At 44.8% G+C, this 144,179-nt stretch overlaps 1 protein-coding gene across 1 annotated transcript; it reads left to right on the forward strand.

Annotated features, from left to right (window-relative positions):
• The first annotated feature begins 17,489 nt into the window (after window positions 1-17,489).
• LOC148148409 (putative G protein-coupled receptor 139) lies at window positions 17,490-95,325 on the forward strand. Its single transcript, XM_087993268.1, has 3 exons — window positions 17,490-17,615; window positions 31,628-31,634; window positions 94,415-95,325. The coding sequence occupies exons 1-3, from the start codon at window positions 17,490-17,492 to the stop codon at window positions 95,323-95,325; spliced, it is 1,044 nt and encodes a 347-aa protein (XP_087849394.1).
• The last annotated feature ends 48,854 nt before the right edge of the window (window positions 95,326-144,179 follow it).

Here is a 144,179-nt window from a genome sequence, read left to right on the forward strand (position 1 = left end):
TTACATCTCCCAAATGTTGGCTATTTCCCTGTTTTGCATTACATTTAATTCTGTCTGTCAGAAAGAGTGATGATGAATGGGGAATATCATTGCACTCCCCATGCAGTCTCGGCAGCCACTGCCCCAATTCGGCCTTATCTCGCAGCCAATGTCATGTTCATTCGAACCTGACTCATTAATTCATAAATCGTAATGTATGAGATCATTGTAATTATCACTTTTGGTTTTGGACTGAGGCTAAAATGTGTAAAAAAATACTGTTTTACAGCAAATAAAACTGCACTTAGAAGTTTGTCCATTTGTTTAAATTAATTACTGAAGCATATTCTCTATGGAATTCCTAAGTTGCCTTATTAGAGCAGGGAGAGGAACATTCAGAGAAGTCCACACTTCCTGACTATGATCAGGGCAACTGTGCCCAATGACAGTCTGTTCGCTAGCGTTTGTTCACGTGGAAGAGAGATCAGCACAGTAACAACATCCTGACTGTGTTTCTTTTGGGAGGGTGGATGGATTTGCGGAGAGATGGTTACAGCATAGTAAACAGGCAACAGAGCAGAATCATCTAGCCTACGAAAAGATAACATCCATCATTCTGCCTCACAACTGACTTCACTAGAGCAATTGGTGATGGGAGATTTGACCATTAGCTAGCAACGTCAACATGTAGTCCAGTCCAGTTATACTGTGAACTGAATGTACTGTTTTGAAAGCTGGGACTGTTTCCTCTGTGACTGTGATTAATGTCAATCTCCATGCAATGTAACTGTGTCACTGGAAGGTTTTCCTCTCCTATTGGTGAGGAGTTTCATTCAGTGTGCTATCCCAGTGTAGTTGCAGATGCATCAGCTCCAACAGGAACAAAGATCAACAGTTGTGTAGACAGAGAGAGGACAGACCTGAATCTAAGAATAGCGGATTGGAACATTACAACAATGGAGAGGAGATTTTCCTTGAGTGTTTTCAAGATTTCGCCCTATTAGTAATTTCTATCATATCGTACATCAGCAGTGCTTATGATTATTCTGGGCGGGGTGGAGGGTGTGCTATTAACTTGTTCTCGCTATTGTTGGTGTTTTCTACCTCTGTCCATTCAGTAATCCCATAAATAAATTTGAACTTCATTGCAAATACTGTTATTTATATTTGTTAGAGAAAGAAACTGTTGTTTTCAGTTTCAATTGCAGTCTCCATTCATTGTCCGTGAATTGCAAATCAATACCTCACAGCCATCTGCGAACAAAACTATTCACAACCTCGAGATCCCTTTTTGCCCTGAACTGATTTATGTCTCCTGTTCTCTCTGTCACCAAACCTGTCCACGACCAGCTCCTAGTATCCCCAATCTTCATCTCTGTGTCAGTGCTGTTAGTGAACAAACCATTGGTTGAACGTTGGTAAAATTCAGTCTTAATGTTTAAAGCTCTCTGATGACCACTTCTCCATTACACATATTTCAATCACAAAATTATTCTTGTCTCGGATCTTACTTCATGATTCGGACACTGTATGAATGTAGGAATGTCGCTGGATGCATTTCAAAGGCAAAGCTGATTAAATAAAAGATATTGTTTCAAGTGATTTATTTCAAGTCCTACCACAGCTGATGACAGAACCTAAATAAAAATGATAAGAAATGTAATGAAAGTGAATTTCACGAAAAACAACTACAAAACCAACATTTTGTCTGAAAACTTTCCTGTTTCACTGATCACCTTCGGTAAAGAAATCTAATATTATTACCCGGTCTGGATTAAGTGAGACTTCAACTCCATGACAATGTGTTTAACTTTATATTGGCTTGTGGAATGGCCTCAGAGTCAGGGCAATTAGTGATGGTCACCAAATGCTGCCCTTGGCCTAGATGCCAACATCCTACGAAATAACAAAATTGAAGGTGAAATCAAATAAAGGAAGATGCTGAAAATCTGAAATAATAGAAAGAAATGCAAAGAAACAAACAGAAAGTGCTCGGGAACTTTCCTGAACTGAAAGCAGCTGGAAAAGAGCGTGATTAATACCGTTGACAAGGAAGTCTGTTTTGAAGGGGAGAAGGAGTCAATACAGAAAGAGATACAGAAGAAAAAAGAGCAAACAAAGAGAATGATGATCAGCTGGGCTGGAAATAAAATGTAAGATACATCTCATTTATTTTTCGCTTATCCCATCTTCCTGAATATCGTGCTCACTAAGATACAGATATCGCCCGCTTTTCAAAAATTCGCTTTTCAACAGTTCCCTTTCCGAATGACGTACATTAGGACCGTGTTTCGCTAACCAAAAGAAATCCGAAGAGGATTTTCACTTTTACGAAGAATGGCGAAATTTTTCCCATACCAATTAGTGCTACTGCTCCTTACACCATATCGTAGGAACACTCTACTTACAGATAGGGGGAAGCCTGTATTAATCTAAGATCATGGTTAAATCGATTTGATACCCCTGTCTTCCCAGAGTGTGGTCATCTTCTTATATTCATTAATGGGATATGGGTATTTCTGACTAAGCCAGCGTTAGTTCACTTTCCCAGTTACCCTTGAGAAGACCTTGAGCCACTGCAGTCCACGTGTTTGATCTGATTTGATTTGATTTAATGTAGTCAAATGTACAATGGAAACGTTTGTTTTGCGAAGAGTGCAGGCAGATGATAGTAAACAAGAAAACAGAGATCATAGGGTACTTAGACAGAGTGAGGCACACAAGGTGACAGCTTCACAGGAAGTGGGCAAAGCAAGATCGAATTTAGCAAGATTAATATTATATGAAAAGTTAGTGATGTCAATTCGTCAGTCTAATAATGGTAGGGAAGGAAGTGTTCCTGAGCATGGTGATCCATGTTTTCAAGCCTCTCTGTCTCCTCCCTGTCGGAAGAGGTTGTAGGAGATCATTACTGGTTTGGGAGAGATCTTTGATTTTGCCAGCCTTTCTGCGACAATGACAAGTATAAATGGACAGAAGGTTGTCTTCCTTGATGGTCTGGGCTGTGCACACAACAGTCTGTAGTTTCTTATGGTCCTGGGCAGAGCAGTTACCATGTAAGTCCATTATGCACGTGAATAGAATGCTTTTAGTTGCCCGTATACTGAGCACTGGCAGACGGGTGGTTCCAAAATAGTTGGAACAGTTGGCTGTTAAATGGATACCCAACTTCTGGTTGCTGTTTTGACAGCAATTTACATGTAACCGATAAACTTACATTATGTCCACGATTCCAAAAGTCAGTTGAGTTAATTGTATTGCCAACATCGAACCAATGAGCCATCACCTGCGTCAAACTAATAGAGAAGCCATCACTATCACAATGCTGGAGAAAGAGACAGACACGAAGGGAAGGGCAGAGAGAACACAGCGAGGGAAACAGATGGACAGTCAGGCAAAGAGAGAACGGAAACAAAACAAGGTAACAAACAGTCAGATGAGCAGGGAGCAAGGAAAATGATGTCATGGAAAGAAACAGAAGACAGGGAAAAGGAAAACACAAGGAAACAGAAAGTGTGAGAGAAACCGTGAGAGACAAAGGATACGGGGAGCTGGGGATGGGGGTCACAGGGAGCCTGGGGGGATGGGAGAAACTGGGGATGAGGACTGGAGAGACCTGGGAGTGAGCACTGGTGGGAGTTGGAAGGAGCGAGGTCAGGATTTACTTTGAACTGTACCAAGATGTGCAGGCAGATCATACTAAGCAAGGATGTACAGAACGATGGCTTTAAAACATATCTGAGAGGCAAATACGTTACGGTGCACAGGGTGTGCGCTAGGCGAGATCAACATGTGAAAGATCAGCATTATCTGATATTAGAGAGTTCATTCATCAGTCTAATAACAGCCAGGAAGAAGCTGTTACTGAACCAGTAGATCTATGTTTTCAAGCTTCTATATCTTGTAGCCTGATGGAAGAGGTTGTGGGAGATCTTTACATGCATGTGATGGGTCTTTGGTAATGTTAGAAATAAGAAAATTCCAGTACAGGAACAGGCCATTCGGCGGTGCAAGCCTGCGTCGATCCAGATCCTCTATCTAATTCTGTCGCCTATTTTAGAAGGGTCTGTATCTCTTTGCTCCCGGCCCATTCATGTATCTTTCCAGCAACATCTTAAATGGAGCACCACTGGTCACAATTCTCCATTTTGAAGAACTCCCTTCCTCTACTACGCTTTATCCCCTATTGCCCAGCCAGTTCTTTATCCTTGTAGCCAGCACATCCTGGACACTATGTGAATTCACTTTCTCCATAACCCGACCATGGGAAAACTTATCAAAGTTCCTGAAGTCCAAGTACATGACATGTACAGCACCACCCTCGTCAATCAACTTTGACACTTCCTCAACTAGTTCTATTAAGTTGGTAAGACATGAATTTCCCTGCACAAAACTATGTTGCCTCTCACTGATACGACACGACCATTTCCATCCAAATGAGAATAGATCATATCCCTCAGTATCTTCTCTAGCAACTTCCCTACCCCTGATGACAGGCTCACTGGTCTATAATTAACTGGATTATTAATGCTCCCCTTTTAAAACAAGGGGATTAGCAACTTTCCGGTCCTCCAGGATCACAGTTGTGTTCACGGATGCTATAAAGATATATGTTAGGGCCCCAGCTATTTCCTCTCTCCTTACCCTCAGTAACCTAGGATAGGTGTTGGCAGTCTTTCTGCGGCAACGAGCCGTGTACATACAGTCAATGGTTGGGAGATTGAAGTCCGTCACAGTCTGGGCTGTGAACACAACCTTCTGTAGTTTGTTATGGTCCCGGGCAGAGCGTGGCCGTACTAGGCCATTACGCACTCTGACAGTACACTCACAATAGTGCATCTGTAGAAATAGTACATGCTGAATTTTCAGAGCCACCTGAGGAAGGAGAGGCGTTGTTGAACCTTCTTGACTGTCATGCCTATTTGAGACGTCCAGGGTACGTTGTCAGTTATCATCACTCCGAGGGAGTTGATGCTCTGCACTTCCTCAACCATTGATGTAGATGACGGCATGTTCCTCTCCTTTCTTTCTGAAGTCAATGATCAGTTCCTTACTATTGCTGAATTTGAGAGAGTTATTATCATTACACCATGCCAGCAAGTCCTCGATCTCCTTTCCGTATTCTGACTCATTGTTCTTTGATATCCCTCCCGATGTCATCGGCGAACTTGTAGCTGGCGTTGTTTGGAATTAGACAACACAGCCGTGTGTGTACAGAGTATTCTGGAGGGGGCTGAGGACACAGCCGTGGGTGTACAGGGAGTACAGGAGGGGGCTGAGGACACAACCATGGGTGTACAGGGAGTACAATTAGGGGCCTGAGGGCACAGACGTGGCTATACAGGGAGAACGGTAGGGGGCTGATGGCACAGCTGTGGTTGTACAGGGAGTACAGTGGGAGCTGTGGACACAGCCGTGGGTGTACGGGGAATACAATAAGGAGCTGAGGGCTCAGCTGTAGGTGTATGGGAAGTACAGTAGTGGGGTGGGGACACAAACATGGGAGTACAGGGAGTATAATAGGGAATTGAGGAAACTGCCGTGGGTGTACAGAGAGTACAGTAGGTGGCTGAAGGCACAGCTGTGGGTATACAAGGAGTACAGAAGGATCTGAGGATACAGCCGTGGTTGTACAGGGAGTACAGTAGGGGGCTGAGGACACAACCATGGGTATACAGGGAGTACAGTAGGAGGCTGAGAGCACAACCGTGGATGTTCAGGGGGTTGGTATGGGCCTGAAGGCGCAGCTGTGTGTAAACAGGAAGTACAATAGGGGGCTGAGGACAGAGCCATGGGTATGCAGGAAGTACTGTACGGGGCTGAGGATACAGCCTTGGCTATACAGGGAATACAGTGGGGGCTGAGGGCACAGACTTGGATGTACATGGAGTACAGTCGGGGGCTGAGGACACAGACGTAGATGTACAGGGAGTACAGTAGGAGGCTGAGGGCATAGCCGTGGGTGTACTTGGAGAAATTAGGGGGCTGAGGGCACAGCTGTGTGTATACAGGGAGTACAGTAGGTGGTTGAGGGCATAGCCGTGGGTATGCAGGGAGTACAGTCGGGACGGAGGATACTACTGTGGGTGCACAGTGGGTGCATAGGGGCTGAGACCACATCCTCCGGGAGTTCCAGTGTTGTGTTTTATTGTGGAGAATGTGCAGATACCTATCTTCACAGATTGTACTCTGTGTCTCAGAAACTGGGGGATCCAGTTGCAGAGGATGGAGCTATGATCAAGTTCACGGAGTATTGAGATAAGTCTGGAGTGGATAATGATGTTGAAGATGGAGCTGTAGTCAATGACCAGGAGTTTGGTGTAGGCATCCTAGTTGTCCAGATGTCCCAGAGATGAGGGCAGGACTCGGTATATGGCACGTTGTGGACTGGGCACATTATAGAGCAGCAGGTTAGACTGGGAGACTGGAGGTGATGTGGGCCACAACAAGCGTCTCAAAGCACTTCATGTTTATTGAAGTCAGAGCCACTGGGCGGTAGTCATTAAGGAACGTTGCATGTGCTTTCTCACTTACAAGGATGATGGTGGTCTTCTTGAAGTGGGTTGGGACTTCGGCTTCAGGAGGTAGAGGCTGAAGATGTTTGTGAATATCTCTGCCAGTTGGTTCTCACAGGATCTGAGTGCTCAGCCAGAAACACTCTCCAACCCTGTCGCTTTCCTTGACTTTACCTGCAGGAAGACTGATCATGCTTGCAGTGGTGACAGCGGACACAGGTACATCCAAGGCTGTCGGGGCAGGTTTCACGCTGGCAGTCACACAGTCATTCATCATAGACATTCCCTCCACCACATCCCTCCGTCATCATCAACACACAGTGACATTGGTTGTTGTGAGCAGCACACAGTTAGTGTTGAGACAGAGTGACATCATTAAATTGGGATTGTGCGCCATCAAGTCCTTTGTCACCAAAACGGGGTAAATTCACAACAAATCGGGGGCAGGGTGTGCTCCTACTGGGTGTCAGTGGTGCACGGAGTGAAGATGTTACAGGTATAATTCCAGTCAACTCACTGCTTGAACCTGAATGGAGTCAACCACCTTCAGTGCTGTGCCTTTTCAGTGATGGGCAGTTCTTAGCGAGTCAGGAAGTGCAATTTACATGAACCACCTGAACAAAGGACCTCAGGGCATTTTTGCTAAGCTTGGAGAAGATACAGTGATGTTTGGATGGGCAGGCGATAGTCATGAAGTGGGGAGGCTGCAGGAAAGCTTGGACAGTTTAGGACTGTGAGCAAACATGTGGTTGATGGAATACAATATGGAAACGTGTGCGATTATGCACTTTGGTAGGCGGACTGGAGGCAGACACTATGTTCTAATAGGATCCATAAATCTGAAGCATAAAAAGGGTTTTGAAGCACTCGTCCTCTGTTATGGCTATTGTGCAGGTTCAGTGGTCAGTTAGGAAAGCAAATGCAATGTTAGCATACATTTCAGGGGACCTAGAATACAAGAGAGGAGGCATACCGCTGAGAATGTAATGGGCAATGGTCTGATGGCATTTGGAATATTGGGAGCTATTTTGGGCACTATCTCTGGGGAAAGATCAGCTGGTGTTGGAGGTGATCCATCCTGGGGATGGTGGCTTCTCATGAGCGGCAGTGTGTGTACTCGATGGAATTTAGAAGATTGGGAGGCGAGGCATCTGATAGAAGCTGATTGATTACTGCAAAGATTGATGCAGTCAGTGTGTAGAAGATATGTCCAGTAGTCATAGAGACTATGACAAAATGGCACAGTTTCACAGTGAACGAATGTCCTCACTCTATAGCAATATCTCATGCTCTTATGGTCATATTGTCTATTATTCAGCGCAGAACTGTAAGTCTCTGACCTGCTTTTGTAACCCTTGTATTTGTATGTTGATTTGACTTCACATTCTGTTCAATGGTAACCCTTGTGATTTGGTCGATGGGAGGATTCAGTATCGGCCAGTATTCCTTTAAACATTGAATATACACAGCTATCTGTGCGTCTCATCTGGCGGGAGTACATTGTCTCTCCGACGATTGTCATTTTCAGTCTGGTATTTTCGAAGGATTGATCCTGTTACGACAGTGTTGTTGAATTTAACCAAACAAATGCAATTTATCACAGCACTCAGCAACAGTAAGTCATCGAACACTGAACATCCTTCTAATAACAGAAACGTCTACAATGTTCTATATAAGAACACTGCTTTCCTGTTCGTGTTCAAATCAGTTAACCTGTCCCATCGAGGAGATCAACTTGGAACTATATTTTAAAAATCTTTTTTTTTGGATGCGGGCATCGCTGGATGGGGCCACCATTTCTTGTCTGTCCCTCGTTGCCTCCTTGAGAAAGTGGTGCTGAGCTGCCTTCTTGGACCGCTGCAGTCCACTGCTGTGTGTTGACCCACAATGTTATGAAGGAGGGAATTGCAGGGTTTCTACCAGTAACAGTGAAGTAACGGCGATATGTTTCCACATTAGGATGTTCATTGATTTGGAAGTGAATATATAGGTGGTGGCATTCCCATAAGTATGCTGGCCTTGTCATTCCAGATGTAAGTGTTTGTGGGATTGGAAGATGCTGTCTGAGGATCTTTGGGGAGTGTCTGCATTGTGTCTTGTAAATAGCACACACTTCTGCTACTGAGCGACGGTGGTGGAGGGAGTGAATGATTGTGGATGTGATGCCAATCAAATGGAATGTTTGTCCTGGATGGTGTCAAGCTTCTTTAATGTTGCTGGGTCTGCACTCATTCAGGCAAATGGGAGAATTCCATCTCATTCCTGACTTGTGCCTTTTAGATGATCGACAGACTTTAGGAAGTCAGGAGGTGAGTTACTCGTGCAGTATGTCTAGCCTCTGAGTTGCTCTTATATTTATGTGGTGAGTCCAGTTGAGTTTCTGATCAATGATAACGCCCAGGATATTGATAGTGGGGAATTTAGTGATGGTAATGCTGCAAAATACCAAGTTGTTATATTGTTTCTTATTGGCGGTGGCCATTGTCTGGCACCTGTGTGGTGCAAATGTTTCTTGCCACTTGTCAGCCCAAGCCTGGAGAGGGTCCAGATCTTGTTGCATTTTGGCATGGATTGCTTCTGTATCTGAGCATTTGCAAATGGTGCTGAACATTGTACAATCATTGTCGAATATCCCCACGTCTGACCTCATGATGACGTGAAGGTCATTGATGAAACAGCTGAAGATGCTTGGATCTAGGATTCATCCAGAGAGTCACTGAAGGTGTTGTCTTCTCTGGTGATGAAATGTCTGATAATGAAATTTGCAGCTCAGCGAGCAAACCTACATCCACTTATCCTGAGGGACTACTGCAGAAATGCTCTGGAGCTCAAATGACTGATTTTCAACAACAATGACCATCTTCCTATCTGTCAGGTATAATGGAGTATTTGCCCGCAATACACTTTTTGCTTGGGTTTCGTGAAGCAACGTTTGAAAGAATGTAGCCTTGATGTCAAGAGCTGGAATTCAGCTCCTTTTTCTATGTTTGAACCAAGGCTGTAATGAGGTCAGCAGCTGAGTGTCACTGGTGGAACCCAAACTGTGTGTCACTGAGCAGGTTATTGCTGAGCAGGTGGTGCTTGATAGCACTGTTGATGTCCCCTTCCATCACTTTACAGATAATGGGGAGTAGACTGATGAGGTGGTATTTGGCTGGGTTGACTTTGTCCTGCTTTTTCTGTACAGAACACACTTGAGCAGTTTTTTTCCCCCATTGTTAGTTTGTAACCATACTGGAACAGCTAGGCTAGGGGAGCGGGAAGTTCTGGAGCACAAGTCTTCAGGACGATTGTCAGCATGTGGTCAGGGCCTATAGCCTTTGCAATATCCAGTGCATTCAACCGTTTCTTGATACCAGTCAATCGACTTTGCTGAAGACCGCTACCTGCAATGATGGGGACCACGGGAGGAGACCGAAGTGGATCATCCACTCGAAACTTCTGAGTGAAGAATTCTATGAAATCTTCGGCCTTATATTTTGCACTGATGTGCTGCGCCCTTCCTTCATCAAAGTTGGGGATATTTGTGGAGCCTCCTAATCCGGTGAGTTCTTTAAATGTCTACCACCATTCACGATCAGATTGGCATGACCGCAGAGCTTAAATCGGACGCATTGGTTTTGGGATCGCTTAGTTCTGTCTGCCCCTTGCTTTTTATGCTATTTGACATGCAAGTGGTTATCTTTGGAGGCTTCAGCAAATTAACATTTTATTTTTATGTATGCCTGGTTCTGCTCCTGGCTTGCCCTCCTGCACTCCCTTTTGAACCAGGGTTAATCCTCTTGGTTGATGGTAATGGTTGAGTGGGTGATATGCTGTGTATTTGAGGTTACCGGTTACAGGGACTCCAAGAGCATCTACCACCCGACTCTATCGCACTGAGCTGCCTCCTGTGCTGGATCGCACCTGCCTTTGGGACAGGACATATCCAGGGATGATGATGGTGCTGTCTGGATTATATCTGTAAGGTAAAATTCAGTGAATATGCCTATGTCAGGCTGTTGCTTGACTTGTCTGTAAAAGAGTCTGTATCTTCCGACTGGGAACCCTCCAACCGCAGGGGATGAACTTGGACTTCACCAGTTTCTTCATCCCCCCTCCCCCCACCTTGTCTCAGCCGGATCCCTCCAGCCCGGCACCGCCTTCCTGACCTGCAGTCTTCTTCTTGACCTCTGCGCCTCCATCCTACTCCGACCTATCACCCTCACCTTGACCTCTTTCCACCTATCACATTTCCAACGCCCCTCCTCCAAGTCCCTCCTCCCTACCTTTTATCTTCTCCTGCTGAACACTCTCTGCTCATTCCTGAAGAAGGGCCTGTGCCCGAAACGTCGAATCTCCTGTTCCCTGGATGCTGCCTGACCTGCTGTGTTGTTCCAGCAATAAAGTTTCAACTTTGATCTCCAGCATCTGCAGACCTCACTTTCTCCCTGTAAAAGAGTTGTCCAAATTTTGGCAAGAACACTCATTTGTTAGTAAGGAGGACTTTTCAGATTCGACAATGATGTTTCTAATATTCACTTTTCCGGTGCCCAAATCAATACATCCGGTTTCATTTCTTTGAGATTTTGTAGCCCCCTCTGACCGACTCGCTAAACTATTTCAGGGGCGATTGAGTGTCAATCACATTGTTTTGGGTCTGGAGTCAATGGTCGGCCAGTCCAGGTGAGGAATGGAAGATTCCTTCATTGAAGGATATCAGTGAACCAGATGGTCCTGTCAATCGGCAACGATTTCATTCTGATAGGTAGATTCTTAATTCCAGGGATATTTTTAAATTATTGAATTGAATTTTCACCATCTGCAGTGGCGGGATTCGAACCTCGGTCCACAGAACAGGAGCTGATTTTCTGGATTGATAATCTCACGGTAATACGATGAAGCCTACTTGGAACCACATGTTGTACTCGACTGCAATTCATTGTGTTGCCCTGTTTTGCTATCATTGATATGTTATTGTGGAATCTCATCCTTCATTACATCCTGATTGAAATACACCGCGATGAAAGTCATCCCGACTGCTCGAATTTCATTCTGTCTGTTTTGTTTGAATACACATGTCAAGGCAGCTGCACATCAGAGAAGAACATGAAGAGATAATGGTAATTGTGCACTGTACCTGTCACTGGACCAGCGTGCCTATCCAGACACCGAAAATACTTACTGTGGGTCAGAGAACCGCAGAATTATAATAGCACAAATGGGAGTCAGTCAGCCCATCGTGTGGTCACAAGCTTTCCAACTGCACAATTGGAGCTAGAGAGTGTGTGTGTGGAGATAGATTGTGTGAGAAAGAAAGTGAAGAGAGATAAATTGAGAGAGAATAGAAAGGGGGCTAACTGAGTGGGAGATTAAAAAGGGGTTAAATGAGGGTGAAGTTAGATAGATCAGAAGACAGCATGAAGGTGGGATAGATATGGACAGACAGAAGTTGGAAGTTATATTTAGAAATTCCTCTAGATTGCAATCCCTTTGTCTGGGTGTGAGCAGTGGACTTATATTGGGTGTCATCCCAGATCACTTATTCCCAATAATATCACAGAGCTAGGTTACTGATAGCTAAACAAAATCCATTCGGCCAATAGATTAGTATCATGGAGAAAGTGGATTTTTAAAAAATAGACTATTCCAAGAATAGCAGGAAATAATAACACCCCGCACTGTGCGAGAGACTGGTCCAGACAATCTCAGTCAGGTGGATCACTGACTGTCGTGGAAATTAAACTGACTGGACTCAGATGCTAGCAAGAGCATATTTACCCACTGCAGGGGGCCAATACACTTGGCAAAAACGCCTTGTGTAAGGGCCCTGAACATAATTAACGTATTCCTTTTATGCTCTTCTTATCACACGCTCAAGGACAAGGGCTGGGAAACATTCGACTTCTTATTTTCTCATCCCCTTGCCATGTACCTAACTGTCTTTATGTTTTCTTAGCTTTTTTTCCTGCTGAATTCGACCGCTCGCCAGGCCATGTTGAATGTTTAAAAACTTGGGTGGTAGGCACAGTGTTGTCGCATGCTTATTCCCAAATAATCACAGGTCTGTTGCAAGGCATTATTGAAAAGTAGTGTCCCATTGTCACTACAAAGGCTTTCAGGGATGCCCCATCGTGGAATTATTTCAATTAGAAAAGCCTAAGCACTGGTATCCTGTTTAGACATGGGGAACGCTTCCAACCATCTGGAAAACATATCAACTATAATCAGACAATATATGTTCCCTCCGCTTGGAGTTAGTTCAAAGAAATCCATCTGTAAATGTTCAAAGTGTCTTTGGGATTGAGGGCTTGCTGCTTGTCTCATCTGTAATCCCCTCTCCACATTATTAGTAACAAAGATAACACATTGTTCGTAATATTTCTGGGATTAATGAGTAAATCCCTGAGTGTATCAGTGTGCCGAAATACTGTCATACATCCCCCCTTTTAACACATGGTCCTTACTGTGTGTCAGTTTGGCATAGAATGGAAATAATGATTGTGGTCGGCAGGATTCATTATTAAGGCTACAACACACCCCTCCCCTTTCTGCACACTGCTCTTGTCCACTCACGCTTCTCCTCTAGCGTTGCCTGTGACTGTAATTCCCGTACGTCTGCTGTTGAGGTGCAAATCTTTGTCATACATATGTCAAACTGAACAATTCGCGGCTGCTGGGTTGCCGTCCTCGCTACTGAGTCTGCCGTCGCATTGCCTTAAGAAATAGAATCGTTATTTCTTTTTGTGTGGGATTCACAATTGTACACAGCAATTGATTTGGGCAAAAGGACCACTTCCAGGAGGTCAGGAATCAGGCCACGGTGTGTGATGGGCTTTCTGGTGGAAGTCAAGTATCCCCTGTGTTTCGAAAGGGTTCCAAAATCATGTATAACTCCGAATGCATATCTGCTGTCGGTGTAAATATTCAGTGTCCTACCCTTAGCTAATTTACATGCCTCAGTCAAGGCAAATGATGAGAAAGGAATGATCCCACTTTGACTACCTCTTGGGTAGTCATTACAGCATATGCAACACATTTCTGGCCTGTCTCTTTGCTTCTGAATGTTGACCCATACACAAAAGCTTCCATATCCGGATTCTGAAGTGGAGAATCCTGCAAGTCTGGTTTAGGGCTGCAAATTTCATTAGTTACAGCAACACACTCATGTGGGTCATCGTCTCCTTCTGCGGGTAGAAGGCTAGCAGGGTAAAGGACGTTACATCTCTTTATTGTAATGTCAGGCGTCTCCAATAATACAATAATTTATCTGAGCTAAAGTGCTGCCGACATGTGCGCTGTCTTTTGCTCGGAAAGCAGTAAGGATACTGCATGTGTGACAAGTAGGATTAATTCACCATAGCCGAATATATCCCTGGACGCTACAACAGCCTTTTCAGCTGCGGCCATGGCTCGCAAGCATTTAGGCAATCCTGCCGCACGGGGTCCAGTTTAGCTGAAAAATGAGCCACTGGCCTCAATCGTTCCCCTATAAGCCTGCAACGGGACAGATGTCATGCAGCCACGCTTCTCATCTACCGTTTGTACAAAAGGCTTGTTTGGATTTGGAATCCCCAATGTCGGTGTAGTTTATGCTGCTATCAAGCAATCATCAACACACTGCAGAAGCGCTGACCCCAGGGTTAAAACAAAAGTCTCCAGACTCCTGCGTAGAGCCTCATTGTATATGGTGGGGGACTCACAGTAACCTTGACAAAGTCATGTGAACGTATATGATTTCCCTTTGAATCAAAAAGCAAACCAGAATTGACTATCTGGATGTACCGGTACACTAAAGAAGGCATTTGCTAATTCCACAGCGAAGAACCATTTACTGCCTGGTGGAATTTGAGCCAATATCGTACAGGGGTTAGGAACATTTAAGGTGCGCAGAACAACAGGGGATTCAAAGATAGCAGTAATCTGTGCTATAGCCTCAGGTTTTAACGAGTATTCTGCTCTGCAGCGGTGCGGTAAATCTCTCTCGTAGCACAACTCCTGATGCACCCATTGAGTTCAGGAACCTTCCACTCAACTTTAATGGCATTGACTCTCTGAACTGGCTTGATTTAATGACTGAAAATGCTGACCCTGTGTCTACCAAAAGAAGTAACACGTGTAACTTCCACATATAACGTAGAGGTAGGCATCGACGTATCGGCATCGTTGTTAAAATGAACATATTGTCCACACTTCGCAATCTCAGTGCTCAATATCGAGTTGGGGCATGTCTCAGTGCCAATACGGTTAGTCGAAGAGATTGGCATAATCGAGTCTTCATTATCAAGCATAGAGGAAAGGGTACCTGTACCTCGTCGGCTGCCCACCTCCGCCTCAGCCTTCCCCTCTCAGTCAGCCTGCTGTCCAGCCTCCAGGGACGAATGAGGCTGTCTGTGCGGGCATTGTTACACCCAGTGGTTCATTGCTACGCAAATAAAGCAACCACCAGATCTACCTCTGCCAGCACCTCTCCCGCGACCCCTTCCTCTTCCTCTTCCGCAACCTTCCCCTCTGTCTCTCTCTTTTCCTGCAGTATCCCCCTCCAACAACTGGGTGACCATGTGCATCATAGTAGGTTGAGTTTTATGTGCTTGCTGTTCCATCTTTAGTTTCCAACTATCCTTCTCCTGGGTAAGCCATTTTTTCAGCATGTATCACATATTGTTCTATCAATTTCAGCTTTCCCATGTCCCAGGTAATATATGTGTCTTTTACCTTTTTCACTATTTCGTCCTTAATTTCATTGATGAAGCTGTTCCTCAGGTGTGCTTCATACGGCGTGTGGTCTCAGTCTACTATGGGTGTTATGGACTTCAGTGAGGTGCGTAAGGTACTGGGACACTATCACCTTCTCATTATTTACACATTGCAATTTTGGTCATGTCCATTTGCACTGGGAATGTCTCCCTACAGGCGGTTGCCAGCGCTGCAACAAAAACATTAAAGTTTCCGTTTTCTTCCGCTTGTGGGTCGGTTGATCTGCCATGGGCATTTACGGCTGGCCAGTTATACATGATTTTGGTGACATCAGCATCCAGCTTTCATCCCAAGAGACATCTCATCACATGCAATGTGGGACAGAACTCGGTACAAAACCTGGTCATTTTTTCAGTGAACTTATTACCTCCAATGTCGAGTGGATCAGGCAACTGCCCAGAGGCACTTCCGAAATCTTTCATGGTCCATGGTCGGTGGACGAACACTGGGCACCCTTCTGGACCTGCAACATCAACTATTGGTGCTTGCAGAACTATCTGGTAAGATTATCATATGCCAATACTCTCACCGCCTGACTCATCATCTGTCATGGGATGATCGCGGACAGATTCTGGATGCCTCCCTGTCGTGGAGTGGGCATCCTTCTTTTGGGCTTCTTGCTTCAGTTGGTTGGGGGTTATGGCATGCAATCAGTGATTCAGCAGACCCTGAGGCGGAGTCGCTAACTTGGGATCTTCACCAGGCAGATCTCATCGGGGGGCTATTGGTCTCGGAGGATAGCGATCAATGTCCCGATCTGAAACAGACTTAAGGCACTGTTCAGCTTCGTTAGGTTGTTTTCTGCACACGTCTGCATGTGCTCTAGTGTTTGTACGCGTATTTGATATGACTTTTACTTGAGATTTCCTTTCTCTGATATCAGCCTCATCCTTCCACATATTATATACACTCCAATTTACAGGTTCTATTTTCCCCTTCCGTTTCTCCTACTCTCTCTCCTCCAACCGTGACCTCGGTACTTCCAACTGCCTTTTACTAAAACCACATTCCTTGATCCACAATTCTAACTGCTTTACAAACTCTGGGCCGTAATTATTTAACATATATTGTATTGTTGGTTGGCCATTCCAAGTCCTCTGTTAACCCTCTTTTTGTTTGGTCGTGCTGAAGTCCATTTTCAGCGTTACGAGAAAAGTGTTCAGCTCTCTCGCGGTACCGTTTTTTTTTCCATTTGACTTGCTTTTACCTCTGGAGGTCTCCTCTCGCATTAGGCGTCTCTGCCACAATCCCTTGGTTTTTGTAACCCAAGAAACCAGATACGTAGCTGGTAAGTCTTTGGCGAGTCCAACTCAGCCAGTGTTGGTTCCAAGTCTAAAACCATCTTAAACTGCTGTCTCTTAACCACTCTAAGACGGCAACCACTCCTTTCCCTTGGGTTTAGCCTGAATACCATGCGAAAGTTTACTGTCCCTGAATTTTGTATTGCATAAATGCATTTTATTAATATTACATCTGTTAATACCTCATTGTAGATGTATCCTTGAATCTGTTCTTCATATGAGTTATAAACAGTAACGTTCGAATGCTAATGATTGGGGAACATCATTGTTCCTCTGCCCGGACTGAACAGCCATGTCCCCGAATCCTCTACATCTTCTCTCTTTTCCCCAATGTCATAATCACAATGTAAATGAAGTCCAGTAAGTGATGCATCGTCACAGTTTCTTAGCATCGATAACATCAACAACATGACCCACACCAGCCCTCTCTGATTCTGGAATAACAATCTGAATATTGCAATGACTGATCTGCAGTTACAGGATTTGTTTCCCCATTTATGAGCAGAGAAGCTTGTTTATGTTCTGTTAAACCTTTGGCATCATTTCCATATCCAAGGCAGACTGAATGATTACACACAATCAATCTTCCATGTTCAACATTCCCTCCTTCAGTCACACTCGCATATCACACCCTAAATGCACGAATGTTCAAAGGTATTTTGAATTTTAATGAAATATTATTGGATTGAAAGGGATCAACTGAGCTGTTTATTCAGCGATTGTGATTATGTCAGTCTCCATGGATCCTATGCGTCCCTAAAGAGTTAATCTCTTCTATGAATAAGGAATGCTTTCTGTGTTTTATCCCATCGTATGAGCGTGAGCATCACCCACACCAGTAACAGGGATCTGCTGCTTCAGAGAGAGCGTGAGGAGAGATCGGAAACGGATAACATTAGACTGGAATGTTCCAACACTGGATCAGAATCTGTGAACATTAGACTGAAAATTTCCAACAATGGACAGAAGTTTGTCTGATGGTCTTTTCTGGCTTTCTCAGTCTTGGATATCTTTAGCATCGCGGATTGAAAATGTACTGATGGTTATTCAAGCTAGTTACTATCCTATCCTTGCTATAGTTGGTGTTTCTGTTAAGTCACTCGAGCGGTCTAGTGAAACTGTCTGAACTGAATTGATGCTCATGATATGTAAATTTTGGAAAGGTGCTAGTCAACGTTTTCATTTCGAATAAAATATTCCATTCTTAGAAATTATAACTAGCAAATTACTCAATTCAAATTGCTCACCGATATGTGAGGATGAAACAGAGTGTTCTCAATTTCCTTGATTCATTTTCTCCTGCACAGTTTACATCTCCATACCCTCCGCCCTCACCAATTCTTTCGAGTCCCACATTTATGACTCCACTCTACTCCTCAGCCTCAGTGCAACTCCAGATAAACTATAATTTGTGTATTTGTTAATTCCGGATACAGCTGTTTCAAGGCCCTTCTTACTACGAGTCCATTGCAAAATAATTGCACTCGAGATATTTAACTTGTTCTCTGCACAAAATCTGAAAGATGGGAAGACAGTGTATGGTGGTCACATCATTGGCTAGCAATCTAGAGCTACAGAATAATAATCTGTTGATATCGGTTTGCCTCATGCTCATTAGAGAAAGCAGTTGGTCATCCTTCCCTGGTCAGGTCTCTATGCGACTGCAAACCCACAGCACTGTGTTTTACAATTTACTGTGATGTGGAACACCTGAACTAACAATTCAGTTCAAGATAGGCATAAGATGCTGGCCTGATCAGGACTGCACACAGCCCGTGAGGGCAGATCAAAAGGAAAGATGCCTCCCTTCCTCTGCATCTATCCTAAATTCCTGCAGCTGATTCCATTCAGGTAGGTGGCCATTCACTGTTTAGATGGATTCTTTGTGATTGTGTCTCTCCCAAAAGTGATGTCCCTTTCGATAGGCAACTCCTGTGCTGGCTTTATTGATGCTGACCTTCAGATGTAAGGATGTTTTAAATTTTTAATCAGTGACAGTGCATCATAAATAAATAGTTTCCTATTTCACGCAAAAGAAACGGAGCCAGCTAAGTGAGGGAAAGGAACTATTGTGAAGAAACCTGAGAGTGTTGTTGAGCCAGTATTTGGGTCATTGTGGGCAGATTTTCTCTCCTTTATAAGGTGTGAGCTCCTTACCACAGGAGAATGAACAGGGTTTCAAACAGATTAACCTTTGGGAGTGATTGAGTGGGATGGACAATCGCTCCTTTTACTCTAAACTGATAATGAGAAGGTCGTAGATTCCATGAATATTGTTTCACTCAGGATGCATGATGTTGGATAGTTTAAGTGCCTGGGAGTATGTAATGCCCTCCCACCCCAACCCGCACTCCCCACGGTGATTGACAGAGACAGAGAGGTTCAGGTTTGGAATAAACGCTCCCCACATTAATACAGTGCAGTGGGTGTGTGCTCCTGCACTGAATATCATATTATCCACCACCCTGACAGCAGCCAAAATACCTTCATTCTAAAACAGTTAACTATTCCCAATAGCTACTGACATTCATGACGAACCTGAATCCATCTTCTCAGAGATGCAAGGTGCCTCCTTGAGGATTAAAACATAAGTTGATAAGACATAGGAGCAGACATGAGGCCAGTTAGCACATCGAGTCTGCACTACCATTCAATCATCGCTGAGAGTTTGCTCTGACCCACTCTCCGACCTTCTCCTTGTAAGTATTGATCCCCTGGATAATCAAAACGTATCTATCTCCATCTCAAATATTACCACTGACTTGGCTCCACTGCCTCTGTGGCAATAAATTTCAAAGATTCATCACTCTCTGGTTAAATACATTTTTTCCTTATCACTGTTCTAAAAGGTGCTCCCTTTCATCGAAGGCTGTGCTCTCGGACCCTCGTCCAATGGAAGCATCTTATCATTATCCACTCTATCCAGGTCATTCAGTATTTTGCATGCTTCCGCTACAATACCTCTCATGTTGTTGTGGTTCTGTTCACCGAGCTGGAAGTTTTTGTTGCAAACGTTTCGTCCCCTGTCTAGGTGACGTCCTCAGTGTTTGGTAGCCTCCTATGAAGCGCTTCTGTGCTGTTCCTCCGGCATTTATAGTGGCCTGTCCCTGCCGCTTCCGGTTGTCAGTTTCAAACCCGACATCCCACTCAGACCCATAGTATCACTACCAGGGACACCATCACACAAACTGGCTAAAGAACTACAGCAGAAACTGAAACACCTGATCAACGGATGTCTGGTTTGTGCACTTTAGGTAGTCCATAAATCTGAGGGATCCAGACACTCTCTACAATCAACACAGGAATTCTTGGACATCATCAGAAATATAAACGTAGACAAAGAAGAAACCATGTTCTCATTCGACGTAACGGCACTGTTCATCTCTATTGAGAAAACCCTAGGCAGAGAAACAATAGCTAACCTGCTGGACAGATATAACAGACAACAGGACGTTGAACCCATCAACAAAGACGGCATACCTAAACTACTAGACTTGTGCCTCACAACACACTTCACATTCAACATACAGATATACAAACAAATCAACGGGACACCCATGGGCTCACCGATCTCGGGACTCATAGCAGAAGCATTAATACAAAGGTTAGAACAAATAGTCCTACCACTAATTCAACCCTAACTCTGGGTCAGATACGTGGATGACATCTCTGTAATCATTAAAAACACGGAAATAGAGAAAACACACCGGATCATCAACTCCACACTCACAGGCATCCGATTCATGAGAGAAGAAGAAAATGACAACCAACGCCCATTCCTAGACGTGCTGGTACAGAAAACACCAAACGGAGAATTCACCACAAAGGTACACAGGAAAGCCACACACACAGATCAAGTCCTGAACAATGAAAGCAACCACCCCATCACACACAAACGAAGTTGCATCAAGACACTATTCAAAAGGGCCACAACACACTGCAGCACACCAGAACTGCAAAAAGAGGAAGAGGAACAGTATACAAGGTATTCGCCAAAAACGGATACCCTCGCAATTTCATTAACAGATGACTAAGGGATAGACCACGGAACGAGGACCTGCCACAACCCAAAGGATTAGCCACACTACCATACATCAAGAACATCTCTGAACTGACAGCCAGACTACTGCGACCACTAGGACTCATAACAGCACACAAACCAACAGCCACACTCAGACAACAACTCACCAGAACGAAGGACCCGATACCCAACATGAGCAAAACTAATGTAGTGTACAAAATCCCATGCAAAGACTGCACAAAACACTATATAGGACAAACAGGAAGACAGCTAACGATCCGCATCCACGAACATCAACTAGCCACGAAACGACACGACCAGCTATCCCTAGTAGCCACACACGCAGACGACAAGCAACATGAATTCGACTGGGACAACACTACCATTATAGGGCAAGCCAAACAAAGAACAGCCAGGGAATTCCTAGAAGCATGGCACTCATCCACAAACTCCATCAAAAAAACACATCGACCTGGACCCAATATACCGGCCACAACAGCGGACAGCTGAAACTGACAACCGGAAGTGGCAGGGACAGGCCACTATAAATGCCGGAGGAAACACCACAGAAGCGCTTCACAGGAGGCTCCCAAGAACTGAGGATGTCACCGAGACAGAGGACTAAACGTTTGCAACAAAAACTTCCAGCTCGGCGAACAGAACCACAACAACGAGCACCCGAGCTACAAATCTTCACACAAACTTTGAATCCCTCTCATCCTTCTAACTTTACTGAGTAACGACCCAGACTCCTCAAACATGCCTGATACGGTAAACTTTTCATTCCTACGACTATTCTCGTGAAGATCTTGTGAACACACTCCAGGGTCAGTACATCCGTCCTGAGATATGGGGCTCAAAATTACGCACAATAATCCAAACGTGGTCTGACCAGAGACGCATACAACCTGTTTTCTATTCAATTCCTCTCGTGATAAATGTCATCAATAATACATGCATTTGCCCTCCTACCTACTGCCTCAATCTGCAAACTTACCTTGCGACAATCCTGCACTAGAACTCCCAAGTCCCTTTGCATTTCAGATTTCTGAATTTTCGCCCCATTCAGAAAATAGACCCTGCCTCTATTCTTCATGCCAAAGTTCACGACTTCATATTTTCCAGCATTGGAATGCATTTGCCACTCTCTTTGCATGTCAAAATCCTTCTTCAGCCTCTCCGCCTCCCCAATATGACCTGTCCATTTGCCTATCTTTTCATCATCTGCAAACGTAGCAAGAGTGCCCTCAATTCCCTCATCTAGATAATTACCGTAACGAGTAAAAAGCTACTTTGCTTTTATATTTTGCTTTTATGCTATACCTGACTTCCCTAGTCAGCTACGGTTGCCACATCCTCCCTGTATAATGCCTCTTTTTCCTAAGGATACATCTCTGTTGTATCCTAAATTACGTAAAAATCGCCTGTCATTGTCGTTGCACTGCCTTTCCTGCTGGCCCCGTCTCCCAGTCAATCATACCCAGCTCCTCCCTCATGTCTCTGTAATTGTTTTTATTCAGCTGTCATACCGTTGCTTCTGGTTCTAACTTCTCCATCTGAAATTGCAGTGTAAATTCAATCTCATTCTGATCATTGCCTCCTATGATTTCCTTCGCCTTAAACTCCCCTGATCTCCTCTGCCGACGCAAGCTGCTCAAAAAGCCATAACATACACCTTCCACAAATTCCTTTTCTTGCAAACCAAGACCAACCTGAAATCCCAGTCCACCTGCATAATGAAATCCCACGTGATCACTGTAATTTTACCTTTCCTGCAGATCTTTCCAGCACCTGGTGTACCTTGCACCCCAGCTCCCTATACATAACTCCAACTGCATTTTTTCACCTTTTTGATTTCTCAATTCTACCGACACAGATTCTACATCATCTGACCTTACTTCATTTCTTATTATTAATCATTGATTCAATTCCATTCTTAATAATGAGACAACTCCATCTCTCTGCACACCTGCATATCTTTTCGGCAGGATGAACATCCTTGAATATTCAACTCCCAATCCTGATCCTCTTGCAGCGATATCACTGTAAAGCCCACTATGTCGTTCCTGCCAATTTGTGCATGAGTCACAAGCGTGTTTACCTTATTCCTTATACTGCATGCATTACGATATAGTAGTTCAGTCCTGTATTACAAGTCGCTCTTCTCATTGTCATTTTTTTTTGTCCAGTCGTTGGTACCTACATGGAGCCTGACCACTGGATCATTACCCTCCCGCTCCAAGTTCTGTAACCCAGCCGAGCAACAGGTGGCAACCCAAGCTTCAGAGCTTTCAATCCCGATCACGGAGAACAGTATCTATGCCTCTAACTATACTATCCCCAATTATCCATCATTGGGCTGCATGGTGACACAGTAAAGCTGCCTCACAGTGCTGGGGACTGGGTTCAATTCCAATCTCTGGGCCCTGTCTGTGTGGACTTTGTACATTCTTCCAGTGCCTGGATTGGGAAAATTAACTCTTTTCTCTCTCCACAGTATGTCTCTGCGATTGTTTCGGATTTCTACCATCTACAGTATTTTTGCTTTCATTCGATGGAGAAATGCAGCAAATGTGACAGGTTTTTGTAAAAGTAGCCGTGGTTCGCGAATTCCCCTGGATGTTTAGGAATCTTGTCCGGCTACTTTTATGAGTGCAGTGTCCCTGGATACCCACTCCATCTCTTACAGTCCCTCAGTCCATCGTCACTACATGCAGTCTTTCCTTGTACCACCCCTCCCCACACCCCATTGCCGGGCACTGGATACTCCCTTCACAGGACTGTGCACACAATGGCACTGGGCATTTTCTGACCCGCTGGGGATGCTGGGTAAAGACCCTGCGATTGAAAGGAACAGAATAACTCGAATCTAATTGAATAGCAAAGCTGAGTCAACAGGTTGAATGACATCCATCTGCTCTGACATTTTCTAATCTTCTGTTTATCCTCGTTCATCTGCAAACAGATGGTCAATATGTATGCCTTGTCAAATAGGTTCAGTGGCGGGGATATATATCAGATCCTGTGGTCATTGGACTGATTCAGTGGTATCACTTTCCTGACGACACACTTACGTTTTTTAATAATAAAGTCTATCCACTTTAAAGAAAATGCCTTGATTGAGTTGTGTTTAAAGGATATTTGAATTTTGGAGACATTAGAATATGTCACGTGTGAGTGAGATTAGAAATAGGCAGATAGCACAATTAAATACAATGCCAAAGAGCTGATGGGGGAGGCAGCACTTCTGATATTTGGATCATTAGGATTCCTGGTAAATAGGATATGCACAAGAAGGATGAGATGGACCTGAACTGGCAGCAATCTCCAATATGTGGATCGTTTCGACTCCCGGATCGGTAGGACCAACACAAGAAGGAAAGGACAGACCAGAACTGGCAGCAATCTCCTGCAGGCAGGATTGACCTTGCCCCTTAAGAGGGTTTAAACTAGTGTGTGGCGGCGGTGAGTGTGGGTGGGGGAATGGGGGCGGGGGGGGGGGTGTGGTGAACCACGGCAGTCGTTCCACAGGTACAGTGATTGAGGAGGAATTGAAGATTAACACCAGTACAGCTGAGACCAACTGCAAGCAGGCAGAGGGTACTGAACACAATGGAGCTGGCAGTCTGAAGTGTGCTGATTTTTATGTGAGGAGTCTATTTGTTTGGACAGATATTTCGAGATCGCTGCATGTCAGAAAACAGGAAGAGATAATGGTTAATTGTGCGATGTGTCCTTCAGTGGATCAACTTGTCTCTGCAGGCACGTGAAGTGTTTATTGTGGGTCAGAGAAATTCAGAATTAATACAGCACAGAAGGAGGCCAATCAGTCCGTCATGCGTCCACCAGCTCTCCAACTTGCCGACTTGAAAATAAAGAGAATGATTGGAGATAGGCTGAGAGGGAGAGAGAGGAATAAACAAAGAGAAAGAAAGTGAAGTGTGATAAACATTGTGGCGAGAAAACAGATCAACAGAATGAGTGAGAACAAGGGATATCAGACCAGTGTGAAGTTATTAGGAGGCAGCATAAGGATAAATGGACAGAAATTTCATTTAGAAACTCCCAGAGACTGCAAGCGCTTTGTCTGGTGCCATACCCTGTGATACTGGCTGTCATCCCGGATCATTTACCGCCATCACTGTAATGACATCACAGAGCTGAGTTGCTGACTGTTAATCAGAATCCAATAGACCAATAGATTGGCTCCAGGGAGAAGGTGGATTAATTTAAATATTCTGGACCAACTTCAACTTGTAACCCCTCTAGACACTGTGTGAGAAACACGGCGAGATAATCCCTGATTACTGACAGAAGAGAAATCAGGATCTCAGCTGCGGGTCAAATAATGATTGACAAAGTTTGCACATCACTTCCATGGTTTTGTAATCCACATTTCAATTTATGTAGTACCACATAGTAAGTGTATTTTAAAAACCTTGCCTCATTGTGGTTTTCATATTTTGGTATGTACCGATTTTTTTTGTCCCTGTGTTTTTTGTTGAATAAATCCATTTTATAACGGAGGAAGAAAGGACCTGTTCCGATGGGACAGTCTTTATCTGAACCGTGCTGGGACCAAAGTCCGAGTGAATCCTAACTAGGACTGTAGACAGAGCTTTAAACTGATTACGAGTGTGCGTGTGCGGGGATTCCGTTACAGGGTTTAATTAGAAAAGCCGAATTAAAAGAGGAGGTAAGAGTACAGAACTTAGGAGAGGTTATTAAAATCTGCAGCACAGACACAAATAGCATAGAGCATCTGGAAATGTTTAACAATCAAACTTCAAGCAAACTGGTCAAATGAATGGCATGACAGGAGTTACAGTTAATACAGGACTGACTATATTATATCTGACTGCATGCTGTACAAGGAATAAGGTAAATCAGCTTGTGGCACAGGTTGACACCGGCAGGGATGAGGTGTTGGGCATCACAGAGAAGTGGCTGCAAGGGGATCTGAATATTTAAGGATATTTATTCTATCGAAAAGATAGGCAGGTGGGCAGAGGGAGTGGATTTGCAGTATTAGTAAGAAATGAAATTAAATTAATAGTAAGAAAGGAAGTAAGGTCAGATGGTGTAGAATCTGCGTGGGTAGAATTGAGGAACCACAAAGGTAAGACAACCACAGTTAGAGTCTTGTACAGGGCTCCAAAGAATAGTCAGGAGCTGGGGCACAAGATACACAAGAGATAGAAAAGATGTGTAGGAAAGGCATATTGGTATGTACAGAAAAGTTTTTTTTATCCCTGTGTTTTGTGTTGAATAAATCCTTTTTATTACAGAGGAAGAAAGGACCTGTTCCGTTGGGACAGTCTTCATCTGAACTGTGCTGGGACCAGTGTCCGTGGGTGATTTCAATATGCAGGCAGACTGGGAAAATCAGGTTGGTAATGGATCGCAAGAAAAGAAATTACAGGAATGTCTACGAGAATTTTTTTTTTGGAGAAGCTTAAGGCCGAGCCCACTCGGGACAAATGATACTGGATCTAATGACGCAGGGCAGATAAGGGAGCTTAAGGTGAAGGAAAACTTCGGAAGCAGTGATCAGAACATGGTTGAATGCATTCTGCAATTTGAGAGAGACAAGATAGAATCAGAGGTAACAATATTTCAGCTGAATAAAGGCAACTACAGAGGCATAAGGTAGAAGCTGGGTAGGATTGACCAGGAGAGGGGTCCAGCAGGAAAGGCAGGGGAACAACAATGGCAGAAGATTCCAATATTAATCTAGGAGACACTGCAGAAATTCATGCTGAGGAATAGAGGCATGGTACAGGGAGGATGAGGCAACCAGGGCTGAAAGGGAAGTCAAGGATTGCATAGAACCAAAAGAGCAAGCATATAATGTGGTGAAGGGCAATGCGAAACTAGAGAATTGGGAAACTTACAAAGATCAACAGAGGGCAAGAAAAAAAGGAGGGAGAAAATTAAATATAGGAGTAAGAAAACCAGTAATATAAAGGAGATTGTAAGAGGTTCATTAGATATATAAAGTGCAAAAGAGAGCTAAAAGTGAATATGGGCCACTGGAAAACGATGCTGAAGAGACAGTAATGGGAAACAAAGAAACGAATGAGGAACTTTGCATCAGTCTTCACGGTGGAAGACATGAGTAATTTCCTAAAAATTGAACAATGAGAGGGTAGAACTAAGTATGGTGGACATAATCAAGAAGAACATGTTAGAAAACTGAATGGCTGAATGTGAATAACTCACCTGGACCAGTTGGACTACACCCCAGCTTTGTAAGGGAGATAGCTGAAGAGTTAGTGCAAGCGTAAGTGGTAATCTTTCAGGAGTGTCTAAAATCATAAACGATCCAAATGGCTGGAAAATGTCTAACATGACACCCCGTTTAATAAGGGAATTCGGTAGAAGATGGAAAATTACAGACTGATTAGCCCAGCCTTGGTTGTGGGTAACATCCTGATATCCGTGATGAAGGATGCGATTTCTGATACATGGAGGCCTTTGGTAAAATAGGACAGAGTCAGCATGGTTTCATCAGGTGGGGGGGGGGGGGGTGAGGCCTGACAAACCGGCTAGAATACATTGAGGGAGTAATGAGCAGATTAGACCGAGGAGAACCAATAGGTGTTATCGACTTGTTCCTCAAGAATCCTTTGACAAGCTGCCACACAGGAGACTATTGAGAAAGATAAGGGCCCATGGTGTTAGAGGCAAGGTGCGAGCATAGATAGAAGCATGGCTGTCTGACAGAAAGCAGAGAGCTGGCATAAAAGGGTCCTTCTCAGGATGGCAGGCAGGGACAAGTGGTGTTCCACAAGATTCAATGTTGGGACCACAACTATTCATCTTGTCATTAATGATTTACATGAAGGAACTGAGGGGATTCTAGCTAAATTTTCAAACAGTGCAAAAATAGATAGAGGGACAGGTAGCATTGAAGAGGTGGTTCGGATGCAGGAGAGAGCACTAGCGCATCTGCTCAACTTCCCGCACCTCCGCCCTTGAACTCCACCATTCCAACTACAAAATGGATGTCACTCTGGTGCTCGCCTTCCATCCCACCAACCTCAGGATACAACGCATCTTCCTCCGACATTTCCGCCACTATCAGTCGGACTCCACCACCTGAGACTTACCTCCCTCCCGACCCCTGTCAGTATTCTGTAGAGACCATTCCCTTCACAACTCCCTCGTGAGGTTCTTGCAAATCCTCACCCCCACCAAGCCACCTTCCACTCCTGATACCTCCTTTGCCACAACAAGAGGTATGAAACCTGTGTCAGCACCTCCCTCTTCACCTCCATCCAAAGCCCCAAAGGGTCCTTCTACATCAGACAAAGAACATCCTATGCATCCAAACATTTCACCTACTCTGTCCATTGTTCCTGGTCTCCTCTCCATTGGGGACACAGGACATCAACTTGCAGAACGGTTCAGGGAACATTCTATGACACACACACACAACAACCCCACTTCCCTGTGCTTGAATACTTCAACTCCCCCTCCCACTGCACCAAGTACATGCAGGTGTTTGACCTCCTTCACTGCCAAATTCTAGCCAGCAGTCGTCTGGAGGAAGAACGCATCATCTTCCGCCTTCGGACCCTCAAACCACACGGTATCAAGGGCAATTTCAGCAGTTTCCTCATCTTCCTTCGCACCATCTTATCCAAGCACTAACCCTCCAAGTCAGCACGACCATCTTGAACTGTCCTACCTGTCCATCTTCCTTCCCATCTATTCATTCCACCTTTCACTCTGAACTATCATTATCACCACCCACCTTCATCTAGCTATCGCATTTCAAGCTAACTTTCTACCAGCCCCAGCCCCTCTCATTTATATTTCAGCCCAGTTCAACCCACCCCCCTCATTCCTCATGAAGATTTTATGCCTGAAATGTCGAATCTCCAGCTCCTCGGATGCTGCCTGGCTGGTTGTGCATTTGTAGCCCCACACGTTTTGCCTCTGATCTCCAGCATCTGCAGTCCTCACTTTCTCCTGCTGAAGCATTTGCACAGGTTGGGGGAGTGAGCAAAGAAGTGGCAGATGGAGTAAAACGTGGGAAAGTGTGACATCATGCACTTTGCAAGGAAGAATACAGGCATGGACTATTTTCTAAATAGCGAGCAAGTTCAGAAGTCTGAAGTGCAAAATGCCGAGGGAGTTCTAGTCCAGGAGTCTCGAAAGGTAAACTTGCAGGTTGTCAGTAGTTATGAAGACAAATACAATTATGGAATTTATTTCAAAAGGACTTGGATATAAATGCAGGGATGTACTTCTGAAGCTCTATAAGGCTTTGGTCAGGGCACATCTAGATTAATGTGCACAGATTTGGGTCCCATATCTCAGGAAGGATGTACTGGCCCTGAAGCATTTTCCAAGGAGATTCACGAGAATAGTCCCAGGAGTGAAAAGCTTAACATATGAAGAACATCTGAAGACTCTGGATCTATATATGATAGAGTTCAGAAAGATACTAGGAGATCTAATTGAAACTTACAGAATACTGAATGACCTGGACAGAGTGGATATTGGAAATTAATTTCCAATGGTACCAGAGACTAGGACCCGAGGGTACAGAGTAAAGAGGAGAGCTTTTAGAACAACGGTAAGGAGGAACCTCTTCAGCCAGAAAATGGTGAATCTATGGAATTCACTGCTACAGAAGGCTGTTGAGGCAAGGTCAATGAGTATATTTAAGAGTGAGACAGATAGGTCCTTGATTGCAAAGTGGATCAAGGGTTACAGATAGAAAGTGGGAGAATGGGGTTCAGAAGTGTAACAGCCATCATTGAATGGCGGAGCAGGCTCAATGTGCTGAATGGCGAAATTTCTGCTACAATGTCTTCTGGTTGCTTTTCTAATATTGGTTCTCTTCGTTCCTTATTGGAGATATACCCTGGAATTTTATCTTCATATGGTTTATAAAGAGTAACATTCCAATACAGATGACTGGGAAATATCATGTTCCATTCCTCCAGTCTCAGCAGGAATGTCCACAGTATCATAATCACACTGCAATTGAAATCCAGTGAATGTTACTTAATCACAGTTGATTGACATCGACAACATTAACAGCAAGACCCTCGCCGGCCCTCTCTGATCCTTGAATAACCATTTGAATTGTGTGACACATCATATTCTCTGTTAACATATCCATGCCATTTGTCTGCAATAACTCGTGTTGTTGTACGCACATTTTCCTGTCTGATTATGAACTAGAAAAGTTCCCTCCATATTTTACTTACATTATAGTCAGTGATCAGTAGTTACAGATTTATGCTTCCATTTATAAACGGAGAAACTTGTTTATATTCTGACAATCCTTTGACATTACTCTCATATCCAAGGTGGATTGAACGATTACATACAATCAAGCTACCATCTCCAATATTCCTTCCTTTAGTAACCCCCATAAATCCCATCCCAAATGTGTAAATTTTAAACTTTCTTTTGATTTTAAGAAAATTAATATTGAGATGAAAAAGATTAACTATAGCTATTTGTTCAGTGACTGCGATTAATGTCAATCTCTGTGGATCCTAATTATCCCAGTGGACAGTTTGCATCATTGAATGATAAATGTGCTCTGTCAATGTGATATCCCATAGTAGGAGTAGGAGCATCACTGACAGCACTAACAGGGATCAGCAGCTCGAGAGAGAGGGGGTGAAGAGATCACAATCTGAGAACATTAGACTGTAACGTTACAATAAAATATCAAAATCTGAGGACCTAGGATTGGATTGTTCCAACAATGGATCAGAATCTGAGAACATTACATTGGAATGGTACAACAATGTATCAAAACCAGAGAACATTTGACTGGAATGGTACAACAATGTATCAGGAGCTGAGAACATTAGACTGGAATGTTCCAACAATGGATCATTATCTGAAAACATTAGGCTGGAATGTTCCAACAATGGACAGGAACATTCTTCGGGTCTTTACTGGATTTCTCGGCCTTGGATATCATTAGTATCGCGGATTCAGGATATCCTTTGGATTATTCAAGGTGGTTACTATCCCATCCTCACGATAGTTGGTGTTCCTGGTAAGTCATTATATTTGTCTACTAAACTGGGTTGATCTGAATTTTTGCTCATGATATATAAATTTTGGATAGTGTAAGTCAATGTCTTCAGTTCCAAACAAAAATTCCTTTCCTTATAAATCATAATTAATTATCTACTATTTATAAATTACTCACTGATATGCGAGAAGAAACCAGACTGTTGTCAAACTCCATAATCCATTTTGTCCTTCACAGATTTACATCTCCATGTCCTCCCCAGCCACCAAAACTGTCCAATACCACCATCATGATATCCCAGTCTTGTCCTCAATCTCAGTGCAACCTCTGAATAAACCATGATTTTTAACTTTGTACAATCCGGATACAACAGTTTTAAGTTCCTTCTAACCACGTATCGGTCACTAAATAATTGCTATTGAGAATGTTTAACTTGTTCTCTGCACATAAAGGAAGACAGTTCATGGTGGGCAAGCCATTGACTCTTAATTTAGAACCACAGAAAATCTCATGAAGAAAATTGGTGGAATTTAAAAGTAACCATTATCATTTTTTATAAAAACCCATCTGCTTGCCTCATGTCCTTTAGGGAAGTCAATGTGTCATGATTCACTAGTCAGGTTTCCATGTGAGTTCTGTGATGATCATGTGGGTGTACTGTCCCTTTAAGAGAATTAAAAGCCAGCAATAACTACCTGATAGCACCAAGTGCTCTGAAAAATAGATAAAATGTAATCTTTGGTTGAACAACTTGATTAGCTCATTGTCTCAATTCAAAAACAAATTCAGCAAAACACTTTAAATTGTACACTAAAATACTCACCTCCAATCAAGTTTGAATTTATTATATGGACAATCTTAAATGCCTTTGATACAATCCAATGGTTTGGGGGTACAAGACCGTGGAAAATTGAACAGTTGAGAGGAAAACTACCAAGCTGCCAGCATGCAAAGACTGCCAGAAAAATAGATATTTTGAAGGTACTTTCATTGATTAGTAACTGCTGAAGCAGAATCCCCAAGAAGGAAAGAAGACAGGAATATGGAGAAGAACTGAAAGCTTCCTGGTTTTGAGATAAGAAGTTTTGTTTTGTAGATCTTAATTAGGAGTCTTATCGGACTATATTGTGGAAGGGGAAGATCAAAGACAGGTTAGAGGTAAAAGTTCTAAATCGTCGTGCGTCTATTATTCTCTGTTTTACTTTTAATAGTTTTGGACTCTAGAATTATCACAGATTACTGCATGGGATAAATCTTTTCCCTGTGGCTGGTTTTAATTAAGCAGGAGAATTTATCCTGTGTTACAACACTACAAAACCCCAGCAATGTGTTTTACTCTTTACTGTACTGTGGAACAGCTGAACCAGCCACTCAGTTCAAGATCAGCATAACATGCTGGCCTGACCATGGCTGACATGCATCCTGTGAGAGAAGAACAAAATAAAGATAGCTCTCTTCCTCTGCCTGTTTCCCGTATTCCTACAGCTCATTTCGATTCAGGTAAGTGACCATCCCCTATTTTGTGTATATTCAATCTCATTGAAGTTCTCCCCGACAGTGTTGCATATCTCCATAGGCATCGCTGGTGCTAGCTTTATTGATGTTGACGTACGAATGTAAGGGACTTAGAAATTCCATGTCAGACGTAGTGCATAGAGAAGAAATGGCTTTTTGCGGCACAGGAAAAAATGGCGATGTCTAAGTGAGAGAAAAGGATTATTGCGATCATTCTTGAGAATATTGTTGAGGCAGTATTTGGGGTCCTGTGGATAGACTTTCTCTGAAGTTTTATCAGACTACTCCCTGGGATGATGGCACCATGAACAGTGAGTGAAGCTCAGTGAGAGAATAAGAGGTGATTGCATTGAACCTGAAGGGAGGTGGACAATCACTCATGATGTTCTAAACAGGCACTGATACATAGATGAATTCCATGGCTTTTTTTGTCACTCGGGTTACATGATTCTCAATAGTTAAAGAGCCTCTGAGAACGTTCTACCCAACCGCACGCACTCCTTATTTTGATTGAGACAGAGCGAGAGAACAGAGGTTCAGACTTTTGAATAAACGCTCCCAACATTAATACAGTTCAATTGGTGTGTGATCTTGCAATGAACGTCATGTAATCCATAATCCCGACAGCAGCAACAAGACCTTTATTATAAAAGAGTTTACTCTTCCCAGCAACATCTGACCTCCATGGAGAACATGGGTGTGTCTTCTCGGAGATGGAAGATGCCTCCTTGAGACTTGACACAAAACATTTGGCTTCCCTCCTCACTGCCAGCAAATCGTGTTAAAGTAGCACACGTTCTACAACTAGTGGAGCCAAGATTAACACCATAGAGCCGTCTATCAGTGCAGTCTCTGTTTCATTGGTTTGTCATTTTGGACTATCAATGACACCATCCTGTTCCAGTATAACTGTCTCGTGGGGCTGAATCGCTTCCTCCTGGTCTCATGGAACAGGTTTAAGGTTCTGATTGGGCTCTGTCTGTTCCTGTTTAACAGCTCGATGAACTGACAGACTCCTTCTCTTCCTGTGGAACAGGCAGGAGGATTGAATGGGCTCTCCCTCTTCTTGTTCAGTAGCATGCTGAATGGCTTCCACATATCCGTGTGTAACCAGCTTGAGATGGTGACCGGGCTGCTCTTTTAACTGTAGAAATGTGCAGTGTCTGGCCGTGCTATTACATGAATGTTACCAATACTTTAACAGCACAAACCGGAATGTTGCCCGCGTCTTGCTGCACATGGACACAGAATGGTTCAAGAGTTGATGAGGGACAAAATATTCTGAACGTTGTATGATCTTCAGTCATCATCCCCACTTCAGTTCTTATGATGGGGAAAGACATTGATGGAGCAGCTGAAGATGTTTGTGCTGAGGAGGTTAACCTGAGGATTTTCTGCAGAGATGTCCTTGGAACTGAGAGGACTGTTGGCCACTGACCACAAGCATCTTTCTTTGTGCTTTGAAAGACCTAGACAAGTGGGAGGTTTCACCTGATTCACATTCAGCTCAAGTAGGTAGGTGGTCCCAATGCCATCCGCAGTCAAAAAGTACCCTGATATCAAAGCCATTCACTCTTTTCTGAGCCCTTGTGTTCACCTCTTGTTCATATCAATGGATACTGTTGTCTGTGTAAGAAGTGTTTTCCTCTCACAGAGGGTAATCACTGTCAGAAATTATCTGGGCGAGAGAGTTATTGGAGCTACATCGCTGAAAATATTTAAGGAGGAGGTAGATGGAACTTTGATCTGTCAGAGCCCTAAGGGGTGTGAAGAATTGGGCATTAAAGGGGAGTTAATGTCAACAGTAGATCAGCCATGATAACATACAATGGCTTGGTCGTCCGAATTACTGATCCTGTTCCTTATGTCCTCATATTCTGCAATTGCAAAGTTAATAGTTGTAACTTTCCTGAACATTTTGTTATTGAATGTTGCAATTAGAGAGAGTAAAGTATTTTGTGAGTCATTTCTGGGTGAGGTATCGGGGCTGTATTCACAGGGAATCTGGGTCTATAATATGACCAACAAATAAAGCACAAAGTGCAGAGAGGAGACACACTGTAAAGAGACCAGTGGCGTCTTTCGAACCCAGCCTCTATTTCCCAATAACATTTTCCAACCGACACCAAACCATGCGTGACATTCTGGAGGGAATGAATGATATCCTGTGTTACTGTGGATCAGGCATTTGGAGGAAGTGGCCTCGACCTGCCCCTTGCAGCAACGGTGAGGGGTTGAATGGAATACAGGAACATAGGGCTGAGCAGCAGGAGTGGGCCATTAGACACTTTGTCACTGTTGCACCATGCACAAAGATCATGGGTGATGTGATTGTGGTCTCAGCGCCACTTTTCTGTCTGTATACCATTTTCCTAAATTCACTTGTCTGTCAAATGTCACCAAATACAACTTTGAATAAATGTAAACATTCAGGCACCACAAACGTCTGGGGAAGGGAATTATACTTGAAAATTCCTCATTTGTGCTCTAGCCAAAGTTGGAGGGTCACTGTTTCCTTTTTCAGTCCCACTCCTCCACTGGTTACACCAACCTTAAATGTAACCAGTTTAGTGATGTGACCAATGATATAGGTCTCAGAGTCGGTCATTTTCGAGAGAAATGTGAGACACAGAAAGTTGAACTCATAACAAGTGGTAAAATGATAGAGTGCCCTGAACGTTCTTCTGCCTTTTAAGTTATTCTGTTCACAAAATATACTGGTCGTGGGATTTATTTCTGGGACAGTTGGATTTGGCTGAATTTCCATTGTTTCAGGCAGTGGGGAGATTCAAATGACTCCTCACCAGGAATCCGTCACAAGTGGTAAAGATAACTGAAGGATTTTCTGGTCTCACATTTTGCTATTGGGCGTAACAAAGTAAGAGAGAGGGATCAGTTGGCTGCTGCTTCTCGGCCAGGTAACATTTTACACCCTCACTGTGTTGGAACATACAATAATATCAACAGAACACCAAATTGGACAATGTGTGCTCTCCTGGAACATTCTCTGGAGGACTTGATTATAGATTATATGCAAGTGTGTCATTCCTTTCCATCGAAAACAAAAACGACCCACTTTTTAATTTGATGACAAGCTTACATGTGTCTGTGTAAGTTGTAAATATTGGTAGGTGTCTTCATAGTATGTGTGGTAATATCAATGCATCTTTTTCTTATTTTTTTTCTCCAGCTTTAGTCTCCCTGACAAGAGATAATATGCATCCAGCTGATACACTTTTCAGAAAGTCATCGATGGTTCAATACTATTTCTTAACTAAGATCGAACTGATAATCCCCCATAACAAAAGGATGGCATTCCAGGAAGGGAAACCTCTTTGAAAATCTTCTAAAAGTATTATATCCTTTCCTTTTAGTTTAGGGGATCAAACCTGCACACAGTGCATCAGGTGTGGTCTCAGCAATGCCCTGTAAAGATGCAGTTAAACATTCCTGCAATTAAGCAGGAGAAAGTGAGGTCTGCAGATGCTGGAGATCAGAGCTGAAAATGTGTTGCTGGTAAAGCACAGCAGGTCAGTCAGCATCCAAGGAACAGGAGAATCGACGTTTCGGGCATAAGCCCTTCTTCAGGAATGAGGAAAGTGTGTTCAGCAGGCTAAGATAAAATGTAGGGAGGAGGGACTTGGGGGAGGGGCGTTGGAAATGTGACAGGTGGAAAGAGGCCAAGGTGAGGGTGATAGGTCAGAGTGGGGTGGGGCGGAGAGGTCCTTTGGATGAACTCGGATTTCACCAGTTTCCTCATTTCCCCTCCCCCCACGTTGTCTCAGTCAAATCCCTCGAACTCAGCACCGCCTTCCTAACCTGCAATCTTCTTCCTGACCTCTCCGCCCCCACCCCACTCTGACCTATCACTCTCACCTTGACATCTTTCAACCTATCACATTTCCAACGCCCCTCCACCAAGTCCCTCCTCCCTACCTTTTATCTTAGCCTGCTTAACAAACTTTCCTCATTCCTGAAGAAGGGCTTATGCCCGAAACGTCGATTCTCCTGTTCCTTGGATGCTGACTGACCTGCTGTGATTTACCAGCAACACATTTTCATTCCTGCAATTAAACCTGACACCGTTTGCCAAAAACAGCATCATTCAACTTACCTCCCACTTGGTGCATCTGCAGACTGACTTCGTATGATTCATGTGCCAAGAATATGGCAACCGGCTGTATCACAGAGTTCTGCAATCTCTCTCCATTTAAATTGTTTACCATTGTTTTATCGTTCATGCCAAAATAGACAACATATCTTATGTCATTTCTGTTGAAGGTTTGCTCACTAACGTTCCCTGTCAGAATTGCAATGCAGACTCGCTACTTTCATTTGATGACACATTGAATGGCCATCTTGGTGTAATAGAAAATTGAGCTCCAAATCATCACCTCCCCTTCCTCCAGATCTTTGAGACAAACTATTGTTCATTGATGACCCCACAGTGATCTCTGAGGCACTCCATCAGTTATAGCTTTGCAGCCTGCAAATAAACATTTGTCTTTTATTCTCTATTGTCTATTAGCAATAGCTTTCCTATTCCTGTGTAGCCATTCAGGCAGGTTGAATGGCCTCCTCCTGGGCTTAATTACATCATTCTAAATTCCTGTGTTTTTCCTTAGAGTGGCAGAATGGTCTCCTCCTATCTCATTGTAACGATTTTGTCTGACTGAATGGGGTTGTCCCCAACCCTGTAACAGTAACAAGGGCTGGAATGAGGGAACAACGTAAGGGTTAGGGGCAGCAGTATATCTCTGTAACTGCCTCAAGGGGTCGATGGGGTAGGGGCAGAAGTTGCCCATTCGGCTCCACAATTCGTAATGCTCATGACTGATCCGAGTTTGTCTGACCATCCGTTTCCTGTCTGTTCCCAATAAACACTGAGCCTTTTGTCCAGCAAAGATCAGTCGAGCTCAGCCTTGAGTATCTTCAATAAACGAGTCTGCACTGCTCCCTTAGGATGAGAATACCACAGGTAGCAGAACACTAAAGTGAAAAGGACGTCCTTATTTCATTGTGGGACTGTTATTTTAAAGCAGTGTTAACTGAACAACACATAGCCACCTCTTTTCAGACATGAGAACAGGATAATTCGGAATAAAGATAAACCATTCCGGACACCAAACCTGTCCCACATTCCCATTGAGTCTTTCCAAACAAATATGTATCACATCCAGCCACTGCTAATATCTCAGGAAGATAATGCCTGTGAGCGTAATACCGCAGGAGCATTAATGAAATAAACAGATTGAGGCCATTCAGCCTATCAAGTCTAAAATTCCGTTCAATAATTTATTTTATGTATTTCGACCTCATTCTTCTGCCTTCTCCCTAGAATCCTAGATCCCCTTACAAATCAAAAACAAATTGATTTGGGTCTGAATGACACTAGTGTCTGTGCCTCTGTGTGTCTGAATGTGTGTGTGCGTGAGTGTGCACATGTGCTTTTGTATGTTTGTATGTGTGTGTCTGTATGTGTGTGTATGCATGTGTGTGTGTATGTGTCCATGTGCTTGTTATCTGTGTGTTTGCATGTCCACATCTGTCTGTCTGTCTGTGTTTCAGTCTGTATTTTCATCTGTGTTTGTGTCTATTTGTACGTGACTGTATATTTCTTTGTGTGTTTCTACGTGTGTGTATGCCTATCTCCTTTTAAGTATTGTGTGTGTTCGTATATTGGGATGTTTAGCAATATCTCTGTGTCTGGGTCTCTGTGCAGTGAGGTATCTGAATGGGTTTTTTTTTTGGAAGTGAAAGGACTGTTGTTGGAAGGCCAGCAGGTTTAAAGTGAGAATTGCCTTTCACTGAACACTGCTCCTTAATCGGTCGGTGGGACATGGATGTTTCAGAATCTCCACACGAGGCGTCCTGGTCCTCTTTGGCTCTTTCAGAGTCCTCCCCACATGGCGAGGCGAGGGAATGAGGGAAAGGATATCGAGCACTCCACTACCGGGCTTGGCCCTTTCTGTCCTACTTGAGGCTGTTTCGCCTGGAATGGGAGAAAGGGAGGGAGGGAGAGTGGGAATGGGTGACCCAGCTGTTAGTGCTGTTGTAGGTGGGAGAGTTGTGAGGTGTCTGAAATGAGTCAATCCACAGTTTTGAATCAATATAGCATTGTTAGTGTGGGGGGTATTGCTTAGGTGACAGAGAAAGTGAGGAAGAAAGTTACTGAATTCAATAGTAAGAGTGGTAGTGCCTGAGACTTATTTGGAGGTAGACCATGAACCTTGTTCGGGCGTAGGTGCCACAACAGGTGTACAGTGCGTGTGAGGGAGCAGAGAGTATATGGTAACTCTTATCCTGACAGAGCGAGGAGGATATTGTTGCTTGTCCTGTAGTGTAGTACATTTCTTCAGATCACCTCAGCATCGACGTGAGCCTCCCCGAATGTCTTGTCCAAGTCTATCACTAATAACGACATAGACCAGTCCCTCAGCTTCCATAGAATCAGTTTAGGTGGAGCTTTCAGATAGCAAGGAGAAGCAAATTGGTGTGTTATATATCGAAACCAAAATTGTACGAGAAAATCTGAGCGTCATATGCTCTGGAAATTAGATAGATAATTATTGTGGATACCCGCAGTCTTATTGGATGGTCTCAACGTGCATCTAAATTGCATTAATTAAGTGACTGCTCAGGCTGTGAAAAATAAATTCTGCAAGTGTATATGAGGTAGGTTGAAGAGTATGTTGTGAAGCAAACTAGAGAGCAGGTTATTTCGTAATTGATGTTGTGTGGTCAGAATAACGAATTATTAACCTTGGTCTGAAGCAGCATTTAGGAATAGTGATATTAATAAGGTGCATTTTACACGGTGTCTGCATACAGTGCTTGTACATTCTGGTCAAACATCATGGAAGATTGGAGGCAAGAGGGTCAAGTTCTCTTCAGTGCATTGGGAAAGTGCAATATAACATTCAGTTGGAGATAAGCAATGGTTGTTAGAGTCATAGAGTCCAACAGCATGGAGACAGGCCCTTCGGCCCATCTGGTCCATTCCGACGAACATGTCCATCCACGCTAACCCCATTTCCTTGCTATTGCCGATATCTTTCTAATCCTTTCCTGAGCATTTATTTTTCCAAATGCCTTTTACATGTTGTGAATGTACCCACCTCAATCTCTTCCGCTGGCACCTCATTCCATATGCGTACCAGCCCCTGTGTGTAAAACAGTTGATAATCAGGTTCCCTTTTATTCTTTCCTCTCTGACGTTAAACTGATGCCCTCTAGTCTGTGATTGCCCAAACCTGGGGAAAAAAAGACTGGGTGCATTAACTCTGTCCATCTTTCCCATGATTTTATGCACTTCTACCAGATTCCCCCCTCAGTCTCATACACACAAAAGTAAAAACTCCTAGCTTGCCCAACCTCTCCCTATAACTGAGACCATTGAGTCGTTTGCAACATCCTTGTGAATTTCTTCTGCACTCTTTCCAGTTTAATAACACCCTTCATATAGCAAAGTGAACAAAATTGAATACCGCTACCAGTATGGCCTCACCAGCATCCTGTATAACTGCAACATAACTCGTTAATTTCGATAATCAGAGAAATACACTGATTAAGGCTAGTGTGCCAAATGCTTTCTTCACTGCCCTGTCTACCTCTGAATTAACTTTCAGAGAACCATGCACCTGAATTCCAAGATCCCTCTGTTCCACTACACTCCTTAGGACCCAACCATTCACCATGAAACTCCAAATCTGAATTGACTTTCTAAAATGCAAAACTTACACCGATCTATCTTAATATCCGTTGGCATGTCTCAACCCATTTCCACAGCTGATCAAAATACTGCTGCAATTCCTGAAATTTCAGAATCACTTCCTCACTCTCCATTATGCCGCCAATTTTAATGCCGGCTTCAAACTTACAAATTATGTCTGTACATTTTCATCTCGATCATATATATACGTAATATGTAGTGGTCCCAGCACCAACACCTGAGGCATTACACTAGTCACAGGCATCCAGTCTGACCAGAATTCTTCCAGTATTACACTCTGCTTCCTACCATCAAGGAAATTTGCAAGTTCCCCCTAAATTCCATGCGACATAACCTTCCAGAGCAGCGTACAATGTGGAACCTTGATGTGGTTCTGTTTGCTGAGCTGGAAATTTGTGGTGCAGACGTTTCGTACCCTGTCGGGGTGACATCCTCAGTGCTTCAGAGCCTCCTGTGATGCGCTGGTCAGAATGACCTAAGGATAACCAGCTTTCCTTAGTAGCTACACACTCAGACGACAAGCAACATGAGTTCGACTGGGACAGCACTACTAATATAGGACAAGCCAAACAGAGAACAGCCAGAGAATTCCTAGATGCATGGCACTCATCCACAGATTCAATAAATAAGCACATCGACCTGGACACAATATATTGGCTACTGCGGCAGACAGCTGGAACTGACAACTGGAAGTGGCAGATACAAATTACTATAAATGCCGGAGGAAACATCACAGAAGCGCTTCACAGGAGGCTCCCAAGCACTGAGGATGTCACCTAAACAGGGGACGAGACGTCTGCAACACAAAATTCACAGCTCGGCGAACAGAACCACAACAACGATCACCCGAGCTACATTCTTCTCCCAAACTTTGAATGTGGAACCTTATTGAAGGCCTTACTGGAACTCATCTAGACTGTGTATAGCACCCGGACAACCTCAACGTTGCTGATCACTTCATCAAAGAACACCAACAAAATTTGTGAGTCATGATCTCCCATGCACAATCTCCTGTGCTGACTTTAATAAACGGCTTTTGCCCGAAACATCGATTTTCCTGCTCCTCGGATGCTGCATGACCTGCTCTGCTTTTCCATCACCATTCTAATCTTACTCCGAATCACATTCAATCTTTCCAATTGCAGGTGTATCCAGGGATCTAAACAGCTACAAAGGGAAGAAGACATAGCGTTGAGAACTGCAGACCAGCTAACTTGATATTTGTAGACAATCTGTTGGAATCTAAGACATAGGATGACATTTTTGCTATTTAGAAATTAACAGCAACAATGAAGAGAATCAGCATGCATTTCTGATAGAGAGATCATACTTGATAAACTTCGGAATTGTTTCAAGTTGTTTCTTACAGCATAGATAATGGGGAAAGAGTAGAAGTGGTATAGATTGGAATTTCGGAAGGGTTTCTATAAGATTTCAGTGAGTTCGTAAATGCAATGAATATGAAGGGTATTTGGAGGACTATATGTAAGTGGAGAGTTAAAGTTTGGCTCGCCTTCATTTACGAGAGTCAGAACATTGATGTAAAGACATGTTGAAGCAGTTTCACAGCGTGTTGGTGGGACTGTACATGGAGTACTGTGTACAGTTTTGGTGACCGAATCTCAGAATGAATATACTGACCACAGGAAGTGTAATGGACATCCTCCAGATTAATCCCTCAGATGGTGGGATTGCTTGATGAGGAAACTCGGCCTGTGTTCTCTATTGTTTCAAAGAATGAGAGGTGGGTCACAGTGAAATTTCGAAAATACACAAAACATATGACAAGTTGGAAATGAACAAAACGCTTCCCTGGCTGTCTATTCCACACTCAAGGCACATAATTGCCGGACCTAGGACAGGCCATTTAAGGCTGCAATAAGGAGGAAATTCATCCCTTGGAGGGGACTAATTAACACAGGGGCATGGATTCCGACTGGCAGGCAAGATTAGGGAGAATGTCCAGATATTCTACAAGTGTCTCCAGCGGAACAGAATAACCAGGGAACAGATAGGATTCATTAGTGACTGGCCAAGTTGCCTCCAAATCAACTTTAGTGGTAGGAGACAGAGGGTGGGGATAACAGGCTGTTTGTGTGATTGGGGGCTAGTGTCCAATGGTGTACCTTTTTTATGTCTGATTCAGAAGTGTTGGTGTTGGACTGGAGTGGACAAATCTAAAAATTGCATAAAACCAGATTATAGTGCAAAAGATTTGTTCGGCGGCACTAGCTTTCGAAGCCCTTCATCAAAGCGCACAACCACCTGATGAAGAAGCAGCGCTTCGAAAGCTGGTGACTCGAATGCACCTGTTTGACTACAAGGTGATGTTTTATGATTTTAATCATTATCATGAATGATGCAGCTGTGTATATGGACGAGGGGTGGGGGTTGTCATAAGTAAGTTTGTGTTTGATACAAAGATTGGCCGGATGGTTGGCAGTGAGGAGGAAGGCCTTATGTTTCATGAAGATACAGAGGAAGTAGTCAGATGTGTGGATCAATGGCAGATGGAATGTAACCCTGATGAATATGAGGTGACGAACTTTGTAAGAAGGAACCAGACAGGAGAGGACTCAATGAATAACAGCACACTAGGAAGCTCAGAGGATCCATGCACTCTTCTGACTCTCCAGAGAAAGTGAAACCTTTTGTGGACATTTTAAAGTAAGATGGATGTTTAGATAATCATGTTTCTCTCTTAAAGACATTTTCTTGGATTTTTCTGGTATTAACCAGTGTTAAATTATAGTCGTGGTTGGGCAGAGTACTTACTTTTAACTTCTTCATTAATATTACTACTCTTTTTCTCTTTCCTTGGTTTTGTCTGGTGTGCGGCTCAAGCTGGAGCGGGTTACGATATAGTTGTGATGATTAAATACCGACCAAACGGCAGTTGAAGCCCGATTTTTGTTGTTAATTGCCCTGGATGTCATATTGGTAGCGGGCAGAAGATAGATGTTTGGGATATGTAACCGTCCCCACTGGGTGGGTGTTGGTTAATATCCCTATGGATTTTGTTTCGTGTTTTGTGTTTTTTTTAATGTGTTTAGTTTTGGAAAGTTTTGAGAGTTTGTTAGATGTATTAGTCTTAGTTTGTGTTGTTTTTAAGTTCTATGAGTCTTTTTTCATTCATGATCAGTGATGTGTAATTCGAGTTTTTTCCTCTCCAGAGCTCAAATGTTGCTACAGTGTGTGATGGATAATGATGTGCTTAAATTGTTTACCTGGAACAATAAGCGGAGCCATCGGCCAGTCAAGAGGAAAAATGTACTTTCTAGTCTTAGAAAGGAGAGGGTGGATGTTGTTCTATTGCAGGAGATGCACCTTGATGACAAGGAACATTTGACATTACAGCAGGGTGGGTTTGATCGGGTTTATTTCTCGTTTTTTTAACAGTAAGAGTCGGGGAGAAGCCATACTGGATCAGAAGAATCTTCCAGTTAAATTACTAGATTATATTAGACATTCACAGGAGGATCAAAATCCACAAATCCTTGAACTATGGGAAAGAATACAGTACTTTGAATGTTTATTGCCTCTCAGCGCATCCTCTTAAAACCATGGTAGATGCATTTTCCAAATTAAGTTATCTTGCCTCGTGGCACATTATTGTAGGCGATTTCAACTGTCTCACGGACCCCACAGTGGGCAGAATGTTTCAAGGTCCCCCAATACCCTCGTTATAATGTAAGCAATTAATTTTTGGATTTGTGTGCAAAACCAGAGCTGGTGGATGGCTGGAGGAAGATCTATCTCACAAGTCGGGATTTTATTTTATTTTTTATTCCAAAGAAATGCCACACGAAGGTTGATCTCTTCCCCATCCCTGCAGCAATCTTAGATTCGGTGACATCCTGCACAATTGGGAATATTACTATTTCTGACCATGAAGCAGTATACTCATTGATTAAGATTAAGGGCAATATAACAGATTCGAGACACTGGCGAATATATCCCTTTATTGTTAAGGCTAGTTAGCTAATTGAGTATTTCTGCAAAGAATTCAGATCTTTCTTAGCCATTAATTCAGATTCAACCAGTAACCCATCCATTCTATGGGAAATTGCTAAGGCTTATGCCGAGGGAATAATTATTCCTTAGGATGCAGCAGAAGGGGGAGCAGGAACACTGGCTTCAGGCACAGCTAAGGGCAGCCGAGAGGGCATGTTATGGTAGACCCTCAGTGACTAAGCTGCAGAGGATCACAACGCTTCCTCTTCAGTAAATTCTACGCTCAAACAGACAGCCAGGGCGGAACTTACTTTTGCAAAAAAAAGGCTGTTTGAACATGGTGATAAGCCAGGCAAGTATTTAGTCGATCTTGCCAGGAAAACGAGCGCCCCTCTCAAGCCATGACCTCAACTTGGGAAGGTACTGGGATTCTTACCGTCCATTGCAAACTGACCGAGATTTTTCTCCGAATTATTTCTGACTGAACATTGTGAGGACAGATATATTATGATGCAGTCATTTTTCAAGAACCTGGGTCTTCCAGGAGTAACCCTTGAATAAGTGTTGTGTCTTAATACACCATTGTCAGCGCCGGACGGTGGAAAGCAGCTTCAGAATGCAAAGGTGCACCTTCCTGATGGATTTCCTAGTGAATTTTGTAAATAATTTATAAACCTATTTTCAGGGCTGATGGTTAACATGTTCTGTCACTCATACAGTCAGTAACCTCTCCCTCCATCCTTAAGAGAGGCTCATGTCTCCCTGGTGCTTAAGAAAGGAAGACCCTGGAGGATTGTGCTTCTAACACGCCAATCTCACTTTTAAATGGTGGTTTCAAAATCGTGTCTGAGACCCGTGCATTCAGGCTGGAAACTTTGCTGCCTTCCGTTGCCAAAGAGGACCAAACAGGCTTTATAAAGGGCCACAGATCTTCTGAGAATGTGAAGAATTTACTCAATATGATCCAAGAGTGCCAACAACAATCTGCCCAGGGATTATTGATCCCTTTAGATGAGAGAAGGCATTTGATTGAGTTGAGTAGCCGGATCTCTACGGTTTGGTCTATGCAAAGTATTTATCAAGTTGCTGAGGGTCCTTTACCGTGATCCTCTGGCTGTGGTTCTAAATAATGATGTGGCCACCAATAATATCAATATTTCTCCAGGCAGCCGACAAGGCTGACACCTTTCACAATTGTTGTTTATGTTGGTGATTGAGCCACTGGCGGAGGCCATCCGTAGGGATGCCAACATATCTGCCCCAGAAGTGGGATAGAAGTCACGTAAGATTACATTGCATGCAGATGAGGGTCTTATGCTTTTTGCCAAATCCCGAAAATTTGGTAGTTCATGTAATGCAATGCATTAATTCTCTTGTTGTGTTTCTGGGTGAGAAGATTAATTTTACAAAGTTGGATGCCATGCCTATGGGAGGTCTTAGGGAAATGCCTGATACTGAGGGCAAATCCTGGTTTCCTTTTAAATGGTCACTGGGGTAGTTTCCCTATTTCAGTATTTTCATTACAACTATCTTTGATCATTTATTTGCCGTGAACTGTGTCTATTTGTTTGACAAAATTAAACAAGCCCTTCAAAGATGGGAGGCATTTCCAATATACTGGCTAGGTCAGATAGCTGTTATTAACATGAATGTCCTTCCTCATTTCCTAGACCCCGTGTGAATGTTTTCTTTGATATTTCCCAGAAAGATATTTAGGAAGTATAATGGCTGGTTTAGCTCCTTTATTTGGCACCATAAGCGATACTTTATCAAGCTAACAAAATTGCAACTACCCCACAGATTGTGGGAGGTAGGTCTCCCTGATGAAAAGCAATCAATTAAGTTCTTTTATCATCCTATGTTCGTGCCTGGGCCGCTGAGGAGTCGGCGTCAATACGGCTAGACATTGAGCCCTCTCAGACAAAGGTCTGTTATTAGTCTGTTGTTCTTAGATAAAAAGACAACAGTTATGGAGTATTGTCAAAAACTAATGATTATCAATTCTGTTAAAACAAAAAGGACAATGCGTCAGATCGAGGGCAATACAGCCAAAACCATACTTCTTACCCCTGTAATTCGTATACTGGTTTGTCAACCGGGATAATGGATTCCAGGTTTAAACTGTGGGCAGCGAAGGGGGAGGGGTACCTTGCTTGGGTGATTTAGAATTAGTAGAATACCTACAGTGTGGAAACAGGTCCTTGGGCCCAACAAGTCCACTTCGACACTCTGAAGACCCACCCAGATTCATTCCCCTACCATCATATATTTATCCAGACTAATGTCTGAACTCACAGATACTGGAACACTATGAGCGATTTAACAATAGCCAATTCATCTAACCTGCACATCTTCGTGACTGTGGGAGGAAGCCAACGCAGACACGTTTGAGAACATGCTAACTTCACACAGCCAGTCACCCAAGACTGGATGCAAACCCGTGACCCTCGTGTGGTGAGTCAGCAGTGCAAACTACTGAACCACCACGTGTTACTTGAGGGAGAAACAATGATATAATTTGATCAAATAACTCGTAAGTATGGACTATCTAGTAGAGACTTCTTCTGTTTTTTTTCCAGATTAGAGATTTGATTTTAAAAACACACGCTTTTAACAGACTCTTGCAGATCCGATACAGAGAAGCAGGTGCTTATTGCTAAGGATGTACTCTTTGTCAGTACTCTTTACCGTTTATTGGAGATTGTACCCTCAAACAAGACTGTGCAAGTAGAACATTTAAGAGAGACATCTGTGCGAGAGCGTTGGGGGGGGGGGGGGGTGAGTTTAGATCTCTTTGGAAACATGGGAGTATATTTGTGAAAATGCTCAAAGGACTTTGATCTGTAATAGGACCCATTCCATGCGGTTGAAAATTTTTAATAGGGTTTTTCTGACATGAGATGTTCTCTCAAAATGCAATGTGGGATTATCTTCAGCATGTCCGAAATTCAGAATACTAGAGGCACTCTTACTCATTGCATGTGGTCCTGTTGCAGGCTTTGTATATACTGGATCATTGTGTTAGGTGTGGTAGAGTGGGTCTTGGGGACCAAATTGGAGGTGGACACGGGTTCTCATTTCGTGGGCCTGCCCAGAGTGTCTTACACAGAAGCACATGGGGAAAAAAAATCCTTACTTTCTCTGCTAGGAAAAAAAATATTCTGTTGTGTTGGATGTCTGAAACTCCCAGGGCCTGTTGGGTCTTTGTAAACTCATCAGATAGAATATCCCTTTGGACTTTCTCGCCAGTATGGTTCACCAAAAAGCAGAGATTAAAATAAGTAATAGAGTCATAGAAATGTACAGCATGGAAACAGACCTTTTGATCCAACCCATCGATGCTGACCAAATATCCCAAACCAATCTAGTCCCACATGTCAGCACCCGGCCCATAACTTTCTAAACAGTTCCGATTCATATACCCATTCAAAGGCCTCTTAAATGTTCGACTTGTACCAGCCTCCACCACTTCACCTGGCAGCTCATTCCATACACGTACCATCCTCTGTGTGAAATAGTTGCCATGTAGGTTTCTTTTATATCTTTCCCAACTCACCCTAAAACTATGCCCTCATCTTCTGGACTCCCTAACACCAGGGAAAAGACTTTACCTATTTACCCTATCCATGCCCATTATAAATTTTAAAACATCTATGATGTCACCCCTCAGCATCCGATGCTCCAGCGAAAACAGCCCCAGCCTATTCAGCTTCTCTCTATAGCTGAAACTCTCCAACTCTGGCAACATCCTTGTAAATATTTTCTGGATCCTTTCAAGTTTCACAACATCTTTCCGATAGGAAGGAGAGCAGAATTACACACAATATTCCAACAGTGGCCTAACCAATGTCCTGTACATCTGCAACATGATCTTTCAACCCCTGCACTCAATACTCTGACCAATAAAGGAAAGCATTATAAACGCCTTCTTCACTTTCCTATCTACCTACGACTCCACTTTCAAGGAGCTATGAACCTGCACTCCAAGGTCTATTTGTTCAGCAACACTTCCTGGGAGCTTAACATAAAGTGGAAAAGTCCTGCTAAGATTTGCTTTCCCAAAATGCAGCACCTCGCATTTATCTGAATTGAACTCCATGTGCCACTTCTCAGCCCATTGCCCCATCTGGACAAGATCCTGTTACAATCTGAGGTGACCCCTTCGCTTTCCACTGTATCTCCAATTTTGGTGTCATCTGCAAACGTACTAATTGGACCTCTTATGCTCGCATCCAAATCATTCATGTCAATGACAAAATGTAGTGAATCCAGCACCGATCCTCTTAGCATTGCACTGGTCACAGGCCTCCAGTCTGAAAAACATTTCTCCACCACCACCCTCTGTCTTCTACCTTTGAATCAGTTCTGCATCCAAATGGCTTTTTCTCCGTCTATTCCATGAGATCTAATCTTGTTAATTAGCCTCCCATGGGGAACCTTGTCGAAGTCTTTACTGAAGTCCATATTGATCACATCTACCACTCTGCCCTCATCAATCCCCTTTGTTACGTCCTCAAAAAACTCAATCAAGTTTGTGAGACATGATTTCCCACGCACAAAGCCATGTTGACTATCCTTAATCAGTCCTTGCCTTTTCAAATACATGCACATCCAGTCCCTCAGGATTCCCTCCAATAACGTTCTCACCACCAACGTCAGGCTCACTGGTCTATAGTTCCCTGGCTTGTCCTTACCACCCTTCTTAAACAGTGGCACCACGTTAGCCAACCTCCAGTCTTTGAGCACCTCACCAGTGACTATCCGTATTACAAATATATCGGCAAGAGGCTCAGCAATCACTTCTCTAGCTTCCCACAGAGGTCTAGGGTACACCTGATCAGGTTATGGGGATTTATCCACCTTTACGCATTTAAAGACATCCAGCACTTCCTCCTCTGAAATATGGACAGTTTGCAAGGTGTCACCATCTATTTCCCTACATGTTATATCTTCCATATCCTTTTCCACAGTACATACTGATGCAAAATACTCGTTTAGTATCTCCCTCATACTTCCTGTGCCTAAAAGATATTCTGTTGTGTTGGATTTCTGAAAACCCCCGGGTCTGTTGGGTCGTCGTAAGCTCGTCGTGGAGAATATCCCTTTGGACTTTCTCACCAGTATGGTGCACCAAAAAGCAGAGATTTATATAAGATATGGCAGTCCTTTTTGATTACCGCGATGCTGGCTTATCTGCCACTCTAAAAAGGGCTTTTACATAGTCTTGACGATATTGTCTAATGAATCTAATATGAAGAATTGTGAACATATAAATGTGTATTCAGATGATGCTCTCGAAGAACAAGAGCTATCGTTTTGTTATTCTGAGCTGTATGATTTATTTACTATTTATTGTTTGTTTTTGTGTTTCTCTGTTCGTTAAGAGACTTTAACTTGTTTTGTATGCACATGCACATGGGCGGAAATTTGTTCAGTTGTTTGAGTTATTTTGTTATTGGTTCAATATAATAATAAGAATCTATTTGTCAGTAAAAAAAATTGTTTAAAAATCAAAATGGTAACATTGATAGAATAGAGTCCCAAAGAACTCTTATTAAATAGACCACTCATGAAAGTTTACGATGAAGGTCACCACACTTCAGGTGATGGGTTGAGGTTGAGAGAGCAATCCCTTCATGGTATTCTCTGTCAGGGTGGGGAATTGAACCTGCTCTGGTGGCCTCACTCTGCATCACAAACCAACCATCCAACCAACTGATTGGGAGACTGTGTAACTGTTACACACAGAATACGTCACAGATAAAGGGCAAGATAAACATTCATGATAAGAAAAAAGGTATATTTGAGATAACGGTCATGATAACGGCTGAGGATGAAAACGTTCTCTGCTAGAAATTGTATTTTATCGTGAGACAAGTGTTTGGAAGGTGTCTTTGGCTGAATACAATATGGTGAGACAAGTGAAATAACCAGAATGATTAATTGTGATTGGATATCGATAACCATAAAATAAGTGCATGTTTTTGATTGGTCTGTGGAAAGCATGCTGACTATTGTATGAATTTGTAAAGCAGTTGAAATATATTGTTAGGAGAGTCCGTGCCCATGGGAAATGCCTTCTGAACACATGCTAGAAGAAACCCGGGTAAAAAGTTTCTGAGAATCGTCTGCTCGGTAACAGAAAGCTGGGGGTTGAATGACTGAAAGATCCTGGAACATGGAGCTGAAAAAAACCATCAGATCACCACCAAACGTTTTGAATGTTGGAGCATGTTTGAAGTACTGAATGGCTTCATCATGGCTTTTACCTGTGTATGATTTGAAAAACGTACATCTCTACTCCATCCTCTTACGTGTTACACATTGGGGCACTGCCGCCTTACTGAAACTGGAAATAAGTTGGAACATTATCTGGAATATTCCATAATTTGCATTCTCCAGAATATTCTATAACTGTGTGGTGGGCATTAGAAATGGAAGAGAGAAACAGAGGGAAGGTACTGCATGCAGTAGTGAGAATGGTGGAGCATGAGCCTTGTTCAGAGGTCGTTGCTATAACAGATATACAGTGAGTGTGAGGGAGCAGAGTCAATACAGTGACACTTATCTTGACAGAATGGGAAAGGTTATTGATGCTTGTCCTGTTTTGCTGGACATTTCTTCAGACCGCAGATACTGCACTGATGTGAATGGTGAGCTCAGACCATGATCGGTGGCTCTGGTGGTGTGATCCGTCTGGGAAGAGAATGGTTCCCCTCTGTACTAGCCCATCCACCAGGACTTCCATGCCTCTGTAAAGAAACCGTGTTGTAATTGCCCCTTATCTGCCATGCTCGGGGTAAACTGTGCAGGACAGCTCCAACCTGAGAAAGCTCAACCGTGTGCCCATTGGCCTTTTAACGATGACCCCAGTGTCAGGGATCAAGGAATATCCAGGAGAATCCGGGCGACGATGAGTACCTCCAGTCATGATGGGTGGGAGATTCGGGCTGGCATTGTATGAAAGGGACACCATAGAGTGAGGTGGGGCGGTAATGAGATGAGTTTGGGAAGATAGCACCAGGAAATTAGCTTGGCCTCGTGCAGACAATTCCTCTGTCACACTCAATGAAAATGTCACTGAGACAGTTTTTTGTTAGATTCAGCCCAATGAGGCGAAGACTCTGCTGTCCTCACTCCCAGTTATAAAGCTGCAGAACAAATGCTCATCCAAAACTCTCCATCACCTGAACTCACAGCAATATCCCATTCACTCATAATTCTTCATAATACTGACCCGTGTTGCATGATACTCTCGAAATGTCTTCATTTCAGCATTCTGAAATCTGCGAATATATCCTTCCATGACATTTTTTCTCAGTCTCCTCCACTCTGCCTCCACTCCAAAACACACTCATTTACAGTCATACTGCAGGAGACGGCCAGTATGACTGGCCATTAGGCCCAGCTGGTCCATGCCAACCACACTCACCCCATTTTACTGCCCTTGCTCTATATCCCTCTTATCCTTTCCTATCTGTGTTTTGTCCAAATGCCTTTTCAATGTTGTTATTGTACCCACCTCAATCACTTCCACTGGCAGCTCAGTCCATATGCATACCACACTCTACGTAAAAATGTTGCTCCTCAGGTTCCTTTTTTTATTATATTTTTTTCCTTTCCAAACATTAATGGATGTCCTCTAGTCCTCGATTCCCCAAACTTTGGAAAAAATTGAAGTATTCACCCCATGCACGTCTCTCATGGTTTTATAAGATTTACACGTCCATAAGAACCCTTTCAGTTTTCTACGCTTAAATAAATAAGTTCTAACCTGTGCAACCTCTGCCGATAACTTAGAGCCTGTAGCCCAGGAAACATCTTTGTAAATTTCTTCTACACTCTTTCTCGTTAAATAATATCCTTTCTAGAGCAAGGTGAACAAAACTGAACACAATCTTCCAACTGCAGACTTACCAACATCCTGTACAACTGCAACATAACGTCCCAACTCCTAAACTCAATGTGCTGATGAAGGCCAATGTGCCAACACCATTCTTCACTGTCCTGTGTATCTGTGATTCAAATTTCAGACAACCGTGCACCTGATCTCCAACGTCCTCTTGTTCCACTACACGCCTTAAGTCCCTCTCATTGATCATTAAACTCCTACCTGGATTTGACTTTCCAAAATGCAAGATGTCCCAATTATCTATATTAAACGCCATTTGTTATTTCTCAGCCCACTTCCCCAGCTGGCCAAGGCACTGCTACATTTTCTGATAATGTTTCTCATTGTAAATGATGCCTCCTAACTTCGAATCATCTGCAAACTTACTAGCCTTGCGTTGTGCACGCTGGTCCAAATCATTGATATTGATAACAAACAGCAATGGGTCCAGGATTGACCACTGAGGCACACCACTAGTCACAGGCCTCCAGTCTGACAAACATACCTCCACCATAGCCATTTTCTTCATAAAGTCAAGCCAATTGTGTCGCCAATTTGCCGGTTGACATTAGAGTCCATGCAATCTAACTTTCCAGAGCGGCCTACCATGTGGAACCTTATCAAAGGCCTTACTGAAATCCATATAGATTATGTCCACCACCCTGCCCTTGTCAACCTCCCTGGTCACTTGCTCAAAGATTCTAACAAAATTTGTAAGGAAGGATCTGCCACGCACAAATCTATGCTGACTGCTCCAAGTCAAACTCTGTTTTTCCAAATACATGAATATCTTATATCTCAGAACATTCTCAAGCGGTTTACCGAAAACAGATGTGAAGCTTACTGGTCTATATTTCCCAGGCATTTATTTGCAGCCCTTCTGGAATAAGGGCACATTTGTTACCGCCCAGTCTTCCGGCTCCTTGGCCCCTTAACTGTCTTCTCTCGCCTCTTGTAGTGCTCTTCGATATATCTGGTCAGAACCAAGAGATTTATCTGACTTTATGATTTCTAATATGTCCATCAGCACCTCTACTGTGATATGGACTGTACCAGGTTATCACAATTAACCTCCCAAAGGTCACAGGTCTTCATGTCTTTCTTCATGGTAAATACAGAGGGGGAATTGAGGAACTCAACCATTCTTGAGGTTATACGCATGCATAACCATTTTGGATTTTTAGACGTCTTATTCTCTCTCTGGTTGTTCTTTTTCTGAACTATATTTAATTTGGATTCACATTAATCTGCTCAGCCAAGGCTATCTCAGACCCCCTTTTCGCATTGCTGATTTCCTTCTTCACTCAACTACTGTATCCCCTGTGTAACTCCAGGGATTCCCTTGGTCCCAGCTGCCTGTACGTGAGCCACGCCTCCTTTTCTTTTGCTGCTCAGACCCTCAATATCTCTTGTCATCCAGAGTTCTCTTTTCCAGCCTCACTTTCCCTTCACCCTCACAGGAACATATAGACCTTGAACTCGAGCTATCTCACTTTTGAAGCCCTTCCACTGGCCCGGGATCCTTTCACCTGGAAACAAACTACTCCAATCATCGTCTGCAATCCCCGGTCTAATTCCTACAAAATACGGCTTGTCCCAACTTAGAACTTGAATCCGTGGACCAATTTTGTCCCGACCATAACTATTTTAAAATTAATACATCTCATAAGACACTTTTCTCAAAACGTTCACCTATTTTACCTCCATTACCTATCCTACCCGATTTCCCAACAGGAGGTTGAGTTTGTCCCTGCCCCAGTACGACCATCTATATATTGCTTGTAGAAACTTTCCTGAACACACTTAACAAATTACGTTCCATCTGAGTTCTTAACCATCTGGAAGTCCCAGTCCATGTTAGGCAAATTAAAAGCACCTACTTTGACAATCCTATTGCTCCTGCAAGTCTCGCCAGTCTCCCTGCATATTTGTTCCTCTAATTTCCATGAAATATTTCAAGGCTTCTCGTGCAAACACTACAACATCAACATCCCCCTCTTACTTCTTTCTACCGTTCACAAAGCCTCATTGGATATTATCTCAGTTATTTCATTTTTAAATACTAGAGTGGTATGCGCCTTAATCAGAACTATTGGTATTTAAATTGTTTCCATTTACATCTCTTCCTCGCAGTGAATTTCACATTCGCGGCATCCCTTGTCAAGGTAGAGTGGAGATATGGAGCTGTAAATGGATGGGAACTGCACATCCTGTCACTTCCAGCATTGACTACATTTTTCCCCACATTGGGCAGCGATCCAGCACAGTGTTACCGAACAATGCAATAGCCACGGTTTATATATGAATGAACCAGTGCAGACTGCACAGCTCCCCACACTGAACATTTAGTCCAGGATTATAGACCAAGCATTTGGGTGGGCTGCACAGAGTTTCACTCTGGACATTGCTGGGATGCATACAGCTGTACACTAGCCGGATCTACACAGTAGTCCATCCTGAATTTGTAATGGATGGGCTAGTTATGTGAGTTGGATTGCGAATGTGAGAGGACTAAACATCTGACAATACCTGTATTTTGTGTTTTCATTCTTGTGTTTGGACCCTTCAAATCCTGACTCATCCTGTTAAACCCATCCTTCTGGATGAGTCATGGTGAATGTTGTTGCAGCAACGGAGTCTGCAACATGACCAACACATGGAGCAGAGGCTGGAGAAAGGGGAGTCTCCGTAAAATGTAATGAGGAAATCACAATCAGATCAGACGTGGTCTTTGTGAATGGTGGGGCAGGATTGAATGGATCGCTAATGCAACTTATTCATATATTTCGGTTTGTTCCAAGCAAACTCCCCTTCTCTCCCAGTGTCCCATACTGGTGGGGAGTGAGTCACCTCCTGCTGTCCTTGCATAACAGGATGCTGGGGCCTCACTAATGTCCAGATTTCCATGTGCCCCAGTTTTGAGCTCTGAGTGACTCCCTCCTGTCTCTGTGTCCAAGTCTCAAGCAGTTGAATGATTGCGTCCAGTTCCTGTGTCCCAATCTTGAGCAGCTGAGTGACTGCCTCCTGATCCAAGGTTTGCAAAAGTAGATATCCTCCTCCTGCCACTGACTGACAGGCTCCAATAGCTCTGTGCTCACCTGCTGCTCCTGTGGAATGGAGTTGAGGGCCTGAATGGCCTCTTCGCATTCCTTTCAGCTTCTCTTGACTAAAAGCCTTTCTCCTGTTTCTGTAAAACACCATCAAAATCTGAATGATGTATTTTTGTATTTTACTCTCAGCACTTGAGCAAACAAGCTGACTGACAGAATGCAGAAGCTGAATACCCTCCTCCTCTACCTATATTATACACTGAAGAGGTAATTGAGTCTCAGAGATTCACAGCACGGAAAAATACCTTTCGGACTGATCGTCCAGACCGAACAAATATCCTAAATAAATCTCATCCCCCTTGCCAGCACTTGTGACATCTCCCTCTAAAAACTTCCCATTCGTCCAAATGACTTTTAAATAGTGTAACTGTACCTGCCTCCATCACCTGTTTTGGCTGCTGAATCCATACATACAGCTGTGTCTGTGTGAAAATGTTGTCCCTCATTTTCCTTTTTAATCTTTCCACACTTAAACCTTTGTCTCCTAATTTTGGACTCGCCTATCCTGGGAAAACACTTACCAATGCCCCTCATGATTTTATAAACCTCTTTAACGTCACCCCTCAGCCTCAACACTTGAAAATAGTCCCAGCTTATTCGAACTCTCCCTGTAACTCAACCCATCCAACACATGCAACATTCTTTTAAATCTCTTCTGCACCCTGTCAAGTTTTACAACATCTTTCTGACAGCAGGGAGACCAGAATTAAAGGCAATGTTACAAAAGTGGACAAGCCAATGTCCTGTGCAGATGCAACATGTCGTGAAAATGTTTAGACTAAAAGCACGGACCAATAAAGGGAAGATCACCAAGTGTCTTCTTCGCTGCGCTGTCTACCTGTGACGGCACTTTCAAGGAACGGAGAACCTGCACCACAAGGTGACGCAGTAGCTCGGTGGCGAACATTGATGCTTCAGAGAGCAGTGATCTGGGTTTAATTCCATCCTTGAATGACTGCCTGTGTGGTGTTTGCACATTCTCCCTATGTCTGCATGAGTTTCCTCTGGATTTTATGTTTTACTCTGACAGCATAAAGATGTTCAGATAAGGGTAGATTGGCCATGCTAAATTGTGTACAGTACCCAGGGATGTGTCGGCGAGGTGGAGTATCCATGCGAAATGCAGGCTCAGAATTATAGGGTAGGGGTTTGTCCAGTGGGATACTGTTTAGAGGTTCGGTGTGGCCTCGATGGGCCGAATCGGCTGTTTCCTCACTGTAGGGATTCGATCATTTTTATGGAGTACTCCTTGATTGGAAGCTTTCGACAGGACCCTACCTACATGTCTTGCCTTGATTTGTCTTGCCAACACCTCATATTTAACTAACATAAGCTCCATCTGCCACTCCTCGGTAAGCAAAGTCCTATTATAGTCTGAGAGATCATTCTTCACTGTCGACTGCACCAACAAATGTTGTATTATCTACAAACTTACTGACTATACTTCATATACTAAAATGCAAATGATTTGTACAAGTAACAAAAGGCAATGGACCCACTATTGATCTTTGCGGCACGCCACTGGTCACAGGTCTCCAAGTTTAATGATCAAATATCCACTGTCACGCCCTGTCTCCAATATTCAAGAAAATTTTGGATCCTTGCCTCCCAGTCTACCTGTAGAACATTTTGGTTTTCTTACTGAATTCCATAAAGACAACATCCACTGTCCTGTCTTCATCAATCATCTTCATCACTTCCTCAAAAAATTCCACCAAGTCAGTGAGACATGGTCTCCAATGTACAAAACCCTCTTCAGTCCTTGTCTTTCCAAATGCATATCGATCCTTTTCCTCGAAATCCCCTCCAACAATTTAGTCACCATTGACGTCAGGCTCACCAATCTATAGTTACCTGGATTTTCCTGACTTTCTTAAGTAATGACACTATGTTAGAAGCCCTCCAGTCTTTTGACACCTCACCTTTGGAAATCAATGATACAAATATATCAGCAAAATGCTAAGAAATCTCTTTCCTAACTTCCCACAAACATCTGGTATACAACTGCTCAGGTCCCAGGGATTTGTTCAACTTTGTGTGTTTTAAAATGTCCACACCTCCTTGTAATATGAACACTTTTCAAGGTATCACTATGTATTTCTTCATTCTCTGGCTCTTGTAACCTCGTCCACATTAAATACTGAGGAGAAATATTTATTTAGTATCCCTCCAATCTCCTGTGGTTCAATACATAGGTAGCCATACTGATCTTTAAGGGGCCCTATTCTCTCCCTAGTTAATATTTTATCATTAAAGGATTTGCAAAAGTTCTTCAATGACTCGTTAACCCTATTTCTAAAGCCAACTCTTGTCGACATTTTGCTGGCCCGATTTCCCAAAAGACTATACAATTGCTGCCCTTATAAACCTCTCGGGATTCACTTGATCTCAGCTCTGTTTACCTGACAGATGCCTCCTTCCTTACCCTGACCAGAACATCAATTTATCTAGCCATCCAGCACTCCCTGCACCAACCAGCCTTGCAACTCTCACTCGAGAGCACACGTTGGTCTGAACTCTCTGAAACTAAGGTTTGATGGCCTTGCATTTTCCAACCATCCCTTTACCTGTGAATAGGGTATACCAATTAGCCTTTCACAGGGCTCGCCTAACACTTTCAAAATTGGCCTTGTTAAAAGTTAGAACTTTCATGTTTACATCAGGTCTTTCCTATTCCATAACTGATTTAAAACTAATATTTATGCGTAACGGAGTTGAAAGTTGAATGAACATTTCCTGTCCCTCTGTACAGGCTCGAGAGGCTGAATGGGCTCCTCGTGGCCCTCTGTAATAGACTAGAAAGGCTGAATGGCCTCCTCCTGTCCCTGTGTAACAGACCCGAGACATTAAATGCCACAGCAAACCGTGGATTATGAGCAGCCATTAAACTGCATCTGATGGAGGTCGAACCCTTCTCAGTTACAGAAAAACAAACAACACAATGTCCTCCAGGTGCACTCTCAGTAACACCTCATACAGCTGCCGCGACACATCTCTTTGATTTGAAAGATTCTGATGGCAAAATGTGGCAATATTCTAGATTTCCCACTTTTGAAGTAGCAACAGGCTAATATGGGCTAAATGACCTTCTCTTACCTTTCTATAAGAGGTCCATTGGGACAGAATTGCTTCGGCCTGTTGCTGAGCAGCAGTCTCAATGTTTTGTCTCAAGGGAAGGGTTTGGTAGCAGGGCACTTAAAACCAGGAGTAGCCTCACACTGGTCAATAAGAAATCCAGAAACTTGACCACCTGAGTTTTCTTTATGCAACCTATCTGTTATTTTATAACTGCCTCTTTCATAAACAGAGTGGAACATATATAGACCCCTGCAGTGTCCTGTTAATACTCTCATACACAAGTTAATAAAAAGATTTAAGAGATTTAAGGATTTATTGTCAACCCCTCAGCAACCCTCATCCATTCCATCCAAAACCAGTAAATGTTCCCTTTTATGGTGATATGAAAAGTGATGTGTGTAAATGGTTAACTGAGCCTGTTTTTTCGGTCATGATTTGGAGATACTGGTGTTGGACTGGGGTGTACAAAGTTTAAAATTGCACAACACCAGTTTATAGTCCAACAAGTTTAACTGGAAGCACACTAGCTTTCGGAGCGCTGCTCCTTCACCAGGTGATAGTGGAGTGCACACTTCTCAGGGACAGAATTTATAGCAAAAACTTACAGTGTGATGTAACTGAAAATATACATTGAAAAGTACTTTGATTGTCTGTTGAGTCTTTCATCTGTTCGAATACCATGATAGTTTCATTTCTTTCATGTGTAAATCCCATTTTTTTAATAAAAAGTTGCATTCTCAGGTTAGCTGTAACAATAAATGTTAGCAAGACAATATGTTGAAGGTGTTATCCCCCTGTGTTCTCTGTCCATAGCATGATGTTTAGATTGATTCTAATCTGAAAAGTGAAATAACAGAGTTTTACATGAATTCGTGCAGTTTTTGAGCTCAGAGGTGTACATGAATTCATGCAGTTTTTGAGCAAAGTGCAATGTATCTCTGCAAGTACAAATTCACCCCACAAAATGTATGTGTGCATGTGGGTGTTTGTCTGTTTGTGTGTGTCTGCCTGGGTTGGCGGTTGTGAGTTTGAGAGAGAATGTATATGTGTGTTGTGATGTAGAGTGTCTTAAGTCTGTGAGGGGGTGCACGTGTGAGTGGGAGAGTGTGTGCGCGTGTCTGGGGTGGGGGGTTGTGAGTGTCTGTGAGAGAGTGTAGATGTGTGTGCATGAGTGTAGAATGGTCTAAGTCTCTGAGAGGATGACTGTGTGAATGTGGGAGTGTGTGTGTCTGTAAGGCTGTGTGAATGTGTGTGTGCGTGTCTGTGTACATGTGTGTTCATGTGTATGTGTGTGTGTGTGAGAGAGAGAGAGAGAGAGAGAGAGAGAGTTTGTGTGTAGGAGTGTCTGTGTGTATAGTGCAATGGTGGTCACCTGCAATGTGACATGAATCCATAGTCCCAGTTGAGGCCCTCCCTATGGGGACCGAACTTAGCTATCAGCCTCTGCTCGGCTACTTTTCTCTGCTGCCTGCCCTGAAGTCCGTCTTGGAGGATGGTCACCCGAAGGTCGGAGGTTGAATGTCCTGGACTGCTGAAGTGTTCCTGAACTGGGAGGGAACTCTCCTGTCTGTTGATTGTTGTGCGGTGCCCATTCAACCGACTTTGCTCGGTTTCCCAGTGTTTGTTCAGTGCCTGTGATTAATGCCATTCTTCATGGATTCTAAATATCCCAGTGAAGGGTTTCCATCTTTTAATGATAAATGGGCGCCGTTTAATGTCTTATCCCATAACATGAGCGGGACCATCACCGACAGCACAGACAGGGATCAGCAGATTTGGAGAGAGGGGGAGGAGAGATCAGAATCTGAGAACATTAGACTGGAATACTCCAAAAATCGATCAGAATCTGGGAACAGTAGGCTGACATGTTCCAAGAATAGACAAGATTTTATCCAATTATGTTTGGTATCTTTCTGCATTTTATCGGTCGTCGTTATCATTGTGGATCTATTACACTCTTCTCATTATTCAATATTTCGTTTATCCTTTTCTGGTTATTGTTGGTGTTCCTGGTGTCACTGTCCAGATTTTTGTATCTATAAACCAGTTATGACTGTATTACTGTTCTTTCATATAGTCTACACTTTTTGTTAGTATTATTGATCCTGGTGAAACTCTCAATACAGATGTTCACATTACAGACCACTACTAACTACATCAATGAAGGTGTTCAATTACTGTCTCCCTCTCTGCTCTGGCAGCGTTACTGACCTACTTAGTTTCAGCGGAGAACTACAATTTATGGTATCATTGCCTTTGTTATTTAAATATTGAGTATGGAGGTCACTCCTTCCTGTTCTGGTTACAAAATCCACTTCCTTTCACTGTTTCCATCCCATCCCTGGCTAATATCTGCTGCTGAAGCAGATAAGTCACAACTGTGGGTGATCCCTTTGACCATGAACTGATTCCTGACACCATACCCTGATCCTTCCTAACTTGAAATACTCACCACTCCAGAATATATCTCACTGGTTATTCCATCTGCTGTTTGAAACTTGAGCTATGAAATACAGTCGTAATGAAGCCAACAATCTGCGGCTGACGCTCCGGGTTTCAAACCTGCCTAAGCAAATCTGATTCGAACTCACACCAAACTCCCATCCATCTGTCATTCATGTGCACGCTGAGGTATAATGCTATTGTGTCTGCCAATGCCTTTAATTTGACATTCTAAAACACTTTATCTCATCTGTCCATGAAACTTCTCTCGTTCTCTCTCTGTCGATTATCCAAAAGCCTGCCAGTTGTTCGTTTTGCAAAATAGTTTCCTCCATGTGTGTTCCTTCTCAAACAATGAGTTGCGCATTCAACCACGCCAATCGCGCACAGTCACTCACTCTCCCTCAGTCTCCGATGAACACACACACACACAGTAATCTGATGCGCGTATAGTTAGGATATGATTGTAAAGTTTGCAATACTCTCATGCTGGGCAGATAGTGCAGTTTACTGAGCAACACACTAGCATGGTCTGCACAGCTCTCCATGCTGGGCTGTCATATTGTCCCAGTTTATGTTGTTTGTTTTGTTCTGTGAAGCAGATGCAGAATTTGATGTAACAAACCATTCCAGCTGATCTAACTATGCCTTTATTCAATGTTCTCATTCTTGTCATTTTACTTCAGAAGATCTCACTTATCCAGTTAGTCCCACTGCCCAGTCGTTTTCCCCATATTTCCACAACATCTTTTCAGTTAATTAACTGTCTGTTTCTGTCTTTAATATGAATGTCTCTCTGGCCTAATGTATCTTTTCCTGGTTTTGCTTTTTGGCCCCCGAGTGCATCGAGTGCTGGCATTGCGAAGATCAGAATCAATGAAGTGGTGTGTGTCAGGATGATATTCACTTCCCGGTGTGTCTCATGTGATGGTCCATGGACAGGCGTGTTTCAGAAGTTATGAGACACATCGTTGTAACTTGGACTGTACCTGCATTTGTCCCTCTCAGGTGATCTTGCGATCAGTAACACGAGGAAGCCCCTAAAGTAAAGGACCAGGCATCTAAATGGTGTGACAATGCTGTCACTTTAAAAGAAAGATTATTTCTCCTTTTTAAAAAATAAGAAATCTTAAAGGCCAAACTGCGTACTGAAAACGGGTCAAGTAAATTATATACGACGCTTTTAGCGTTTTTAATAAATAGCAGTAACAACGGACAGTTCTAACAGACCAGGGCTTTGTAGATTTTTTTTTCCTTGTAGCTGTAACAGTCAGCAGGTGCTTGGTGTCCCAGAAGGGTTGGAAGTATTAGAAAATTATCCCTCGCTGCTAGTCTCTCTGAAACCTGACTTGATGCTTATTCCTCCTGGATTGGAGAACTGTATGCAAGAATGTATGCCTTAATGTTCCTTTTGGCCAAGGGGTGTTTTAGCTGATGTTAGTATATTGGAGCAGTTCATTTTTAGAAGGTACTGTATCCATTATTCGGTTAAATTTTCCAATAGTTAAGTTACTCTAAATTCCTCTTCATTTTGTATGGATTTTCATTAAGGTGTATAAATATTTTCTGTTTTGCTTAACGTTGAGTGGTTTGACTAATAGCATCGCACCTGAAACTCCCACTTCTCATCTACATTTAAAATAAGAAAAGGTTGGCATTCAAGCTACCTTCTTAAAATAGTTTGAGGCAGTCTATTTGGTATGTAGCAAACTGGAGACTCTTGTCTGGTTCTAAATCGGTAACACCAAATTGGGTTTAGAATCCCTACAGTGTGCAAACAGGCCTTTCGAACCAATAAGTCCACACCGACCTTCCGAGGAGTAGCTTACCCAGACCCATTCCTCTATCCTATTATTACACATTTACCCCAGCTAAGGCACCTGACCCACAAATCCCTGAACAATTTAGCATGAACAATTCACCTGACATGTACATCTTTGAATTGTGGGAGGAAACCAGAGTATCCAGAATAAGCTCATGCAGACACTGGAGAGTATGCCCCAGGAGGCTATTGGGTTCAAAGGACGCGTATGGTAGTTTTTTGTGTCTTTTGTTCCGGGTATTGAATTCAGTTGGTTTAAACTGTATTCTGTGTACAAAGATTCTTCCAGTCACTAAGAGTTCATTGGGTATGGATGAAGTGAAGTTTGGAGTTATACAAAAGATAATGAAGGCAAAGCTGTAGGAATTGGCAGACAAGCTGGAGTTGGGGTTGTATTTGTCTGTGAGAAACTAAGAGATAATTGCAGCTATAGCTCGGCAATCAGAATCTTTGGAAATGGCTAGAATTCAATTTCAAATGAGGCACTTTGAATATGAGAAGGAATTGAAACAGTTTGCCTTATGATGAAAGGTAGAAATAAAAGAAAAGGAAATGTAGAAGAAAGAGAGAAAAAGAGAGATTTAGAGAGGGAAGTTGACATATAAGGCAGAGATGAAGGAAGACGGTCGGCGGGATGAGGAGGATAGTGAGGATGAGCAACCGTATAGTAGCCAAAGATCTGATGGGGTTCTGTTTAAATACATCCAGGAATTATCTAAATTTGATGAGGAGGATTGGGAAGCCTTTTTAATTTCATTTGAGAAAGTGGCTAAATAAATGTAGTGGCCAGTGACCATGTGGATTTAGTTAATCAAACAAAGCTGACAGGAGGAGGAGGTATCTGGCCATTCTGGAGTGGTGAAGAAAGCCATCTGAAATGTATATGAGCTTATGCCAGAAGCCTACTGACAGTGTGTCGGGAATCTAAAATTGTGTCTCTGGTTAAACGCACATTGAGTTTGACAGAATCAAAAAAAAATAATCTTGAAAGGTGGGGAAGGGCATTAAAACAGAGCAAACCTATGACGTCCTGAGAGAGATTCTTATTTTGGAAAAGTTCAACAATTCACTTCCTGCAGTCGTGAGAACTCGTGTGGAAGAGCAGAGAGTAACAATAGCAAGATTAGAAGCTTAAATGTTTGATGATGATGATTTGGTTCAGAAATCAAAGTTTGGGTTCAGTGAGGGATTGAGAAGAATGTGCGAGATCTTCTTAAAACATATACCTGTGATAGTAAGGTTTATTAGCATAGGCCAGGGGTATTAGGTAAAGAACTTACAGCATTAAGAGGTACAGAAGCATGTAATTCTTTTATGCTGAGACATGAGGAGGTAAGTCATTCAGGAGGACGATTGGAGAGATGAGAAAGTGCTCCATTCAACAGATTTATTCCATAATGGGGAAGGAGGCTTTGAGCTCAGTGTTGACGTTACAATATTTCAGCATTTAAATTGCGAAGAACATAACTGAGACAAATCTTTATCAATGATCGTGACCACTTGAAGTTTTCAGAGAAGTTTCGGGAGAAGAACACCAGCCTGTTTCAATTGAGCTTATTATTGCTGTCATTAAATTTGAAATTTTACAGTTGATAGAGTGAGAAAACTTAAGTTTTGACACATTGTGGAGACTTGGATGAAGAAAGACAAAGGCATTCTGTGGCAGGAGTAAAATGACTGAAATCGAACATTTGTGAACATTTGTATGCTCAGAGCCAATGTAATATATATGCATTTCAGTCTAATAATAGAGGAAGATAATGAGGTTAAAAATGAATCCATCTTTGTATATTGATGGATCATTTTATTAAAGGTGGAGTTGTGAGAATACTATCACTGTAAAGAGGTTATTTCCGCTTAGTTTTTATTTTGAAGAGAGGTTTTAAAGGCAGAGATGAAGAACTGCTGTCTGAAAACAGTTTAAGTAAATAACTGAGAAAGCCTTTAATTTCATTAAAACACTGTTAACAATGGAAGGGTAGTGGCCAGCTCTCCCAGACCAGGTTTTCTCGTTTTGTTTTCAGCTTCAGCATTCAGAAGCTGCTCGGGATCCCAGAATGGTTGGAAGTTTCAATACATGATCACAATCTGCTTTTCTCTCTTGATGTTGATTTCTTCTGGATCAGAAAACTGCATGTAAGAATCTGAATTTGAATATATCTTTGTGCCAAGCAGTGCATACCTAGAAGGTATGGTATCTATTGTTTGTGTAAGTGTTCCAACATATAAGCTACCCAAAATGTTCTTTTCTTTGATTGTATTTTAACTACAACATTTGAATAGATTATCTTTTGCTTAGTGTCAAGTTGTTTGAACAGTCACAGCGTATCTGGAAATCACACTTCACAACTATGTTTAAAATAAGGAAAGGTCTGGGTCTACGCGGCCTTCTTAAAATATTTTGCGGGGATCTGGTCTTAGTCACAACATTTGTAGCCAAGGGATTACTGACTGACATCTTTTGTTGAAAAGTTAGTGGAGGTGCTGGGGACGGTTTGCTGGAGGTTGTGCTGTGAGCTGCCTCAAAAATTGAGGGATACCTGAGGATTTGGTGACCCAACTCTGGATGGAGTATGTTGTTACAGCATCTGGGTCTGTAACATGATTAACAGGCGGAGCAGAGGCTGCAGAGAGGGGGAGCTTTGAAACCACGGTGTGAATGTGTGTGGGGAAAGGGATCTGCTGGACCCACCCCGGGTTTTCCAGGAACAGCTTCCCAAGCTTCACCTAATCCCGGAGTAGAGTGTGAGGGGCCCTGACTGAACAAGGAGCTGGTCACAGAGCGGTGTCATCTCCTTCAACACGACCTGCAGCTTCACACCAGGAGAGGATTGTGCTGCCACTGGCTGTTAGGTTCACAGTTTCATTCAGCTTCTATGATCTGGAACTTTCCAGGCATGTCTGGGACATATCCATCCTTTCCCAGTATCTCAACATCAATGTCACCATTTGGTGACGGAGGATATATATGGTGGATGAGGTAAATACATTGTTTCTCCCTCAGCAGGGAGCTGTCGGGTGTATCCAGTATAGTGTGATTTCCGATGGTGTACATATCATCTGCGGGTTACCCATGTCAATGGGGAGAAATAGAGGAACTGAAGGAGCTCTCTCTCTATTAATGTTGCAGCGTGCCCATCACAGTACATCATGTTGGTGAATACCCCTGTCCTGACAGCTGCCACAGTTCCTTCATTCAGAAGCAAGCAGCCATTTCCCATCGTCTTCGGGTCTCCATGAAGAAAGACAATGGGAATGTATCTTGGATAAAGGCCGTCCCCTTGATACACGTTTCAAAAAACCATCCACACCACCAACCAACCACATCAAAATACTCCATGTGCACGGAGAGCAATAGGGTCACTTTGAATGTCAAGGAGCAGACGATCAGGGATGGAGCAAAGCTTGCCATGTCTGAAAAATGTCTGAGTGAACCCCCCAGTACACTGCATCATTACGTCCTGTAATACCTCTTTATTTCCGTAATATACTGCCTTCCATTATTCCTGTAAATGAAATGACAGGTTTTCTCATGTTATATTGTACCTAGAAAATTATTATCCATTGCCTTTACCTCTCTGTGTCCATTTGCAGAATCTCCACCCTCTCTTGATAATTTAATCTCTTGGTTATCATAGCGACATCACCAAACTCAGTATCTGTATACCTGTTCCATCATCCTGATCATTGATATAGATTGTAAATAGTTGAGGACCAAGCGCTGGTCACTATGTGACTCCACTGGTGTCGTTCTGTCAAACTGATTAAGACTGATTTATCCGGAGTGCCTGGTTCCTGTTTGATACACAGTCCTCCCCCATTACTGTGTAACACAGTGAAAAGGCTGAAAATGAATGAGGATGAATCAGTCAGGGATCCAACCCTCGAACCTGCTCCTCCATTGAATACAATCATGGCTGATGTCATCGCGCCCCCTATTCCACATTCCGGCCATCTCTCCATCCTTAATCACTTGTTGTCGATTGTGCCACATGAAAAAAAATCACACCACATCTACACTTTCACTTCCATTTTCATTTAGCATTTACATACCTCAATGAGATCCCCTTTCCTTTTTATAAACTCAAGAGTATAGGCCTGAACTGCTCAATTTCTCTTCATAAGATAAACACTTCAAATATGGAATCAATGTGATGAATCTCTTCTGAATTGCCTTAATGCAAATACTTCATTCCGCAAGACACCGAAACTGTACTCCAGTGTAGCCTCACTAATGCCTTGCATGGCTACACCAACACCTCTACCTTTCTAATCTATCATTTTACAAATAAACGCTGAAATTATGCTTGCATTTCTCAATACTTGCAGTACCTGCACGCAAGTTTTCTGTGATATGCAAGCAGACATCCAGATCACTCTATACCTGAGCACTTCGAAATTTCTCTCATTTAGATAATAATTCACCTTTCTGTTACGCTGGGCAACTTGAATAACCCCATATTTATCCACCTTAATTTTCATTGACAAGTGTTTGCCCATTCACCCAACCTATCCATGTAGTTTTAAATCCTTTGCATCATCATTCCGAAGTACAACTGAAAATGGAACTATATTGTTTTCTATCCCGTCAAACGAATAATAATATCGTTCGCAAATGGTTGAGGCATGAGAACTGAAATCTATGGCACCCCACAAATTTTATTTTCCAAAAGAAAATGACACATTTAATCCATCTGATTGCATTTTGTTGGTTAACCAATCCTCCATCCAAGCTAGTAAATTACTTCTAAACCGATGTTGTCTGATTTTACCACTTACTCTTTGGAGAAGCGACACGTCCAATGCCTTCAGCAAGCCCAGATATATTCCATCTCCAAGATTCCCACTATCCAGTTTGTTTGACACATCTTTACATAACCCAAGGAAACACTTTAAACTTGATTTGCCTTTTGTAAAACCATGTTGACTCCGATGGATTGCGGTTTAACTTTGCAAATGTCCTCAACAGTGGATTCTAATTATTTGCCTTAAAATACAAAAGTTTATTGTTAAATTTTACTCCCTAATGTATTCAATTATTGTAAGTTCTTCCCTTTCGAAAACCCTTACGTTTTCTTTGAAATCCTATTTAATGGGCAAAAGGTTTTACAAGATCTGTTCCAAATGCTGTGTAAGAGCCATGTGTGGTTGAATGGACTCATCATTCTGCTGATGCATAAAATCGATGGGCTGACGTCTTTCTGGTTTCTCATGTTGTCGTCTCCAAGGCCAGAATGATCTCCTCCTATTGATGCGTTAGAGGGGTGGGAGATTATGAAATCTTCCCGTTGCCGTGTAACATTTTGAGGGGCTGATGGGTCTTCTCATATTTCTACATAATAGGTGGAGATACTGAACGGTCTCCTCATGTATCACAGGGATGGGGACGAGGGAGAGATTGGCCTTCTCCTGTTCCCATCAAACTGACACGTGTCTGAATTACCTCCACCTTTCTCGTGAAAGAAGTCTCAGATAGTTTTTATCCTTATCTAATTCCCTTTCAACAGGCCCGGTAGGTCTAAATGGCCTCCTATTATCCCAGTCCTGTGTAAAAGACTTGAGGTGGCTGAGTGGACTGATCCAGTTGCTGTGCAACAGGATACAGGTATAGCATGGCCTACCCCGGGTCCAGTTTTATAGGCTCGAGGGGCTGATTGGCTTCCTCCTGTGAATGAACATCAGATTCCATGGGCTGAATAGCCTCGTCCTGTTCTGGTGTAACAGGGTCGAAGGCCTGAATATCCTTCTGCTGTTCCTGTGTAACCGGCTGTAGAGCTGAATGGATTCCTACATCATCTGTATAATTCGCTTCAGTTGTTGACTCCTTCTGTCATCTATGTTGGAATAAGATAATCTTTCATTTTTGTAAACTCCAATGGCTATTGGATCAATCTGATTATCATTTCCTTATAAACTAACACCTTCAATGCAGGAATCAGTTGAGAGAACCATCTCTGAGCTGCTTCCAATATAACAACATCCTTTCTTCGTTGCAGAGACTAAATCTGTACACACTACTCCAGGTGTGATTTCACTAAGATCCTGTACAGCAGCAGCAATGCTTTACCACCTGCTGTAAGGTCCCCACCCAGGCTACAGCTGTATCAGCTGTCTGGGCGAATACTGAGCATTGTTGGAAGATCATCGTCCTTCTCTACTCCATCAGTATAACGGGAGATCTGGAGAAATTAAAGTTTGAGAAGATTATAAATGATGTGGCGAGATGATCTCTGCCATTAATCTCCCCAGAGCCCACGTCGCTCAGATTCCACAGAATCTAGTAAGGTGGAGCGCAAAAAACAGCAAGGAGGAGCAAACATTGATGGGAGTTATATATCAAAGTGAAAGCTGCAATATAAATGTTGTGCATGACATAAAACAGGAAATGAGATATACACGTTTGTGGGTACTGCAGTAATAATGTACTGTTTAAATTATATATAAACTGTGTTAACCCAACTGAATGATAATGCTAGGTAAAATGGATTCCACGAGCATGTGTGAGATGGTTTGCAGTAACATTAATTCGAGCACCGAGCTCGAGATCAGGTTACTTAGGAAGTGATGTTCGCTGATAGAGAGGAGCGAATGAACAATTTTGCTGTAAAGGACCTTTTGGGAACAGTGACCACCAATGGTTTTCTTTTATGCCCTTGGAGTGTACGAAAGTTTTTGTTTCATTTGGAATAACCGCTATAAATCTGAGTCATGCAAGCCGTGAATGTGTGAGGAGAAAGTGGGGACTAAAAATGCTGGAGATCAGAGTCGAAGAGTGTGGTGTTGGAAAAACAGACAGTCAGGCAGCATGCTAGGGGGAGGAGAACCGACGTTTTGGCCATAAGTGCATCATCATGAATGAGGCATGTGGGCCTAGGAGACTGAGAGATAAATGAGAAGGGGATGTGGCGGGGGTGGTAGCTGGGAATGTGATAGGTAGATAAATGTGGGGTTGAAAGTGATAGGTGATGAAGGGAGACAGAACGCCTCATCTACTGCATCCATGAAACACAATGTGGTCTTCCCTACATTGGTGAGACACGACACCAATTTGTGGATCATTTCAGAGAACATCGCTGGGACAGCCACATTGAACAACTCCATCGCCTTGTGGCTGAGCACGTTAACTCCCCTTCCCACTCTGCTAATGGCATGAGGGTCCTGCACCTGCTCATTCGCCAAACCCAAGCCACCAGAAGCCTGGAGGAAGGAAGCATCATCTTCTGCCTTGGGCCCCTCCAACCACAGGGCATCATGGTGGATTTCCCCATTTCCCCTAATCCCACGTTATCCCACTCGAACCTTCCAAGTCAGCACCGCCCTTTTGATCGTTCCTATGAGTCCATCTTCCTTCCTATCAATCTGGTCCACCCTCCTCTCCGACCTATCACTTGCACACATATGATCATCTACCTATTATATCAAAGGTAGCAGCTTAGAAAAATGTCAAGTGTTGCAGTAAGCCAGTGGATTCAGAGAAATGTAGGACCCAGCAAAGGAGGACAAACAAGCTGAGAAAATCAAAAAGAGAAAAAACATGCAAATGAAAAAATAACATAAAAGCTGCTAAAAAGCTTCTATCAATGTATGAAACAAAAATAAAAACAAGGTCATATGTGGAACAGTGGGTGTGCGGACAGGATAATTTATAGTAGAGAACCGATAAATCACAGGGAAAAGAAACAGTTTCTATGTGTCTACCTTCATGGAAGAAGTCCAGAAGTTCTCACAGAAATACCAAGTGACCATGGGACTTGTGTAAGTGAAGCCTAAAATCATTCTTATCAGTGTTGAAGTCATCTTTGAAAAGATAGATGGATTGAGTATTTATAAATCTGACAGATCAGATGTACTTCATACAAGAATTTCAGAAGAAGCAACAATTGACATATTGATTGCATTCTGGATTTTCACGTTATTTTCCAATGCATTTCCGAAAGCTCTTTCGCCAACTGTATAAGGTGAAGGTTATAAATATTATGCGCCAGTTTAAGAAAGGATGAAAATGGGAGTGGTGAACGACAGACCAGTTAACTTGTCATCCATGGTCTGTTGGATTCTATTATAAAGAACACGCTACTAGATAGAAAGAAGGTTATGACAAAACTGGGGAGGATGATAATGCACCGATGAAAGGAGAACCAGAAGTGGCAAAAAATGTTTTGGAATGGTTTGAAGCTGATTCTTAGAGACATAGGCAATGAAGAACCAATGGATAACGTGTAGTTGGATATTCAGGAGCTTTTTTTAAAGAACTCACACAGTAAAATCATTTTAAAAAATTAAAGCGAGAGGTTTTGGGAAGAACATATGCAAATAGGCAAGTAAAAATTAGATTTACATTCATGTAAATGTAAGTGGAATGTAGAGGATGTCGTGCACCAGTTGCATAGAGTGTTGGTGAGACTAATCTTGGAATATTGTGTACCGTTTGGAGTCCCAATCTAAGATAGAATATACTGAGTACAGAGGAATTGCAAAAGGTATTCTCTCCAGATTAATCCCTAAGATGTATAGGTTGTCTGACGGGGAAACTCAGCCCGTGATCTCGAGTTTGAAAACATGAGAGGTGATTGCAGTGAACCTTAGAAACATCGAGGGGACTGAATAACAGAGGGACATGGAGAAGTACAAGTAGGCGAGATCAGGAAGAATCCCACAATATTCTACACGGACAAGTAGAACAGTATAATAAGCAAACAGTTAGTGTTCAATGGAAACCAAAGGGGACAATCTGTGTGTCAAGCTGGAGAACATTGATGGATTGTTACATGAGACCTTCACAATTGTTTTACTTTTGAGAAGGAGGAGGCAGGGACAGAATTCAAGAAGATGGACTGGGAAGCTCTTGAACAGATTGATGTAAAATACAAGCAGGGACTTGAGGTTTTGTCTCGTATAAAATTGGACCAAACACCCGGTCTGGATGAGTTGAATCACAGGAGGCTGTTCGGGTCAAGGGAGGAAACACCCTGACTGAAAAACATAATTAGAATCTGACCATAGGGGAGGTGCCAACGGACTGGAGAACAGCTAATGCGATTCCACTTCACAGTAAGGGTGGAAGAGATAGACCAGGATACTATAGATGAGCGAGTATTAGATCACTGTTAGGGAGAACTACTAGAGGAAATGCAGAAGGAGAAAATTGAACGCCAATAAGAGTGGCATGGTTTGGTCAAAGATAATCACCATGACTTTATCAGAGAGAAGTCACATCTAATGGATTTTATTGAATTAGTTCGATTGTTTAGTTTTGTAGCAAGGCCTTTGAAAAATATCCACCTGGGAAACAGAAAAATAAAGTAAAATCTCACAATATGAAGGATTACTTAACAAGTTACAACGAAACTTTTCTTAGTGGCAGGAGACAGAGGGTGGTGGGGGAAGGCTGTTTGTGTGACTGGAGACCAGTGTCCCCTGGTGTACCACAGGGATCAGTGCTGTATTCCTTGTTGTTTGTGGTATTCATAAATTGTGTAAATGTGAATCTGGAAGGGGATGGGTGGAGAGTGTGGGAGTTGTGATAAATAAGTATGTTTGACATAAAGATTGGCCAGATGATTGGCAGTGAGGAGGAAGGCCTTACGTTACAGGAAGATACAAATGGATTGGTCAGACGGGCAGGTTAGTGGCAGATGGAATGTATGCCTGATAAATATGAGGTGATGCACTTTGCGAGAAGAAACCAGACGGGGAGGACTCAATGAATGGCAGCACACTAGGAAGCTCAGAGGATGCTTCTCCAAACATCCTTGAATGGGACTGGATGGGTAATGGACGAGTTAAGAATTGGACCTTGGGTGTAGCGTTTCCTAATCAGGGCGTAGATTATAAGAGCTATACAGGGCTTTGGTCCAGCCAAAATGGAGTACTGTGTGTAGTTCTGGGAGAAACATTACAGGAAGGATGTGATTGTACTTGAGGGTGTGCAGATGAGATTCACCAGGATATTCTCTGGGATGGAGCATATCAGCTATGGGGAGGCTGGATAAGCTCGGATTGTTTAATTTGGAGAAGAGAAAGTTGAGGTGGACATTATTCAGAATAATAAGATTATGAGGAACATGGATAGGGTGGATAGACAGCAGCTGTTGCTTTTAGTCAGAGGCTCAAGAACAAACAAGCACACTATTAAAGTGAAAGGTTTGATATTCAGACAGGACTTAAAGGTTTCTTTTGACCTCGAGGGTGTTAGGATCTGGGATGTACTTTCTGAGAGGGGAATTATCAGGGGTAACCTCACAACTGTCGTAACAATCCAGGCTGTGGGCCTGCTGTAAGAATGTGGGACTAAAGTAGATCATGCTATATTTCTGTTGGCACAGAGTCTATGCTTCTGTGAGTGTATGGTGTACATTGATGACTGTATCGGCGCTACCTCGTGCTCCCACGAGGAGGTTGAACAGTTCATCCACTACACTAACACCTTTCACCCCGACCTCAAATTCACCTGGACAGTCTCGGACTCCTCCCTCCCCTTCCTAGACCTTTCTGTTTCTATCTCAGGCTCCTCACCCTGAACAACTTTTCTTTCCAATCCTCCCACTTTCTCCAAACAAAAGGAGTAGCCATGGGCACCCGCATGGGCCCCAGCTATGCCTGCCTCTTCGTAGGGTATGTGGAACAATCCATCTTCCGCAAACTACACTGGCCCCAGCCCCCATCTTTTCCTTCGCTACATTGATGACTCTATCGGCGCTACCTCGTGCTCCCACGAGGAGGTTGAACAGTTCATCCACTACACTAACACCTTCCACCCCGACCTCAAATTCACCTGGACAGTCTCGGACTCCTCCCTCCCCTTCCTAGACCTTTCTGTTTCTATCTCAGGCGACCGAATCCACACGGACATCTACTACAAACCAACCGACTCCCACAGCTACCTGGACTACACCTCCTCCCATCCTGCCCCCTGTAAAAACGCCATCCCATTCTCCCAATTCCTTCGTCTCCGCCGCATCTGCTCCCAGGAGGACCAGTTCAAAATACGTACAACACAGATGGCCTCCTTCTTCAAGGACCGCAATTTCCCCCCCGACGTGGTCGACGGTGCCCTCCACTGCATCTCCTCCACTTCCCGCTCCTCCGCCCTTGAGCCCCGCCCCTCCAACCGCCACCAGGACAGAACCCCACTGGTCCTCACCTACCACCCCACCAATCTCCATGTACAGCGCATCATCCGCCGTCACTTCCGCCACCTCCAAACAGACCCCAGCACCAAGGATATATTTCCCTCCCCTCCCCTATCAGCTTGCCGTAGAGACCACTCCCTCCGCGACTCCCTTGTCAGATCCACACCCCCCACCGACCCAACCTCCACTCCCGGCACCTTCCCTTGCAACCGCAGGAGGTGCAACACTTGCGCCCACACCTCCCCCCTCACTTCTCTCCAAGGCCCCAAAGGAAACTTCCATATCCGCCACAGATTCACCTGCACCTCCACCCACATCATCTACTGCATCCGCTGCAGCCGGTGTGGCCTCCTCTATCTTGGGGAGACAGGCCGCCTACTTGCGGAGCGATTCAGAGAGCACCTCTGGGCCACCCGGACGAACCAACCCAACCACCCTGTAGCACAGCATTTCAACTCCCCCTCCCACTCCACCGAGGATATGCAGGTCATTGGACTCATCCACCGCCAAACCACAACAACGCGACGGTCGGAGGAGGAGCGTCTTATCTTCCGACTGGGAACCCTCCAACCACAGGGGATGAACTTGGACTTCACCAGTTTCTTCATCCCCCCTCCCCCCACCTTGTCTCAGCCGAATCCCTCCAGCCCGGCACCGCCTTCCTGACCTGCAGTCTTCTTCTTGACCTCTCCGCCTCCATCCTACTCCGACCTATCACCCTCACCTTGACCTCTTTCCACCTATCACATTTCCAACGCCCCTCCTCCAAGTCCCTCCTCCCTACCTTTTATCTTCTCCTGCTGAACACTCTCTGCTCATTCCTGAAGAAGGGCCTGTGCCCGAAACGTCGAATCTCCTGTTCCCTGGATGCTGCCTGACCTGCTGTGCTGTTCCAGCAATAATGTTTCAACTATGGTGTGGAAGGTCAATTATTGAGCAATTTAAGGCGCACGCATACTAAGACATGCAAGGACATTCTTACAGGAATTCTGGCATTATAACCAGAAGTCCGTCAATAAACACATCAATTTAGATACTAGCTACCTTCTCTTATAAAAAAAAACGAACCGGAAATGACATCACACACCTTAAGAAGCGAAGACCTATAAATGGAGAGGCAGACATACCACCAGCGCTTCGGCAGATACTCTCACTGATGATGTCAACTAGTCATAGTGACAAAACGTCTGAAAACACACCTTCAAGCTCAGAGAGCTAATTTGCATGCATATTAATTGTTATTTTTTATTTATTAGTGGAATTTGGGAGTTCTCTGTCAAGCATGCTTTAACAGATTACGATGTGAGGTGAGCTTTTCTGGGCGGGTGGTTTTAATTATCAGAGGGGTTCGACATTGATTACATAACAGTTTGGGGTCTTGCCGTATGGGATTTGGACAGACTTGAACAGATTTGGAGTACAAACGTTCCCAGGAGATTCCAACACGTGGCAATTAGTGACCGAGATCTTCAAATAAAACCGGTGGGAAAATTCGTTAAATTTTGTTTACTTGTGGTTGGTTAAATTACAAGTGTGAGAAATGGTTTTTAACATTACAAAAGAGATTCCCAAATTTGCCAAGCAAGTTTAGAAAGACAGATGAAGGACATTTTTTTTAGAATTAGCAAATACGTTGGAATGGGGTTTAACCAGGGACAAAAGGAAAGTTGAAATTATACTGGAGTTGGTCAAACAGTTTGGTGTATCAGAGAAATAGACAAGTGCAGTAGAGTTAGAAAAAAACTTAAATTGCAAATATGGCAACTGAAGTTAGAAGATAAAGAAAGGGACGGAAACAGAGATAGAAGATAGAGAAAGAGAGGATAAAGAAAGAGAGAGAGAGTGAATTTGAAATTCAGAAGTTTGGAATTAAAGAAGAAAGTTAAATTGACAGGATGGAGATGAAGGGAGTACGTAGGAATGTATACAACTGTGTAAATAATTTGCCAGATTTCGGTGAGAAAAAAATAGCAAAACGTCTTTCATTTTGTTTGAAAAAATGGCTCAGTAGATGGCGTATCCAGTGAACTTCTGGGTAATGCGAGCACAGACTAAGCTGGTGGGCACAGTTAGTGATGTACGTGCAGCCAGTCAGATGATTATGCAAATGGAAATCTAACTATGTTGAGTGGTTATGCGTTGGTACTAGAAGAATATAGACAGAGGGTCAAAAAAATAGAGAGAGAACCAGGTGAGGCTTATTTTGAGTTTGAAAGAATTAAGCACAGTCATTTTGATAGATGGGCGTGCGCCATAAAAATGGATAATACCTGTGAGGCTCCAAGGGAGATTATTCTGCTGGAAGAGTTTAAAGACTCACTTCCAGAGATAGTAAAATAATCATGTGAATGAACAGAAAGTTCAAGAAGTGAGAAGCGTGGCAGAAATGGCAGGTAAATATGCATTGGTGCATGAGACGAAATTTAGCTTCTTGGAGGGTTTTCTTCCTGTGAGGGATAGAAATTGGGAGAAGGGGAGATCCTACACTGCAGGCAGAGAGGAACGCACACTGGCAATACTTTACCACAGGTGAAAATTAAGCTCAAGCGGGTTGAAAAGTGGTGAGAGGCCTCATGTGTTCTCAATATAAGGGAGTGGAAAAAATAGAATTACAGAGCCGATGGTTTGAGAAGGGCACTGGGAAAAGGTGTTTTCACTGCAATAAGCTGGAACACAGTGCTGGGCATTGAAGGAAAACACTTTGGGAAAAGATGTGGTAAAAGAGGTTAAGCCATCGGCATTAGTGAACATGGTAAAGAAGACCTCAAGTCTCCAAGGAGCTGCAAGAGAGTGCACAGCCTAGGTATAGAATCAGTGCCTGGTCTCTATAAAGTATTCGCCTCTGTGGATAAAGTTTACTCAGAAGGTGGGGGGTCAATAAATTATAATTTTGTGTGATATGGGATCTGCTCAGTCTCTCCTAGTTGAGAAGTGAGGTGTCAGAAAAGCAAAACAGATCAGGCAGCATCCTAAGAGCAGGACAGTCGAAATATCAGGTATAAATCCATCATCAGGAATGTGGCCGTGGGGAGGAGGGGGGGGGGGGGGGGGAAGGGAGCTGAAATATAAATAGGAGGGTAGGAGCTGGGCTGGTGGGAGGGTCACTGGGAGGGCAAGAGGAAGATGTAGATGGGAGTGAGAGTGATATGTCGGAGGGGAGGGTGCAGTGGATAGGTGGGAAGGAATATGGACAATTAAGACAGTTCAAGAGGGCAGTGCTACGTTGAATGGTTGCATTTGTGATGAGGTTTGGGGAGGGGAGATTTGGAAATTGGTGAAGTTGATGTTGATGCAGTATAGTTTGAGGGGTCTAGCCATCCGACCACCTATCCACTTCACCCTCCTCTCCGACCTATCACCATCACACCCCACCTGCATCTACTTATCGCCTTCCAAGCTCCCGTCCATCCAGCTCCAGCCCCACCCTCCTATTTATTCCCCAGCCCCCTTGCCCCTCCCTTACCCCCACTTTCCTGATGAAAGATTTATGCCTGAAACGTCAACTGTCCTACCTCTCGGATGCTGCCTGACCTGCTGTGTTTTTTCAGCCCCACACTTTTCAACTCGGATCTCCAGCATCTGCAGTCCTCACTTTCTTTCAGCCTCTAATAGGAAGAGATGGAAATATTTCACTCTTTCTGACATGTTATTCAAGAGCGTGATAGGCTGTGGAAGGGAGACTGAAATTAAGCATTCCCTTGTGCAACATCAGGTTGGAATGCCAAATCAAGATTGGGGAAGTCACAGTGAGAGTGTCAGTTCCAGGAGTACAGTTTGTTCTTGTAGTTGGGATCCAAGATGGGAAAGGCACCCCTTGTGGTAGAGAAGGCAAAGGAAGACTAAAGAACTGGGGAGTTAAAAGCAAAAAATACCCAGGAATTTTCCAGACAGTGTAGTAACAAGTTCTCACTGTCATAACTTACAGTAGGAAGGAAAAACGAAAGAAAGAGACAAAGGAGTTGGTGTTGAGTTAACTGACACCCTGTGATGTAACAGTGCAGGAAAAACCTGAACAGGCAGAGGGTCAGGCAGAGTTTGTTAGTCCCAAAATGTAATGGATTTAGAACAGACACACACACACACACACACACACACACACACACACACACATACACACACATACACACACACACACACACACACACACACACACACACACACACACATACACACACATACACACACACACACACAGAAAGAAAAGGAATTTAAATATATTGTCGAACGTTATTCACTTAAAGATAGAATTCTAAAATTAAAATGGATACCATGACAGGTTAGTGCAGAAGGGAAATGGGCTGAGGTGCACCAGATTGTGTTACCGGTAACATATAGTGTTATGCGTAGCACATGAACAAACTGTAGGCAGTCACCTAGATGTATGGAAGACTCGGTCTAAGGTACAGAAGCATTTCTAGTGGCCTGGAATGCATAATGACATGGTTATTTTTTGTTATACATGTCAAACATGCCAAATGGTAGGTACGTCACAGGCAATAATAAAACCAGCACCTTTGTAGCCAATTCCTGCATTTGAACAACCTTTCACATGGGTTATGATTAATTGTGGAGCTCCACTTTCTAAAGTTAAAGTGGAAACCAATATTTTCTGACCATAATGGACGTATCTACCAGAGTGCCAGAGGAAACTCCATTACAGAGTTAAGGCATGAAAAGAGGTGGAGGGGTTGGTAGCTTTCTTTATATGCTGTGGGCTAAGCAGTGGATTGAGTCAGACCAAGGGCCTCATTTTACCGCTCAGTTGTTTAAGGAAGTCATGGATAGCTTTGGTAAACAGCACTTCAAATGAAGTGAATCCCAGTGAGCCTTGGAAAGTTATCATCAGAAGCTGAAGGCCATGTTAACAGCGTATTGTCAGGATTACCCGAATGATTGGGAAAAAGGTGTCCCATTAAATTGTTTGCCATCGGAGATGCCCCAAATAAATCGACTCAGTTTCCTTCCTTTGATTTAATATTCGGACATGAAGTGAGAGGTCCTTTGAAGTTAATTAAATATAAACTGACAAGACTGAAGTCGGCGATCTCAGAGTTGGATTATATATGTGAGGTTAGGGAGAGATTTTCCGAATAGGTGAGTTAGCTAATCAGCACCTGAAGAGGGAACAGCCTAGAGTGAAGCAAGTGGCCGAAAACATCACTGAAACTTTGACAATTTCCCGTGGGGATGACGTATTAGTATTGCCACCAATGGTAGGAAATCCATTCAAAGCCAGGTTTAGTGGCCTCTTTCAAATTATAGCAAAATATTGAGTCAGTTAACGATCTGTAAAGATACCGGATATGACAAAATCGTAAACGAGTATGTCATGCGAATGAATAATGCACCATCCACATTTAGCACTCAGGAAAAGTTGTGGCCAGATGAACAAATTGTGAAGCTTATCTGTATGACCTAGTGATCTTTAGCAAGTGATTGAAAGCTCACATGTTACAGTTGGCAGAGCATGTTGAACGATTACAAGAAGAAAACTTGGTAATAAACTTAAAGAAATCAGAATTCGCGAAGGCTGAGGTGACGTCCTTGGGACATTACATTGGCCATGGAAGGTTGACCCCATGGTACACAAAGACGAAGGGCTTTGAGGAATTTCCACGATCATCCTCGAAGTAAGAGGTGCTTCGGATTTTGGAACTGAGTGGATTCTATCAGAAGTTTATTCCAATCTTCAACAGTGTATTGGCACCACTGCTGGATTTATTAAAGAAGAACACATAATTGTGGTGTACAGAATAATGCCAGGAGGTATTTGAGAATTTTAAAGCAGCATTAATCACCGCACCAGTTTTCGCTACGCCAAATATTTTGAAACCAATTGAAAATTGGGTTTGATGCTCTGGATAGAGGGGTTGGAGATGTATTGATACAGAAAGATGATGATGGAATTGAATGGCTATTTGGCTACTTGTCGAAAAAACTCAATATCCACCAGAAAATAAATAAAAAATCTCCATTCTTGAAAGAGTTTCGTACTGGCCTAACAATATTTTCATGTTTATATGAAAAACGAATTGTCAAAGATGGTTGTGGACAAGAACAACACTCCTCTCGCATTTTGGGAATATTTAAAGACCAGAATATGAGACTATTTCATTGGAGTCTTATGTTACCGACTTTAAACTTACAAAATGTACATGCTGTTGGTCCTAAAATGTGGTAGCAGATGTGTTATCGCAGATTAAAAGGAAAACGTTCAGATAGGATTTGACTTATTCCAGTGTTATATGGGTGTGCAGAATTAATATGAATGGTATAACAGATTAATACGTTTGTATTTCATAGTAATGGGATTAAGAATTTGAGGAAAACAAATGATGCCATCTTTTCATTCTGATGGTTCATTTTATTTTCTGAAGCAGAGAGGTGTTATGAAGCCGAAAGCATGTCTGGTCACTTTAAGAAAGAACAGGTTTTGCTGAATAGAAAGTACACCCACAGATGCCAGCCAAAGGTCAGCCTGTTCCACATGTCACCATTAGCTGGGAAATGGATACCTGGGTTTTGGTTGCTGTTTTGACAGCAATTCAAATGCAACCAAAGAGTTTGAATGACGCTCAAGATACCAGAAGCCAACGGAATGTGAATATTATTGTTTGCACACTTGGAAAGCAATCAATTTATGAGAAATATTGTATTATGGGGAGTCTATAAACCCAAAATTTGAACACTAAAGGGAGAGCCACTGCCATCCAACAGCAGAGTAACTGCTGTAGAACAGGAGTGTTAACTGGCCATTTCAAACATTCTCTGTCAAAGTTACATGTTCATGTCAAACCTACTTGCAGTTAAAAAACATGACCACTGGATATCAGCAGCTGGAAGAGAGAACTCAGCGGGGATGATATAGTCTGTGTGGTCTTGAGAGTGTTATGTTTAATATGTGGGTTGTTGGGAAAGCATATTTTTACAGAATTGGAGTCAGATCGTAAGTAATTTCCTGAAGAAGGGTTCATGGCCGAAACGTCTATTCTCCTGCTCCTTGGATGCTGCCTGACCTGCTGCGCTTTTCCAGCAACACATTTTCGGGTCAGATAGTAAGTAGTTAAGAAAAGAGAAACTTGTATTTGTGAATATTCGATGTTTAGTGTTCACTATTAAAGTTAAGAAACCAACTTGTTATTTTTTGTTTAAATAGTGGAATGTAGGAGATCTGTGTCACTCATATATTAGCAGATTAAAAGGTGACGCGAGCTTCTCTGGGTGTTAGGTTTCAATTAGCAGAGGGTTCGACTCTAATTTGTAAACGTCCATTCCCGCTAACCCCATTTCCCTGCAGTTGGCCCATATCCTTAGAGTCCTTTCCGATCCACATAGTTATCCAAATGCTTTTCAAATGTTGTTAATGTACACCCTTCAACCACATCTGCTGGCAACTCATCCACGTACCAGCCTCTGTGTAAAGAAGTGGTCCCTCAGGTTCCCTTTTATTCCTTCCCCTCTAAACTTAAACTGATCCTATCTAATCCTCGATTCTCTAAACCTTGGAAAATGAGTGAGACGATTCACCCTATCCATATCCCTCGTGATCTTATGCAGCTCTATAAGGTCTCCCTTCAATCTCCTACACTCTAAATAAAGGACCTCGCTTGTCCAAACTCTCGTTATAACTCAGGCCATTGGGTCCTGGCAACGTCCTTATAAAGTTATTCTGCACTCTTTATAACATCCCCCTATACCAAGGTGACAAAAACTGAACACAATACTCCAAGTGCGGCCTTACCAAAGTCCTGTGTTACTGCAACATAAATTCCCAACTTCTATACTCAATATCCTGCCTGAAGAAGGCCAGTGTGCCAAACGCCTTCATCACTGCCCTGTCTACCTGTGACTCCACTCTCAGAGAACCATGTACCTGAATGCCAAGGTCTCTCTGTCCACTGCACCCCTTAAGGACCGCCCATACACCGTGAAACTCATACCTTGATTTGTGTTTCCAAAAACCAAGACCTCCCACAACTATATTAAATTCCATTTGCCATTTCTCGGCCCACTTCCTCACCTGATTAAGGGCCTGCTGCAATTTCTGATAATCTTCCTCACTGATCACGCTACCACATATTTTAGCGTCATCTGCAAACTTAGTAATCATGCTTTGTACATTTTCAATCAAATCATAGATACCAAACAGCAATGGACCAGCCTCCAGTCTGACAAGCATCCTTCCACGAAACACAGTGCTTCCTACCAACAAGCCAACTTTCTATCCAATTGGCCAGTTCTGCCAGCATTCCATGTGATGTAACCTTCCAGTGCAGCCTGCCATGAGGCACCTTATCAAAAGCCTTACTGAAATTCACAGAGACTACGTCGACCACTATGCCCGCGTCATCCTTCTTGGTCACTTCATCAAAGAACTCTAACAAACTTGGAAAGCATGATCTTTCACTCACAAGTCTATGCCGACTGCTCCGAATCAAATCCTGTGTAAGTAATGGTTGCAGACAATGGTATGCTGTGTTTCATTGTAAGATGATTCGATTACATAAGTAAAGCCATATTCCTGCTGTTGTCGAGCCTTGCTGAGAGAGCATTTGGGGCACTGTCCACAGATTTGATCTCCTTTGTAAGGAATGATCTCTTTACCATAGACACGGATGATGGGAACATGAGGGTAGAGTGAAGAAGCGGAGTGTTTATTCTGTAGAGCTCTGAGAGACGAAGAAATGGCGATGCTGAAAAACGAGAAGAAACATTGACAGGGAGAGAAATTCCATACTTTACCCAGGATTGATTGGTTTGATTTATTGCAGGGAAGCACTTTATTTATGAGCAGTGGAGGAAGATCATAGTAAGCATGGCCAGAAGATCTTCGGGTGGAAATAGACAAGGACAGAGTAAGGCATACAGGTTACACTGGACAGGACGTGCACGAGACAAGATCAACATGAGCAAGATCAGCATTATTTGAAGTTAGAGAGTCCATTAATCAGTCTAACGTGGCTTTCCTAATAGTTTATATGCCTTTACTAACTCTCCCCATGTTGTTGTGCAGTCGGCTTGTGAGCCCGTACTAACGTCAGGTTGCTCACAATCCCCAACATCCGCCACAATACCTTCCATCTGAAACAGGTAGCCATTCCCACCAGCTTCCGCCCTACAGACTGTCTTCTCGGAGATGGAAGATGCCTTCGTGCGACTTCACACAAGACATATGGCTTCCCTACTCACCACTAGAAAACCACGTTAAAGTACCACGTGTGTATCATAAGCAACGGAGCCACAAGGAACAACGTGGAACAGTCTGTCTGTGCAGCCTCTGCTACACTTGTTCATGATGTTCGGGCATCGATTAGGAGACCGTGAGGACTGCCGATGCTGCAGATCAGAGTAGAGAGACGATTGCTGGAAAAGCACAGCAGATCAGGCAGCATCCGAGAAGCAGGAGAATCGACGTTTCGGGCATAAGACATTCATCAGGAATCAGCATCAATTACCTCGTTCTGCCCCCGTGTAAGTGCATTAAGGTGGGAATGGCCTCCTACTGTTCCTGTGTAAGTGTCTCAAGGGACTGACTGGCTTCTTCCTCGTTCGATTGGACAAGGCCAAGTTCCGGACTGGGTTACCCATGGTTCCTGTTCGACAGCACAACATGCTGACAAGTGTGATGATGCTGCAGCTTTAAGAGTTTTTTTTTGTCCTGATTTCTTTTCAGAGAGAGATTGAAGGATTGTTACCAAGCTGGCTAGTAAAGTCCACTTGAGTAAACAGCGAGGGAGGCCTTGTGTTTATTTTAATGCAGCCTGAATGGGTGTGGCCAGCTCTCACAGAGTATGATCATTGGGTTTTTGTTTCTCAGAAACATCAAAAACGATAGGGGTTTCCACAGAGTTGGAAGCTTCAGGGAATGTCTCCTCGCTGCTACTCTCTATGAATTTTCTCTTGATGCTGTTTTCAATTCCTGATTTTTCCTTTTTGCCAAGGGCTGTGTTTATGGGAATTTCCTATGTTGGACTAGTTCATTAGTAATCGTTCCTAGACCTATTATTCTGTTAAGTTGTCCTATAGAATTATGTTATTCTAAACTCCTCTTTCTTTGGTTTTATTTCATCTTTCGTGTTGAAATAAATGATGTTTTGCTTGCCAACGTGTAGTTTGACCAGTCACATTGCATCTGGAACAGACACTTTACATTTCCTTTGAAATAAGAAAACATTAGAGTTCAAAGTTTGTGAGAAAATATTAGAGTCTAGGCTACTGTCTTCAAATATTTTCGAGGGGCTCTGGTGTTCCCAACACACTAGACTCCTTCTCTTCCTGAGTAATAGGCTGGAGGCACTGAATGGGCTGCCTTTGCTCTTCTCCAATAGTGTCAATGTGCTGAATGGTTTCCTCATATTCCTGTGAAACCAGTGTTAGGTGCAGAATGAACTCTTGTTTTACTGTGGCAACGTGCAGTGTCAGGCAGTGCTGTTGCATGAATGTTACGGACACTTTAACAGAACATGGCTTAATGGATTCTGGGTCTTGCTACTCATGGACACAGGGCAGTTCAGGAGCTGACGGGGCCGTGAAATAATTCTGAACATTGTGGAATCTTCAGTGACCATCCCCACTTCTGATCTTATGGTGGAGAAGGTGGGAGTGGGGGTGGGGTGGGTGCGGGGAAACATTGATGAAGCAACTGAAGGTATTTGTGAAGATGAAGCTGTCCTGAGGATGTCCCATAGAACTGACCCAGGACTGAGATGATGAACATCTTCCTTTGTGCCATGTTTGACTCCAAACACTGGAGAGTTTACTCTGATTACCATTAAGTCCAGTTTTGTTAAGCTCCTTGATGTCAACAAAAGTCAATCACTGCCTTGATATCGGGGCCAGTCATTTATACCTGAACCCTTGTGTCAACCTCTTTTGTTCATATCAATAAGCCATGATATAGGAGCAGCAAGTGTTTTCTTCAAACAGGTGCTATTGAATGTCAAGATTTCTCTTCTCAAGAGTGTTCGGGAGCTGGACGACTGAAAGTATTTGAAAAGGAGGTAGATGGACATTGACTTGTCAGAGAGGTGAGGGCTATGAGGAAGTGGGCATTTAAGAGGATTTCGGACCGAGAGCAGGTCAGCTATGATGTTAGTGAAGGGCAAGGCAGGTTTGGGGAGTGAACAACCTGCCCCTGTTTCTGATGTTCTCACATTCTGTTATTGGAAAGTTAGTGGGTGTTATTTTCATGGATGTTCTGTTCTTGAATATTGCAGTTAGTGAGACCAGAGGATTTTGTGAGCCATCGCTGGGTGAGGTGTGGGCTGTATTCTCAGTCATTCTGGGTCTATAACATGACCAACAAATGAAGCACAAGTTGCAGAGAGGGTAACCTCTGTAAAGAAAGGTGAGGGGCATCTTTCATACCCAGACTGGGTTTCCCAATTACATTTCGCAATTCACATCAAAGTGTGTGGGACAGTATTGAAGGGCCGAATGGACTCCTCTGTTTCTGTGCAATAGATTACAGGAGTAAGTGGCCTCCAACTGCTCCTGCCTCGCAGGTTTGAGGGGCTGAATGGAACACAGGAACATGGGACTGTGGAGCAGGAGTGGGTCATTAGACACTTTAAGCCTTCTCCACCAGGCACTAAGATTGTGGCTGATCAGGTTGGGTATCAGTCCCACTTTCCTGTCTGCATCACATTATGCATGTCAAATATTTATCTAACACAGCTTTCAATCAATGTCAGCATAGAGGCACGATAAACTTCCAGTGAAGAGAAATCTGCCTTGAAAGGTCGTTTCAGAATTTTTCATCATCCCTCTTATAGAATCAGAGAGTCATGCAGAACGGAAACTGACCCGTTGTCCAATCTGTTCACTCTGATCAGATATCAAATCTGATCCAGTCACATTTGCCAGCATTTGGCCAATATCCCTCCTCACCAACATCCTGTACTGATGCAAAATGCCACCACAGCTCCTATGCTCAGTGCTCTGACTGATTAAGGCAAATGTGCCAAATGTGTTCTGCACCACTCTGTCTACCTGTGACTCCACCTTCAAGGAACAATGTACCTGCAGCCCTAGGTCCCTTTGTTCCACAACATTCCACCGGACCTTACCATTAAGTGTATAACTTCTGTCCTGATTTGCTTTCCCAAAATGCAAAGCCTCATATTATCTAAATTAAACTTTATCTGTCACTCCTTGCCCCTTTGTCCCATTTAATTGTGGTCTCGCTGTACTCTGAGATAATCTACTGCACCACCTTTTAGATGTAATGTGTAAACTTACTCACTACGGCCCTGATATTCACATCTAAATCCTTTATATAAATGATGAAATGCAGTGAACTCAGTACTGATTCTTGCAGCACACTGCTGCTCACAAGCCTCCAGTCTGAAAACTATCCCTCTTCCTTCAAGCCAATTGTGACGACCTACCTCTGTATCCCACGTGACTGAAGCTTCCTCATCTGTCTACCAATCAGAATGAAATATTAGCTATGAAGAGAGGCTGAGTAGGTAAGGTTTAGTTTCAATAGAAAAAAGGAAATTGAGGTGGGACCTGACTGAGGCTTTCAAAATCATGAAGGGTATAGACAAGGTGGATACAGACAAGCTTTTTCCCAGGGTGAAGGATTCAATAACGAGAGGTCGTGCTTTTGAAGTGAGAGGTGGAATGTTTAAGGGGGAAACACGCGGTAAGTACATCACACAGAGGGTGGTGGGTTTTTGGAACGTGTTGCTAGCAGAGTTGGTAGAGTCCTCAACGGCAGCTTCATTTAAGATGCGTCTGGAAAGATGCATGAGTAGGTGGGGAGCAGAGGGATACAAATGCTTAGGAATTGGGCGACAGGTTTATGCAGTACATTTGGATCGGCACAGGCTTGGAGGGCGAAGGGCCTGTTCCTAGGCTGTAAATTTTCTTTGTTCTTTGATCTTTAAATGAACACCTTGCTGAAGCCCATATAGACAATGTCTACCAAACTGCCTTCATCAATCTGCTTTGTTACCTCTTCAAAAAACTTAACCAAATTAATGAGACATTATTTCCCATGCAGAAAGACACGTTGTCTACCCCGATCAGCCCTTGCGTTCCCAAATATATGTAAATGCTATGCCTCGGAATCCCCTCCAACAACTTACCCACCACTGACACCAGGCTCACCGGTCAATAGTTACCAAGCTTCTTGGATCTCTGTTTGAATTTTTAGTCCCACCCCTCCTTTAGACAGAACAAATGATAAATGTAACCAGATTTGAGATGGCCGATGATAACAGTCTCAGATAGGGTCAGGGTCAGTTTTAGGATCAAGTCAGGCTAGTTTCGTTAATCTGCTAAAACAATACGTTTATAATCCAGAGCAATTTTTGTCAAACTATGATGGAAAGATGAATGGCTATCTGTTTGGGTGTTGCAAATATATAATCAATATTTCCCTTTCTGAACACACACACACACACACACACACACACACACACACACACACACACACACACACACACACACACACACACACACACACACACACACACACACACACACACACACACACATTCTCTGCAATTTTAACTTAAAAGAACTTTGTCCAGATAGTATTGGAACTCATGACAAAAGGAAAAATTGCGAGATTGTCCAAAACTTTATTCTGCTTGTGAAGATATTGTCCTTACACAGCTGCCAGCAATGGGACAGCTGGATTTGGCTGAATTCCTATTTTTTTAGGCATTGAGAAGATTCCAGTGAATTCTGGTCAGGGATCAGCCAAAGAGTAGTATGGTGGTTAGCACTGCTGTCTCACAGCACCAGGGACTTGGGTTCAATTCCAGCCTTGGGTGACTGTGTGGGGTTTGCACATGCTCCACTTGTCTGTGTGAGCTTCTAATGGGTGATCCAGTTTCCTACCACAGCTGAAACTGTGTGGGTTTGGTGGATTGGTCATGCTAAATTGTCTGTAGTGTTCAGGGATTTCTAGGCTAGGTGCATTAGTCAGGGGTAAATATAGGGGAATGGGTTGGGAAGGTTGATATGGACTTGTTTGGCCGAAGGGCCTGTGTCAACACTGCAGGGATTCTATAAAAATAAAAATGGTAACGATGACTGCAGAGTTATTTTTACTTCGCAGACATTGCTGTGATGAGGAACAATGAAGGAGAGAGAGAGTGCAATAGGCCATTTCTTCTCAGGCAGATTACATTTTCTCTCTCTCTGAGCTGAATCACACAGTAATGTCATCCTCTCCCAAACTGGACCACAGGAGGTCTCCTTGTACTTTGTCCAAACTATGTTTCCGTCACATTCCCTGATCCATGTAGGTGCATCATTGCTGCTGTCATATACAGAGCCATTCCCTTAGCAGCAAATGGTCTCGGTCGATTTGAAATATACTTACATGGCCCTGCGCCATTAAAAATGAAATGTTTAATTTATTCAGAATGACTGTGTGAAAATGAATGCATTTTTTTTAACGAAACACAGAAATTGCTGGTAAAGCTCGGCAGATCTGTCAGCATCCAGATGCCTTTTACATGCTGTGGTTGTACCAGCCTCCACCACTCCCTCTGGCAGCTCATTCCATACGCACACCACCCTCTGTATGAAATGCTGCCCTTTAGGCCTCATCAAAACCCTTCCTCTCTCACTTTCAACCAATGCCCTCTACTTTTGGACACCCCCTAAACTGGTGAAAAACCCTGACTACTCACCTTCTCCATGACCATTCTGATTGTATAAACCGTTCCTGCTGCGAAATGTGATTCCAATCAACACGAATGGCTGTACTTTCAGTCATCCTGGGCCTACATTCTGAAGTACAATACTGACACCTCTTCCTTCTCCATCAAGTCACAATTCTAAATCCGTTTTAATCAGTTTGTTCAAAAGTATCATGAGACACTTCTGTGGGATTTACACCTCGACCTTTGTGCCCGGAGGTAGGGACACTAGCATCACTCAGCAATACCCTTAAAGCTGTAACATTTTTCTCCTGTGTGTTTGTTCATCAGCCTGTTCTGACATGCTGAGACACATCTCTGCATCAGGCTGGACTTGAATCCAGGCCTTCTAGTCCAGAGCTAGAAACACTACCACACAAGTTCAGGAATTGGTATCAAATCCAGAGCTCTGGCTCAGAGTCAGGGACACTACCGACTCCAACTACCATACCCAGATTTTGGGTCATTTGTTAAGGGCCCGCTTTCAGCTGGGTGTGGATTTATTATAATCAGGTCACCATTACTGAATTACACAAAACATTTTGTATTGTTAAACAATCGCAAGATATTTGTCTCAACTGTAGCATATTGAGTGTACGTGCTATGCTATCGAAATTAACTATGAACATCTTTAATTGCTATTATCTGTAGTCTGAAATATTAGGGAAAGAAATCATGCAGACTCACTCTGCCCAATGAAGTGTCTCAAATGGATATTTATTACTGAACACCAGAGACAATGGAAGAGCTTAATTTCTGGTCCCAAAACACCTGTCACTCTTACCCACCTCTAACGTGCGACTGCCCTCTTCCTAAAACCATGAAATGAAACCAGGCATGTGATTACTTTCCAGCCTCTCCTCCCCACTGACTGTGTCTGCAATCTGTTCCTCCTCCCCTAAACGCACAAGGCAAACAAGCTCAGGGTCTTTGTGAAAATCAAGGAAAGTGCAGGTTTCTTGGAGAGGGATGGACATTTGCAAATTGAAGGGGGAGGGGGAGGTGGCAGTAATATCACACATTGGGCTGAGGGGTGGCAGATGGAGTTTAGTTTGGATTACTGCGAGGCATTGGATTTGGTAAATCCAACAAGAGTGTGATATCTACAATTAACAGTAGGGTCTTTGGCAGTGTTGTAAAACAGAGACATAGACCGTCAGGTATAATTTATTAATATTTGCATCTCATACAGATAGTGTGGTTAAGAAGGTGTTTAACACACTTGTCTTCATTGGTCAGACCTTTGAGTATCGGAATTTGGACGTCATATTGAGGTTGTACAGGACATTGGTGAGGCCCCTTCTGGAATAATGTGTCCAGTCTGGTCAGCCTCCCCGCTCATTCCATTGGTGCACCGCCTGCTGGGCCAAAAAGCTGCCCCTTAGGTCACTTTTAAATTTTTCCCCTCTCACCTTAAACCTATGTCCTCTAGTATTGGTCTCCCCTACCCTTAGAAAATATCTTGACTATTCACTTTGATATTAGTGACCTTGATATTATTAAACTGGAGAGGGATCAGATGAAATTAACCTGGATGTTGTTGGGAATGGATGGAGTGAGTTATAAGGAGAGGCTGCGTAGGCTGGGACTTTTTCACTGGAGAGTATGCGATTGAGGGGTAACTTTTCAGAGGTTTATAATATAATGAGGGTACAGATAAGCTGAAGTGCTGATGTCTTTTCCCGAGAGTTGGGGATTCAAAACTGAGGGATATTTTAAGGTGCGAGGAAAAAAGATTTACAAAAGTCATGAGATGTAACTATTTTACACAGAAGCTGGCTTGTGCGTGGAATGAAGTTCCAGAGGAAGTGGTGAAAGCAGGGACAGTTACAACGGTTAAAGGACATTTAGATCAGTCCATGGATAAAAAAAAATCAGTTTGGATAGTGCTGTGAGCAGCTGCCCTCTCCCTCCCCCTCTCCCTGCCTGAATGAATCCTTGTTGGTTTTCACCGTCTGCCAATGCCTGTGCAGTGGGTTGGGGTGGGCAGCAGAGGGTGACATTGGATCACTTTACACATCACGACTGCCAGACCTGCCCCACACAGAGACACACAGATTACACACACAGCAATAGTGAGGACACCGCTTGAAGCTCATCTGGAAATTTAATCTAAACAACAAGAATAGCTCAATTCGCCTCGAAAAGTGTAAAACTCTGAGGGACAGAGAACTCCCAAATTCCACTGTTTAAATAAAAAAACATCAATTTATTATTTAACTCTGAAAGTGAACATTTTATATCAACTATTCACAACTCTAAGACCCCCTTTCTCTTAAATGCTTATTACCCCACTCCAACTCTATAACGATATACGCTTTCAATAAGACACTTATTAAAATGACATAAATGTAATTTCAAAACCACACAACAGCTATTGGTTTTGTGCCTTCTTGCGGCGGTACATCTTCCTGGGCCATTTTCGTACTGTTTACTGCGAATATGTTCCATATGAAAAGGTATCTTTGATGGAGAGTGTTTCCTAATCTCTTGAATCTGTGTTGTTGGCATTTGTTCTGTCTGCAATTTTCAAAATGCCTGCACTTTTAATATCCACAACATTGGATTATCTCATTGTTTCGAGTTTTGAAAACCTTTAAATTCAAACTTGATTGGGCTTTAGTATCCTGCGGTATAATTTAAAAAGATTGGTAAAATTCGAAATGTTGTCCAAAGAGCAACCAACTCAGGGATCTATTTCACAGCCAAATGTGACATATTTTCAGTTGTGCTTGACACTCTGGATCTGCCATCCTCTCAAATATACGGGTGATTGGAAGCTCTCAGTTCAGAACAGCTTTCCCTCTCTCTTAAAGCTACAGTGCACACTTTCAACTTCATCACATTAATGCCGTGATGTCAATACAGATAAGCAGAGACTATCCGGATTTCTCTTGCTCCATGGTTTGTCAATATTTCATTCACTGTGTCTGGTGGGTGTCAGGATTTTTGCTTGTCTGTTGTCAGCATGTCATTATTCGATTCTGTCCGTGGGAATATATCAGTATTTCACTTGTTCACACTCGTGTGTGTGTGGCAGGATTTCAGTCGTTTCATGGGGACTGTGACACTATGATCATCTCAATGTTTGTACATGGCACCAAACCTGGAAGAACTGTAAAGTCTATGGTGGACAGTGTGGAACTCTAACAGGACAATCACACATTGGTGTGGTTTATGGGCAGATGGGGATTAATGCAGAGCAGAGTGAGGTGATGCACTTTGGTAGGAAGGGCATTGAAAGACCAAGCAAACCAGGCAGCACCATTATAAACGGGGTGCAGGGGCAGAGAGCGTTGGGTGTATTATCACAGATTATTGAAGATATCAGGACAAGTGTGGAGAGCTGTAACTATCACAGATTAGTTTCAGTATCTGAGCTGTTTACAGGGGGAGGTGTAGGAGGAAGTCTCGGTGCTCCCTTCCTGGGAAGTGAAGGTGACGATATGTTGTGAGCCCACCTTCCTGCCCACCGAGACCGTGGGGATTCCATTTGTACCAGCTCAACACAAAAGGGAGATGGCATTAACGTCACAGATTCTAAGTTGCTGGGGGGAAACGGAGCTGACAGTGGGTTTATAGTGAGAATTGCCTTTCACTGAACCTCGCTCCTTACTCGGTAGGTGGAACGTGGATGATTCAGAATCTCCCACACGAGTGTTCCAGTCCTCCCCAGCTCGTACTAGGGTCCTCTCCACATGGCGGGGGGAGGGAGGGGATGAGGGAATGGATATCGGGCACTCCACCACCTGGCTAGGCACTTTCTGTCCTTTTCCAGGCTGTTTCTCCTGGAATGAGAGCAAGGGAGGGAGGGAGGGTGGGAGGGAATGGGTGTCCCTGCTGTTAGTGCTGGTGTAGGTGGGGATAATGGCAAATGGTGAGGTTTTCAGAGGGAGTCTGTCGGCAGTGTTGTATTCATGCAGTGTTATTGATGTGGGGGATAAAGTGGGCGGGGTGACAGAGCGAGAGAGAGTGAAAGAGAAGGTGATGCATGCGGCAGTGAGAGTGGTGGAGCATGAGCCTTGTTCAGGGTTCGGTACTATAACAGATATACAGTGAGTGTGTGGGAGCAGAGTGAATATGGTGAGCCTTATGCTGACAGAGCAGAGAAGGTTATTGATGCTTGTCCTTTATTGCTGGACATTTCTTCAGACTGCAGATACTGCACTGAGTTAGGTGGTGCGCTCAGACAATGCTCGGTGGCTCTGGTGGTGTTGCCCACTGTGGAAAGTGAATGGCCCCCCTCTCTACTAGCTTATTCACCAGGACCTCCGTGCCCCTGACGACAAACCGTGGTGTAATTGCCCCTTATCTGCATTGCTCGGGGTAAACTGTGCAGGGCAGCTCCGAACTAAGAAAGTGCAACCCTGTGCTATTGGCCTTTTAAAGATGGCACCAGTATCGGGGTCACTGAATATCCAGGGGTACTCGGGTGATGGTGTGTACCTGCAGCCATGAAGGATTTCCATTTACAAAGCTATAGAACAAATTCTCATGCAAAACTCTCCACCATCTGACCTTACATCAATATCCGTCTTTCCCATCTTTCCTGGGAAAAATGGCTCATGTTACAGGATGCTATCGAAGTGTCTACATTTCAGCAGTCTGCAACCTGAGAACACATCCTTCCATGACACTGTCTCTCAGCCTCCCCCTCTCGGTCTGTACACCAAACCCCTCCCATGTGGTGATACTTAAACTGATTCCATCGCCCTCTCACTCTGGCAGTCATGTTCACACCCACAGTACTCCCTTCTCATGGCACAATGGAGATATGGAGCCATAAATGGGTGGGAGGTGTGTATCCTGTTTCTTCCAGTGAGGGCTGTAATTATCCCCACGCTGGGCAGTGATCTAACACAGTGTTCCTGAGAAATGCACTGCGGTGCGGTACACAGCCCTACATGCTGGGAGGGTAACTGCTCCTGGTTTACAGATCAATGCACTGGGGACGGGTACGCAGTCCTATATGCTGGGAGGGTAACTGCTCCTGGGTAACAGATTAATTCACAGTTATCACTGCACAGGTCACTGTGCTGGTCTGACTATCTGGTTGAGGTTTATAGATAATTCAATGATGTGATCTGTGCAGCTCCCCGTGCTTGACAGGTATGCAGGTTGTACACAGTACATCATGTTGGCGGGGTGGATGAGTGGGGGGAAGGTGATGGACAGGTCAAGGAGTTCCCCGGAACGTTCTGTCCCCGTCATTCTATAACTGAAATTCCCCGGAAAGTTCTGTCCACGACATTCTATAACTTACATTCCCTGGAACGTTCTTTCCCCGACATTCTATAACTGAAATTCCCTGGAAAGTTCTGTCCCTGACATTGTTTGTGAACGGCTGGATGTCAGTGAATTGAACAAACGAAAAGATCCCGAGGGAAGAGATCCCGTTCCAGGGAGAAGGAGACACTGTTCCGAAGGCCCCTCAGGCAGTTAAAGGGATTAATACGTTTTCCCTAGGTTTACATTTCTTCACGACACAGGATCGACCACAATTTAGACCAAAAGACAGAAATTCCTAAACTCCGTCTGTCTTCAGGAAACTGGGAGAGAATCCTTCAGGACAGGAAAGTTTCCACCCTCCGTATTAGGAACTGGAAAGGAGTGACCTGGGTCTGCTCTCGAGTGATCGAATGTGTGGGAATGTTCCAGAAACCATCTGTCCTAATGGATGTGTCTCTGTGTGTTTGGGGAGGGAGGGTTTATTGTGGTTTTTGTCACATTTTTGTCAGTAATTCAGACCTTCCCATTTGTAATTACAGCTCCAATTATTTTAATAAATCGCTGAATACATTTGGAAATCTCACTGGGTCCCCAATCAAACGGGTCCTTTTGCCTCCAGGCTGACGGATAATGGGTTTGTTTTCGTTCCTCACTGTTAGAAATCGGGAGAAGTGTTGTTTTTGCAGGTATCAACTCTGTAGGCATTTAGGGAAAAAATCTATAATCATGGATAATTAAAAACTAACTTCAGTGTGTAATTACTGACGATTTTAAATAAGTTCAATAAGTTCTTGTTAAAAATTATGTTTTCAGCAAAAAAGCTGAGATAACCGAAATGCTTCGTCTGTACAAAACGATAAAAGTTAATGAAATGTCCGAGGATGGAATGTACCAGCAGAATTGATACAAAATATTAGAACAGAGCTTGATGTCTCTGTGGATAATGGACTAGTGAAAAGGGACATCAAAATACTAGTTTAGCCTTGTGTCAGCATTTACAACAGGGAAAATTGCCAACTTGGAAAAAAGGGGGCAATGGGCGTGTAGCATAGATGGGCAGAGACAAAACTTACTAGAAACATTGGGGAATATAGGAGTCGGGAGAGATGACCTCAGGCAATTCAAAACTATAACTGGTGTCGTAATTTGAATTTTTGCCCATTTCAATTGCTTTCTGCAATTGGAGACCTTTCTTGCATGATCGTAGAATAAATTGTCTCGATTCCAGCTTTGATGGTCTCGTCTAAATTTTATTAATTTTGTTCTTTAACACTCACAGTTAACGTCGTGACCATCTACGTCCTGCTTTATAAAGATTGTGGATTGTCTCCATGTGTCAGACGTTACCTGGGGGCCATGGCAGCGTCGGATCTCCTGGTCGTTATCTTCGACCTGATCCTGAGACACATTCCCATTGTTTATGATGAACAGTTTTATTTCCTGAAGAATTCCGTCCCCGTATGTAATATCCACGGCGTTCTGCTGTATGCAGCCACTGACTGCTCTGTCTGGTTCATCGTCACTTTCACCTTTGATCGGTTTGTGGCCATTTGTTATCAGAAGCTGAAAAGTAAATATTGCAATGAGAAAACGGCGGCTGTCGTTCTGGGAGCAGTGACTGTGCTGAGCTGTTTAAAGAACATTTTCTGGTATTTTATTCTCAGGCCTCAGTATCGGCTGGGGAACCGCCCCTGGTTTTGTGATGTAACACTCGCTGTTGCATTCTCCAGTGTCTGGGCCACAATCGAGTTCCTCCACAACATTCTAACCCCGGGGGTCCCATTTCTCCTGATTCTGCTGCTCAATGTTCTCACCGTCAGACACATTTTAGTGACCAGCAGAGCCCGCAAGAGACTCCACGCTCACATCAATGGGGACGCCCAGTCTGACAAAGAAATGAGAAACAGAAAAAAATTCATAATTTTACTGTTTGTGATCTCGGCCAATTTCATCCTGTTATGGTCAACGTTCATGCTCTTTTCTATATGGAGACGGATGTGGGATATTGGGTATAAATCTGTGTTTCTCCCTTGGTTTGTGCAGGAATTGGGCTTCATGCTGCAGCTCCTCAGTTGCTGCACAAACACCGCGATTTATGCCGTGACCCAGACTAAGTTCAGGCAGCAGCTGAAGAATGTGCTGAAATATCCCTTCACCCAAATCCATCCATCCATCAAATTCCCTCATTAATCAATCTATCCGGGATTTTCTCATTTCAGTTCAGTGTTTCAGCGATTGAGCAGCCTGTCGCTATGGTAACAGACTGAGGGTAGCGCTGGTTTGTCCATCCTTACCCCACAGCGGGGTTACAGGGAAACATTTCAATGTTTCTCACAACTCAGGGGACATTGAGAAAAGGCACCATCCCACTGACTGTATCCATCACTTCCATTTGTAAACAATAAAAATGTTCATGAAAGCGTGTCGAGCAGCAGAGTGACCGATGTTGTTGTGTGTCTTTGTGTTGGAGAAGCTGAGCTGGAGAGAGACAAAAGTCCTAGTCCGCGTGCTGAGCTCAGGAGCAGGGTTTAACTCACTCTGTCAGCCCCCACTCCAACCTGGATTCCCCCATTTCCTCTCCCCGACTCTTTCTCATCACTTCTATCCGCCTCTCCCTTTCTGCACACTGTTTCTTTCTCACCACCTCTCCCTTTCTCCCTATCTCGTCCCTTCTTAGACACCCTCCCAACCCGGTTTCTCCACCTGCCTCCACTATTCTTTCTCCCTCACCCTCCCCTCTCTCTCTCTCTCATACACCCAACCCTAGTTTCTCCACCTGCCTCCACTCTTCTCTCTCTCCCACACCCTCATTCTCTCTTGCTCCTGCCGTCTCTGTCTCCCTCCCGCAATTCCATCTCTACCCTATTTTCCCCTCGTCTCACTCCCGACATCTCTCAATCATCTCACCCCAACCCACCCCCCTGCCAACACGCGGCCTCACCACCAACCCCCAGTCTCTGGGTCAGAGGGAGAGGGAAGGAGCAGGGAGGCAGTGTGTCAGAAAGGGAGTGTGGGTGGGACAGTAGGGAGAGAGATTAAGTCAGAGAGAAACGGAGGAAGGTGGAGAGAGATAGACCGCGGTAGGGGGATCGAGAGTGAGAGAAAGTGAAGAGAGAGTAAAGGAGCAGGGAGAGACAGAGAGAGAGAGAGGCAAGAGAGAGATAAGGTGAGGGAGGGAGACAGACAGAGAAATAAGGGAGGACATAATGAAAGATGGGTCAGAGTGAGAGAGGAAGAACAGAGGGGGGAGACAGAGAGACGGGGATGGAGAGGGGGGCACATAGACAGAAAGGGGACAGAGAGAGGGGGAAATAGAGGGGGTACACAGAGAGAGGGATAAAGAGAGGGGGACAGAGAGCGGGAGGACAGTGAGAGAGGGAAACAGAGAGGGGAGAGAGAGAAGGGTTCAGAGAGTGGGGGGATGGAAAGTGCGGGCCGAGGGAGGACCAGAGATGGGGGGGCAGAGAGAGGGGTGCACTGAGAGGGGGCACAGATAGAGGGGGGACAGAGAGCGAGGGGGAGAGAGATGGGTGACAGAGAGGGGAACAGAAAGGGGGGACAGAGAGAGCGGGACACAGAGAGAGAGGGGCAGAGAGAGAGAGAGAGGGGACAGAGAGAGAGGGGGACAGATTGGGGCAGAGAGAGAGAGAGAGGGGACAGAGAGAGTGGGGTACAGAGAGAGTGACACAGAGAGAGGGGGACAGAGAGAGGGAGAGAGACCGAGGGGGACAGAAAGTCGGGGACAGAGAGAGGGGGACAGAGAGAGGAGGACACAGAGAGGAGATTGACAGGGGGCACAGAGAGCCGGGGGACAGAAAGAGGGGGAGAGAGAGAGAGAGGGGGAAGTAGAGGGCAAGAGAGGGAGGGGGACAAAGAGAGGGGAACAAAAAGAGGGGGGCAGAGATAGGGGGACAGAGAGGGGGGACAGAGAGTGGGGGGACAGAGAGAGGGGGACAGAGAAAGGGAGAAGAGAGAGGGGCGACGGAGAGAAGGGACAGAGAGAGGGCGACAGAGAGAGAGGGACACAGAGAGAGGGCACAGAGAGAGAGGTGGACAGAGAGGGGACACAGAGAGAGGGGAATAGAGGGGGGGGCAGGGAGTGGGGGACAGAGAGAGAAGGGAGAGAGAGAAGAGAACAGAGGGAGGGGCAGACAGAGGGGGCCAAAGAGAGGGGAGACAGAGAGAGTGAGACAGAGAGCAGGGGGACAGTTAGAGGGGGAAAGTGAGAGGGGGACAGAGAGGGGGGACAAAGAGTTGGGGACAGAGAGAGGGAGACAGAGAGAGGTGGGACAGATTGAGAGGGGCAGAGAGAGGGGGACAAAGAGAAGAGGACATAGAGGGGGATAGAGAGGGGGGAGCAGAGAGAGGGGGACAGTCAGAGGAGGACAGAAAGAGGGGGATAGAGAGAGGGGGAGAGAGAGTGGACAGACAGAGAACAGGGGGACAAAGAGAGGGGCGACAGAGATAGAGTGGGAAAGAGAGAGGGGGACAGAATGGGGGACAGCGAGCGGGGGACTGAGCAAGGTGAACAGAGAGAGGGGACAGAGAGAGAGAGTAACAGAAGGAGGGGGGAAAAGAGTGGGGGACAGAGAGAGGGGGACAGAGAGCGGGGGTGGACTAGAGAGAGAGGGAGAGAGGGAGGGGTTACAGAGTGAGGGGTACAAAGAGAGGGGGTACAGAGAGAGCGGGAGAGAGAGAGGGGGAGCAGAGAGAGGGGGACAGTCAGAGGAAGTCAGAAAGGGGGGATAGAGAGAGGGGGAGAGAGCGGGGAGACAGAGCGGGGGAGCAAAGAGAGGGGCGACAGAGATAGAGTGGGAGGGAGAGAGGGGGACAGAATGGGGACAGAGAGCGGTGGACAGAGAAAGGTGAACAGAGAGAGGGGACAGAGTGAGAGAGGGGAACAGAAGGAGGGGGACAAAGAGAGGGGGGACAGAGAGAGGGGACAGACAGAGGGGGCACAGAGAGAGGGGGAGAGTGTTGAAGGGGGAACTGAGAGGGTGACAGAGAGGGGGGACAGAGAAAGAGGGGACAGAGAAAGGGGGGACGAGAGATGGGCGACAGAGAGAGAGGGGACAGAGACAGGGGGACAGAGAGAGGGGGGCAGAGAGAGAGGGGGACATAGAGGGCAACAGAGGGAGGCGGAGAGATAGGTGGTGGACAGAGTGGGCGGTAGAGGTGGGAGAGAGAGGGGATAGTGAGGGGATAGAGAGCGGGGGCACAGAGAGAGGGAGATAGAGAGAGGGAGACAGAGAAGGGGGAAGAGAGAGGGGACAGAGAAAAGGGGAAGAGAGAGGGGACAGAGAGAGAGGGGACAGAGGGGGTACGGCGAGAGTGGCACAGAGAGAGGGGACAGTGAGGGGGAAAGAGAGGGGGGGACAGAGAGAGGGGGAGAGAAAGCGGGGAGACAGAGAGCGTGGGAACAAAGAGAGGGGCAACAGAGATAGAGTGGGAAAGAGAGAGGGGGACAGAATGGGGGACAGAGAACGGTGGACAGAGAAAGGTGAACAGAGAGAGGGGGACAGAGAGGGGAACAGAGGGAGGCGGACAGATAGATGGGCGACAGAGTGAGGGGGAGAGGTGGGAGAGAGAGAGGGCATAGTGAGGGGACAGAGATCGGGGGCACAGAGAGAGGGGGCAGAGAGAGGGAGACAGAGAAAGGGGGAAGAGCGAGGGGCCAGAGAGTGGGGACAGAGAGAGAGGGGGACAGAGAGAGAAGGGCGACTGAGAGAGGGGAATAGCAAAAGAGGGGGACAGAGAGTGGGGGATAGAGAGTGGTGGGCAGAGAGTGGGGGGAAAGAGAAGGGGGAGCAGAGAGAGGGGGGCAGAGAGGGGGGACAGTCAGAGGAGGACAGAGAGAGTGGGATAGACGAGGGAGAGCGCGGGGAGACAGGGAGCGCGGGGACAGAGAGAGTGAGGGACAGAGAGAGGGGGACAGAGAGAAGGGGACAGAGAGTGGGGGACAGAGAGAGGGAGACAGAGAGAGAAGGGCGACTGAGAGAGGGGAACAGCAAAAGAGGGGGACAGAGAGTGGGGGATAGAGAGTGGTGGGCAGAGAGTGGGGGGAAAGAGAAGGGGGAGCAGAGAGAGGGGGGCAGAGAGGGGGGACAGTCAGAGGAGGACAGAGAGAGTGGGATAGACGAGGGAGAGCGCGGGGAGACAGGGAGCGCGGGGACAGAGAGAGCGAGGGACAGAGAGAGGGGGACAGAGAGAAGGGGACAGAGAGTGGGGGACAGAGAGAGGGAGACAGAGAGAGAAGGGCGACTGAGAGAGGGGAACAGCAAAAGAGGGGGACAGAGAGTGGGGGATAGAGAGTGGTGGGCAGAGAGTGGGGGGAAAGAGAAGGGGGAGCAGAGAGAGGGGGGCAGAGAGAGGGGACAGTCAGAGGAGGACAGAGAGAGTGGGATAGACGAGGGAGAGCGCGGGGAGACAGGGAGCGCGGGGACAGAGAGAGCGAGGGACCGAGAGAGGGGGACAGAGAGAAGGGGACAACGAGAGCGGGACAGAGTGAGGGGGCCGAGAGATGGGGGGCAGAGAGAGGAAGGAGAAGTGGGAGAGAGAGCTGATAGTGAGTGGGACAGAGAGCGGGGGTCAGAGAAACGGGGGAAGAGAGGGGGTTACAGAGAGAGGCGATAAAAAGGGGGACAGAGAGAGAGAGGGCGGACAGAGGGCTTACAGAGAGAGTGGCACAGGGAGAGGAGGACAGTGAGAGGGGGACAGAGAGAGGAGCGACAGAGAGAGAGGGGAGAGAGAGAGAGGGGGAGAGGCGGGAGAGAGAGGGGAAAGTGAGGATGGAAAGAGAGCGAGGTCAGAGGGAGGGGGGCAGAGAGGGAGGGGACATAGAGGGGAACAGAGAGAGGGGGACAAAGAAAGGGGGACAGAGAGGCGGACAGAGAGAGGTGGACAGAGAAAGGGGAGAAAAGAGAGGGGCGACGGAGGGAGGGGACAGAGAGAGGCGGGGATAGAGGGGGGTAGAGAGAGAGTGGCACAGAGAGAGGGGACAGTGAGTGGGGGACAGAGAGAGAGGGGACAGAAATAGGGGACAGAGATTGGGCACAGAGAGCAGGAGACAGAGAGAGAAGGGCGACTGAGAGAGGGGAACAGAGAGAGAGGGGGGGTCAGAGAGTGGGTGAGAGAGAGTGGTGGACACAGAGAGGGGCACAGAGAGAGGAGAACATAGAGGGGGGATTGAGAGAGGGGGAGAGAGAGCGGGGAGACAGAGAGCCGAGGGACAGAGAGAAGGGCGAAAGAGATAGAGTGGGAAAGAGAGAGGGCGACAGGGTAGGGGGACAGAGAGCGGGGACAAGCGAGGGGGTCAGAGTGAGGGGGACAGAGAGGTGGGGACAGAGAAAGGGGGGAAGAGAGAGGTGGGGACAGAGAAAGGGGGGAAGAGAGAAGGGGACAGAGAGAGGTGGACAGAGAAAGGAGAGAAGAGAGAGGGACGACGAGAGAGGGGACAGAGAGAGGGGGAAAGAGAGTGAGAGGGAGAGGGGGAGAGGGGGTACAGAGAGAGTGGCACAGAGAGAGGGGGCAGTGAAGGGGGCAGGGGAGAGGAGACAGAGAGGGGGATAGAGAGAGGAGACAGAGAGAGAAGGGCGACTGAGAGCGGAACAGAGAGAGGGGGACAGAGAGAGGGGGACAGTCAGAGGAGGACAGAGAGAGGGATATAGAGAGATGCGGAGAGAGAGCGGGGAGACAGACATAGAGGGGGACAGAGAGGGGGGACAGAGTGAGGGGAACAGAGAGGTGGGAACAGAGAGAAGGGGAGAGAGTGGGAGAGAGAGGTGGATAGCGAGGGGGGACAGAGAGCGGGGGGATAGAGAGAGGGGACAGAGAGAGGGGGACAGAGAAAGGAGGGCAGAGAGAGGGGTTTAGAGAGAGTGGGACTGAGAGCAGGGAGACAGAGAGCGTGGGGATAGAGAGAGGGGCGACAGAGATAGAGTGGGAAAGAGAGTGGGAGAGAGAGGTGGATAGAGAGGGGGGACAGAGAGCGGGGGGATAGAGAGAGGGGACAGAGAGCGGGGGATGGAGAGAGGGGGAACAGAGAGAGGGGGACAGAGAGAGGGGGACCGAGAGTGGGGGACAGAGAGCATGGGCACAGAGAGGGGGTGACAGGTGACAGAGATAGAGTGGGAAAGAGCGTGGGGGACCGCAAGAGTGGGACAGAGAGCGGGCGACAGAAAGCGGGGGACAGAGAGAGTGGGTCAGAGTGAGGGGGTCAGAGAGAGGGGGTAAGAGAGAGTAAGTCAGAGAGAGGTACAGAGAGAGAGAGTGGGAGAGAACAGACAGAGGAGGGACAGAGAGAGGGGTGACAGAGAGAGCACGGGGACAGAGAGAGAGGGAGAACACTGAGAGCGGGGACAAAGGAGGGTACAGAGAGAGGCGAACAGAGAGAGGGGGTCAGAAAGAGGGGACAGAGAGAGGAAGCAGAGAGAGGGGACAGAGAACGGTGGACAGAGAGAGAGGGGACAGAGAGGGGGGGACAGAGAGTGGGGGACAGAGAGAGCGAGACAGAGAGAGAAGGGCGAATGAGAGAGGGGAACAGAGAAAGAGGGGGGCAGAGAGTGGGGGACAGAGAGTGGTGGACAGAGAGTGGGGGGACAGAAAAGGGGAAGAGAGAGGGGGACAGAGAAAAGGGGGAAGAGAGAGGGGACAGAGAGAGAGGGACAGAGAGAGAGGGACAGAGAGAGAGGGGGACAGAGGGGGTACAGCGAGAGTGGCACAGAGAGAGGGGACAGTGAGAGGAGGGTGACTGAGAGAGGGGAACAGAGAAAGAGGGGGACAAAGAGTGGTGGAAAGAGAGTGGTGGACAGAGAGCTGGGGGAAAGAAAAAACGGGGAGCAGAGAGAGGGGCACTGAGAGAGGGGACAGTCAGAGGAGGACAGAGCGAGGGGGATAGAGGGGGAGAGAGCGGGGAGACAGGGAGCGCAGGGACAGAGACAGTGGGGGACAGAGAGAGGGGGACAGAGAGAGGGGACAGCAAGAGGGGGCAGAGTGAGGGGGCAGAGAGGTGGGGTACAGAGAGTGGAGGGACAGGTGGGAGAGAGAGCTGATAGTGAGGGGGACAGAGAGCGGGGGGAAGAGAGACGGGGAAAAAGTGAGGGGGACAGAGAAAGGGGGGTGTCAGAGAGAGGAGATAGACAGAGGGACAGAGAGAGAGGAGGGAAGAGGGGGTACAGAGAGAGTGGCACAGAGAGAGGAGGACAGTGAGAGGGGGACAGAGAGAGGGGCGATAGAGAGAGAGGGTTCAGCGAGAGGGGAGAGAGGTGGGAGGGAGAGGGGAAAGTGAGGGGGGAAAGAGAGTGGGGGACCGAAAGATTGGGACAGAGAGGGGGGGAGAGAGAGGGTGGAACAGAGAGAGGAGGGCAGAGAGAGGGGGATAGAGAGAGGGGGGAACAGAGAGCACTGAGACAGAGAGGGTGGGGATAGAGAGGGGGGTAAGAGATAGAGTGGAAAGAGAGTGGGGGAACTGAAAGAGGTGGACAGAGAGCGGGGGATGGAGAAAGAGGGACCGAAAGAGGGGTACAGAGAGAGGGGTAACGAGAGCGGGGGACAGAGAGCGTGGGCACAGAGAGAGGGGAGTCAGAGAGAGAGGGGTCAGAGAGAGGAGGACAGAGAGAGGTACAGAGACTGAGCGGAGAGAGAGAGGGGAGCAGAAGGAGGGGACAGAGCGAATGGGAGAGAGGGGGGGACAGAGAGAGTGCAACAGAGAGCGGGGTCAGAGAGGGGAAACAGAGAGAGGTGGACAGAGAGCGGGGAGAAAGAAAGGGGACAGAGAGAGGGGGACAGAGAGAGAGGGGGACAGAGAGAGGGGGCAGAGAGACGGGGGGCAGATAGAGTGCGACAGAGGGAGGGGGGCAGAGAGTGGGGAAGATAGAGGCAGTCAGAGAGAGGAGGGACAGAGTGGGGGAACAGAGAGAGGGGTACCTAGAGTGGGGGAAATAGAGGGGGTCAGAGAAAGATTGTCAAGAGAGGGGGACAGGGGGGGAGCAGAGAGTAGGGGAGACAGAGTGAGGGGTACAGAGAGAGGTGATCAAGAGAGGGACAGAGAGTGGGGATGGGAGAATGTGGGGGACAGAGGGGCGAACAGAACTTGGAACAGAGAGGGAGAGGACAGAGAGAGGAGGGACAGAGAATGGGGCAGAGAGAATGGGGCAGAGAGTGGAGGACAGAGAGTGGGGGATAGAGAGAATGGGGAACAGTTGTGGAACAGGGCGGGGGACGGAGTGGGAGAGGACAGACAGAGGAGGGACAGAGAGGGGGAACAGAGAGAGGGGTGACAGAGAGAGCACGGGGACAGAGAGAGAGGGGGAACACTGAGAGCGGGGACAAAGGAGGGTACAGAGAGAGGCGAACAGAGAGAGGGGCTCAGAAAGAGGGGACAGAGAGAGGGAGCAGAGAGAGGGGGACAGAGAACGGTGGACAGAGAGAGGGGACAGAGAGAGGGGGACAGAGAGTGGGGGACAGAGAGAGCGAGACAGAGAGAGAAGGGAGACTGAGAGAGGGGAACAGAGAGGGGGACGGGGGAGAACAGAGAGAGAGGGGACAGAGAGAGTTGGACAGACAGAGGGTGTCAGAGCGAGGGGTAAGAGAAAGGGGATACGGAGAGAGGGGACAGAGAGAGGGGACAGAGAGCGGGGGAACAGAGAGAGGGGAAGAGAGAGAGGGGGACAGAGAAAAGGGGACAGTCAGAAGAGGACAGAGAGGGGGATAGAGAGTGGGGAGACAGAAAGCGGGGGACAGAGAGAGAGGCCACAGACAAAGAGTGGGCACGAGAGAGGGGACAGAATAGGGGACAGACAGCGGGGGACAGAGAGAGAGGAACAAAGATAGAGGGACAGAGAGAGGGGCTGAGAGAGAGGGGAGAAAGAGAAAGGGGAACAGAGGGAGGGGAATAGAGAGAGAGGGACACAGAGAGAGAGGAGCAGAGAAAGGGGGAAGAGAGAATCTGATTCTTGTGCAGAACTAGAGCTGCTGGATGTCTGGAGGCAGATCTATCTCACAAGTAGGGATTTTATTTTATCCTTTAACCCATAGAAATGCCAGACGAAGGTTTATCACTTTCACATCCCTGCAAAATCTTAGATTTGGTGGCATCTAGCAGAATTGGGAAAATTTCCATTTCTGACCATGAAGCAGTATAAATTTTTTGAGACGCTGGCGAATGGATCCCTGTTTTCTTAAGGCGGGTTAGTTCATTGAGTGTTTCTGTAATGAGTTCAGATCCTTCTTAGCCATTAATTCAGATTCAACCAGTAACCCATCGATTCTATGGGAAACTGCTAACGCTCGTGTCAAGGGAATAGTTATTCCTCAGGAAGAGACAGAAGGGGGAGCATCAATGCTTGCTTGAAACACGGCAGAGGTCAGCCGAGAGGGCATACTGTGATAGACCCTCAGTGGCTAACCTGCAGAGGATCACAAACGCGTCGGTCTACAGTGAATTCTACGCTCACACAGACAGCCAAGAAGGAACTTACTTTTGCAAAACAAAGGCTATTTGAACATCGTGATAAGCCAGCCAAGTATTTAGCCTACCTTTCAGGAAGAGGAGCGCCCCTCAAGCCATTACCTCAATTTGGGAAGGTACTAGGATCCTTCCCTCCGATTCCAAAAAGATTAATGCAGCCTGTCCGAGATTTTTCACCGAATTATTTCAGACTGAACATTTTGAGGATAGATGGATTAAGGTGGAGTCATTTTTCAAGAACCTGGGTTTTCCAGGAGTAACCCCTGAATAAATGCTGTGCCTTAATGCACCATTGTCAGCACGGGAGGGTGGGAAGCAGCTTCAGAATGTAAAGGTGCACGTTCCTGAGAGATTTCATAGTGAATTTTATAAATAATTTATAAACCTATTGTCAGGGCTGATGTTTAACATGTTCTGTCACTCATTCAGTCAGGAACCCCTCCCTCCATCCTCAAGAGAGGCTCATATTTCTCTGATGCTTAAGAAAGGAAGACCATGGAGGATTTGCTTCTTTCACGCCAATCTTACTTTTAAATGTTGGTTTCAAAATCCCGTCTGAAACCCATGCATTAAGGTTGGAAACGTTGCTGCCTTCCGTTGCCAAAGATGACGAAACATTCTTTATAAAGGGACGCAGATCTTCCTACAATGTTAAGTGGTTACTCAATATGATCCAAGAGTGTTAACAACAATCTGTCCAGGGATTATTGATCTCTTTAGATGAGAGAAGGCATTTGATTGGGTTGAGTGGCCGGATCTCTTCTGTACATTAGAACGGTTTGGTCTACGCAAAGTTTTTATCAAGTGGGTGAGGGCCCTTTGCCACGATCCTCTGGCTGCGGTTCTCACTAATGGTGTGCAAACCAGAAATATCAATTTTTCTCCAGGCAGCCCACAAGGTTGATACCTTTCACCATTATTGTTTACGTTGGGGATTGAGCCACTGGCGGAGGCCATCCGTAGGGATGCCAACACATCTGCCACAGAAGTGGGATAGAAGTGAAGTAAGATTACATTATATGCAGATGAGGATCTTATGTTTTTTGTCAACACCCGGAATTTTGGTAGTTCATGTGATGCAATGCATTAATTAGCTTGTTGCCTTTCCGGGCGATAAGATTAATGTTACAAAGTTGGAGGCCATGCCTATGGGAGGTCTTAGGGAAATACCTGATACTGAGGGCAAATCCTGGTTTCCTTTTAAATGGTCACTGGGGTGGTTTCTCTATTTCAGTATATTCATTACATCTGTCTTTGATCATTTATTTAACTTGAACTGTGTCCATTTATTTGACAAAATTGAACACGACCGTCAAAGATGGGAGGCATTTCCAATCTCCTGGCTAGGTCGGGTAGTTGTTATTAAAATGACTGTCCTTCCTCATTTCCTACACTCCGTGCGAATGCTTTCTTTGATGTTTCCCAGACAGATGTTTCGGAGACATAATGGCTGGTTTAGCTCTTTTATTTGGCACCATAAGCGATTCTTTATCAAGCTAACAAAATTGCAACTGCCCTACAGATTGTGGGGAGTAGATCTCCCCGATTAAAAGCAATCAATTAAGTTATTTTATCATCCTATGTTAGTGCCTAGGCTGGTGAGGAATCGGCATCAATACAGCTAGACATTGAGCCCTCTCAGACAAAGTGAACCCTTATTAGTCTGTTGTTCTGAGATAAAATGACAACATTTATGGAGTATTGTCAAAAACTAATGATGATCAGTACTGTTAAAACTTGAAGGACAATGTGTTAGATTGAGGGTAATACAGCCAAAACCATGTTTGTTGCCCTTATAATTGGTATACCGGGTTGTCAACCTGGTTGACCTGGAATAAAGGATTCCAGTTTTAAACTGTGGGCAGCGAGGGGGGGGGGGGGGGGGAGGGAACCTTGCTTGGGTGATTTAGAATTAGTAGAATCCCTAAAGTGTGGACACAGTTCCTTGGGCCCAAAAAGTCAACTTCGACCCTCTGAACACTCAACCAGACCCATTCCCCTACCATCCTATATTTATCCTGACTAATGTCTCAACCTACAGATCCTGGAACACTATGAGCAATTTAGCAATGGCCAATTCATCTTTGTGAGTGTGGGAGGAAACCTACGCAGACACAGTTGAGAATATACTAACTCCACACCCAGTCACCTCACACTGGAACCAAACCCGTGACCCTGGTTCGGTGAGTCAGCAGTGCAAACCATTGAGTCACCACGTGTTACTTGAGGGAGAAACAATGATATCATTTAATCAAATAACTCGTAAGTATGGACTACCTAGTAGAGACTTCTGTTTTGGTTTCCAGATTAGAGATTTGATTTTAAAAACACACATTTTTAACAGATTATTACAGATCCGGTACAGAGAAGCGGGTGCTTACTGCTCAGGATACACTCTTTGTCAGTACCCTTTATCATTTATTGGAGAGTGTCCTCTCAGACAAGACTGTGCAGCTTCGTGACGTCTGTGCGAGAGTGCTGGTGGTGGGGGCAGTGGGTGTTTGATCTCTTCGGAGACATGGGAGGATATTTGTGAAAATGCTCGAAGGATTTTGATCTGTAATAGGATGCATTCCATGCAGTTGAAAATTCTTCATAGGGTCTATCTGACACCAGATTTTCTCTCAAAATTCAGTGTGGGATTATCTTCAGCATGTCCTAAATGCAGAATGACTACAGGCACTCTTAGTCATTTAATGTGGTCCTGCTGCAGTCTTTGTATATATTGGATCATTGTTTTAGGTGTGGGAGAGTGAATTGGAGATGGACTCTGTTTCTCTTTTCCTGGGCCTGCCTAGAGTATCTTACGCAGATGCACATGGGAAAAAAAAATCCTTATTTTCTGTGCTAGGAAAAAATATTCTGTTGTGTTGGATGTCTGAAACTCTCCAGGCCTGTTGGGTCTTTGTAAGCTCATCATGGAGAATATCCCTTTGAACTTTCTCACCAGTATGAACATAGAACATAGAAGAATACAACGCAGTACAGGCCCTTCGGCCCTCGATGTTGCGCCGATCTAAGCCCACCTAACCGAAACTAGCCCACTATCCTCCATATGCCTACCCAATGCCCGCTTAAATGCCCATAGTGAGGGAGAGTCCACCACTGCTACTGGCAGGGCATTCCATGAACTCACGACTCGCTGAGTAAAGATACAGCAAAGATACAGTATGGTGCACCAAAAACAGGGATTAATATAAGTAATAGAGTCATAGAGATGTACAGAATGGAAACAGACCCTTCGGTCCAACCCATCCATGCTGATCACACATCCCAAACCAATCTAGTCCCATCTGCCAGCTCCCGGCCCATATCCCTCCAACCCCTTCCTATTCATATACCCATTCAAATGCCTCTTAAATGTTGCACTTGTACCAGCCTCCCCCACTTCACCTGGCAGCTCATTCCATACGCGTACCACACTCTGTAAGAAATAGTTGTCCCGTAGGTCTCTTCTATCTTTCCCCTCTCACACTAAAACTACGCCCTCCACTTCTGGACTCCCTGACCCCAGGGAAAATACTTTTCCTATTTATCCTATCAATGCCCCTTATAATTTTGAAAACCTATATAATGTCACCCCTCAGCTTCCGATGCTCCAGCGAAAACAGCCCCAGCCCATGGGTAGGGGATTTCAATGTCCATCAACAAGTGTGGCTCTGCAGCAGCGTGACTGATCGAGCTGGTCGGATCCGAAAGGATATAAAAGCTAGACTGGGTCTGTGGCAGGTGGTGAAGGAACAAACTGGAGGAAAATATATACTTGACCACATCCTTACTATTTTTCCAATTGCAGAAATATCTGCCCATGTCGATAATGGTAAGAATTACTACTGCATTGTCATTGCGGAGACAAAGTCACACCTTCACATTGAGAATAACCTCCATCATTTTGAGTGGCACTATCTGCGTGCTAAATAAGATAAAGTTAAAAATCACACAACACCAGGTGATAGTCCAACAGGTTTAATTGGAAGCACACTAGATTTCGGAGCGACTCTCCTTCATCAGGTGATTTTCAGGAAACCTGGTGTTGTGTGATTTTTAACTTTGTACACCCCAGTCCAACATCGGCATCTCCGAATCCTAAATAAGATAGACTTCGAACAGATCTAGCAGCTCAAGTCTGTGTTTCCATAAGATATTATGGGTCAGCAATAGCAGCAGAATTGTCCTCCCGCACAAACTCATGGCCTGGCATATCGCCCTCGCAACGATTACCATCAAGACAGAGGATCATCCTTGGTTCAATGGAGTTTGCAGGAGGGCAGGAGCAGCACCAAGCACAATTGACATTGAGATGTCAGCCTGGTGATGCCACCAAACCGGACTACGTGCGTGCCAAACAGCAGAATCAGTAAGTGATAGACAGAGCAAAGTGATCCCACAAGCAATGGATCAAATCTAAGCTCTACAGTCCTTCCTCGTCTAGTCGAATAACGCTGAGGACAATTAAACAATTCACTGGAGGAAGAGGTTCCACAAATATCCCCATCTTTAATGATGGAAAAGCCCAGCACTTCAGGGTAAAAGATAAGGCGGATGCATTCGCAACAATCTTAAGTCAGAAATGCTGAGGAGATGATCCATCTCGACCTCCTTCAGTGGTCCTCAACAATTCAGTTACCAGTCATCAACCAATTTGATTCACTCCACGTGAGATCCAGATTCAATTGGAGATACTGAATACTCCAAAGTGGACACAAGCTGACAACATTCTGACAGTAATTCTGAAAACTTGTGCTCCAGAACTTGTCACTGCACTGGCCAAGCTGTTCCAATACCGTTACAACAACAACATTTAACCGATTACGTGGCAAATTACCCAAGTATCTCCTGTATATAAAAAGCAGATCAAATCCAATCCGGCCAATTACCACTCCATCAGTCTACTCTCGATCAGCAGTAGAGTGAAGGAAGTTGTCAATGCTTTCAAGCAGCATCTGCTCAGCAATAACCTGGTTAATGTCGCCCAGTTTGGGCTCCACCAGAGCCACTCAGCTCGTCACCTCATGACCTTGGTTCAAACATGGACAAAAGAGCTGAATTGCAGAGGTGCGGTGAGAGTGACAGCCCTTTACATCAAGGCTGTCTTAGACCAGGTGTGCTATCAAGGGGCCTTAACAAAACTGGAATCAATAGGTAACAGGGACAAACTCCCGCTGGTTTGAATCATACCTGATACGTCGGAAGATGGTCATGGTTGATGAAGGTCAGTCAACTCAGCTCCAGGACAAGTCTGTAGGAGTCCATCGGGCGTTGGCCTACGCCCAAACATCTTCAGGGTTGCTTCATCAATAACTTTCCATCTATTGCAATGTCAGAAGTGGGAATGTTCGCCAATGATTGCACAACGTTCAGCAACATTTGTGGTTCCTCAGAGACTGAAGCAGTCCATGTCCAAATGAGACAAGATCTGGACAGTATCCAGGCTGACAAGTGGCAAGTAATATTCAGGCCACACAAATGCCAGACCGTGACTATTACCACTAAAATACAATCTAACTGCTGCTCCTTAGCATTCATTAATGTTACCATGACTGAATACCCCAGTATCAAAATCCTGGCCGGGGGGGGGTAATCATTGCTTAGAAACTCATTGGACTCGCCACATCAATACAGTAAGTACAAAAGCAGATCGAAAGTTAGGAATACTGCAGCGAGTATTTCACATCCGGACTTCCAAGAGCCTGTACATCATCTACAATGTCAGAAGTGTGATAGAGTACTCCCTATTTGCCTGGATGAGTGCAGCCCCAACAACACACAAGAAGCTTGATACCATCCAGGACACAGCTGTCAGTTTGGGTGTCGTTTCATCCACAATGCTCCACCATCATCACTCAGCAGCAGCAGTGTTTTACTACCTACATGCTGCACTGAAATGATTCACCAAAGATCCTCAGCCACCATCTTCCCAACTCACGACCACGTCTATCCAGAAGGACAAGGGCAGCAGATGTATGGGAACACCACCATCTTCAAGTTCACCTCCAAGCCATTCACCATCCTGACTTGGAAGTATATCACCGTTCCTTCATTGTCACTGAGTCAGAATCCTGGGATTCCCTCCCTAATGGCATTGTGGGTCAACCACAGCGGGTGGACTACAGCGGTACAACAAGACAACTCACCACCAACAACTCAAGGGCAACTAGGGAGATATAATAAATGCTGGCCCAGCCCGTGACACCCAGATTTACGAAATAAATAAATCGAAAAACAATGTTTTTTTAACAGAGGAAGGTTGCTGAGGTATCACAGGGATCAGTGCTTGGGCTCCAGCTGTTCACAATACCCATTAAACATTTGGTTGTGGGAATCAAAAACAATATATCCCAACCTGCTGACAGAACTAAAGGATGTTGGATTGTGAGTGGATGAGGAGGTTGCAAAAAAGCTTCAAGTTGACTAAGACAAGTGGTGTGAGTGGGCAAATACGTTGCAGATGGAGAGCAATGTGGGTCGAGGTGACGGTGTGCCCTTGGTGGGAACAATAGATTGGCAGCCTATTTTTTGAAAAGGGATTGTTTGAAACATGTTGATTTACAAAGGGACGTATGCACCTTTTTGTTGTTTCCTTCTGCGCAGCCCTCCGAGGTCCCTACAGCAAGTGAGTTCTGAACCCAGAAGTCAATACGAGGAATGGCAATGGCACGCTGCCCAGTGTACATAGACCCATCAAGTGGGGAGCTGTATCATTGAAAAGGATCTGTATCTCTTTGTACACGAGGCACTGAAAGCAATATTGCAGGAACAGAAGGCAGTTAGGCAGATAAATGCTGTGTTGACCTTCATTTCACGGGAGCTTGAGTCCAGGAGTAAGGTTGTCTTCCTGCAGCTGTACAAGGCATTGGTGACGCCCCATCTCTAACATTGCAGTATTGTGTGCAATTTTGGTCTCCTTACCGAATAAATGATAAACCTGACATTGAGGAAGTGCAGTGAAGGATGACCAGATTGATCTCTGGGAATGACAGGCTTGTTGTGGGAGCAGTGTTCGGTACGACTGGGCCTGTATTCCATGGGTTTTTGGAAAATGAGTGGTGATCTCAGTGACATATGTAAAACCCTGACTTGGCGAGACAGGTTGGAAGCAGGGATGATAATTGCCCTGTCTGGGACTTCTAAAAAATGAGCCACAGTAGTAGGAAAAGGCAGGCCACTCTGCATTGAGATGAGAATAAATGTCTGCAATCAGAGACTGGTAACCCTGGGGAATTCTCTCACATCTGGAAGCCAGGACACTGAATATAAATAAGCATTTACAGACATGTAATGAGGGATGAGGGGAGAGCAGGAGTACGGTGTGGAAATAAATGAGCTAGTCATCATGATATTGAATTGCGTTTGCGGTAGGTTTAGGTTCTCGTGGTTCTGACCCAGTTATGTTCACCCACAGTCATTGCTAAAACATAGAATCGTATTGATGGACCAAAGGGACTACTGCACTTCCTATTTTATAGCTTCCCAAGGTAACTCACATTAAATGATATATTCATTGTGAGGGGTAAGTGCATTGAGGAGATGTTTGAACATGAACTAGAATGGGGGAGGCTCAATGTGTTGTATGACCTTCTCCTTTCCCGGTGTTTCAGTGTAGTTTGCGGGAAAGTTGTCTCAACCTCTCAGAGTTAGGAAGCATGTCTCTGCAGGGTCGACAGGACTGTGTCACCCATTCCCTTTTCCGATACCGAGGCTGGTGCCGCGTGTTCTGTCCGGTTTTATCCTTTTAGACCTTGAAACAGTTTGATACAATTGAGTGTCTTGCTTCGCCGATTCAGAGACCATTGAAGAGTTTATGACATGCCTGTGTGTCTGGAGTCACTGTTAGGCCAGACCAGGAAAGCAGGGGAGATTCACTTTCTGAACGTACATTGGGGAAGCAAATTGATGTTTACAATCTTCATTGGCTTCAGGGTCTCTGTTCCTGCCACCAGATTTTGCATCTTAATATTTTATTAATTATTTTTAACTTCCACTGGCTGCCTGAGCATTAGCCTGGTCTGGATTCGTAATCCAGTGACATTTCCACAACAGCACCATCTCCGAATGGGGACCTATCGGAAACCACACTGAGCTGGTTATTTCTGTGCTGTTTGACAGCTCTGTCAAAAAGAACTCCCACCAATTTAACGGTCGTGGTGGGACTTCGAGGGTGGTAATTGGTCAGATTATAATTATTCTCTTCTTAGAGGACCGGACATGGCTGAGAAATGTTCCAGATTGCCAGGGGATGTCAGAGTTAGTGCTGGAATGAAACAGCTTCCTCAGGGACACGGCTTGTTGTGCAGCACAAGTCTTCAGTGATATCGCAGAAATGGTGTTCGGGCCCATTGCCTTTATCGTATCTGCTGTGTCTCTCTGTTTCTTCATGTCACGTGGAGCGAATCGAATTGATTAAATACTGGCATCTCTGATTCTGTGGGCATCTTGGCGATGGTGAGGTGAATCACCAACTCAACACTTCTGGCTGAGGATGGTGCAGACACCACATCCTTGTCTTTTACTCTGATGAGCAAGCTGTTCGATTATTTAGGATGGGAATGTTTGTGGAGCCCTTTCCTCCAGTCTTTTTGTTTAATCGTCCATCACCATTTATGACAGAATGTGGCAGGACGCAGAGCTTCGATCAGATCTGTTGGTCAAGTGTGTTAGCTTTAATGGGTTCACGACAGGTTTAGGTTCACGTGGTTCTGACCCAGTCATGTTCATCCACAGTCATTACTGAAACATAGATCATGTTGATGGTAATCGCAGACTGAGAAGATTATTCCTGGGCAAACATGTTACAGGTTATGGTTGAATGGTGTTCTGCTTCTCCTGCTGCTGTGGTCTATAGCACTACATGAATACGCAGTTTTGAGCTGCAATATCTACAGTGCAATTCTGCTGCCTGTCCATTAGTTCACATCGAGACACATTCACCAATCAGCCCTGTACTCAGTGACCTACTCTGGTTTATAATGTGGAAATACTTCCATTTTCATACTCTCATTCTACTGAGGGTCTCTCCCTGGTCATGCTTCCAATCTGACACATTCTGCAAAACCAATTAACTGATTTTAATCAATTGTTTAATTCATCTGAATCTTTTTTTCGTTGAGTAATACCATCTTCTGTGTTTAAAATGAATGCGTTTCCATCTGTTTCTCTTCCTGGCCATGATTAAGAGCTCTGTGGTGACTGCGGTGCCTTATGTAGTTTAAGAGCCAATGAATTCTCTGGATTCCCACTCATCTTCACCACATTGTATGTTTCCTCTTTTGGTTTGATGCCTTATCAATCATGGCTGTCTTGTCCTCCCATGAGTATGTTTCATCTCCTTTGTGATGAATTTCTGATATCCTCCGAATTTTCCCCTGAAATTTCCGCCCTTGCTGCTCCAGTGTCTTTCCTGCTCGGCTCCCCTTCCAATTAACTCTGGCAAGCTCCTCCCGCATGTCTTTGTAGTTGCATTGTTCAATTATAATCATATTACACCGAGAAGAGAGCAATAGACATAAACCAAAAGAAGGAGTTTTGAGAGAAGGCACACGAAGAATAATTGGTAAATTTCTTAACTAGCTACAAAGAGAGAAAGAGAGAGAGAGAATATCGATGAGGAAATGTGAAAAATGAGAACACTAGATTATTGAAAGAAGTAGATGTACATTCCTCAATATTTTGGCAATTCCAGTGTGCTGCGGTCCTTTGTACAGTGCATGGACAACAGAGTAATATGTCAAATGCTGGATCTGATGCCAGAATATTTATCTCCAATAATATGACAGACACTAGCTTTGGAAAGAACTCAGCAGGTCAATATATTGAATTCCTGGTAGAAAGGGGATTAACTGAAATAAGTTGGGACACCAGAAGCAAGAATGCATACACACATCCTGACAAGAATGAGATATTAGAGTAATGAATTCAATAAATTTGAGGGAACGTTGAGAGAAGGGAGCATATCACTTTAGATAAGCATCAAATAATGTTTTAATGTTTTACAAATTTTACACATCTTATGCATCACTTTTCGTTAACTGTGTCTCCGTTGTTCATTTAGAATGTTGGGCACATATGAAAACTGTTACTTATCTGCACATGCACACATTGATTAAACAATGTATATAAAATCATTTATCCACCATTGTAATGGCGCTGTTGTCGTCCTACCAGGATACATGAAAATCAACTGGCCCCAAAAGACACAACCCACTATCATTGTGTTCCTTACATACAGAGAAAGATGGGCACCACATTGACTGGAGCAACACACACACATGCTAAGACACGCAAGGACCTTCTTAGAGGAATGGCATAATAACCAGAATTCCATCAATAAACAAATCAATTCAGATCCTATCTATATTCTCTTGCAAAAAAAAAACAGAAATGACATCACTCACTTTAAGAAACCAAGAGCCATAAATAGAGCGGCGGGACATATCACCAGCGCCTGACCAAGCCAACTTGCATGCATATAAATTGTCATTTTTCGTTTTTTTCTGAAATTTATGAGTTCTCTGTCACCCACGTTTTAACAGATTACGAGGTGAGGTGAGCTTTTCTGTGTGTATGGTTTTAATTACCAGAGGGATTCGATATTGATGTCATAACAGTTTGGGGCCTTGCCGTGTGGAATTTGGACAGATTTGAACAGATTTGGGGTACAAAAGGTCCCAGCAGATTTCAACACGTGGCAATTAGTGACCTAGATCTTCAAATAAAACAGGTGGGAAAATTAGTTTAATTTTGTTAACTTGTAGTTGGTCAAATTAAACGTGATGGAAATGGTTTTTAACATTACTAAAGAGGTTCACAAATTTGCCAAGGAAGTTTAGAAAGTCAGAAGAAGGAATCTCTTGAGAATTAGCAAATAGTTTGGAATTGGGGTGAACCAGAGAGGAAAGGAAAGCTGAAATTGCAAAAGAGTTGGTCAAGCACTTTGGAGTATCAGACAAACAGACAAGTGCAGTAGAGTTAGAAAAAACTTACATTGCAAATATGGCAACTGGAGTTAGAAAGTGAAAAATGGACAGAAGCAGGGAGAGAACAAAGTGAAAGGGAAAGAGGAAAAAGAGAGAGAGAGAATTTGAAATTCAGAAGTTGGGAATTAGACAAGAAAGTTAAATTAACAGGATAGAAAAGAAGGGAGAACACAGGGATGTATTCAGCTATGTTAATACATTGCCATATTTCGGTGAGAAAAATGTCAAAATCTGTTTTCATTTCATTTGAAACAATGGCTCGGCTGGTGGTGTGTCCAGTGAACTTGTGGGTAATGCTCCTTCAGACTAAGCTGGTGGACACTGCTATTGAGGTATGTGCAGCGTTGTCAGATGAGGGATCAAGAGGTTATGCAGATTTTAAACTGGCTATTTTGAGTGGTTGTGCATTGTTACTAGAAGCCTATAGACAGAGGTTCAGAAGTATAGAGAGGGAATCAGGTCAGACATATGTTGCTTTTGAAAGAATTAAATACAGTCATTTTGATAGATGGGTGCTGCCTTAAAAATGGATAAGACCTGTGAGGCTCGAAGGGAGATTCTTCTGCTGGCGGAGTTTAAAGACTCACTTCCAGAGATCTTAGGAATTCATGTGAATGAACAGAAAGTTCATGAAGTGAGATGTGCGGCAGAAATGGGAGGTAAATACGCATTGGTGCATGAGATGAAATTTAGCTTTTGGGAGTATTTTCATCCTGTAAGGGATAGAAATTGGGAGAAAGGGAGATCCTACACTACAGAACAAACAGTAGGTCCCACTGGCAATAGTTTACCACAGGTGAAAACAGAAGCCAAAAGTCTTGAAAGGTGGTGAATGGCCTCATTTGTTCTCATTATAAGGGAGTGGAACAAATAAAATTTTAATGCCGATGGTGTCATAGGGACACTGGGAAAAAGGCGTTTTCATTGCGGTAAGCTCAGACACAGATGTGGTAAAAGCGATAAAGCCAGTGGCATGAGTGAAACTGGTAAAGGAGACCCCAAGTGAAGCCGAGGAGTGCCGGAAAGTGTACAGCCGAAGCAGGGACTTGTTGTGGAGTCTGATCTCTACAAAGAATTTGCCTCTGTGGATGACGTTTACTCCGAAAGAACAGGGGGAGAATGGCAAGAAGTTATAATTTTGTGAGATACGGAATCTGCTCAGTCTCTAAATGTTGAGAAGTGGGGCAGTGGAAAAGCATAACAGATCAGGCAGCATCTGAAGAGCAGGACAATTGACATATCAGGCATAAACTCATCGACAGGAATATGGCGGGGGCTGAAAGATAAATAGGATCGTAGGAGCTAGGCTGGGGGGAGGGTCACTAGGAGGGTGAGAGAAAAATGTAAGTAGGACTGATAGTGATATGTCGGAGTGGAGGGTGGAGTGCATAGGTAGGAAGATGGACAATTAAGACTGTTGAAGAGGGCGGTGTTAAATTCAAAGGTTGGATCTGGAATGAGGCTGGGGACGGGAGATTTGGAAATTGGTGAAGTCGATGTGAATGCTGTATATTTTGAGGGTTTCAGCTGTCCTACCACCTACCCACTTCGCCCTCCTCTATGATCTATCACCATCACCACCTACCTGCATCTACCTATCGCCTACCTTCCACCCAGCTCCACACCCAATCTCCTATTTATTTCTTAGCCCGGTTTCCTCTCCCTTGCCCCCACTTTTATGATGAAGGACTTGTGCCTGAAACGTCAACTCTCCCACCTGTCGGGTGCTGCCTGACCTGCTGTGCTTTTACATCCACACACTTTCCAACTCAGATCTCCAGCATCTGCAGTCCTCACTTTCTCTCGGCCTCTAATTGTAACGGATGGAAGTATTTTCGCTCTTTCTGACATGGTACTCAACAGTGTTATAATTTGTGGAATGGGGACAGAAATTAAGCTGTTCAGTCTCTCCCTGTAGCTCAAATCCCCCAACCCTGGCAACATCCTTGTAAATATTTTCTAACCCTTTCAAGTTTCGCAACATCTTTCCGATAGGAAGGAGACCAGAAATGCATGCAACATTCCAAGAGTGACCTAACGAATGCCCTGTTCAGCCCCAACATGACCTCATAATTCCTGTACTCGGCACTCTGACCAATAAAGGAAAGCATATCAAACCCCTTCTTCACTATCCAATCGACCTCCGACTCCACTTTCAAGGAGCTATGAACCTGCACTCCAAAGTCTCTTTGTTCAGCAACACAACCCAGGACCTGCTAAGATTTGCTTTCCCGAAATGCAGCACCTCGCATTTATCTGAATTAAACTCCATCTGCCACTTCTCAGCCCATTGGCCCATCTGGTCCAGGTCCTATTGTAATCTGAGGAAACCCTCTTCGCTGTCCACTACACCTGCAATTTTGGTATCATCTGCAAACTTACAAACTGTACCTCTTATGCTCATATCAAAATCATTTACGTAAATGACAAAATGTAGAGAGCCCAGCACCAATCTTTGTGGCACTCCACTGGTCACAGGCCTCCAGTCTGAAAAACAACCCTACACCACCACCCTCTATCTTCTACCTTTGAGCCAGTTCTGTATCCAAATGGCTACTTCTCCCAGTATTCCATGAGATCGAACCTTGCTAATCAGTCTCCCATGGGGAACCTTGTCGAACACTTTACTGAAGTCCATATGAATCCCATCTACCGCTCTGCCCTCATCAATCGTCTTTGTTACTTCTTCAAAAAACTCAATCAAGTTTGTAGACATGATTTCCCACGCACAAACACATGTTTACTATCCCGAATCAGTCCTTGCCTTTCCAAATTCATGTACATCCTGTCCCTCAGGATTCCCTTCAACAACTTGCCCACCACCGAGGTCAGGCTCACCGGACTACAGTTACCTGGCTTGTCTATACCGCCATTCTTAAACAGTGGCACCACGTTTGTCAACCTCCAATCTACCGCCACCGCAGCTGTGACTATCGATGATACAAATATCTCAACAAGAGGCCCAGTAATCACTTCTCTAGCTTCCCACAGAGCACTCAGGTACACCTGTTTAGATCCTGGGGATTTATCCACCTTTAACCGTTTCAAGACATCCAGCACTTCCTCCTCTGTATAACTGGACTTTTTCCAAGGCGTCACCATCGATTTCCCTACAGTCTATATCTCCCATATCCTTTTCCACAGTAAATACTGATGCAAAATATTCATTTAATATCACCCCTATCTTCTGTGGCTTCACACAAAGGCCACCATGCTGATGTTTGAGGAGCCCTTTTCTCTCCCTAGTTACCCTTTGTCCTTAATATATTTGAAAAATCACTTTGGATTCTCCTTAATTCTATTTGTCAAAGCTTTCTCATGTCCGCGTTTTGCCCTCGTGATTTCCCTCTAAAGTATACTCCAACTTCCTTTATACTCTTCTCAGGATTCACTCGATCTATCCTGTCTATACCTGACATATGTTTCCTTGCTTTTCTGAACCAAACCCTCAATTTCTTTAGTCAGCCAGCATTCCCTATAACTACCAGCCTTCCCTTTCAACCCTGACAGCAAGTTGCATTCAGGAATCTAATCGCGGGGTTGATTGTGGTTTATGTACAGAATATCAGATAGCCCGGAGTCAGTTACAGACTGGAATCTAATCGAGGGGTTCAGGGTGGTTTATATGTAGAATAACAGATATCTCGGGGTAAGTTACAGCCTGGAATCGAATCAACGGTTCAGGGTGGTTTATATACAGAATTACAGGTACCCCGGACTGAGTTACAACCTGGAATGTAATCGAGGCGTTCAGGGTTGATTATGTACAGAAAAACAGATACCTCAGAGTGAGTTACAGCCTGGAATCTAATCGAGGGTTTCAGGATGGTTCGGATGTTGAATACCAAATAGCTCGGAGTGAGTTACAGACGAGGCGTTCAGGGTGGTTTATATAAATAATAACAGAATACCCGGAGTGAGTTACCGACTTCAATGTAATCTGAGATTAGATTGTGTTGGTACATGAGCTTAACATGACAGAAAGTGGAATCAAATCAGTGGGTTCAGGGATGGTTTATATACAGAATAAGAGATACCACAGAGTGAGATACAGCCTGGAATCTAATCGAGGGTTTCAGGGTGGTTCATATTACAGAATAAAAGATACCCCGGAGTGAGTTACAGCCTGGCATCTAATCAAGGGTTTCAGTCCTGCTCAGGTACAAAATAGCACATGCTCCGCATTGAGTTACATTCTGGATCTAATGTAGTGATATTTGAAGCTTTTTTATGTGGAATAACCTGTAAGTGGGAGCTAGTCACAAAGTGGACAATAGGCCAAGTGGTTTCAAATCTTGTCTCATCTTAAACGTAGTGCAGTCACAAACTACACGAATTTACTGACTCCCCACGATCCTAGTTTAAAGTCTATCCTCCTCTGTTTTGCCCTTTCACTGAACTTATTAATATATCTGCCATTCTGGTTACAGTGCTGCCTATCTCTCACTGTCTCATTTATCTTCAATCCTGTTTGAAGACACTGAAACCAACAGACACTCATAGTTCTAGAAAGAGCATTGTTTAATTGTAGATGCATTATTTTCTTTTATTTGTAGACAACACACAATTTGAACCCACAGAAGGTCAGTGTGGGATTTGAGAAACCCTTCAATTTGAGTTGAGGCCTAGCCAGGCAGGATTCTGATCCAATGCGGAAAATATACAATTCAGTGGCTGAGCTCTTTCAGGTATTGTTTATTATGTTTCTCTCATATATTAGAAGTTTGTAAAGTAAGGAATACCGAACTGGAATGTCTCATTGTCTCTCCGTATTCACTGTAAGCAGGTTCTGGGATTTGCATTTTAATCACCTTCAAAGAGCTGTCTCCATTTCCTATTTCTGGTAGCATCAATGAATGGAAATGGCTTTCGACACATTGCCCCCTCTCCCTTGCTGAAAGTATTCCTGACACAAATCAGTCAGGCAGACATCTTAGATTTGTCCACAGCCACCATTTTATATCCGCTCAGCGATAACATTGAGTTTCTAAAGAAGGAAAAGAAAGAGACTGGCAACATCAATACAGGTTGAAAATATTTAACGTTGAACACACACACACAGAATCACACACAAACAGACATACACAGACACACAGATTCACACACACACAGATACAGACACCTTCAAAGAGCTGTCTCCATTTCCTAACTTGCAAGGGAATTCATGTTTTGATGATGCATTCATGCAGGAAAATAAAATGCTTTTGCAACTTTATCCATTGTGACAGAAATTCAAGCCCAATCTGAAATTTGGAAATATGTCACTGAACAGAAATGGACCAGCTGCGTTCTGTGTTCCTGCTCCCTATGTAACATTTGACCCTTGTGTTTATCATGTCTTCAGTCTAATATCCAACAAAAATCACTTCACGGATCCATTAACAGATATCCAGGAGTGAGTTACAGAATACCAAATGCCCCGGAGTGAGTTATAGCCTGGATTCTCATCGAGGGGCTCAGGGCGTGGGTGGTTTATATACAGAATAACAGATACCCAGGAGTGAGTTACAGATTGGGATGTAATCGTGCGGTTCTGGGTGGTTTATATACAGAATAACAAATACCCCAGAGAGAGTTACGGACTGGAGTCAAATCAATGGGTTTTGGGTGTTTGATCAGATACCCAGAAGTGAGGGAATGACTGGAATCCTATCGAGGGGTTTAGGGTTTAGGATACAGCATATCATTACCCAGGAGTGAGGGAAAGACCGGAATGTAATCGAGAGGTTTGGGGTGGTTTCGATAGAGCATACCATACTCCCAGGAGTGAGGGACAGACTGGAATCTAATCGAGGGGTTCAGGGTGGTTTACATACAGAATAACTGATAACAAGGAGTGAGCCACAAAATCGCGGGGTCATACAGTCATAGAGATGTACAGCATGGAAACAGACCCTTTGGTCTAACCCATCCATGCCGACCAGATATCCGAACCTACTCTAGTCTCTTTTTAATGCACTTGGCCTATCTCCCTCCAAACCTTCCCATTCACACACCCATCGAGCTGCATTTTAAATGTTGCAATTGTACCAGCCTCTACCACTTCCTCTGACAGCTCATTCCATTTATGTTCCAGCCTCTGAGTGAACAAGTTGCCACTTAGGTCTCTTTCATATCTTTCCTCATTCCTGAAGAAGGGCTTATGCCCGAAAAGTCTATTCTCCTGTTCCCTGGATGCTGCCTGACCTGCTGCGCTTTTCCAGCAACACATTTTCAGCTCTTTCATATCTTTCCCCTCTTACACTAAACCTCTGCCATCCAGTTCTGGACTCCCCCACCCCAAGGAAAAGACTATGTCTATTTATCCTATTGATGCCCCTCATGATTTTTTTCACCTCGATATGGTCACCCCTCAGCCTCCGATGCTCCAGTGAAAACAGCCCCAGCATATTCAGCCTTTCCCTGTAGCTCAAATCCTCTAACGCTGGCGAAATTCTTGTAAATCTTTTTCTGAACCCTTTCAAGTTTCACAACATCCTTCCCATAGGAAGTAGACCAGAATTGCAAGCTATATTCCAACAGTGGCCTGAGAAATGTCCAGTCCAGCCGTGCCATGACTTCTCAATGCCTATACTCAAAATTCTGACCAATACAGGAAAGCATACCAAAAGCTGCCTTCATTATCTTATCCACCTGTCACTCTACTTTCAAGGAGCTACGAACTTGCACTTCAAACTCTCTGTGTTCAGCAACTCACACTCAGACCTGACCATAAAGTGCATAACTCCTGCTCAAATGTTGCTTTCCCAAAATGCAGCACCTCGCGTTTTTCTAAATTAAACTCCATCAAGTGGAACAGAATTGAAGGTTTTGGGGTGTTTTTGAAACATGCAACTCACATATACATGGAAGCGAGTTACACATTGGAATCTAATCAAGAGGGTTCTGGGTGATTCATATAATCCTGACAGTGGGAAAACAAGCCCTTCAGCCCAACAAGACCACACTGACCCTCAGAAAGAATAACCCATCCAGACCCATTTCCCCACATTTACCCCTGACTAATGCACCTCACCTACACATTTCTGAACACTGTGGGCAATTTTAACAGGGTTTGGATTGGATGGTTAATATACAGAATAACAGATACCCAGGAGTGTGATACAGACTGGAATCTAATCAAAGGATTGAGGTGGCTAACGTGCAGAGCCCCTTAAAAAATACAAGTCAGTTTCAGATTGGAATTTTGCAAAGTGGATTCGGGATGGTATAAACTGAAGGAAGGAGTTTTGAGACATGTGACACGAAGAATAATTAGTGGATTTCTTAACTCGATGCAAAGAGAGAACGAGAGACAGGATGTAGATGGGAAGATAAGAAAAAAGTAGAAAACTAGCTTATTAAAAGAATTATATGCACATCCCTCAATGTTTTGGCAATTCCTGTGTGCTTTGGTCCTTTTTACAGTGCATTTACAACAGAGTAATATGTTCAAATGCTGAGACTGATGCCAGAAGATTTCTCTCCATTAATATGACAAACACTAGCTTTGGAAAGAACACAGCAGGCCAATATATTGAATTCCTGGTAGATAGGGGATTACCTGAAATAAGTTGGGATACCATAAGCGAGATTTATAACAGACATTCTGATAAGAAGGAGAGATAAGAGTAAGGAATCCCAGAAAAGGGGGAATGTTGAGAGAAGGGGAACATATCACTTCAGATGAGGATCAAATAATGTTATAACGCTTTGTGAATGTTATACGTCATGTGCTCCATTTGTTTGTGAACTGTGTCTCCGTTGTTCATTCAGAATATGAAGAATCTTCCTTATCTGAACACACACTGATTAAACAGAGTATATAAAATCATTTTTCCTCCATTTCAAACTATCCTGTTGTCGTGCTACCACGATACATGAACACCAGCTGGCCACTAAAAGACGTGCCCCATTATCACTAGTTTCCATACATACAAACAAAAGAAGGGCACCACTTTGACTGGGGCTACATACACACCCTAGGGCAGTCGAAACAAAGACACGCACGAAAGTTCTGAGAGGCATGGCATTCTAACCAGAAGTACATTGATAAACGCATCAATTTAGATCCTATCTACCTTCCCTTGCAAAAAAGAAGTGGAAATGAAATCACCCAACTTAAAAAACCAAAACCTATAAATAGAGAGCCGGGGCATACCACCAGTGTGTCACCGGACACTCTAACTGATGATGTTACTTAGTCATGGTGATGAAACTTCAATTCAAACCTTCAAACTCAGCGAGCTTACTTACATACTTATAAATTGTTATTTTCCTTTTAATAGTTGAATTTGGGACTTCTCTGTCACTCATGTTTTAACAGATTACGAGGGGAGGTGAGCTTTTCTGGGTGTATGGTTTTAATTAGCAGATGGGTTCGACATCGACATCATAACGGTTTGACGGCTTGTCGTATGGGATTTGAACAGATTTGGGGTACAAATGGTCCTAGCAGATTCCATCACTTGGCAATTAGTGACCTAGAACTTCAAATAAAACAGGTAAGAAAATTCATTTAATTTTGTTTCCTTGTGGTTGATTAAAGTAAAAGAAATGGCTTTGAACATTACTAAAGAGGCTCTGGGGTTTGAAGATGATTCCCAAATTTGCCAAGTAAGTTTAGAAAGATATAGGAAGGGCATACTTTTAAAATTAACAAACAGATTAGAATTGGGTTTCACCAGAGATAAAAGGAAAGCTGAAATTGTAATGGTGTATCAGAGAAAGAGGCAACTGCAGTCGAGTGAGAAAAAACTTAAATTGCAAATGTGGAAACTGGACTTCGAAGATGAAGAAAGACAGAAAGAGAGAGAGAGAGAGAGAAAAAGAAGAGAAAGAGAGGAAAAAGAAAGGGAGAGAATTTGAAATCAGATTTTGGAAATTAGATAAGCAAGTTAAATTAAGAGGATGAAGATAAAGGGACAATGCAGGGATGTATAAAACTATGTTAACATATTGTCATATTTCTGTGAGAAAAATGTCAAAACAGTTTTTATTCCATTCGAAAAATTGACTTGGCAGATGGTCTGTCCAGTGAACTTGTGGGTAATGCTAGTTCAGACTAAGCTGGTGGGCAAAGCCGGCGAGACATGTGCAGCGATATCAGATGAGGGATCAAGAGATTATTCAGCTGCCAAACACGCTGTTTTGAGTGCTTATGAATTGGTATTAGAAGCATATAGGCGGAAGTTCAGAAATATAGAGATGGAACCAGGCCAGACTGATGTTGAGTTTCAAAGAATTAAACATAGTCATTTTGACAGATGGGTGCAGGTTTTAAATATGGATAAGCCCTGTGAGGCACGAAGCGAGATTATTCTGCTAGAGGTGTTTAAGAACTCACTTCCAGAGATGGTAAGAATTCATGTGAATGAATAGAAAGTTCAAGAAGCGAGAAACGTGGCAGAAATGGCAGGTTAATAATAGAAGTCCAAAGGGGTTGAAAGATGGTGAAAGGTCTTAGGTGTTGTCACTATAAGTGAGTGGAACACATATAATTACGGTGCTGATGGTTTAAGAAGAGCACTGGGAAAAGGTGTTTTCACTGCAGCAAGCTGGGACACACAGTGCTGGGCACAGAAGGAAGGCACTTTGGGAAAAGGTGTGGTAAAAGAGGCTAAGCCAGTGGCATTAGTGAAACTGGTAAAGGAGACCCCAAGTGGAGCTGAGGAGCTGCAGGAGAGTGCACAGCCTAGGCAGGGGCTTGGTATGGAGGCAGTGCCTGATCTCTATAAAGAATTCGCCTCCGTGGATAAAGATTACTCAGAAAGAACAGAGGGTGGGGGGTGGGGGTGAGGAGGGCAAGAGGTACAATTTGCGAGATACGGGATCTGCTCTGTCTCTAATAATTGAGAAGTGAGGCGCAGGAAAAGCACAGTAGATCAGGCAGCATCCGAAGAGCAGGACAATTGACATATCAAGCATAAACCCATCATCAGAAATGTTGTGGGGGACAAGCGGGCAGAAAAGTAAATAGGAGGGTAGAAGCTAGGTTAGCGGGAGGGTCGCCGGGAAGGCGATGGGAAGTTGTAGGTGGGAGTGACAGTGATATTTCGGAGGGGAGGGTGGAATGGATAGGTGGGAAGATGGATAATTAAGATATTTCCAGAGGGTGGGGCTGATTTGAAATCGGGGATGATGTTGGGACAGTTGAGATTTGGAAATTGGTGAAATCCACATTGATGCTGTATAGTTTGAGGGTTCCATCTGTCTTACCACCTATCCACTTCACCCTCCTCTCCAATCTATCACCATCAAACCCACCTGCATCCTCCCACCCAGCTCCACCTCCATCCTCCTATTTATTTCTTAGCATACTTCCCCCTCCCTTAACCCCCACTTTCCTGATGAAGGACCTGTGCCTGAAATGTCGATTCTCTCGGATGCTGTCTGACCTGCTGTGCTTTCCCAGCCCCACACTTTCCAACTCTGATCTCCAGCATCTGAAGTCCTCACATTCTCTCAGCCTCTAATAGTAAGTGATAGAAGTATTTTCACTCTTCCTGACATGGTACTCAAGAGCGTAATAATTTGTGGAATGGGAACAGAAATTAATGTTCCCTTGTGAACCATTAGGTTGGAATGCCAAATCAAGTTTGGGGAAGTAATAGCGACAGTGAGTAACAGTGTCATTTGCATGAATGCCGTTTTTTCTTCGGAACGACTGAGCAGGATTCAAGGTTGAAGAGGCATCCATTGTGGTGGAGAAGACAATGGAAGACTAGGAAACGGGGCAGTTAAAATAAAAATACCGAGGAATTTTTCCAGACTGTTTAGTAACAAGATCCCACTGTCATAAGTTACAGCAGTAAAGGTAAACAAAAGAAAAAGACAAAGGAGTTGATGTTCAGTTAACTGACACCCTGTCCTGAACAGGCAGAGATGTTTAGTCCTGGGGGACTTACAACACATATATACACCAACACAAACACTGAGAAAATGAGTCAGAATATATTGTCGAACGTTATCAATATAAAGATAGAATCCTAAAATTAAAATGGAGACCACAACAGCTATCGCAGAAATGGGCCGAAGTGCACCAGATTGTGTTAGCGGTAGCATACAGTGTTACGGGTAGCACATGAACTAAACGTAGGCGGTCACCTAGGTGTACGGAAGACTCAGCTAAGGTACAGAAACATTTCGAATGGCCTGGAATGCACAAGGACGTGGTTAATTTTTGTTGTATATGTCATACATGCCAAGTGTTAGATAAGTCACAGTCAAATATGAAATCAGCACCTTTGTTGACAATTACTGCATTCGAAGAACCTTTCACGTGGGTTATGATAAATTGTGGAGCTCCCCTTTTTAATAAAAGTGGAAACCAATATTTGCTGGCCATAATGGATGTGTCTACCAGATTTCCAGAAGCAATTCCATTATGGAGTGTTAAGGCAAAAAGGGAGGTGGAGGAGTTGGTAGCTTTCTTTACTCGCTGTGGGCTACCCAAAGAGATTCAGTCAGACCAAGGGTCTCATTTTACCGCTCAGCTGTTTAAGGAAGTCATGCATAGCTTAGGCATCCAGCACTTTAAATCAGGTGCGTCCCATCCTGAATCCCAGGGAGCCTTGGAAAATTAGCATCAGACACTGAAGACCATGTTAACAGCATACTACCAGGATTGGCCATTTGTTTGGGATAAAGGTGTCCCATTAAATTGTTTGCCATTAGATGTCCCAAAATAATCTACTCAGTTTACTTCTATTGAGTTAATATTCATACATGAAGTGAGAGGTCCTTTAAAACTAATTAAATATAAAGCGACAAGACCGAAGTCGGCGATCTCACACTTGGATTATGTATGTGAGGTGAGGGAGAGATGAGATTACAGGTGAGGTGAGATTAGAGGTGAGTTAGCTAAACAGCACCTCAAGAGGGCACAGCATAGAGTGAAGCAGGTGGCAGATAAAAACTCTGAAACTTTGACAATTTCCCGTGGGGATAACGTATTAGTATTGCCACCAGTGGTAGGAAATCCCTTCAAAGCCAAGTTCAGTGGCCCGTTTCAAACTAAAAAATGTTGAGTCAGTAAACTATCTGGTAGAGATAGCGGATGACAAAAACGTTATCGAGTATGTCATGTGAATGAATAATGCACCACCACATTTAAGACTCGGGAACAGAGTTATGGCCAGATGAACAAATTGTGCATTTTGTCTCTATGATGTAGTGACCTTTAGCAAGTGATTGAAAGCTCACATGTTTCAGCTAGTAGAGCATGTTGAACGATTACATGAAGCAAACTTGGTAATACACTTAAAGAAAATAGAATCCACGAAGGCAGAGTGGACGTTCTTGGGACATTACCTTGGCCATGGAAGGTTGACCCCATGGAACACAAAGACGAAGGGCTTTGAGGAATTTCCACCACCATCTTCGAAGAAAGAGGTGCTTCAGTTTTTGGAACTGAGTGGATTCTATCGGAGGTTTGTTGCAAACTTCAGCAGCGTATTGGCACCACTGCTGGATTTATTAAAGAAGAACACAGAATTGTGGTGGACAGAACAATGCCAGCAGGCATTTTGAGAATTTTAAAGCAGGATTAATCACTGCACCAGTTTTAGATGCACCAAATATTTTGAATTCCTTTGAAAATTGTGTTTGATAGTAGGGATATAGGGCTCGGAGATGTACTGATACACAAAAGATGATGATGGAATTGAAGCCAATTGGCTACTTGTCGAAAAAGCTCAACATCCACCAGAAAAAAATAAAATCCCCCCATTATTGAAAAATAATGATTGAGTACAGTAATGGCCTGACAACATTTTAATGTTTACATGACAAACAAAGTGTTGGAGATGGTTGTGGACAATAACGACAATCCTCTCGCATTTTTGGAATATGTAAAGGCCAGAATATGAGATTATTTCATTGGAGTCTTATGTTACCAACTGTAAACTTACAAAATGTCCATGCTGTGGGTCCTAAAAATGTGATAGCAGATGTGTTATCACTGATTTAAAGGAAATAATGTATATAAGATTTGACTTATTCCAGTGCTATATATATATGTGCAGGATTAATATGAATGGTATAACTGAGATTAATACTTTTGTATTTCATAATAATGGGATTAAGAATTAGAGGAAAAGAAATGAAGCCATCTTTTCATTCTGATGTTTTTTTTTTCTGAAGGGGGAGGTGTTATGAAGCCGAAAGCATGTCTGGTCATTTTGAGACAGAACGGGTTTTGATGAATAGAAAGCACACCCACAAAGGTCAGGCTGTTCCACATGTCACCATTAGCTGGGAAATGGATACCTGAGTTTTGGTTGCTGTTTTGACAGCATTAGGCAAGTAAACACGTGGCTAAGGGATTGGTGTGGGAAAGAGGGATTCCACTTCATGGGGCATTGGCATCAGTTTTGGAACAGGGGGGATCTCTACCGTTGGGATGGTCTCCACCTGAACCGATCAGGTACCAACGTTCTAGCGAAGAGAATAAATAGGGTGGTCAGTAGGACTTTAAAATTCTTTGTCGGGGGAAGGGAAAGTGAAAGCGACAGGGAGTATGGAGGTAAATGGCAAGATAAGCAGCAGGATAGCATGTTTAAAATTGAGGCAGACTGAGAATGCAGTAAAAAGCAAGGAGAACTTAGGACAAATGACTTCCAAATCTCTAATGATAAGGAAGATAGCATTAAGGCACTTTACCTGAATGCTCGTAGCATTCATAACAAAGCCGATGAACTAATGGCACAGATAATAGTGAATAATTATGATGCAGTAGGCATCACAGAGACTTGGTTACAGGGGGGTCAGGACTGGCAGTTAAACCTCCATGGTTTTTCAACTTATCGAAAAGACAGAGAGGTGGGCAGAGGGGGTGGGGTTGCCTTGTTAGTTAAGAACAAAATTAAATCTATGGCATTGAATGACATAGCGTCGGATGATGTGGAGTCTGTGTGGGTGGAATTGAGGAACCACAAAGGCAAAACAAAAACCATAATTAGAGTTGTGTATAGACCTCCTAACAGTCGTCAGGACCAGGGACGCAACATGTACCGGGAAATAGAGAAGGCATGTCAGAAAGGCAAGGTTACATTGATCATGGGAGACTTCAATATGCAGGTGGACTGGGTAAATAATGTTGCTAGTGGATCTAAAGAAAGGGAATTCATGGAATGCTTACAGGATGGCTTTTTGGAACAGCTTGTCATGGAACCCACAAGAGAGCAGGCTATTCTGGACCTAGTGCTTTGCAATGAACCAGACTCTATAAAAAATCTTAAAGTAAGGGAACCCTTAGGAAGTAGCGACCATAATATGGTAGAGTTCATTCTGGAGTTTGAAAGGTAGAAGGCAAAATCGGATGTAATGGTGTTACAGTTGAATAAAGGTAATTATGAGGGCATGAGAGAGGAATTGACTAAAATAGACTGGAAGCAGAGGTTAACCGGGAAGACAGTAGAGCAAAAATGGCAGGAGTTTGTAGGTATAATTGAGGACACTGTACAGAGGTTCATTCCTAAGAAAAGAAAGATTAACCGGGGAGGGATTAGACAACCTTGGCTGACAAAGGAAGTCAGGAAATGTATTAAAGAAAAAGAGAGATCCTATAAAGTGGCTAAGAACAGTGGGAAATCAGAAGATTGGGAAGGATACAAAAGCAAACAGATGATAACAAAGAATGTAATAAGAAATGAGAGGATCAAATATGAAGGTAGGCTAGCCAGTAATATTAGAAATAATAGTAAAAGTTTCTTTCAGTACATAAGAAACAAACGACAGGCAAAAGTAGACATTGGGCCACTTCAAACTGATGCAGGAAGCCTAGTGATGGGAGATAAGGAAATTGCAGGAGAACTTAACAAGTACTTTGCGTCAGTGTTCACAGTGGAAGACATGAGTAATATCCCAAAAATTAAAGGGTGTCACAGGGCTGAGTTGAGTATGGTTGCCATTACGAAAGAGATAGTGCGAGAAAAGTTAAAAAGTCTTAAAATTGATAAATCTCCTGGCCCCGATGGGATACACCCGAGTTCAGAGAGAGGTGGCTGAGGAAATAGCAGAGGCATTGGTTGAGATCTTTCAAGAGTCACTGGAGTCAGGAAAGGTCCCGGATGATTGGAAGATGGCTGTTGTAACCCCCTTGTTCAAGAAAGGATCAAGGCAAAAGATGGAAACTTATAGGCCAATCAGCTTAACCTCGGTTGTTGGTAAATTTCTAGAATCCATCATTAAGGATGAGGTTTCTAAATTCTTGGAAGAGTAGAGTCTGATTAGAACAAGTCAACATGGATTTAGTAAAGGGAGGTTATGTCTGATAAACCTGTTGGAATTTTTTGAAGAGGTAACAAGTAGATTAGACCAGGGAAACCCAGTGGATGTGGTCTATCTAGACTTTCAAAAGGCCTTTGATAAGGTACCACACGGGAGGCTGCTGAGCAAGGTGAGGTCCCATGGTGTTCGAGGTGAGCTGCTGGGATGGATTGAGGATTGGCTGTCTAACAGAAGGCAGAGAGTTGGGATAAAAGGTTCTTTTTCAGAATGGCAGCCAGTGACGAGCGGTGTCCCGCAGGGTTTGGTGCTGGGGCCACAGCTGTTCGCATTATATATTAATGATTTGGATGAGGGAACCGGGGGCATTCTAGCGAAGTTTGCCGATGATACGAAGTTAGGTGGACAGGCAGGTAGTACTGAGGAAGTGGGGAGGGTACAGAAGGATCTAGACAGGTTGGGAGAGTGGTCCAGGAAATGGCTGATGGAAATTAACGTGAGCAAGTGCGAGGTCTTGCACTTTGGCAAAAAGAATAAAAGCATAGACTACTTTCTAAATGGTGAGAAAATTAATAAAGCCAAAGCACAAAGGGATCCGGGAGTGCTAGTCGAGGATTCTCTAAAGGTAAACATGCAGGTTGAGTCCGTGATTAAGAAAGCGAATGCAATGTTGTCTCTTATCTCAAGAGGGTTGGAATATAAAAGCAGAGATGCACTACTAAGACTTTATAAAGCTCTGGTTAGGCCCCATTTGGAGTACTGTGTCCAGTTTTGGTCCCCACACCTCAGGAAGGACATACTGGCACTGGAACGTGTCCAGCGGAGATTCACACGGATGATCCCTGGAATGACAGGTCTAACATATGATGAACGGCTGAGGATACTGGAATTGTATTCGTTGGAGTTTAGAAGATTAAGTGGAGACTTAATAGAGAAGTACAAAATAATACATGGCTTGGAAAAGGTGGATGCTAGGAAATTGTTTCAGTTAGATGAGGAGACTAGGACCCATAGACACAGCCTTAGAATTAGAGGGGGTCATTTCAGAACAGAAATGCGGAGACATTTCTTCAGCCAGAGAGTGGTGGGCCTGTGGAATTCATTGCCACGGAGTACAGTGGAAGCCGGGACGCTAAATGTCTTCAAGGCCGAGATTGATAGATTCTTGTTGTCTAGAGGAATTAAGGGCTACGGGGAGAACGCTGGTAAGTGGAGCTGAAATGCGCATCAGCCATGATTGAATGGCGGAGTGGACTCGATGGGCCGAATGGCCTTACTTCCACTCCTATGTCTTATGGTCTTATGGTCTTATGGTCTTATGGTCAAATATAACCAAAGAGTTTAAATAACGCTCAGAATACCAGAAGCCAACGGGATTTGAATATTATCGTTTGGACACCTGGAAAGCAATCAAATTATGAGAATTATTGTATCATGGGGAGTAAAAAAAAACAACAGTTTGACCATAGGAAGGAGAGGTACTGCCATCCAACAGCAGAGTAAATGCTGTAGAGCAGGAGTGCTAACTGGCCATCTCAAACACTCTCGATCAAAGATACATGTTCAGGTCAAACCTACTTGCTGTAAAAAAATACATAACACAGGGAGATCAGCAGCTGGAAGAGTGAACACGGCGGGGAAGATGGAGACTTTGTGGTCTTGAGATCGAAATGTTTAATATGTGGGTTGTTGGAATAGGATATTTTTACATAGTTGGAGTCAGATAGTAAGTAGCTAAGAAGAGGATCTTGTGTTTGTGAATAGTTGTTGATTCGAGTTCACTATTAAAGTTTAGAATCTAACTTGTTTTTTTTGTTTAAATAGTGGAATGTAGGGGATTTGTGTCACTCATATTTTGATAGATTACGAGGTGAGGCGAGCTTTTCTGGGGGTTTGGTTTTAATTAACAGAGAGGTTTGACTCCACCTTGTAAATGTCCATCCACGCTAAACACTTTTCCCTGCAGTTGGCCGATAACCTGCCAGTCCTTTCCTATCCACATATTTATCCAAGTGCTTTTGAAATGTTGTTAATGTATCACCGTCAACCACATCTGCTGACAGCTCATCCACGTACCATCCTCTGTGTAAAGAAACGGCCCCTTAAGTTCCCTTTTATTCCTTCCCCTTTAACCTTAAACTGATCCCATCTAATCCTCAATTATCTACACCTTGGAAAAAGAATGAGAGCATTAACCCTATGCATACCCCTTGTGATCTCATACAGCTCGATAAGGATTCCCTCAGTCTCTTACACGCTAAATAAAATGTCCTAGCTTGTTCAACCCGTCCCTATAACTCAGACCATTGGGTCCTGGCAACGTCTTTTTAAATTTCTTCTGCACTCATTCTAATTTAATAACACGGTCCCTGTAACAGGGTGACAACACTGAACACAATTCTCCAAGTGCGGCCTTACCAAAGTCCTGTATAACTGCAACATAAATTCCCAACTTCTACACTCAATATCCTGCCTGATGAAGGCCAACGTGCCAAAAGTCTTCTTCACTGCCCTGTCTACCTGTGACTCCACCCTTAGTCAACCGTGCACCTGAACATTAAGGTCTTTCTGCCCACTGCACCCCTAACGACCCTCCCATCCACCATGAAATTCCTACCTTGATTTGAGTTTCCTAAATGCAACACCTCACACTTCAATATTAAATTCCATTTGCCATTTCTCGGCCCACTTCCCACCTGAGTAAGGTCCTGCTGCTATTTCTGATAAACTTACTCACTGATCAAGATACCACATATTTTAGTGTCAGCTGCAAATGTACTAATCATGCCTTGTACATACTCAGCCAAATCATTGATAACAAACAGCAATGGACCCAGCCTCCAGTCTGCAAGCATCCTTCCACTAAACCCTCTGCTTCCTACCATCAAGCCAACTGTGTATCCAATTGGCCAGTTTCCCCAGCATTCCATGCGATGTAACCTTCCAGAGCAGCTTGCCATGTGGAATCTTATCAAACTTATTACTGAAATCTATGGTGACTATGTCTACCACTCTGTCCTCGTCAACCTTCCTGGTCACTTCATCAAAGAACTCTACCAAATTTGGGAAGCATGATCTCCCACTCACAAGTCTATGCTGACTGCTCCGAAATAAACTCTGTGTAAGTAATGGGTGCAGTAATGGATGCAGCCAATGTTTGCTGTCCTTTATTGTATGATAATTCGAGTACATAAGTGTAACCATCTTCCTGCTGTTGTAGAGCCTTGCTGAGAGAGTATTTGGGACACTCTGTACAGATTTGATCACCTTTGTAAGGAATGATCTCCATACCACAGACATGGGTGATAGTAACATGAATATAGAGTGAATAAGCTGAGGGTTTAATCTATAGAGCAGTGAGAGAAGAAGAAATGGTGATGCTGAAACACGAGGAGTGGCAGCGATCACTTATTTCCAAAAGAGACATTGATAGGTTGAGAAGTTCCATACTACGCCAGGATTGATTGGTTTGATTTATTGTCACGTGTACCTCAGTACAGGGAAAAATCTTTATTAATGAGCAGTGGAAGCAAATCATAGTAAGCATTGCCAGTCAGATTATAGGGTGGAAATAGACTTGGGCAGAGTAAGGCAGACAGATTGCACTGCACTAGACAAGATCAATATGAACAAGATCAGCATTATTTGAACATAAAAGAGTCCATTCAACAGACTAGTATGGCTTTCCTAATACTTTATATGCCTTAATTAATTCTACCCACGTTATTGTGCAATCGGTGTGTGAACCCAGAATGAACGTCATGTTGTTCACAATCCCCAACAGCAGCCACTATGCCTTCCATCTGAAACAGGTAGCCATCACCACCAGCATCCGCTCTACATAGAGAACACCAGGCTGGCTTCTCGGAGATAGCAGATGCCTTCCTGAGACTTCACGCAAGACATATGGCTCCCCTCCTCACCACGTTAAAGTCCCACGTGTGTGTCATGAGCAACGGAGCCACGAGGAACACCGTGGAGCAGTCTGTCTTTCCAACCTCTGCTCCACTTGTTCATCATGTTAGAGCATCAATTAGTAGTCAGTGAAGACTGCCGATGCTGGTGATCAGAGTCGGGAGTGTGGTGCTGGAAAAGCACAGCAGGTCAGGCAGCTTCCAGGAAGCAGGTGAATCAACGTTTTGGGCATATACCATTCATCAGGAATCAACATCAATTACCTCATTCTGTCCCTGTGTAAGTATGTTGACAGGGAATGGCCTCCTACTGTTGCTATGTAAGTGACTCAAGGGAATGACTTGCTTCTTCCTCGTCCGATTGGACAGGGACAAGGGCCTGATTGGGTTACCCCTGGTTCCTGTTTGAAAGTTCGATGTGCTCACAAGTGTGATGATGCTGCAGCTTTAAGAAGTTATTTTGTTGTGGTTTCTTTTAAGAAAGAGATTGAATGATCGTTACCAAGCTGGTTAGTTAAGACCACTTGAGTAAGCAGCAAGGGAGGCCTTAGGTTTATTTTAATACAGCCTGAATGGGTGTGGCCAGCTCTCACAGGTTAGGATCTCTGGGTTTTGCTTTCTCAGTAACATCAGAAACTATTGGGGTCTCCACAGAGTTGGAAGCTTCAGCGACTATCTCCTGGCTGCTACTCTCTCTGAGTTTTCTCTTGATGCTGTTTTTAATTCCGGGATTGGAGAAATGATTGTGACATTCTGTGTCTGAATATTCCTTTTTGCCAAAGGCTGTATTTATGGGATTTTCCGATATTGGAACAGTTCATTAGTAATCGCTCCACGGTCTATTGTTCTGTTAACTTGTCCAATAGAAATATGTTATTCTAAATTCATCTTTCTTTGGTTTAATTTTATCTTTCATGTTTAAATAAATGGTGTTTTGCCTCACACCGAGTCGTTTGACCAGTCACATTGCAGCTGGAACAGACACTTTACACTTCCTTTAAAATAAGAAAACATTAGAGTCCAGGCTACCGCCTTCAAATATTTTCGAGGGGCTCTGGTGTAGTCCATCATACTAGACTCCCTCTCTCCCTGAGTACTTGGCTGGAGGCACTGAATAAGCTGTCTCTGTTCTTCTCTAATAGTGTCAATGGGCTGAATGACTTTCTCATATTCCAGTGAAACCAGCGTTAGGTGCTGAATGAACTCTTCATTTGCTGTGGCAATGTGCAGTGTCAGGAAGTGCTGTTACATGAATGTTACGGACAATTTAACAGCACAAGTGTCAATGGAGTCTTGGTCTTGCTGCACATGGACACAGGCTGGTTCAGGATCTGACGGGGACAAAACGTTCTGAAAATTGTGGAATCTTCAGTGACCATTCCCACTTCTGATCTTATGGTGGGGAGGGTGAGGGTGAGGAGACATTGATGAAGCAGCTGAAGATGTTTGTGAAGTGGAAGCTACCCTGAGGAACTCCCAAAAGGTGACGGAGATGATGAACATCTTCCTTTGTGCCATGTTTGATACCAAACACTGGAGAGGTTACTCTGATTCCCATTAAGACCAGTTTTGTTCAGTTCCTTGATGTCAACAGAAGTTAACCAATGCCTTGATGTAAGGGCCGGTCATTTTTACCTGAACCCTTGTGTCAATATCTTTTGTTCACATCAATAAGCCATGATATAGGAGCAGCGAGTGCTTTCTTCAAACAGGTGGTATTGAATGTCAGGATTTCTCTTCTCAAGAGTGTTCGGGGAGCTCGATGACTGAAAGTCCCATTTGCCAGCATTTGGCCACTATCCCTCCGCTTTCAGATACCTTTTAAGTGTGCGATTGGACCCGCCTTCAGCGCTCCCTATGACATCACTTTCTGTATACTCCCCACTCCCCGTATGAAACATTTATCTTCAGGTCCCTTCTAAATCATTCACCCTCTCCCCTACAACCTATGCCCCCTTGTTCTGGACTCCCCTAACCTGGGGAACAGAACGTGGCTGTTCAAAATATCCATGCCCCTGATGGCTTTATATACCTCTATAATGTCAAACCTCAGCCTCTGACACTCCAGTGGGAAACACCTCAACCTAATCAACCTTTCCCTAAAGCTCAAACCCTCCAGTCCTAGAACATCCGTGTAAATCTTTTCTGCAGACAACCGAACTGTATGCAGTATTCTTAAAGTGTTCTCACCAACATCCTGCACAGATGCAACATGCCACCACAACCCCGATACTCAATGCTCTGACTGATTAAGGCAAATGTGCCAAATGTGTTCTGCACCACTCTGTCTACCTGCGTCTCCACTTTCAAGGAACAATATACCTGCAGCCCTAGGTCCCTTTGTTCCACAACACTCCCCAAGACCTTACATTAAGTGTGTAATTTCAACCCTGATTTGCCTTCCCAAATGCAAAACCTCACACTTATCTAAATTAAACTTCATCTTTCACTCCTTGCCCCTTTGTCCCATCTAATTGTGGTCTCGTTGTATTCTGAGATAATCCACAATACCACCGTCATCTGTAAACTTACTAACTATGCCTCCATTATTCATATCCAAACCCTTAATATGAATGATGAAATGCAGTGAACTCAGCACTGATTCTGGCAGCACACTGCTGCTCACAAGCCCCCAGGCTGAAAAATACCTCTCTTCCTTCAAGCCAATTGTGACTAACTTCCTCTGTATCCCATGTGACTGCACCTTATTAATCTGACTACCAATCGGAATGTTATGAACACCTTGCTGAGGTCTATGTAGACAATGTTTACCAAACTGCCTTCATCAATCTCCTCTGTCACCTCTTCATAAAACTCAATTAAATTAATGAGACATGATTTCCCGTGCAGAAAGCCACATTGACTACCCCGATCAGCCCTTGCCTTCCCAAATGTGTGTAAATCCTGTTCTTCAGGATCCCCTCCAACTTACCCACCTCTGACATCAGGCTCACCAGTCTATTGTTCCCCAGCTTTTTGGGTCACCGTTTCCTTTTCTAGTCCCACTCCACTGCTCACAACAAATGTTAAATGTAACCAGGTTGGTGATATGGCCGATGATATCAGTCTCAGACTGGGTCAGGGTCAGTTTTAGGAACAAGTCAGGCTAGTTTCTTTATTCTGATGAAACAACACGTTTATGATCCAGAGCAATGTTACTCAAACTATGATGGAAAGATGAATGGCAAACTGTTTGGGTATTGCAAATGCATTATATGTAATGAGTGGCAAAGTGGTTAGCACTGCTGCCTGACAGCGCCAGAGACCCGGGTTCAATTCCAGCCTCGACTGACTGTCTGTGTGGAGTTTGCACATTCTCCCCGTTTCTACGTCGGTTTTCTCCCACAGTCCAAAGATGTGCAGGTAGGTGAATTGACCATGCTAAATTTCCCGTAGTGTTAGGTAAAGGGGTAAATGTAGGGGAATGGTTCTGGGTGGGTTGCTCTTCGAATGGTCGGTGTAGACTTGTTGGGCTGAAGGGCCTGTTTCCACACTGTAAGCAATTTAATTAATATTTCCCTTTCTAAAAACACTGGCACGTGCGCACACACACAATCGGTGAACAAAATCTTTGCAATTTCAAGTTTAAAGAACTTTGTCCAGATATTAGTGTAATTCATGACAAAGGGAAAAATTGAGAGATTCTGCTTCTGAAGATATCCTACTCACACAAGCTGCTAGGTATGGGATTTCATCCTGGAAAATTTGGATTTGGCTGAATTACCTTTGTATTAGGCAGTGAGGAGATTCAAATGATTTCTGGTCAGGGATCACCCAAAGGGTAGCACAGTGACTCAATAGTTAGCACCAGGGACTTGGTTTCAATTGCAGACTCGGGTGACTATTTGTGTGGAGTTTCCATCCTCTCCCCTTGTCTGTGTGAGCTTCTCATGGGTGCTCCAGTTTGTTCCACAGTCCGAAGCTGCGCTGGTTACGTGGATTGGTCATGCTAAATGGTCCGTAGTGTTCAGGTTAGGTGAATTGGTCCGGGTAAATGTAAGGGAGCGGGCCTGGGAAGGTTCCTTTTCGAAGGTTGGTATGGACTTGTTGGGTCGAAGGGCCTGTTTCAACACTCTCCCTTGTCCACCCCTCTCTGACACACACACCCCCAACCCTGGTTTCTCCACCTGCCTCCACTCATTCCTCTCCCCTCCTCGGCTGCACTCTCTCTCTCTCCTGCCGTCTATCTCGCTCCCACAATTCCGTCTCTACCCTATTTTCCTCCTCCTCCCACCTCGCCCATCTCTCTATCATCTCACAAACACCCCTCCAACCACATGTAGCCACAGCACCAATCACTCCACTCCCCCCGCCCCCTGTCTCTGGATTTGAGGGAGAGGGATGCGTCAGGACACAGAGTGTACCAGAGAGAGAAGGAGGGGCAAGAGGGAGAGAGATTTAGTCAGAGTGAAACAGAGGGAGGTGGGTTGAAAGAGAGACCGAGGTAGGGGGATCGAGAGTGAGAGAAGGTGGAGAGAGAGTGAAGGATCAGGGAGAAAGAGAGAGAGAAAGAGAGACAGAGAGAGGGGGGGGGCAAGGGAGAAATAAGGTGAGGGAGGGAGAGAGAGTGAAATAGGGGAGGACATAATGAGAGAGGGGTCAGAGAGAGGGACAGAGAGGGGGACAGGGAGAGGGAGGGGGAGAGAGAGAGCGGGGGGGGGACAGAGAGAGGGCAACAGAGAGGGGGGCAGACAGCGGGGGCCGAAGAGCTATGAGACATAGGGAGAGGGGTCAGAGAGAGGGTGACAGAGAGAGGGGGACAGAGAGTGGGGAAGATAGAAGGGGTCAGAGTGAGGGGGACAGGGAGAGGGGGACAGAGAGAGAGGGGCAGAGGGAGGAGGAGATAGAGGGGGTCACAGAGGGGGGACAGAGAGTGGGGGATGGAGAGAGAGGGACAGAGGGAGGGGAGAGAGGGGGTACAGAGAGGGAGGGGACAAAGAGAGGGTGGGAAAGAAGGGGGGCAGAGAGAGGCGTGGAGAAAGAGGGAGGGGACAGAGAGTGATGGGGAGCAGAGGAAGGGTGGGACCGAGGAGGGGACTGAGAGGGAGAGAGAGAGAGAGGGGAGGACAATGAGAGAGGGGGACAGAGATCGGGGACAGAGAGGGGGACGGGGGCTACAGAGAGAGAGGGGGGACAGAGAGAGGGGGGCAGAGGGAGGGGACAGAGAGAGTGGGGCAGAGAGCGAGGACAGAGATCGGGGACAGAGAGGGGGACGGAGGGGGTACTGAGAGAGAGAGGGGAGACAGAGAGAGGGCGACAGAGGGAGGGGACAGAGAGGGGGAACAGAGAGGGGGGACAGAGGGAGGGGGACAGAGAGGGGACGGAGAGAGGGGTACATAGAGGGGGGGACAGAGAGAGAGAGGGACACAGAGATGGAGAGATAGAGGGGGTCAGAGAGACGGTGTCAGAGAGAGGGGGTCAGAGAGAGGGGAAGATAGAGGGTGTCAGAGAGGAGGGAGAGTGTGGGGAATGGAGAGAGGGGTGACAGAGATGGGGGAGAGAGGGGGACAGAGAGAGAGAGGGGAGAGAGAGGGAGGGGGACAGAGAGAGAGATGAGGAATAGAGGGGTGGGACAGAGGGAGGGCCAGAGAGGGAAGTGAAAGATAGAGAGGGGGACGGGGGGACAGAAAGAGAGAGCGGGACAGAGAGGGAGGGGACAAAAAGAGGGGGGGGGGCAGAGAGAGGGGAAGACAGAGAGGGGGGACAGAGAGGGGGGCAGAAAGAGAGAGGGACAGAGAGGGGGTACAGAGAGAGGGGGACAGAGAGAGTGGGAGAGAGGGGGGACAGAGAGGGAGGGACAGAGAGAGGAGGGACAGGGGGGCGGGACAGAGAGGGGGAACAGAAAGAGTGGAGCAGAGAAAGGATGGACAGAGAGAGGGGGACAGAGGGGGAACAGAGATCAGGGGACAGAGGGTGGGCTCAGAGAGAGGGGGAAAATAGAAGGGGTCAGATAGTGGGGAGCCAGAGAGAGTGGGAGACACAGAGAGGTGGAGATAGAGGGGGTCAGAGAGACGGGGTCAGAGAGACGGGGTCAGAGAGAGGGGGGACAGAGTGAAGTGGACAGAGAGAGGGGGAGATAGCGGGTGTCAGATAGAGGGATAGAGAGAGTGGGGAATGGAGAGTGGGGGAAATAGAGAGGGACACAGTGAGGGGGAGCGAGAGGGAGGGTGGACAGAGAGAGGGTCGGAGCAGTATAGGGGACAGAGGGAGGGGACAGAGAGAGGGGGTACGGAGAGGGGGCACAGATAGAGGGGGAAGAGGGGGGGCAGAAAGAGATGGGGACAGAGATCGGGGACAGAGAGAGAGGGGGGACAGAGAGAGAGGGGGGTCAGAGAGAGGGCGACAGAGGGAGGAGGACAGAACGAGAGGAACAGAGACGTTGGACAGAGAGGGGGACAGAGGGAGGAGGACAGAGAGAGGGGGCAGAGAGCTGCGGACAGAGAGCGCGGGACAGAGAGGGGGACGGAGAGGGGGTACAGAGAGAGAGAGAGGGGACACAGAGAGAGGGAGATAGAGGGGGTCAGAGAGACGGGGTCAGAGAGAGGGGGGTCAGGGAGAGGGGGGACTGAGAGAAGGGGACATAGAGAGGGGGAGATAGAGGGTGTCAGAGAGAGGGGGAAAGAGAGTGGGTGATGGAGAGAGGGGGACAGAGTCGGGGGAGAGGGGGGCACAGAGAGGGAGGGGACAGAGAGAGGGGGGACACAGAAGGGGCAGAGAGAGCCGGGGACAGAGAGGGAAGCGGACAGAGAGAGAGATGTGGAACAGAGAGGTGGCACAGAGGGATGGGACAGAGGGGGGGACAGTGAGGGAAGGGAAAAAGAGAGGGGGACGCTGGGACAGAAAGAGAGAGGGGGCAGAGAGAGAGAGGGACAGAGAGGGGGGACAGAGAGAGGGGGGACAGAGTGTGGGGTTGACAGAGAGAGGGGAGACAAAAAGAGGGGGACAGAGGGGGACGACAGAGAACGGGGACAGAGAGAGGGGACAGAGAGGGGGGAGATAGAAAGGGTCAGAGAGTGGGTGGACAGAGAGTGGGGGACAGAGAGAGAGTGGATCGTGAGAGAGGGAGACAGAGAGAGAGGGGACAGAAAGAGAGAGGGAGACACAGAGAGAGAGGGGGGGCAGAGAGAGGGGACAGAGAGAGGGGGCAGAGAGAGGGGTACCGAGAGAGGGAGGACAGAGAGAGAGGGAGGAGAGAGAGGAGAGACAGAGAGATGGGGACAGAGAGGGGGGGGACAGAGTGTGGGGTTGACAGAGAGAGGGGAGACAAAAAGAGGGGGACAGAGGGGGACGACAGAGAACGGGGACAGAGAGAGGGGACAGAGAGGGGGGAGATAGAAAGGGTCAGAGAGTGGGTGGACAGAGAGTGGGGGACAGAGAGAGAGTGGATCGTGAGAGAGGGAGACAGAGAGAGAGGGGACAGAAAGAGAGAGGGAGACACAGAGAGAGAGGGGGGACAGAGAGAGGGGACAGAGAGAGGGGGCAGAGAGAGGGGTACCGAGAGAGGGAGGACAGAGAGAGAGGGAGGAGAGAGAGGAGAGACAGAGAGATGGGGACAGAGAGGGGGAACAGAGAGAGTGGTGACAGAGAGGGAGGGGGACAGAGAGAGGGGTAGACAGAGAGTGGGGGCAGAGAAGGAGGGGGTACAGAGAGAGGGGAGACAGAGAGAGTGGGAGAGAGAGGGGGGACAGAGAGGGAGGGACAGAGAGAGGGGGACAGACAGAGGGGGACAGAAAGAGGGGGCAGAGAGAGGGGGACAGAGAGGGGGAGAGAGAGAGAGGGGACAGAGAGAGGGAAGACAGAGAGAGAGGGTACAGAGAGTGAAGCGGGACTTAGAGGGGGCAGGGAGAAGGGGACAGAGAGAGTGTGGACAGAGAAGACAGGGACAAAGGAGGACAGAGGGGTGACAGAGGGAGAGGGGGTCAGAGAGAGAGGGGGACAGAGAGGGGGACAGAGACGGGGGCCAGAGAGAGGGGGACAGAGGGAGTGCGGGGGCCGAGAGAAGGGGGACAGATAGAGGCAACCGAGAGGGGGGGCAGAGACAGAGGGGGTAAAGAGGTGGAAACAGAGAGAAGGAGACAGACAGAGGGCATACAGAGAGACACGGGACAGAGAGAGGGAACGGGGAGCAGAGAGAGAAGGACAGAGACACGGGGGGCAGAGAGATGAGCGACAGAGGGGGGGGGGACAGAGAGAGGGAGGCAAACAGGGGGTGGGCAAAGAGAGGGGCGTGATAGAGGGGAAAGAGAGAGGGGGACAGAGAGAGAGGGGACAGAGATGGGTGGGGCAGAGGGGGTGGCAGAGAGAGAGGGACAGAGAGAGTGGGGACAGAGAGGAGGGGGGCAGAGAGAAGGCAACAGAGAGAGAGGGGGACAGAGAGAAAGGGGGACAGAGAGAGGTGGCAAAGATTGCGAGAGAGGGGTTAGAGAGAGAGTGGAAAGAGAGAGGGAGGAGACAGAGAGCGCGGTGGGACAGAGAGAGAGAGAGGGGACACAGAGAGATGGGGACAGAGATGGGGGACAGAGAGAAGGGGACAAAGAGAGGGGACAGATAGAGGAGGACAGAGAGAGGGGACAGAGAGAGGGGGATAAAAAGATTGAGGACAGAGAGAAAGGGGGACAGAGAGAGGGGGACAGAGAGATGCAGGACAGAGGGGGGCCAGTGAAAGGGTGGACAGAGGGGTTACAGAGAGAGGAGAGACAGAGAGAGAGGGGACAGAGAGAGGGAGGACAGAGAGAGGGGGACAGAGAGAGGGGGATGGGGAGCAGAGAGAGGGAGGACAGAGACACGGGGGACAGAGAGATGGGCGACAGAGTGGGGGGACAGAGAGAGGGAGGCAAAGAGGGGGTGGACAGAGAGAGGGGCGGGACAGAGGGGGGCAGAGAGAGAGGGACAGAGAGAGTGGGGACAGAGAGGAGGGGGACCGAGAGAGGGCAACAGAGAGAGGGGTGAAAGAGGGAGAGCGTGTCAGAGAGAGGGGTGACAGAGAAGTGGGGACAGAGAGAGGGGGACAGAGAGAGGGGGACAGAGAGAGGGGGACAGAGAAAGAGGGGGACAGAGAGAAAGAGGGAAAGAGAGAGGGGGCAAAGAGAGCGAGAGCGGGGTTAGAGAGAGATTGGACAGAGAGAGGGAAGGGACAGAGAGCGCGGTGGGACAGAGAGAGAGAGGGGACACAGAGAGATGGGAACTGAGATGGGGGACAGAGAGAGGGGACAGATAGAGGAGGACAGAGAGAGGGGGACAGAGAGGTGGACAAAGCGAGTGAGACAGAGAGAAAGGGGGACAGAGAGAGGGGACAGAGAGATGGAGGACAAAGGGGGGCAGTGAAAGGGAGGACAGAGGGGGTGACAGAGAGAGGAGGGACAGAGAGAGAGGGGACAGAGAGAGGGAGGACAGAGAGAGGGGGACAGAGAGAGGGGGACGGGGAGCAGAGAGAGGGGGACAGAGAGAGGGGGATGGGGAGCAGAGAGAGGGGGACAGAGACAC

This window comes from Chiloscyllium plagiosum, unplaced genomic scaffold (assembly GCF_037043375.1).
Source record: "Chiloscyllium plagiosum isolate Xiang-an unplaced genomic scaffold, Cpla_swu_hap1 HiC_scaffold_13, whole genome shotgun sequence".
NCBI classification, from domain to species: domain Eukaryota; kingdom Metazoa; phylum Chordata; class Chondrichthyes; order Orectolobiformes; family Hemiscylliidae; genus Chiloscyllium; species Chiloscyllium plagiosum.

Coding starts and splice junctions, on each gene's coding strand:
- LOC148148409 (XM_087993268.1), top strand. CDS start 17,490: ATGGACAGAAGTTTGTCTGATGGTCTTTTCTGGCTTTCTCAGTCTTGG.